Consider the following 142,144-nt stretch of genomic DNA (forward strand, 5'->3'; position numbering starts at 1 on the left):
AACAGGGACAGAGAAATCCCTAATCTCTTTATCTTTTCAGTGCACATGCTTTACATGTCTATGCATAAGAACACGTCAACATATTCGGGTGAAAAAAGTGTTTTCACACTTGATAGTGTGCAAATAGACACAAAATGGATGTTACACATCTATGTTACTGTCGTTTAAATTACAAGTGTACTACACTGAGCAATAACTTTTTATTAATAAACTTTTTTTGAAAACAGGTGCAAGCAGAAGCTGGATTTACTCAATAAAACTCAATTAAACAAAAACAAACTTGACTGGGATGTTAATTTCTTTTCCTTCTGATGTACATATTGGTATTTATGTTATTATATAGCAATAACTGTATAATAACAAGGAGCTATATGTAATGGATACACTCAGAGTACAGATAGTTGAGTGATGTGACTTCACAGGAAGGAAGATGAATAAAATCTACTTTTAAAGTCAATAGCTTCTTGGAACTTCTCTTTTCATAGATAATTATAGTCTCTGTGTAATGGAAGAATGCTATATGACACGGATTACATGATTTCAAATAAATGTTGAATTACCATGTCAGACTCCATTATATATATCCATTACATACAAAAATAATACATTGCGTCAGATGTATCCTGTTAAGGTACTACTGTCACAATAACCCTTCCTGATTTCCTCTATTGTTGCATATTTGTAAAACTGAATGGTTTCAGAGTTTTAAACAAAATATAACATTAGACAAAGGGAACCTGAGTAAACACAAAACACCCATATCAACCATGTGAAAAAGTAATTTATTAAACTTAATAAGTGATTGCACCACGTTTACAGTAGCAGCAATGACTGCAACCAAATGCTTCATATAATTTGATATCAGAATTGTTTTAATTCCGACAAATTGGAAGGCTTATAAAACAGTTAAGCATGAACTGCTCATTTCAGGTCCTGCCACAGAATTTCTATTGGGTTCAAGTCAGGACTTTGACTAGGCCACTCCTAAACTTTAACTTTGTTTCTTCTTCTCATTCAGATGGGGACTTGTTTTTTTTTTTTTTTTTTTTTTTACCATTGTCTTGCTGCATAACCCAATTATGCTTCACAGACAAATGACCATTCTCCTTAAGAATTTCCTGGTACAGAGCAGAATTCAGGGTTCCTTCAATAATGCCAAGTCGTACAGGTCCCAAGGCAGCAAAGCACCTCCACACCATCACATAACAACCACCATGTTTGACTTTTAGTATAATGCCCTCACTTTGAAACGCTTTACGACAAACATAATGGGACTTGTGTCATCCATAAATGTCCATTTTTGACTAATCTGTCCATAGAGCATTATCCCAAAAGGCTTGGGGATCATCCAGGTCCTTTATTTTTTATAAATACAAGCCCTGATGTTTCTCTTAGTTAGCAGAGTTTTCCACCTTGCTACTCACCAACGGATCCCATTTTTTCCCAGTCTTTTCTTATTGCAGAGTCATGAACACTGACCTTAACAGAGCCTAGAGAGGTCTGCAGTTCTTTGGATGTTCTTCTGGGATCATTTGTGACTTCTTGGTTGAGTTGTTGGAGCTGAAGAGAAGAAATCGCATTCACAAAATCAATAAAATAAAGGAAAGAAAAAGGAACCAGGTTGACGGTAATGATTTGTTGAATTGTAAGATTTCCAACACTTCAAGTTCATGAATCACAACTGGTTATAATTTTGTGGCTGTGCCACCTTCAAGTAGCAAAAATGGTTTTGTGGTGCATTCACATCAGCAATATGTAATTCAAATATAAATAAGTGGTGTGCACTTAAAGATGAACTTATTGACACGGAGAAGTGAAATATGAAGGTATTTTTGGGGTGAAATTTTTGTTTATTAAACTGTGCAATTCAAAGGCTATATGGTCAATCATAATAATGAATTGTCTTACAACTTGTAAACAATATTACAGAGGGTGTGATACAACTCAACCACATTTAGCATAGGCCACATGTGTGAGTAATTTCTTCTGATCATTTCCGATATTTATGAAAATCTAACTTTACCTTAAAATGCTATAGCGGTACATGAATGAAATTGCAGACCTACATATAGTTTTGTTAGAGGATTGACAAATGTGGCTTCCTTTAAAATGTTGTCAGTGGCAGACCAGGATGATGTTTAGTGGTGCATCTGTTGCGAAGGTGTGCCAAATAAACTAGGAACTTTGATTTCAAAATAAATAAATAAAGATACAGTGTTATCCAAACATGATCCAAACAATCAACAGTTCAGACCATAACAAATCAGAGCACAGCTTAGGCTGCACCTTGTGGTGTCGCACTATAGCCATGACCGTGGAAACAACACGAGACAATGTCTACAATGTATGGGAGAGACAAACAGATGAACCGGCAGACAATTTCCAGTAAACCCGTTCGTGGTGCGTAAACAGCACCGCCCAATTTCCCCCTACTTGTTTGTTCTAAATGAAGTGCGATCTATCGAGCCGGGCTCGATTGACGCTGTCTGCTGATCTGCTACTGCGGCTGGCTCAGAATAACAAGGCAGTTTGCTAATACCGTCTATTGGTAGGCTACTTTCTCACAGATACCTCGCCGAGTGAGCTCCGAACGCCAGCAAGACAGGCAAGCATACAGTACAGCGCAAGTTCCGCAAGACAGCATGGCTTCAGCAGACTTTTACGAGGTATTGTAAAACCTTGGCAAGTGTTATACTTTTTTTAGACGGTAAATGATGGAATTCTGAAATAAAGGTAGGTCACCGTGTGTAGAACACACAGCAGCATAGGCTCTTTAACACCCCAAAAAAACTATGGAACCTTAAGCAATATGAAGACGACCCTTTTCGGGTTTTCCCCTTTTTCTATCTTCAGATACTTTGAATTCGGCTTATATTAAACAGGCCCAGGCAGAATATGAAGACATACACACACACTCTATCAATCAGTCTTAAAAGTCGTAGTAAAGAGGAAACATGACATATGGATACAACAGAGATACAACATAGAGCATACCAAAGACGAGGTGATTTCAGCGTTGAACAAGCCAGAATATGTTTATGCTTCTTAATTTTTCGTGGTGTTTTTTCCTGCACATTCGATGTATTTGCTTTAATATTATTTGTATGTTTTTATTGCATATGCTTGACGTTGCATGTTTGGAAGACAGTTTCTGATTAAAAGTTGGCTTGTTGATTGGTAGTCATTTCGCCCTGCGCAGTTTCCGTCGTTATGATGCAAGGTTCACTTTAACTGAGTACATGTCCGCGTGCTTTTGAATACTGCTGGTTGGAAGATGCTTTATGACGCACAGTACTTACTTTAATTCTGACCTGTAAGAATGATGTCCTGGTGACAATATGTTCGGCGTTTCTTGTATACTGGGTTGAAACACCCACTGTACTCAGCCAACATAGCTTGGAAATGGGTTAACTTAAAACCCATTTCCAAGATATAGGCTATCACTTACAACTTCACAACCAATTCAAGACACTACTCTGTCAGGCAGCACAAATTAAAATTTTAAATTGTTAATGCCAGGGCATGAAGTGAAACAGTTCCTGTTCCTGACGTGAGGTATCCTGTTTGGTTTGTATGAACGTCTGTGGTCTTTAATTCAAGTTGAGAGGAAAACATAGGCTATTTCATGGTGCACCATCTGGGCAACATGATGGTGTGCCATTGTTGTGAATAGCCTGTATCCTGTTTGGTTTGTATGAACGTCTGTGGTCTTTAATTCAAGTTGAGAGGAAAACATAGGCTATTTCATGGTGCACCATCTGGGCAACATGATGGTGTGCCATTGTTGTGAATATCCTGATTGTTTTACAATATATTGCACTTTTTTTTGTTTTTATTACTGTGTTTATTGTAAGCATTGCATTAACATGGTTTACAATAATTCATAAATGGCACACTAGTCTTCCTCCAACTACCCAATTTTTCTTTACATTATCTAATGTCAGAAATGCAGGTGCCGGATATACAAGAAAATAAAGTTGTCAAATTAAAATGCCATTGCTGTTTTTATGACCAATGTTATTGGCTCTACACCAGAAATCATAATCAAGCCTAGAATTCAAAGCCTTCACTTATGGTGAATCACTGGAACCCACATTAGCCTGGATCCATTAAAGATCAAGTTGTCTTCATAGAGAATGTTATTCAGTCACAAAATAAAGGAAGAGGAGTCCAAGATCGTATTAGAGAGGATTTTTCAGTGAGCACTGCCCAGTCATCTCAAAGTAATTGTGTGATGTTTTCCACTGGCTAACACAATACACTTGGGAGAACCATATTTAAACCCCTCTAAAGTATTAGCATTCCTGAATTCTGATGTAGACCCATGATTCATCAGAACAAGAACAAGGAGTCATCTTTTCTTTTTCAAAAGAAGCAGCATCAAGCACTGTATGGAGTGTTTATGCCACAAAAGCACATGGAACTATTTTCCAGTAGGTTCATAATTTGTGCTACGTAACAATGGGTATTGTGCAGTCAGGACATTGCTTTTACGGAACCAAGGTTTCCCAATCTGTGGAAAGATCCTTTTACTCAAGAATGCTTTGAAGAGTCTGCTAGACTTCTGTTACAGAAATTCAGTACACACCAATTATTGGCAAGCACTTAGCACTTCTTTTCTAGGGAGTGGGGGCGGCAACAGGTGGGTAGTTGCCGAGTTACTGAAGTGTTACTGACTAATGTTTAATTGACAAACGAATGTTTAATTTGCTGACTAATGTTTAATTGACTAGCTATCTGCAAATAATATGTTTTACAACCAGTGTCATTATTTTCAGTGAACTTCATTGATTACAATTTTGGATTTTTGCAGTTAAATTCAATACGTATTCACCAGTCGCTCAGGGGTATTTATGTCCACTGTGAAAATAAACTCGCCAGTTCCCACTTTATGTTCCTAATAACAGAAAACCAATGTGACAAGACAGAAAGAAATAAAATTCACATTGAAATAAAAGAGAAACATGTACATTTAGGAAATAAATACTCACTGATTATTAAACAATTTTGATTATTAAATAGTTTAAAGTAAATACAATAAGACTGCAAAACCCTTAAATTAATCAAATGCAGGGATGAGCATTGCAAAAGTTACAAAAATGAATGGTTTGTTTGGTAAAGCAATGCTGAATGGCTGAACTCCAAATAAATCAATAAGGGCTTAAAATGGGTCAGTAAATATTGGCAGAGTTTTAAATCTGTGAGGTTAGCCCATCATAAAAACCTAAGCAATGTCAGACTATGATGAGCGCATGGGGAAGAATAGTATACTAGTTTCAATGCTGCCATCCCATTTATCCTGCGAAAGCTCTTCACTAAGCTTGGTGTTTTTTCGATTCTTAAGGTCATATGGGAGGTTATTCATGACTTCAAACCTCCAAATGATGTTTAATTTGCATTCAGTTGCGATTACTGAACCAAATCTATTCTGCTTCTTTGAGGAATATATAGGAAGGACATAATGCCTAATTTGTAGGAATAAAATTAAATTATTATTTGGTAGATTGTGTTTTGTGACAATTGGAGAAATATCCAAATTTATTTTAAGAAATAAATCTGTTGCAGCCTTTATTGTGCTAACAGTGAACATTGGGGTGGGGGTACTGTTTTTTATTTATCAGATTAGGTTCATGTCATTTTTAAAATTTAGTTTTATTTCTCATAACAGAAGGCCCCATTTAAAATATATATTGCCAGGAAGCATTTGCCCCCTTCCTGATTTCCTCTATTAATTCATATTTGTTACATTGAATGGTTCATTCTTGAAAACCTATCAATTGAATTAAAGCAGTTCTGCAAAGAAGGATGGGATAAAATTCCTCCCCAGCGATATGAAATACTGATATTACATTATAGAAAGCGTTTGGTTTAAGTTATTGCTGCTCAAGGTGGTGCAACCAGTAAAAGTTTGCGGGAGCAATTACTTCTTCACATGATATTGATACGATGTTGATATCCTTTTCAGGTTTGCCAGAAAAATTGTTTGCTTTGCATCGCAACATTTATAACTTCCTTTGAGAATTAAATGACTTGAATAGCTATTGAGGCAGCTATTGAGGTTAGGAATGTCAGTGATTCTTAGCCGTTGAGATTTTGTTTGTCAAAAACTGGAGTCACAATTAATTTTGCTGACGCTCTCTTTTCTTCAAATCTCTGCGACAGGTGGAGAAAATAGTGGACAGGCGGAAAACCAAAAAGGGGAAGTGGGAGTACCTGATCCGGTGGAAAGGCTACGGACGCAGCGAGGACACCTGGGAGCCCGAGCACCACCTGCTGCACTGCGAGGAGTTCATCGACCGCTTCAACGCCCTGCACCTGCACAGGCACCGGCGCTCCAAGCAGGGCCGGCACGGCTGCCGGGCGGGCCCGCCCCTCTTCGGCCACGCGGGGGACAGCCAGGCGGTGAGGGCCCGCTGGGAGCCGCAGAAGAAGAAACGGGCTAGTGCTAGTGCTAGCGCTAGCGCCGCGGCGTCGCAGAAACAGAGAAAGGCCCCGGTCGCCAAGCAGGCCGCGGCCGCGGACAAGGCGGCCAAGCCCGCGGCGTACGGGGGCACGCGCGGAGACCTGCAGTTCCTGTCCTTCAGGAGGCCGCACAACGGATTACAAAATGGGGTCCTGGATCCTATGCGCTACAGGAATGCCACCAAAGTGCACAAAATCCCCTCCAGTGGAAGAGCAGATGAAATTTTGGGGGACATTGACGTGAGAGAGGCTCCCATCATGAATGAATTAGGTATGGTCTTTGTTTTTTTCTCTCTTTCTCTCATATTACTTTACAGTGCTGTGGAAAAGTATTCGCCACCTTCCTGATTCCCTCTTGTTTTGCTTATTTGTTTCACTGAATGGTTTCAATTCTCTTGACAAAATGTATTATTAGACCAACGGAACCTGAGTAAATCGTAGTGGTAATTTCCCACTCAGCCTTAACATATGAATTTTTCAAAGGCAGAATAACACATTTAAATTGACAAACTGAATGCTTTCTCTTTGTATTTTGATTTATATTTACTGCACATTTTAAAGCAGAAGATGGTAACAATAAACAGTAGTAAAACCAAAGAATTAATATTTCCCACCACTAGAGGGCCATAGTATTTCTTGATCATTGTCTTCAAAATTCATTAAAGCTTCTGTTGCTCTTTAATGTAGAAGGTACAACATGATTACATTAACATTTTGCGCGTACACCACTGCGTGCACAACAACCACAGTAGCAAACCAAGAGAGTGCAGTCTAAAGAAGTCTAAAGTGATTATTGTGCATTGTGTTTTTCGCAAAAAAAATGATCTTTTTAGACATCACTTGCTAATGTTATAAAATGTAATATGCAGAATTGTTTGTTTTAGTCAAAAAAGAATACAGTGCAATTACTCTAAACAGTTACAAAGTGCTTGTTTTAGGACAAAAATACCTACCAAGTACCTGCTAAATGCTTGTGCATATACACACAGCAGTGATGTTAATCCATTGAAACTTTGTGTTCAGCCTGAAAACATATTTTTATATGCATGCTATAGTTGCATTATGTATGTATGCACATACAGTATGTGGCTTCACAGATTAAATGCAGAGTAATAACGTTGAATGGTTAGTTTTAGCCAAATGTAGCTAATAACTATGGCAGTGACACCAAACAACCACAAGATGGCAGTATCACAACACAAATGAAGAACATACTTACACTGGGTCGGTAATAGATCATTCACAGACATACAAGTGATGTAAATTTGTTGTGTCTTTATGTATTCAGCTTGACAATGGGTATTTATATAGTATGATTACAAATGCACATCAAAGACCTAGGCCTATAAGATGTCAGCCTAAGACCTAAAATTGAGTATGTTACTAAGCATGGTCAACGTGTGTACATATACATAAAAATGCAGTTGGTCATGGTCACGGGAGGTGCTGGAGCCTATCCCAGTATGCAATGGGTGAGAGGCAGGAACACACCCTAGACAGTTTGTCAGTCCATCCGTTTGTGGGTTGTTTTCATACTGCACTTTCCGACTTAGAGGGCTGTTTGTGCACATGATATTTCTGCTGCAAAGGGACCAGAATATGAATGTGCCTACTTCCTTCTCATATTATGTTTTAAAACAGGGTCTGCCCTTTCAAATGGTGGACTTAATTTGCCCTCAGTGAAACGGAAACTGGTGGGGGAGAACGGCTACGTATTTGACAAGAGACTGAGGTACAATGTTCGACAGAATGAGAGCAACTGTCGATACCGGGACATTGTGGTGAGGAAAGAAGATGGCTTCACACACATACTGCTGTCCAGCCAAACATCTGCCAACAATGCACTCACCCCAGAGGTAAGGCTGTTTGCTGTAGAGCCATTTCAGTGTCAAGTACAGGTACTGTAGCTCAGACAGGTTTACACAGAACTCTGATTAAAGTGCTGTGTCGGAAATTTAGTTAAAATGAATTTCATTTGTATGAACTGTGACTCTCAAACTATGGAATCGCCAGTTGAGAGCTTTCTCAATGTCTTGAGATTTCAATTTGGTGTGTTGTATCCAATTTTTTAATTTATTTTTTCGTGTGTGTGTGGGGGGTGAGTTATTTTAATTTAATTTATCGATAATGCATCAATAATATTCCTGTAAATGTGCTGGATTTAGCCGGGGAGGCTCATTTTTATCTGTAGATCCTGGGCTGCATGTCTTTTTGGACTTTGATTGCAGAAGATACATTGATTATGTATGTCCAATGATTATGCAATTAATCCACATTAATGTAAGTCACTTTCCTTGCCATCTAATTTAATTCATTCATTGTGGTATCCCAAACTGACGTAGTGAGTTTTGTCACACCCTCATCGCTTGCAGACAGTAACAGCCAGTATGGAAAGGAATGTTATTGAGGCCTGGAAAGTGTACTGTTCCTGTGGGATGAGTTTAAACACCAGGTGGGACAGTGCCTTTCTGGTACTGCTGGTACTAAAAAAAATGGCTGAACTCCATTGTTTTAAAACTCAAATAATATTGGGAAAAAAACTGGAGAACAACTGGAAAATTTTTCTTGCAGTAAAATTGATCATCTTGTGAATTCCTACAAAGTAAGCGTGAAAGCCTGAAATGGTCATTTCACGAAATTCTTACCAAGCCTAAAGTGTCTTACCATTTAAGCCTCCTCACAGTGAGATCTGTGAATCTTGTTTCTGTGGTATAATAAATGAGTCATACCTGAGAGGGGGTTTCTAATTACACATTTGCTGTGCTTGCATGGTGTTACTATGCAAAACAGGGCGAAGTAACTGCAGCACAGATGTAGTTCACATCTGAATTCTCTTTCATGTTTCTTAATGCATCTCAGCACAAAGGAAGACTACATTTTTATTTAGAAAGGCTAAAATTGGAGTGAAATCTCCATAGGCCATGGTCAGATACGTATCAACACTAATGGACACGTGTTCTCTTTTTTAAAATAATCCAGTATTCAATTTTACTGACTGTAACTGGTGGAAATGTTTGCAGTGCACATTGGTAACCCTTATTTGAATTCATTGGCTGTTCATAGATGCAAGGATTTCAGATATTTGAGCAAGGTCTGGTTCTCTGTTCAAAATGCAGAGTAGTAATAAAATGTGTGCCTACACAGCTCAGCTCTGTTTGCCAGGCATGTTACTTTAGAAAGCTTATTGCGCAGACCTTAATCACTGCTCTCAATGCCTGCTGTGGGAAACGCTGAAATTCAGAATTGAAGATTATCAAATAAAATATTAAATCAGAGGTTTCATTAACGGTCAGTGATGTTTGTGTTCTTTAAATCATATCCTGTATGGCAGGTAAATAGCAGAATCTGAAATCAGTCCACGGCATCACATTTCACGTTGACTTTGTTAACTTCCATTAGTTCATTCACAACATAATTAGTGCTGTGCATTTTAAAAAGCATACTGTCAATTTATTCCTCAGTCATAGGAACACACAGGTCACGACAGCCCTCTTATTGTGGCTGTGACTGTGTTACTGTCTGAAAGGCACTTTGCATTCCCAGCCCTTAATTGATATTGATATTATGTACTGTCTTCGTAGGTCATGGATATCATTGATCCTGGTGGCTCTTATGTGAGCACACTGCACGACAGTCACATATCATGGGATGTAGAAGCAGGCCCTCAGTAACCTTACCTTTAAATGATGATTACTTTCAACCTGTTTCCGTTTCCAATTATTATCAATCAAGCAATTAATTAAACGAATAACGATAAAATATAGCTATTTATTTTGTGTGGGATAGTCTTTGTCTTTGAGCAATAAAATTGTGTAGCATTTAAATACAGTGTACATTTCTTGGATTTTGGATCTGCAGAAAATGTTAAACTGAGTTTGTGGTGTCTGATTAAATTAGGTCATAGGAAACAATCAAATTGTAACAGATGACAGTAAGCTTCGGTAGTGCACGTTAGAAACTTAAACTTGAATGCGTATGTGTTATCGTTTTTGTGGAATATAATAAATGGGTGTCTGTCCCGCTGAAAAGGAGTGGGGATTTATGACGGCACTCTGGTTGAGAGACCCCGTTTTTTAGTCCCTCCCCTCCCTTCGTCTCATTGGTCCACAGATAATGAAGGAGGTGTGCCGAGCCTTGGGGAACGCGGCGGTGGACAGCAGCAAGCTGCTCCTCCTCAGCGCGGTGGGCGGGGTCTTCTGCAGTGGGCTGGACCGCACCTACCTCATTGGGCGGCTGTCTAAGGACCGGAGGAAAGAGAGCTGCAGGATCACTGAGACCATACGGTAACGAAGCCCCGCCCTCTCTGCGCGTGTCCGTACTCCGGTTCTCCAGTACAGGCTGCCCTGCTTCAGGGAGCAGTAAAAGCTCATCATGGTGGAAAACCATATCTTTGTTCTTAAGGTGTTTTAGAGACAACAGCCTTTTATAACTGTTGTTTCTGGTAGACTTTTGACTTGGCCCTCAGTTTGCGACAGGAAGAGTTTTATTGAAAACAATATTGCGTTTGTCCAAAAAAATAAAGGAGAATTTTACCTTACCTGTGAAAAAATGCATTTAGGCTCAAGGTTAAACCAGGATGAGAACGCAGGATAGCGTTTTGGTTTGATAGGAGTTTATGCGAACCCAAGAATCCAGGAGAGGTGAGATAAGGGCAATCCTAGGCTCTCTCTGATGTGTGGTAAATACATACACCCCCCCCCCCCCACGCCATTGGCTCTTCTATGAGTGCACCCATTCATAGAGCAAAAAACTTTTGCTTCCTTTGTGATGGAGAATGTGGGCGGACATAATTGCATACCGTCAACCCAGCGAAGGCAATCTTCCACTCTTCTTGATGGAGTCCTTTGTCTTACTTTCAAAGAGAATTAGCAAAAAATGCTTCTTTTCCTATGAATTTTTCAGAATGTTATGCGTACCTTTAATTTGTTTGGACACTGTTTGGTCCCAACATGTCTGCCTGATCAAGACAAACAAAGACAGAAGAGTGTAATCTGTCCTTTGTTCCTTCTCATATCTTATTAAGAGATACTACTTCTCATTAAAATTGCTACTTTTTGGTCTGCTCCTTACAGTCACCTTCTGTGATAGACTGTGTGTGGAAATGTTCTGTTTGTAGTAGACTGTGTGTGGAAATGGGTCTCTCTGTAATAGACTGTGTGGCAATGGTCTCTCTGTAATAGACTGTGTGTGGAAAAGTTCTGTCTGTAGTAGACTGTGTGTGGAAATGTTCTGTCTGTAATAGACTGTGTGTGGAAATGTTCTGTCTGTAGTAGACTGTGTGTGGAACGCCTCTGTCTGTAATAGACTGTGTGTGGAATGGTTCTGTCTGTAGTAGACTGTGTGTGGAACGCCTCTGTCTGTAGTAGAATGTGTGTGTGTGGAACGGTTTTCTCTGTAGACCGTGAGTGGAAATGTTCTGTCTGTAGACTGTGTGTGGAATGGTTCTGTCTGTAGACTGTGTATGGAATGGTTCTGTCTGTAGACTGTGTGTGAAATGGTTCTGTCTGTAGTAGACTGTGTGTGGGCAGCACTTCTTCAGGCAGTGCACAGGCACAGTATGCCGGTCTGTGTCAGGCCACGCAGCAGATTAGCACTGCCGTGGCACGCCTGCCTCCTCAGCCTCTTCCCAAGCTACTGTGTGTAGTTATACAGAGGGAAGAACACAGCAAGCGCTCTTCACCCTAATCAGCCGCTCATTACAATACATTTGCATTTAAAGCCATCTCGCTCGTTATGTGAAGACGGCGGGACTCCAACAAGGGAGTGAGAACGGCGGTGACATTTCCATCCAAAACTAAATTAACTCCTTTCCCTGCTGCTTTTTTTTGTGCCTGTACATATCTATGAAAATTAAGGAATGACAGGTTAAACAGGGGATTATCAGGCTAAGGAGCATTTGCTTTTTGTGTGTGTGTGCGATTGCAGGGACTTTGTGAAAGCGTTCATTCAGTTTAAGAAGCCCATCGTGGTGGCGATCAACGGGCCGGCTCTGGGGCTGGGAGCCTCCATCCTTCCCCTGTGTGACGTGGTGTGGGCCAGCGAGAAAGCCTGGTTCCAGACGCCCTGCGCCACCGTGCGCCTGACGCCCGTCGGGTGCGCCTCCTACACCTTCCCCCAGATACTGGGCGTGGCCCTGGTGAGTGACGGCTTCGTTACAGCGTACGACACGCCACCCAAGGGCCTGGCGCCAGCTCACTTCCTGCTGTCTCGTGTTTCTGCATCACTGAAATAATATGATGTAATGTTCCCACAATTTCATGGGTGGTGCCGTTATCACATTATATTCTGTGGATATTATGTCACATTATCCACAGTGTCGTGAAAAGGTGTTTGCCCCTTTATGATATCAGATGGTTATCGGAAGCATAGAGCTGCAGTTATTGCTGCTAAAGATCAACCATTTAAAAAATGTGTTTTGTGTTTACTCTGTTTCCCTTTGTCTGATATTACGTTTTGTCGAAAGATCTGAAACCATTCTGTGAGACAAACCTGCAAAATAGAGGAAATCAAGAAGGGGGAAAATACTTATTCACGGCACTGTATATGTGATGAAGAAATATTACACTCTGAAGCTACAGTTTGTTTTAATTTGACAGTTCAATGACAGTAATGGTAGTTTTATTTTTGGCATCTTGTGAGTCTAGGTTTTATGAACTACCTTTTGTTATTTTAACCATGTTTTCTCCCTGTGCACTGGCGAAGACTTCATATCAGATTAGATCAGATTAGTGCCAGATTAGTACTCTTTCCATGGTATCCATGCCAGACGGTGTTGTCCATCCACACTCCAGAGGGCTAAAATCAAATGAGGTCAATTTAATCTGTGACATGGATGTAACAGAAATGTAATGAGGGATCTATCACAGTAAATAAAAAAGGAAACAAGGGGTGTCATAATGAGATCAGCCACTCTGCAGCCCATGCAGAGATTTTTTTTATCCACGATTTTTGCTTTTATCCTGATCTGGAATGACCAGTCGTATTTTTTGGTCTTTCCCAATACTTTAATGCCCTTTGTCAGCTGGGGAGAGCATAGACGGCCGTGCACTTTGGCAAACACATTCAGAAAGCTGTTTCTTAATTCTGTTCTGCAGTCCACTGTGGGACTTATGCAGCTGGCACAGGTACACTGCAGATAACTTATAAACAAAAGGAGGCACTGAAGCATAGTGAACCAGAGAATACACTGCAAATGGAAACCATCACTGGATGCTGCTGAGGCCAGTGGTTCACTTGCCTATATGGTTCAGTCACAGTCCATCCACAGTCCTTCCAGATGGGCGGGGCATACCACTGCACTCAGAACAGGTGCTTTACCTGGATGCGCCACCAGGTTGGCCCTTTATGAAGATAGCCGTACTGGCAGATTTGTTCAGAGCCAAGCAGATTTTACAAAAATGAGCAGATCAGGTTAAGATAGTGCCAGTAGGGCCTCTATTGTCATGCTGGTTTGGTCTTGACCTTTTATCGTGCGATGAAATATCACAGTGGTGTTCTTTACCCTTCTTTACCAGAGAAGTGCTTGTTTTCACTGAGAAAAATGCAATGTTTACATCCCAGACAGGGAAGCTGATTATTCAGCACACCTGGTAGACAGAGTCATGAGGCAAACGAACAGCCTTGTGACAGAGCTTAATGGGCTCTGAAGTTGTTAGGATGTTAGTTTGTGCGTGTACTGTAATGGCCTGTGTGTGTGTGTGTGTGTGTGCTGGGGAAGCAGTATTGTGGGTGCTAATGGAATTTTATACTCAGATATTTTTGTATAAAGTTATGATGGCACTTACTTTACAATGCTATCGGTCGTTGAAAGGTACGAGTGTGACACACACTGTCTCCTCCTCACCGTGGCAGGCTAATGAGATGCTGTTCTGTGGGAGGAAGCTCACGGCACAGGAGGCGTGCGGTCGGGGACTAGTGTCCCAGGTCTTCTGGCCGTCCACCTTCAGCCAGGAAGTGATGCTGCGTGTGAAGGAAATGGCCACCTGCAGTGCTGTGGTAGGATCTCCTTACGAAAACATTAGAAGAATTGTGAATTTTTTTTCTCAGTTGGAGTGCATACTATTAGGGCAGTCAGTTATTCTGTGTGAAAAATTGCTAGATCAGTTCTGTCTCAAATCTAATGAAAGTATCTGTATCTTGTTACATAAATAAATAATATAATTTAGGTCTGATCATCATAAGCTTGGGTACAGTAAGTTTCCAAGGTCAAGGACAATGTTTTCAAGGAGTTACATTTTCTGTACAGAATGTGGTGGAAGGGCTTTGGTAAGAAAATACGCCTGACTGCTTTTTTTACCTGACGTAGTCCGTCCTGTCTTTTTCTCCCCTGGGTAGGTTTTGGAGGAGTCGAAGGGCCTGGTGCGGAGCTTCCTGAAGTCGCTGCTGGAGGAGGTGAACGAGAGGGAGTGCCAGATGCTGCGGCAGCTGTGGAGCTCCACCAAAGGCCTGGACTCGCTCTTCAGCTGCCTGCAGGACAAGATACACGAAGGCTGAGTGCCCTTTGCCGGCAGTCACGATGCCCTCTGGGGCGTCGCCGTGGCAAACACTGTTCCGATAGACCTCACTGGATCGTCCCTGTGACAGGCTTGTGCCCCATAGGAAGCAGAGGCGGGCAGTCATGTGACATAAGTGTGCCGTTTCCATGGAACCTGTCCTGAGGGTGCGTCATTTTTCGTCGCCCCCGGTTCCCGTCCTGACGGCTCGCTTGTGAGGACCTCTGATGTTACATTCCACCAGAGTGGAGATTTTATTGTTACACTGTAGCTTTATTTATTCGATGAAAAAGACATCAGGATAATTCATATTCCCAAATGACAAAAAAAATTGTTTACTAAGAGACACATTTATGTTGGTTTGTTGTTTTTTTTGTACTAGATGCTGTGAGGTCCTATATGTTTTGGAAACCAAAGCTTTCCTGGGAAATGTCATAATCTTTTTTATGCTTTTCCCCCTTTTTCTCCCCAATTTGTAATGCCCAAATATGTACATGCTGCGACGCTCATATCGCACCCTCCGTTGTCTGATTGGGAGAGAGTGCATACAATCCGGTGCTCTCCTCCAAAGCGTGTGATGTCAGCTGCTGCTTCTTATCATTGGGTTCATGTAGACATCAGACAGTTGGAGGACGATTCTTTACGTGCAGCTCAACAGCCAAACTCGATTGACCTGCGGGAGTTAGCTGGTGCATGATGACATGCTATCACCCCAGCATTCCCTCCCTGGGCGACGCCAGAGCCAATGGTGCACTGTCCTGTGGCACTGCCAGCCACAGTTGGCACTGGCATGGTCCGGATTCATTAGCCCATCCATGCACTAGAACAGTGCCTTGACAGGATGAGCCACCCAGCAGCTCCCAGTCTTACTCTGATCAAGAAACATTCCTCTGCTATATAAGAAAGGGCAAAATGTTTACTGATGTGTGTTCCAGTCATGTGACAATGAATTAATTTATGAATTATATGTGGTTCATTAAGGACCATATTTTTTTATGAACAAGTACACAGTAGGAGCAGTGTAAAATTAAGGCCATGAGTGAGAAGAAGGTAGGGTAGAATAAAGGTCCCGGCCTGTGATCAAAATCCCACTAGGCTGTACAGGAGCATCATGCTGTTTCTCAGTGTTACAGTTGAATGCACCTTTAATATAAATAAATGGAAAATTACTGCTTAATCTAGTGTGTATTTGAACTGTAAATAACATTGACGGGTATATTTGCCATATTTACCAAGCATAATTACCATGTAATGAGCACTGTTCACTTCCAACTACCTAAAATGGAGATGTTACTGCATCCTAAAAAAGAATATGCGGGTTTTAATGAGGAAAGCGGGACAGAGTGCAGTGATGTTTATTCTTTATATTCTGTGTGTTTAGCAAAGGCTTCTGCAGGATCTCAAGTCCCAGTCTCTCTCTCTCTCTCTCCCTCCCTCTCTTTCTCTCTCTCTCTCTCTCCCTCCCTCTCTTTCTCTCTCTCTCTCTCTCTCTCCCCCCGTCTCTTGCGAGACTGGTTGCACAACATACTGAGGTATTTAAAGAGCCAAACAAGAATGGATATCTAATGACCATTGACATTGAGGGAGTAGTAGAACCTTGCTGCACCTGTCCCATCATCCACTCCACCCCTCTCTCTCTCTCTCTCTCTCTCTCTCTCTCTCTCATGTATGTGTGTACTTTGTTGGAGCAGTCAAAGATTGGGCTGTTTGTAATCTCAGAATGATGATGTGTAAAATGCTTGGCTGGTATAAGAACAAATTCCTGTGTAATTTCTTGTTCATTTTTTTTGCCTTTCTTCATGTTCACTGTTCACATTAAGACCAACACTCCATAGTGTCCCTTCATGGCAGGCTCAGAAGTATGAATTTTTTAGTGGTCTAAGAAGCAACCAGTCAGCTTCAGGGTCAGGGTCACGCCTTTCAAGATGCGAATTACTTGTTTTTCCTTTGAAAGAGTAATTCCCCCCGGAGACTTCTTTGGAAGTATTACATTCCCAAATTGTGCTGCGGGAAAATTGGACCTAATCATGCTGCTACCCTGTGACCCATGATTGAGGAATCCTGGAATAGTTTGATCTGTTGTGGAAATGACGAGGACTCTTGTTGTAAATAGGATTACAGCTGGGCTTGTCCTGAGTTGGAATTACAGATAGATGTTCATTTGAATTAAGTTACCCATATGCTGTGAAAAAGATACACATTTGCAGAAGAAAGGCAATTGAATTTCTCATAAATGGATTTGCTCAGTTTTGTTTTTGTAATGATGAAGCCCTTGATTAAAATGAGTTTGCAAACTACAGCAAATGACTGCTGAAGTGCAGTTTTTTTTTTTGCATAGAAATTAATGAATTATTTTTCACCTTTCCAACTGGCAACTAAGAATCCTGCCTGATGTATTCTATTTGTGTGCAATGTTCACATACAAAACATATTTATTCTATTTATTTATTTGATTTAAACAAACGTGTACAGTAAAACAAAGAAATGCATCTTATTCTGTACAGTGAAGAGAATGAAGCTATCAGAATGTTTTGAAATGCTATTTTCATAAGATACTTTATGTTAGTGTGGATATGTTAATGCTTGTTTTCTTTGAATTCATTTTCCCCCTTTCTGATAGTTAGACTTTGAGGGGCCTTTGCAGAATCTTAATGTGAATTATTTTTTTTAACTTAATAATGTTGATTTGTGAATATATAATTGACTTACTGGCATTCAGTAAGATAAATAATGGAGTCTGCTCCACCTGCATATTGTAGTTCCTGCTGGTCAACTGAAATGTTGTAAATCTTCAGTCATTAAATATTTAGTCTCTGGAAGTAGATCTTCCTCTCTTTATGGTAAATGTAAATATGAACTATATTGAATGGCAAAGATGTGACTTATTGTATGTAATTTGTAATTACATTGCGTAAGTTCAAATAATTATTGTATTATATATTCAGGTTTTTTTTCCAGAATACTCGATTCACTGTAACTTTTGTTAATAGGCTGTTTGTTCTTTTCTATTTGTGAATCAGTGGTGGATATAATGTTGAACTGCATGTAGTGACAGACTCAGAAAGTAAATGTTTATAAATATGGTGATATATATATATATATATATTGTTTTATACAACTTTACTATGTTATAGTTTCGTAACCATATTTTTAAAAATACAGCCTAGACGAAATTGAATGTTATGTAGGCAGTTGTTCCTGTATGCATGCATGCACTTTTTGTTTTAGATAAATGTGCTATCTAAATAAAATATGTTTTCTGGATATTACTTTTGTATTGCTAAAGGAAGTAACATTGGTATTATTGTCCGGTTAATTAACTTTTTTTAAATTAGATTCCAGGCCAATGTTCAACTGTTCTTTGTAGGTAGGGGAGTGCAGTCTATGTTTCATTATGAACATGTGATAATTTAGAGTGTTCGTTATACTGCGAATACTGGAAATGCACTTGCTCTGGAAATGTACTTGAATATCATATTACGTATTTCTGTTTATTTTTCTGAAATTGTATTTGTTTGAATAATTTTACAGTACAATTCTGGCCCATAGCCAAAACACAGGATTAGTTTGAACACAGAATAATGCTTTAATACTGAAGGAATGCTTTCATTTTGAATGGAGAGTATTATATGCAAACATTTCTACATTATTCTGTCGACCATGTGAGAGTAGTTCAGTCCTCATACTTTGGGATTTATTCTTAAATTTCAGCAGTTAATTTCAGCAGCACAACCAACTGCAAAGTAATAGGATTGAATAGACTCTAATATGTCTTACAACTGGTCTCTGTATTTTGCACATTACTGTATATGCTTGTGTCTTCTGAAAAATTAATGAAGAAAGTGCCATCTGTGTATAGTAATTAATTTTAGTTTCATATCTTTTTTGCTGAAATATTCTATGTGGGGGCCAGTGAGCTGTATTTCAAAGAAATAGGCCAGGAAGATTAAGTGTTTTTGCTTGACGGGCTGGCAAAAGGGAAGGTTTTATTTACAATGTTATCATTTCATGCAGCAATTTCATATGCATTTGCAGTCCAGCTATACTTTTAAGTGAAAGAAAGTTGGTTACAACAGACACACTATACTGTTTGCATTCATGTAAGATTGATTATAACTCTTCCCCAATTTGAATACAGTTCTAATGATTTTCAGTTTTTATTTTGCTTTACTGGTATGTTTTTTTTTAATGAATTGAATGTCTACGTTCATGTTCAAACAAAAGAAAAGTGAATTTATGGATTTTCTTTACTTTATAGCCCCCGATATCTTTTAAAGCAGTGCTATGTTCTTCATGTATTAAAGATTAATTTGCCACCAACATCTTTCTCATAAATCATTTCTTCCAGTTTTCCTACTGTTATGATATAACTGAGGATGTCCTGTGGGGATAAACTGAAATTTAAAAAAGCAATGAGAAAAAATATGTGCTGCCCCAATGTAGAGGGCTCATTTTCCTCTTGCAGGACTTGGTTTCTGCTGTGTCCTATTAGGTTAAATTTGCTAATGATGAATAAAATATTCTATGATAAATATTTGAAAAGAAGGTATATATAGATTCAGTAAATGTTGTAATGTTGTAAAGACAGAGGTGCCCTTGATTTCCTGAATTTGTGTATGGTTGTTTGTGTGAATATATGTGTGTGTCTGTGTGTGCTTGCGTGAATGAGTGAAAGCCACATCTCTGTATTTTCCTACCATGAGGAACAGCTCATATTTTTTTAAACAGTATATTTGTTATGAGCAACTTTGTCTAGATGAACATATTTCTGGGTGCCTTAGAAGTTGTGTTTTACATGTATGGGAATAAGATGCAGTATTTATACATTGTAGGCAAGTTGCTTTCAATAAAATAGGTAGTTAAAAGTTCTGTTTTTTTGTGCACTTTATTTTCCTATAGGCCTACATGTGTTCCTGGGCTAACATGAATCCTGTTTGTACATTACTTAGGCTGTGGACATTTGGGGTGGGTTCAGTCATGCTCCATGAGTCGACAGGTTTACTCTACCTCTGTGAGTTTGGAGTCAAACTGTACCTCATCAACTCTAATGCTTTTTAGCTCAATGAGACTTCCTGGTAAAAATGAAGGATAAAAAACATCTGGTTCTGCAGTTTTCTCATTTCATAAAACCACTTTTTTAAAAAAAAAAGGAAAGCAGACTGTCCACCCTCCATGGGTGTTTTCCTCCCTGCTCATCTCCAGTGTGTGAGAGCCTCAGCCTGTGACACTGTGCTCTCCTCCCTGCTCATCTCCAGTGTGTGAGAGCCTCAGCCTGTGACACTGTGCTCTCCTCCCTGCTCATCTCCAGTGTGTGAGAGCCTCAGCCTGTGACACTGTGCTGTCCTCCCTGCTCATTTCTAGCCTCAGCCTGTGACACTGTGCTGTCCTCCCTGCTCATTTCTAGCTCAGCCTGTGACACTGTGCTCTCCTCCCTGCTCATTTCTAGCCTCAGCCTGTGACACTGTGCTCTCCTCCCTGCTCATCTCCAGTGTGTGAGAGCCTCAGCCTGTGACACTGTGCTCTCCTCCCTGCTCATCTCCAGTGTGTGAGAGCCTCAGCCTGCCCTGTGACACTGTGCTCTCCTCCCTGCTCATCTCCAGTGTGTGTGAGAGCCTCAGCCTGTGACACTGTGCTCTCACCCCTGCTCATTTCCAGTGTGTGTGAGAGCCTCAGCCTGTGACACTGTGCTGTCCTCCCTGCTCATTTCTAGCCTCAGCCTGTGACACTGTGCTGTCCTCCCTGCTCATTTCTAGCCTCAGCCTGTGACACTGTGCTGTCCTCCCTGCTCATTTCTAGCCTCAGCCTGTGACACTGTGCTGTCCTCCCTGCTCATTTCTAGCCTCAGCCTGTGACACTGTGCTCTCCTCCCTGCTCACTTCTAGCCTCAGCCTGTGACACTGTGCTCTCCGCCCTGCTCATTTCTAGCCTCAGCCTGTGGCACTGTGCTGTCCTCCCTGCTCATTTCCAGTGTGTGAGAGCCTCAGCCTGTGACACTGTGCTGTCCTCCCTGCTCATTTCCAGTGTGTGAGAGCCTCAGCCTGTGACACTGTGCTGTCCTCCCTGCTCATTTCCAGTGTGTGAGAGCCTCAGCCTGTGACACTGTGCTGTCCTCCCTGCTCATTTCCAGTGTGTGAGAGCCTCAGCCTGTGACACTGTGCTGTCCTCCCTGCTTATCTCCAGTGTGTGAGAGCCTCAGCCTGTGACACTGTGCTGTCCTCCCTGCTCATTTCTAGCCTCAGCCTGCCCTGTGACACTGTGCTCTCCTCCCTGCTCATTTTCAGTCTCAGCCTGTGACACTGTGCTCTCCTCCCTGCTCATTTCTAGCCTCAGCCTGTGACACTGTGCTGTCCTCCCTGCTCATTTCCAGGACACGGGTCCCCGGTGAGTCACGCTGCCGGGAATGTGGGGCGGAGGCGGGCCTCGCAGCGGACAGCCGCTAACAGTGATTCAGCGCCTCATTTCTGGCCCTGACGCTTTGTAAGTAAATAAATAAATAAAGGTCACTCCATACCGCCCCAGGAACCCTAAACGAAGCCTGCAGCCTAAATGAAAATGTTCTTTTCAGTCCATTTTGGAATTGACAATGTACAGAAACTGAAAGCCCTTGCATAATACCTTACATTTTGATTGATGCTGTTAAATAAAGGTGAGATATGTTTGGGAAAAAATGTCCTTGCTTAGATTCACAGAAGGTTTTCATGCTATTTTAATGGTAAGGTTTACTCCGTCATTTATATGTAAATAAATAGGGGGTAAGACATCCCATGTGCATATGCACATTCAGCTACTGAACAACAAAAATGGAAACATCTGCATAGTCACTTAACAAGGTGCCACATAGTCATTTAACAGAGTGTTAAGATGCAACACCTGGGCAGTACAGCCTCTATGTTCCGTGGTAGAGCTGCAGAAAAACAGCCTGCGCCACTCGTCCGAGAGAAAATGCTTGCTCCGTTACTGGAAGCAGGAAGCACTATCTCTGGTGCTGCTTCAGAAATGCATAATTGGGTTCACATCTGGTGACTGAGAAGGCTGTGACATATGGCTAACATAATTGTCCTGCTCCTCGAATCGTTAGGTGGCTACTGGAGCTCTGTAGACAGGGAGATTTCCATCTTGACAGGAGCCCTCTCTGCAGGAAAGAAATGTTAACATGGGATGGAGTTGATCATTCAGTATCATAAAGTAATAATTGCTTTTGATATTGCCGTCTAAGTGTACCCAAACTATGGCAGGAAAATGCAACCCATAAATGTGAACCAACAGAGCACTTCACCTGCTGTGAAAAAACTGCTGTGATTTCATTTTTTTTTTCACAAAAAAAAGTCTTTGAATAAGAGATTTTTGTTCTAAAGTTTTGCAAATATCAAATAGATGATTTTTGTTGTTACACAAAATGAAACTGAAGAGTATTTGAAATGTACTTCCGATGATCTGTCCAGGAAGGCAAGGCATACATCACAGTGTTGTAATACATAAATGACCAATTAAGGGCCTGATATACCAAGACCTTTAGCACATGCAAAACCTTTTAGCATGCACAAAACCAATGGCATGACCAATGATTGGTCATGGTATTTGTTTTGCACTAGTCATTGGTTGTGTTATTAGTTTTGTGTGTGCTGTATGAATAGCTGTAGGTTATATATATATATATATATATATATATATATATATATATATATATATATCAAAACTAATTTGTGCTGTAAATACATCTGGGAAAATAAATCAGAGCTAAACAAAATTTACTTTCAGTTTTACAAGTACCCTCTGGTGGCAAGACGGGATACTACACATTCATGATGCCTATATTTACAATGTAAATGCCACAGCAGGTATCTGCAGCATTGTTTAAACTATGTGACCAGCTCATTCCATTTTTCAGTGTGTAAATGTGGACCCAGGTCTCATGCACTACAGAGATAATGCATTACGTCATTATTTATTCTGGAAGTAAAATGGATGCCTCTAGCTGACCAACAAAACCACTGTATGTACATCAGCAGGGGTTGCAGGGGTTGTATTTAGGTTCAATATTTTCCTATTGTTACTGACTATGTAAGGGATACTAAAATCTGCCCACCACTTTCCATTGTCAGAACTCATGACAATAAATGTGTGTGTATCTTCAATGAGAAAAAAAATAGAAATGCAACTGAAAAGGGCATTGAATGGTGTCACAAGAAGTGAATGGACAATGTGTTTCAGTTTCAGAACTAGTCACATGTATGTGAAATGTTAATAAATATTCAATATTCAGTCAAATCTATTTGCTCTTTATCACCAACTCATCAAGTCAGCCTTCTGAAGTTTTCCACATGAAGCACATTTGCGTAACCATAAGGGGGTGAGAACACATGCTCAAATTTTCTCTGCCAAAGTTATATTTCAGTCCTTAAGTTGGATTGGGTTACATCTTCAAATTAGATTTTTTCAAAACTGAAAAGAATAAAGATCCTACTGATGGATATTGAATTCTGACAATTACATTTAGTCTTGAATCATGGGTTACACGTGGCCATCTCTTTTTGTGAATATAAAGGCAGATTCATGATAGTCTGGAGTTTCGACCCAGTAAGGATTGTAGATTTGAAAAGCTGAAAGGTGATAAAACTTACAATTGTTGATGTAATTTAAGATGAGAATACTACGGAAAATATGTTTCATTAAAATGAAGCCCCCTCATCATAGAACTATACATTTTTTTTCTTTCTTAGTGACAGTGATAAAAAGCACTACACAATAATCCTTGAGAAAAGAAAAAAAAACGCCTCAGAAAAGTGAATCAACTTCAAAAAAATAATTAAAAAAAAAAGTTCGGCACCAAGGAAAAAGGCCAAGGCACCCTGTCTCAATATGGAAAAAAATAAATGAAAAAGCCTTTATTGAATTGAATTGGCTAGAATAGAACAAGGCAAAAAAGGACCAATGTGTATAGACACTAGATCTACATCAAGGCCATGAAAACAATAAGTGGCACACAACACATATACCGTAAGCCACACAGGATATGAACAGGAGCCCATTCTCATTGAAAACAGCGGGCCTTAAGGTTATATCCAGCTGTATACAGGGTAGCGATAGATTAAAGAGACTCCTTCAAAGAGAGACATATAGGATTGTTACGCTCAGTGCCATCCATTTCCCTGGTTTAAATGATGAAATTGATTATTTTCCATTCCTTTGACTTATATGTTTCTGGGGGGTCTCTTTGTGTATCTTTTGTTGCATGTATGTATTTCTGTCATTTTTTTTTGTTTATATCTTGCTTTTAGTGTGTGGGACTGCGAGAGCCTCCTATTCTTGTATATGTTATGGCTTCTCTATGGCTCCCTCTGTTGTATATTGTGTGCATTTACCAAGACACGTGTGGAATGTAATAGGTGTGGTTTATAAATGGCGTGTACCACCTATTGTTTTTATGGCCCTGATGAAGACTTAAGTGTCCGTCTTTTTTTTTTTTGCCTGGTTCTAGCCCATTCAGTAAAGGACTTTTGTCTATTTTTTCACCCATATATATATAAATATATATATCTCAATCAAAACTTTATTTAGGACTCAAGGTCCATATAAAAGACAGGACATTACATACAAAGGCACCATAAAAGCATCATAAAAGATCATAATTCATATATATATATATATATATATATATATATTACATATATATATATATGTGGCTGGATATAACAAGGCCCACAGCTTTCAATAAGAATGGGCTCCTGTACCCATCCCGTGTGGCTTACAGTATGTATGTTGTTTTTATGGCTCTGATGAAGACCTAGTGCCGATACACAGTTGTCCTTCTTTTTGCCTTGTTCTATTCTAGCCAATTTAATAAAGGCTTTTTCTTCTGTTTTTTCACCCGGACACAGAGTGCCTTGACCCTTTTCCTTGGTGGTGCATTTAAAAAAAAAGTTGATTAACTTTTCAGAGGCAGTTTTTTTCTCAAGGATTATTGTTTAGTGTTTGCCTATCTGCCTTACCAATGAACACCTGTCATTCCTAAATCCAAGCAGCACTTATTTTTCCATTGTTGGATTAGAGGTACAAAAGCAGTCATTAGCTACATCTCCACTATCACCTGTCCTATCATTACTATGCTGATGACATTTAACTCTCCCCCTAATACACTGTTCTCAACATGCACCCCAGCTTGCTTACAATCTCCAGCTGGATGACAAACCATCACCCAAAGCTCAACTTGGCTAAAATTGAGATTTTAGGCAAGCCAAGCCAAGCTAAGCCAAGTCCCGCACCCGGCTTGATTTCTCCCTCACCCTGGTTGTCACCCTCGTTATCTACCAGAAATCTTGGAGTGGTACTTGACAACAAACTGTCGCGGTCTGAAAACCTGCGCTGGGTAAGACCATCTGCTGAAGTGATTGTAATGTAAGCTCCAGTCCAATAACAACAACAACAACAACAACAACAATAATAATAATAATAATAATAATAATAATATGATTATTTATTTTTTTGTATTATTATTATTTGATGACAAAATTATTTAATTTCACCTTGTTCCACCATTACAGTACCTTGAAATATGCCATTACTTTGGTAATGGAGGGCAGTACATGGGATGTCATCTACTAAACCAGGGGGGTATTCCACGAAGCTGGCTAACTGAGTAAGCCTGGCTTATGCACTGAGTAAAGCCCGGAACCTCTTCAAATCTGGAACATGGACTAAAGTAAAAAGAGCTGTTCCGGGTTTTACTCAGTGCATAAGCCAGGCTTACTCAGTTAGCCAGCTTCGTGAAATACCCCTCAGGCCGAAAAGGCCAGCAGCAGAAGTAAAGGACTCGATGCAAAATATGTGCACAGCAAAAACAAACAAGCAGGGTTGGCCTATCAAAGTAACGCTTGCTGGTTATACTGGTATCGGTAACCTTTGCTTTAGAAATTCTTTGATTATTTTGCACAACAGAGAAAGGTTTCATATAAAATAAATGGTGTTATGTGCAGTCAGAACAAGGTCCATCTGCCAAAATGACAGAACAACTGTGTGGTTTAATTAGCTTTTAGAGGGTTTGGTAAAATTGAAAATGAAAGAGTTATTATGTGTCAGAGTTGAGGTCAAAATCACAAATGTGACCATGAATTCTGAACACAAAATATTTCTTAAACAACATGCAAGACAAACATTTGTGTAAATAATTAGCATGATGTAGAAACAGTGATCTAAATAATTTCCTGTGGTATCAACTAAATATTGTCTTCCTCTGTGCATTTCGCAATATTTGTGAACATTTTGAATTTGTTTAGAAACTATTTTTGTGTTTAACAAGGTGTTTCCCGAAACAGCGTGATAGGCCTAATTAAAACATACAAGGTGCTGTATCCACCACTATTTCTAACTATTACACCGCCATAAATATCTCATGAGTGTCTTTCAAGGAAAAAATACTGAAATCAAAACACTCATCAGATATATGCACACACTGATGTTACTTTTCTGAGTTAAATATAACGACCCAAACAGACGCCCGGTACTTAAGACCAATGACGCCTATTTATTGCAGGATGATTGTATTAATTCGTGTGAATCTAACAAATAATCATCAGTGTACTGATTCTGGTCAGTTTCAATGGACGGTTCCTTGGAAGTGGGCGGAGTCCTTCATCTAGTTAGTACGCTGCGTATGCTACTTCCACTTCTAGGACCGACTCACCCGGCAACAGAAACATGGCTGCCTCTACTCCAGAAAGTAGAAGAGCACACCCCAAACAAAACAACTGCAATGTATGTATTAATCAGAAAGACAACGAGGAGCTCACTTCACAGTTTCGGGAAATTATAAAGCCCTCAATTTCAGAACTAACCAAAGAAGTGCGGACCAATATCCTCTGCACCGTTGAAGGATGTGGAAAAATTCTCCCCAACACTCCGGCTCTGAACATGCACCTTGTGAAGTCACACAGGGTCAAGGTACCTAAGCAATCAGTACTATTATGTTATATTGTACAAAATACATCAGTTTTACTGTTGGTGTATTGTTGGGCAACTAGTTAGCTCGCTATATTATTGCCTACGTGCCCATTTGTATCACTCCTGTACTGCTGTTGAACAAATGCAAGTCACTAAACTGATTGACGTTTTTCTTGTTAGCTAGCTAGCCTGATTCAGCATGATACTTTGAGCACATCATGTAAATTCGTGAGCTGCATTACACATCGTTCACTATATCATCAGACAGACCTAAAATTTGAATGAAACGGTCACAAATACGGACTAGCCTCCTGTCGATAGCAAAACGATAATTTCGAGTTAGGTCGTTGCTGGCTAGGCAGCTAGCGCGTTAGCTTGCTATCGTATTCCCAGCTGTTGTGGCACGAAAAAAACACGCTACCACACGGTAGCCTGTGTTATATTAAAATTTGCGCTTCTGTAGCTGTCGTATAGTAGCTACAAAGGTAGCGGCTTCAATACTCAGTTCACTCCACCTTGGCATTGCAACTCATGTTAATTTGTAGCTATAATTGGGCACTAATATGTATCACACAATTCTGTTAGAGAAGGACTGTTATGGTTGTAGTCATTCCTAAGTTAATGGTGATTTTAAATATCCGCAATGCGAACTCAGTAGCTTGCTAGATTTGTAGATGCGTAGCAAGCTGGTGTAATACGCCAGTTGTTTTATTACATAATAGTTGTTTTATTACATTCGACTTTTAGTTTGATTGAATGTTTAGTGTTTCTGTACGTCATTATAAACAATGGAGGTATGCCTACATTATCACACATGTTCTTTGGATTCATTCTCACTCGTCATTTCAAATCTTTTAACCGACTTGTGACTTGGTGTACTCTGATGCACATGGATTTATTCAAAATTTGTCGTCGAGTTCTTTCCTGAAGTGGCCGGTTATACAGGCCGATTTAGCCAACTATTGCCTAACAGTCGTAGAGGAAGTTGGTTATATAATGGAGCTTTATTAAGTTAGTTTTAAACTAAACGGTGTATACAAGTTTAGGAAATCTTTCCCTTTACTAAATGGTTTGTTCTTGTTGCAATATTATGCTCTCGCCTTTGCCTTTTCACTGTGGGAGGACTTTTGTACTGTAGTGTTAATTTTCCCTTGAATGCAGTCAGTCCATTGCTGAAATTGTATCCTTTGGTCGCTGTAGCCTATAGAATATAATATAAAAAGCGAATGTCATTGCTGACAAGCGCCAGGCTAGCTCACGTATTGAATTGTTCCATTTGAAAAAATACTTGATGGAAGGTATGAAATGTCCAAGAAAAAATGTACAGAAAGGCTGTAAATGAAGGCTAAGATTCTCATGCCTAAATTGTAAATGTAGCATCCTGGATGGTAATGCTGTACAGCTCAGCACAATGAAGCACAGGTTTGTCCTTCCCCACAGTGCTAATGCATTATTAATTGACACAGAATGGGATATGATTTCAGCTTTTCATGGTGCACATCCCCTGTGTCTTGCAGCTGTGTGGCTGCTGCTCTGCGGTTTTTCAGCGTTGCACACTTCCCCAGCCTGAATGCTCACAGATCTCCTCCTTTTGGCTTTTATCAGTTGAGTGTTCAGCTGGCCAAGCAAAGCCTCTGGGTTGGCAAGCACAGATGCCACTTTTCCACATTTTTCAGAATTGGGTATTGGTGTCCCAGAGACTTGTATCATGAATGGTGTCTGATTCCTTTGTAACCTGGTCTGCTGCTGGCTTGATGGGTTCCTGAATCAACCATTTTTTTGTTCATTGCAATTCATTCCCATAAATGAAGTCAAGAATGTTTTGGGTTTTAAAAAAAGGTGGTATGTAAAAAAAATAATTAAAAAAACGGACATTGTGATTTTCTTTTTGCCCATTTGTTGCAAATCAATGTTCTGTTTCTTTTCCACAGCCTTCAGTTTGCTCTTTATTTACATTTAGATTTGGGAATTCATAATGTAATAAATATTTGCCTTATGAATGAATGAATCATCGCAGTTATATAGCACTTTTCAGAACGTTCAAAATGCTTTACAGTGATGAGTGGGTACTGACCTCACCCACTACCAATGTGTACTTATGTGTTTCTACCTGTGCTTGTGTCCCATCAACAGACCATACCATTGTGCCTTCACACCCCTGTCCACTAATCCATCATAAGTGCTTAAAAATTTATGTCAAAACTGGTGCATCTCACTATTCGTTCGCCAACTCCCATGATAAATATGCTATGCCGTTTTGAGTGTCTGCTGCACTTTAAAGGTTCTGTTGACAGAGGGAACAGCTCAGATGTTGTTTTCAGTACTACCAGGAATGATGCATTCAAAATAGCATGCACGTTTCTCTCTTGAGCCAATTACATTATTACACCACTTTCAGTGTGATGACTACCTCTACTTGCAACCATAGCAACTTTGTCTCCTTTGTCTTCACAGTTCTTTCTGAATTGAATAGGCAGCTAAGCAACAGAGATTAGTGGCTCTCTGAACATAAACATATCTGCCCTACTGTCATTTAGAGGTTCATTTTCCCTGTCTGTTGCTAAATTATTGTTGATTGTCATTGTTGCCCTTATTAGTGATATGAATAAGAAGGGGTGTCAGGGTAGGCGCTAAGGGGGCGTTGGCATGTGAAATGTCAGGTGGAATCACAGCCATTTTTCGTCATGACTGCATGTTGGTTTCTGTGTGTAGTGAAGTTAAAACTACACTGTTTCAAGCAGTACATTTTTGTGGGAGTATTTGAAGAGTAAGATGAATTGCGAGATAGCTGATAAGCACTTGGGATATTCCGGGACATTTAAAAGTAATGGAAGATATTGATATTATGTTGTCCTCATTTTAAATAAATATGCAAATATGAGAGTTGATTAATATTGTGTGTAAATCAGTGGTTCCATTTAACTATCACACACATTTTCTGTTCCTCTGTGTAAAATTTTTACGTGAATGTGCCTCACACTTTGCTTTTGTGTTTCTGGTCGTTTTAGGATGGTATTGTCAACCCCACCATCAGGAAAGATATGAAAGGGTTACCCAAACTTTACTGTTGTCCGATAGATGGCTGTCCAAGAGGACCAAACAGACCATTCTCCCAGTTTTCCCTGGTTAAACAGGTATTGCTGCATCTTGTGATCCACTGTAAAAAAAAAAAAAAAAAAAAACCTATCCTGGCAGCTGCAAAAGCTCGTTTTATTGTGATGTGAGAACTATTATTGTGTTTGCTTTTTATTCCAAAAAATAAAGTAAAAAAGTAGAATCAGAATCGCCTTTTCTCTGATCAGTAAGGTTGGTACAACACCCAGGCGTATTTTAAGTGCTGCTTTGGATGTTCTTCATTATTATATCCAAGGGTTGTGCAGTCAGTTCTGTTTATTTAACAGCATTGTTTGACAGCCTTGCGTTGTTTTGGAATTCTCTGCGTTCTTCCTCTCTCAAAAGCACTTTATGAAGATGCACGCCGAGAAGAAACACAAGTGTGACAAGTGCAACAACTGCTACAGCATAGAGTGGGACCTGAGGAGGCACGCCGAGGATTGTGGGAAGACCTACTGCTGCACGTGCGGCTGCCCATACGCCAGCAGGGCGGCGCTGCTCTCCCACATCTACAGGACAGGCCACGAGCTTCCCACAGAGCACAGGTACTGTTTTCTCAGTGGCGCAAGTATCCGATCCTGATTCCCAGTGCTGTGGATAGTGAGGACATGTCTTCGCTGTGCACACTTTTCAGGTTCCTGCCTAGTTCTCCATTGCCTCCATTATCAAATGACGATGTTCTTTCTTTTTTTTTTTCCCTCTTTCGCTGTGTTACAGATATCCCCCTGGCAAAAAACGGAAGATGGAGGGATTGCTAAGCAGCGCAACAAAGCTCAGGCCGAATGGACAGATTTTTCAGGTTGTGAAGAAGGAAAAGGAGATCTCTAAAGTGTGCATTTCAACCGATGAAGCCAGTCACCCCGATTCTGGGTGCCAGAACCACAGTCCCACTAAAAACCCACAGAAGCCTCTCCTTCCGAAGCCAAAGGTTGCCTTGGTGAATGTTCCTGTGATGCAGTTTGCACACTTGCCCGTTCTACTCTCCTCGACAGAAAATAGTGCGCTGAGGTCCGTCGTGCTAGCTGTGGCCAATCAGTGCTCTCTTATGAGCACCGTTCAGTTCTTGCCCCAGTCAGTGGGAACTGTAATGCCAGTGTTGGACACAAAGACTTTGAGCTTTCAAGACCCCATGTCCAGGATGGGCCCAAATCCCATCAGTACTGAAGTGCAAGTGAATTTGGACAAATATGCCTCTGCTCATACAGAGACCAATGATGCGGGACTCAGGAGCAAGAGCACGTCCACCAACATTCAGACTGACATATCTTACCTCACAAAGGGATCCACGCAAGCCTCGTGCAGTGTGGGTGAAACTGCAGTTTCGTCTTGCTCCCAAACGGACATCAGTGTTAGCGCACAGGTGCTTCTGCCTGTCAGCGTAGAAACTCAGACTTTTCCGACACAGTCCAAAATAACGTCCTCCATCGGTGCACAGACAGACACTTTCGGCCAGATGTACATCCTCTCCGACAATGTCACTAAGGAGACACAGACTGGTGCTAGTCTGTGTATTGCTGAAGACAGAAGACAGATGGACCAGGCTATAATGTGCTCGGACCTTTTCGACAACGATGCCTTCGGTGTTTCAACGCAAGCAGGCTTGAAGGAGAGATCTTTTCAGACAGACACTGTTGCAGTACCTCTGGCTGGCAGTGGCTCCAGTCTCTATGATAAGGCTTCAGGGGCGATTTGCTTTGGTGCCCAGACTGAAATGCTCCAGCAGAACACTATGGCGGACAACCAGACACAGACCATGATGCTGTTCAGTGATTTAGAGAACATCTTATCTGATGGCATGGCTGGTAACACTATCGACAGCCAGGGTTCACTGTCAGATACCACTTCCAGTTGTGATGCTGGCCTCTCGGCCGACCAAGAACAAAACACTGGGATTGACTTTGATTTTGAGGAGTTCTTAAAGGCCGTGCACATCCAGACACAAACGGAAGAAAGCGAGCTCTGCACTGGCACTCCTTTGGAGTCGCTGGACATCCAGACTCAGACTGATTTCCTGTTGTTTGACAACCCAGCGCACAATGACGGCAACACGAGGACTCATTCTAGCGATCTTGGACTGGAGATGTTTGACACCCAGACCCAAACCGATCTCAATTTCTTCCTGGACACAAGCAGTCACATGTCCCTCGGAAGCTTCCTCAAACAGTCTAGCTTCTCCATAAGCACAGAATCTTCAGACACCGAGACGCAGACCGATGTTCTCCCCACGCTTCAGTCGAATGCTCAGGACGGCCATATCAAGCTTAGCAGCACAGAGACGCAAACAGTAACCAGCTCTTTTGACAGTTTGGGAAACCTGTTCCTGACCAGTAACCAGACCCAAACGGTAATGGATGACTTTCTCATGGCTGACCTTGCCTGGAACACCATGGAGTCCCATTTCAGCTCGGTGGAAACTCAGACATGTGAGGAGCTCTTTTCTCTCTTTCAACACTCTGAGAAACCCAACAGCTGAACAACCCCTGGTGGGCGTTCTGTGGCTGTGATTCACTGACAAGATGGGCTTCTGGAGTCCAGTGACGGCCACTGGTGGCAGCTGGTGTTTGAGTAACGCATTTCACAAGGCTTCCATTTGCAAAATGCACTACGGCAAAAAAGATTTTAAAATGTAATGTGTCATTATCATTATATAGGTCATTCCAGTGTTGGGCTGTCAAGGATTGCATTTTAAGGTGTGTTTTTTTTCATGATAAGACTAGATCCACAACATATTGGCAAAGATTCATATTTTCTCCTGTTTACATACATACATACGTTTGTATAACACAGATTATAGTTATCTGTGCTAAAGAAAAGTACTGTGCAGAATTATTTAAAATGGCTGCTGCACTCTTGTCACTGTGAGTACGTAGTGATTATTTATGCCTATTGGAGAGTTTCTGAACACACTTTGACTTGCTAGCTATTGTTTATAGTCTCTCATCAGCTTTCGTACTGCATGTTGCAGGTTTTTTCCAAGTGATTGACGATCGTAAATCACTTAATTGTCAGCATACCTTCCGTTTTTTTGAGAGGCATGTTCCAAAGATTGTGTTTCCTTTTCAGTAGCTTCTTGCATGATGTCTGGGATATTGTGAACTGATGTGCTGTCATTTGCATTCGGTAACGAGGGGAATGCATCGTATGTAAAACACCAATCACAATATTTACCTCCACCACCAGTAGGTGGAGCAGGGGCTGCGTGATGGTCACCTCTGTGTGTGCGCCAGTCTGTGAATCGGATTACACTAGAAACAGTGACAGATCTGTTTAGAAGAACATGGTAAATTATTGCTTTGTTTGGACAATGATGTGATTATGTTTCAGAGCTGGTAAGACCACAGTGTTGGGTTGTACCTCCTAAATGGCACAGGGTTATTACTGCATCAGGGAAGACGTACAAAAGAGGCTCCCGACACACATTGATGTAAAACAAATTTTTAAAAGTATCAGTTAAATGTAGACAGATTTTCAGTAAAAATTCTGCTTTTCAAGAAATATTGTTTGAACGTTTTCATTCGGAAGAGGGAAACCCCTCCAATTTGTAAAATTTTTTTGTGTGGCTTGGGACTACAGTATATATCTGCAGAGCCCTTTGAACTCAAATTTCAAATGTTAGCAGTGTTTTTTTTTGAAGAGTGTTGTTTAACTGGGTGATGAAATTAATGAAACATGATATGTAAGACTCGAACGTAAGCGTAACTAAATTCAGTGAGCTACACAAAGTTATGGACAGTGTGCCACATTCAGTTTACCTTTGTGTTGCACTGTTTTAAACTTTATGGACTTCCTCATGTTGATTGTTTTGTAGGTGCCTTATTGGAAGTGTTAAGTTTATTTTTATATATATTTTTTTGTTAGAATTTGAAAAAAAAAAAAAATCCACTGCTGCTTTTCTAGGAGGGTATCCAGAATGTTATATTGTTTGTACATACAAACAGATCTGGTTTCACAGACCCAGATTAAGTCTAAATCCTGGACTAAAAAGTACTTCACCAAAAACCTTTTTTTTTGGTCCAGTTGTAGGCTGCATCTGGTTCTATGAAACTGCTACTAAGGGTTCAAAGTGGCAGATTGACTTTCAGAATATTTGTTGTTGCAAGATATAATATATAGAAATGTTCTAATGTATGCTTGAATACCATTATATATATGAGTACATTCTCAATTCCAAAAATGCAATGCAGGAATGTGATGTTATTGCATCATTCATTGCATTATGGTCTGTATGACTGATCATGCTACGGATTGTGTGCGAGTGAACTTTACTTAACCACCAAAAGAAATCTACACGATTGTTTTATTGTTTGCACAATAGTAGTGGGATATCTGTTACTGCTGCATTCACCAGTGAATGTCTTGTTCTCAATATGCTACATCAGTTTAATTTATTTCAATTTTGGTTCTTGTATTAACTGTAAAGCTAGAAAAATGTCTTATTGAAAAATGTATGTAAACTTGAACATGAAAACATTATAAGCAGATGCTTTTGTAAATCTAGCGTTTTCCCTTGTTGTGCATGCAGTCTGTGCCAAGAAAATCTTTCGTTGGCTTTAAGTTTTAAGCCTCAGCCTAAGTTGTCTGACTGTTTAGTTTAGTATGCGATCGCCATTATAAACCTTGTTGTACATTCAGTTGTCAAAGCTATGCAGTAGAAGCTCTTAATAAATGCACTTCAAAGGAGAATGGTTGTCTTTCTTCCACTGTATTGTCACCTTCAACAGGTAATTTTGTATTTGGTATGTTGTGATTTACTGTTGTCAGTTTAAATGTCATGAATATACTAAGAACAACTACATGACAAAAAAGGTTTTAAAATAATTATAGTTTTCATATTTTCTGCCAAGATATACTTTTTTTTTTCTTTTTTTGGCAGTTATACTTCATTAAATGATGAATAAGAATAATATTCTGAGTAATCAAACAAAGTAAAATTTATATTGAATGGGAAGGGAATATGATAACAGTAAATAGTGGTTATACGGAGATTTTTATTTAGGGTATTTTCAATTAATTTTCACAATATGAAAAAACACATTCACAGTAGGCAGCTGAGATTTCTTTAAAGCCAGTACATCTCATAACACTCATATGTAATGACATTAAACTCCTTTTCTGACAACAATATTTTCTCAGCTTTTATTTAATACGATACCCAAATACTGAACCGTTTATTTGGATTTCTTGATGCTGTTTCATAATTTTTCTGTATCACATTGCAAGGAAGGCCCTACACATTTTCAATCCTACACAGTAGGGGAAAATCAGTATGAATGTAACCCATCATAAATGTAACTCGGCCAATAACTTGGGCTCCTGTAGCAGCAGTGTTTGTTTCACGAGTATACACATGCAATTCGGTCCTCTACCGAGTGCCAACAACAGAGAAATTTAACAACCTTCATTGTTTATTTCTAAAAAGCTCTTCTTGAGCAAGTTGAGTAAACATCTTCTATATTTATTTTGGCCTATATCGACTCTTCGCCCCACAAGCTTAAAAGGCACTGGCCTGAGCCTTCGTCCCCCATTTAACTTCTTTTCACATTTAACGTTTCCAGCGGAAAGTGGTTGTGGACATAATTAATAATCCAAGTTAAACTACGCGGTCGTTCCCTGCACTTGGTACTGTACTTCCCTCTATGGTTTTCAACACACTTGTTCCTGGTTATGGTTATATACTTTGTTGTACGTCGCTCTGGATAAGAGCGTCTGGCAAATGCCTGTAATGTAATGTAATATGTTACAAGTCATTCAAATGCAAAGACGTATGAGATCATTGTGCTCTGAATGATATGCAAATCACAATGCCCAGAAAATGGTGCATTTAGATGAGTCGCACTGGCAGATTTCAGATTTATTCCCACATATGAATGTGGCCCAAAAAAGGATCTGAAAATATCCGATTCCATGTACTTTTTTTTTTCCTGTTCACACGTTCATAATACTTATCCGTTCTGAGCCACACGCAAGGGAAAAAAATTGGAATTGGGTCACTTCTGCCAGGCGGTGGAAACGTAGCCTAAATACTGCTGAAAACTATTTGTACGTTGGATGTGTCATCGCTCACAGACATTTAAATACTACAGTAATTAACCACAGCAGAGCAAAGTTAGCCCTCCGCAGCGCATTCATTGTATTACAGCATCATATTGGGGATTTGATTCCAACCTTTCAGTGTAGTTATGTAAAGTATTTCCAAGCAAATCCACAGGAGACTTTGGACAGGCAGAAGGAATCGCATCACCTGCCGAACATTCACAGTAGACGATGAGAAGACGCTGGCAATGGAACTCTCGTCCCTAACAGTGCAGGGAGCTGGGAATCGGTTTCAGTTATGCTCCTGGCCTTGAGCGCAATGTACAGTCTGTGGCCGTGAGTGTTCCTAACGCTCACCCTACTGAGGTCCTCGTATTTGATGTTTCTCACCAAACGGTATCCTGTCCGTGGAAACAAGTCCCCAACGATGTTCAACGGCGGATCCCGTTTCTTTGCGTTCTGGATGCCGAGGGCAAACCGCAAGTGTTTCCTGGGTTGTGGTGACCAGCGCAAGCCTGACAACCCCTGATGCTCTGAGGGAAAAGTTCCACAGCGGGCCTCGGGAACGTCGGAGGCCATGCCGGCTTGTATGAATTCACAGATCTTCTCCACACCCGCCCTCTCCCCCGTTCCAAGCGTGCCATGCAATCCCGGTCCATCTGAAATACCGTGTGCTGCGCTTTTATTTTCGGTACCTTCAGTTCCCCTCAGAGCGGGACTCTGCTGGTCACTGGCCCCCTGGGCTTTCACAGGGGGCAAGACATTGAAGCTGTTCATAATCGCTGAAACATTTCTGTCCTTCTCGGGCATTTTCGCACACTGACTGTCCAAGTGGTGTGTGTTCGCTGACTCGGGGAATGTTTCCACAAGTGTGAGCCGACTGGCTTCTAGAAATGCTTCATCGCCGCACAAAGCTTGCTTCATCGTTTCTTTACAGGTGTGATGCTCTGTGACTGAAGGAGACACGTTTGAAGGGTGCTTCGCGAGGCTCTTCAGACACACAAGAGGGCATTTGCTTCCTTCGCAATGATGGTGCTGGTCTGAGCTGCCATTTCCTTCAGAATCGAACAGTGAATGAGTAGAATGTTCGGATTCAGCATGCCTCAGGTGCTTCACATCTATGCAAAGCAGACAGTGGTAATCGCCGTCAGCAGCTTTGCTCTTCCTGCTTTTCTTCTGAATTTGAAATAAGCAAGCAAGAGGGGGTGACCTACCCCAGCCCTGGATCTGCCAACGCAATGGACATTAAATATGTGATATAATAGCATTACACAACACGAAAATCAGTAAAGTACACACAAGACCTGACATTAAAAAGGGAATTTCTTGTTTCATATATTACCTACATGCTTTTCCCCCCACAATGTACTTAATAGCCTTCTTTCTTTACGTTTTTTTTGTAAAACCGTTGGTTCCTCGCTCAAATAGAAATATGACAGCTGTCATACGCAGTGACATAAATTACAGTATGAAGGTTTTAGAAATAGCCTACTTATATTATGCACGTAGTATCGAGCAGCGGTAGTAATCTTCGATGTCGATGTGTTTATCTTCATGGGTGGATTATTGCAACATTTATAATTAAAATCTTGAGATACTGAACAACCTTTTGTAAACTTGCAAAGGAATGTAGGGAGTGAAAACATTACTTACTGCTTCTTCCCAGCCCGACTCAATGCTCAATTCGTATGCATCCTCGTCTTTTGCAAAACTGTCTTCGCTGATATTTAGAAGAGCATCGGCATGTCTTCTGTCTGGGGTTTGGCAGGCGTTCCATTCTGTGTCCTGCACTTTCCCGCGGATCTCTTCATCTACAAGCAAAGAGCTTTCCTGGAGCATGTCCATTAGTTTGCAGTTTCTAAAAAGACGCCTTTCACTGCGGAACAAACGGAAAACAACAAATTAAGCATCTTGGCAAGTTCCATTTGTTTTAAAAATGCTGGTATACTCAACCAACATTTAGATTAAGTAAAATGCATTGTGGACATAGTCTTCCCTTTTTGACACTGTTAGCAATGCACGATACACTTTATTAATTAACAGTAGCCTATAGATAAATAGCAACTCTAAAATCGAAGGAAGAAAACACATACCACATGCGTTAAACAAAATTACCACCGGCAGACTACACGCTCTCAGAAGAGAATTAGCTCCGAATCTTGTTACTCTAAATGGGTAACTGCATGGTGGAGAGAAATATTTAACGATGTCATAAACCCAGCTAGTGCGCTCGTAAAAAACAAATCCAAACAACGAAGAAGACCTGCTATCTAAAATAGGCATGTACACTGTTTGTGGAGTAGAATTACGTTGCCCTGGCAACCCTACTACAGAAGTCCGGGGGAGACTAGGCGGACTTCTCTGATACCAACACGTGACTTCCAAAGAACAAAGGCGTACGTGACGTCATACACGAACAATCATATTGTAGATCAAAAGCCGCTAGAGGCCAGTTAAGTAGCCAACGCTCTATTTAAATCTATGCATGACCCAATGGGTATTTCTTTATGGTTCAAATTTTCATGAGGTAATTTTATACTCTCCATAAATGCTTTCGTAAAACAACAGAATGGAAAACTGTGGAACTACAATTACTGTATGAGGCATAATAAAGTCTTTTAATCTATTTTTCCCTCAGGGAATTCTTTGGCTTTTTCCTTGACGCAGCACTTTAAATGTTTACCACATTTTAGAGGTGTTTAGACCAGAGAGGGACCGAATGTACTCTAAATGCTAAGAGTTGAATTAACAATGGACGTTTTACTGTCTATAGTAATTCATACTTTTGAACAGTATGGCAGGTTTTGTTAAGTTAATTGAAGAACATTACCACATGCCTTTGTTGTCTGTTTTAGGGGAACTAGGGGGCTATGAATGAGTGAGTGCAGTAAGGGCTGTGGGATAATTGCACTGATCCCACGGTTCCTCTTGTGGTACTGCCATCTCTGCTGGCAAAGCACCACACCAAGTACATATGCTGGCTATGCCTAGAAGCATAAAAACACAACTGCAACTGCAATAAAGACTGGAGGAAGTAAGGGTCTTATTTCTTGTACTGTGCACAGTAAAGTGATCTGAGATTTCTTCATCCCAAATCTGTAAACAGAAAAAAATCAGAGGTGGTGTCTGTTTTCACTACCACAATGGGTATTTCATTTCAGTGAATACAATATGTTTCCACAGTCACAAGACAAAATGTGTAATATTGGGCCACCTGTAAATTTAAACACAACATAGATTTTGACCAAAAATACTCGGAATAAATTTTAATGGTCAGCCTAATCTGAATTGCTTAGTTTGAATCTGTCGAAAAATTATGAAATACAAAACAAACACTGTTTTGAAATAAAATGGGTTTTCGGTGATAGAATGGTTTTACCTTTTGCAACACATGCTCTCTGGAGTGAAATAGATACTGATACTTACAATACACAAACAAGTCAGACATCACATGATAAGGCTGCTTCATTTGCTTTGTCCAAGTTACAAATTTTGTTTGATTCCATTTTGGAGGGCAGAGTTTTTTGTGTATGTACATTTGTATATGTTTTGTTATGTCTGCGTCACGTCTATGTCACTTGAATATCGTCACTGATAGACCACGTTAGATGTGTAGCATAAAAATCAGGGCACTGTTGTTCATTTTGCTCTAACCAATCTAGAAATGTAGTACCTATCCAAAACACAAAGAGCAGGGCTAAATATGTCGTTTTCGAAAGCTTAAAATTGGAATGCCTTGAAAGTGGTATCAGTTACCCTCTCCATCCCCTGTGATGCGTCAGCCGCGCGGGTTGAGATTGGTTCAGATATCCGCAGTGTCACACACACATACACACGTGCTCAGCCTACAGCACGCATTAAAACCAGACAGCTGACGGCATCTTTTCATCCAACTCCTCGGAAGACATTTAGGCTTGTGTTGCAGATTTGCACGTTCTATGGCAAACGAAGCGGTACATTCTGTTGTTGTCATGCTGCCCCCCAAAACCTGCATCCCGAAGAATTACAGCTGCATGGCTGGTTTGTTTGGGAGCTTGGCGGCAGCAAACCAGTGGAAAGAAGACGGAGAGGAAGAAGGGGATGGTCTTTGTGATTCAAGCCTCGAAAATCATGTCGTGGAAGAAAGACCAAGAGGCAGGGAGTGCTTTTTGAAACCTCCGCAAAGTCCGACATTGCGAAGGCGATGTAAATCACTGCCGACCCCGGTAGAAAGAGCAAAGCTTGAAATAGCACGGAGCCGAAGCCCATCCTCTCACAAAAAGGTCAGATTCGCCGATTCTTTGGGGCTGGAGCTTACTTCAGTGAAGCACTTTTGCGACGCCGACATGCCGGAGGTACCGCAACCTGTAGTAGAAAAATTTAGGAGAGGAAGCACTAACCATTTCAGTAACTTCGACAAGTTCCCCAGAATTCCTACACAGTCTATTTTCATGGAAGCCCAGTTCATTAATCCTGGCCAGTTACCAGAATTCTTGGAAAAAGTGCTCGAAGTAAAGGTGTTGTTGGAATCTGTCGAAACCAGTGAAATTTGCCTGTCAGGCATTGTTCGTGTGGTAAATCTGGCATTTGAAAAGAACGTCTTTTTGAGGTACACCCTCAATAACTGGATAACGTTTTTAGACGTTCTTGCTGCATACGTTCCGCACTCCACTGATGGGATAACTGACAAATTCAGCTTTAAGATAATCACTCCTACATTTTTGGAAAGTGAAGATACATTGCAGTTTGCAATCAAGTACTGCGTCGGTCAGGATGAGTTCTGGGATAATAACAATGGAAATAATTACAAAGTGCGACGACACCGGTTTAAAATCTCTCCACCCCGGGAATGGGAAAATGGCTGGATTCACTTCATTTAATGTATTCTTTGTTTTGGCATTCACAAGAATACGCGCGTATTTGAGCGGGTTAAACTGTGATTTTGAGCGATTGCCTTTGGGATTCCCTTGTTGGGATACATATTTTGATTTTTTTTTTGTTATTGACGTTCCTTTAAACGTATTTGGATGACAAGTCCCCTTAGGCGGAGAGCGCATAATGGGTAATGTTGTGGTGGAACACGGCGAGCATTTAGTTGAAATTTTAATAGTAATTTTGTATTATTACTACATCAGAATTCTCATAGGCCTGTCTTAAATCGACAGGATCGGGTTCTTATGTAATACCCCAATACATGCTGCTCTATAGACGTCAGCAGATCAATTGAGCCTCCTGTAATAACACGACGAATAATATATCGGTTATATTTATTTGCAATGGTTTCACATCATTTGCATAAAAAAAATATTTTCATCTTCTCCAACGCTTTAAATAGCTTTAGGCTTCTAAACTGACCATAAAATGTCACGTTTCAGGAAAACGTGCCACGTGCCTCCAGTAATGGATATGACGACATATGGAGCATGCGTGTGTTTGTTTTTTTGTTTTTTTAATGTAGCCAGATAATTTGAGCATTGGACCGTTCATATGGTGTAATCCTTTAATTCACCTGACACTAAATTCTATCACATAATGATCACTGTTTTGTAGAGTTAGTCAGGGAAACCTTTTGTGAAAATGCCATGAAAATGGCTCACTCAGATAAGCAGGAAAGAACAACATGTACTATTAATTTTTACTGTAGGACATACATTTAAAAATGTTATGTTCTCGTGAACATAATTAAGTATGGTGTTTAAATAGTATATTTTCTATTTGTGTTCATTTCTCATGTTTGTTTTTATTATGTGTTAATTATACTTAGTAGTTTGGATATGCCTTACCTTTATAGTATAAAACCAAGACCATATCTGTGGATGCATGTCATGTAGTTTGGAGGTAACAAATACAGTACTACTGTATGCGCCTCAAATCTAGAACAGTTACGTAGGCTCCATTAATATTATAATGGCTGCAAACTCATTGGGCTACAAAGTCTGCCTACCTCTTTCAAACAATATATTTCCTGGAAGAAATACCAAAACATTTTCATGAAATGTCTTTACTGTAATGGGTAAGGATGTTAAGGTGAAGAATGTAAGTGATCTGAGGGAGGTTATGGCTTCCATTCTCTTTCTTTAAAAAAAAGTCTAAGAAGATTCAAAAATGGAATTGGACTGCTGGATAATACGTGTATACTTATTTTTGGCAACTGTAGCCATGCTGTTTCCAGTATTTAAAGTCGATGAAGTATGCCACTTTTCAAAAAAAAAAAAAAAAAAAAGTTTCAGTTTTAACTGAATGCTGTCTTTATTTTCCTAACCATCATTTGTCACCATGTGTAAATAATTAGCAGCTGATTTGTGCAATAATTGGTTTTTTTTGGTGAGGAATACAAGAAATATGTAGGTGAGTTTTTTTTAAAAAAAAATTTTAAATTTGGCTTCTGCTTAAAGGAAAGTGCTTTCTTTGTGTGTATTAGCCATCCATAAGGATGGAGATGGCAAGGAATTTACGTTACGGTTAATATAACAGTATTGTCTCATGCTGCTGTGTGTTGGCTGTCACAGACTCTTTTTCTGGTCATGCATAGCCTGGGCCCAGCCCAATTTTCCTTATAAGGACAAGGAGTGAATGTGACCTTGGTAGAACAGAGCTTAATGGGAGTGTTTCGTGCCAAAACCTCAGGACTGTGACCCCCTTCAGGCTCCGAGCTGAGGGCTCCTTACAGAACTGTGTGCTTTTCTATATTGTGTTTTCGTCTCGTAAGGCACATTTTAAAGCATTTACAGCATTGCTAGGGTGATGTTGGTTGTTAATTTTTTCTTCCTGGTTTTAAAATCTGTGACGGTCTTCTTTCAACAAAAACAGTTAGACGCTGTAAATGAAGAAGTTGTTTTTAGGAATTGTCCCTCGACTCTGTCTTGCCGATTCGTTGTACTACTGCTGCTTGCACATGTGCTTAGAAGTGTTATGGTGAAGTCTTCTTGAGTTTGAAATATTTATACACAAGGTGTTATTGTGGTATAAATGACTGTGAAGTTAATCATTGAGTCATCATACTGGGAAATTGTTTTGTATAGACAATGGGTGGTAGCTAAAATAATATTAAATTTGAGGAGGATGTAAGTAAATTTTTTTTGCCATAGAAGGCAGGCCTTCTGGTTGCTTTTTCCTTACAAACCTAGTGGGACATTGCTGGGATCTTGATGTCATCCAGAAGTGCAAATCAAGTGTAGCAGATATATAAATTTCAAATTGACAAGGTAAAATGTGCAATGATACAATTGTCTTTAAAGCAAAGCTGATGGCTGCACTTTATTGAACTAACTCTTTTTCCATTTGGCCAACTGATTCCATTATTTTTTAATTGTGTAAATAAAAATTGTATTTGAATTTACTGTTATGCCTGAAAGAGCCTTTTCGGTGGGATTTGGTGGGCGAGATTTATGAAAGTGTGGGCGTAAAACTGATAAATTTTAGCGTGAACCTGGTTTTATGCTTTTGCATGATATTGCACATTTGTGAAAAAAATACTGAAGTGCAATATGTAATGATGTTGCAGCGAAATGATTTCAGCATCAAAAATGAAACTTCCATGGTGCATCAGTGGGTCTCCTACGTACCTGATTGATTCACTATTCAACTGCCAGTCAATCTATTGTCTCACAAATTTTAACATCAGAACTCAGCCTTTTTCTGGGTTATAGCTTGAAACCTTTATCGTCAATGCTCAAAATGATTTATGTTAGATGACTAGGAAATCTGTTTGTCTCTAATCTTTTATACTGAAACACAAGGCTACATGCAATAGGCAGTTATGTGTAGTGGGTAGGCCTGCCTCCGCTCACCAGCTTTTGGTTTTGTGTCTGGATATTCTCTTTGTATGTGGCCCCACATCCTTCGGTTTGGAGGTGATCGATCTGGAAATGACGGTGCTATGTTTTGAGGTTTTTTTTGTTGAGTTGTGGGCATGGGGGACCGCAGGTACCTCCTAGATGACCTGTGCGAGTCTCTGAACTGGCTTTTAGGGTAACGGGTAAGGAAGGTTCGTGGCTTTTGAAAATGAAATGGCACCTTGACTTCTGAAAAGAGAAGGTATCGATTGTTTACCGAGCCGAGTATATTGGCTTTTGATTGCATGTTTTGTGTGGACTGAATTTAGCTGTGGCAATAGGCACCGTTCTGAAAGGCTAGGGATGTACTGTGAGGGAGGCTGAAGAATGGCATTCATAACCAACCACTTTTCTGAGACTACTAATTAAAATCTTTCATGTTTATGTTTCCTAATGCTAATGGTGCGGTCCTGTGTATCGGATACGTTTCACATTTTCAGGAGTGAACGTGTATCTTATTAGGCCTATATTTGGTAGCAAAAGGTTGTAGATATTTTTTTTTTTTGTAATCTATGCAAACCTTTTCTCAGAGTTAATGTCTTTTGTCTTTCTTTTTTTGATGTTTCATGGCTGAATGCTAAACACTGTATTTGTGCTGTTGGCATGTATAGTTAAAACATGTATGTTATTTTTATGGTGACTTTAGCTTACATTTTGTTAATACAACTGCATTAAAGACCTTTGTGATGGAAATCCAAAGTTGCATGTGTATTATTTATAGTCGTGATTTTGTGTGTTGGACTGTTATTACCTTCATAGATGATTCATGAATGTAATGGAGGATCACTGCAGGCATCACTTACATTGCTCACCAGGAATATAAAATTTCCTTTATGCCCTGTGACTTGCAATAATCATCATCTCTTTTTTTTTCAAATTACTGTTGTTCTATTGGGTCTTTCATGAACCAATCAGTTCTAAGGTGTGTCTTTACTTGAATTGACTGGTTCTGTCACTGCCATGCCTGGAGAGACTGAATAATGTCCTTTGATGAAAGAGATCAGTACTTAAATTTTTCTTCTTACCCTTATTGTACAAAAGGGTTGAATAACAATGTAGATAATCTGCTATGGCAGTGGGGCGTAGAATCACAGTTTAATGGTGTGGAAAATCTGTTATGAAACCATAGTCTTCGTTCATTGTTGTTTAAAAAAAGTTTTTTAGTTTTTTTTTCTTATGTGGGAATGCATTTTGGATGCATTCCCATGATTGATGTTTTTTTCTTCTTCTGCATAAACATGAGTAGAACAAAATTGGCCCACTCACCTCACCCACCACCAATGTGTAGCACCCACCTGGGTGATGCACGGCAGCCAATTTGCGCCAGAACGCTCACCACACATTAGCGAAGGTGGAGAGGGAGAGAACATTTATCTAGCCAATTAAGTCTGGGGATGATTTTTTTTTTTAGTGGCAAGTTTGCGAGAACCAGATCTGGGATTTGGCCAGGACATGGAAATTTGCTTTTAGATTAGGTCATTATGGTAGCTAATGGCAGACCTGGACATCTGGGGAATGTCTGGTTACTGCAAACAGTGCCACAGTCATAAATGACCGCTTGCACCAAAGTCACAAAATGCCATTTATATTTTACGGGATTCAGAAGGGATTCAAAAGCAGGTGAGAAAGGGATATATATCTCTGAAGAGAAATGTTCGGAATGGTTTCTTCCACAATGTGCTGGGCAGCACTGGTAAACTGCTATTGACGGGAGAGCACCGTTTGCCTGAGGAAATGGCTGTTTGTTTTAAAGCCCGTTCATTTTGTATCTGATTGCAGAATTCCCATCTCTATTTCTTTTCATGCCCTCTAATGCCAGGGGAGGTCAGGAGCCAACAACCATGCCAATTTCTGTCACTGCTGTGAGATGAATATAAACTGTTATTATATTTATTTATTTTAAAAAGGCGTATTTTAGAATGGATGGAATGTCCATCTTACAGACCTCAGATGTGCTCTGCATAGAATGGATGGACTCCATTGGCTTTTTGCTTTTGAAAATACAGTGTAGTGTGTAGACACATTCATTCTGATCTGTTAATTAGAGAGTATTTGTGCAGAAATTTTGAATCAAGGCCATGTATAGAAATTAAATTCTGATAAATACAGTTAACTCCGTTATGGTAGGTTTATATGTCAAGTGCCAGTAAGGAATAATGATTGTTTCAAGTACACGGAGCTCTGTTTTCAACCAAATTCATAAAATGAATACCAACAGCACATAATTAACAGAAAAAAGTTACTGCAAAAATCCTACTTTTGTTGCGACAGGAAGACCTGTCTCTCCCTACCTCTCCTACAGGGCTCTCCTGACCCCTTTTAGCTATCCTCCTTCCCACTGGGGGTAATATTTTATAGGTATGTCCGTGTGAAGATACCGTAGGTTGCCTATATTGTGCCTATCATTTGTGTTAACAGTTATAATTGTTGGTTAGTTCCATTACCCCTGCACTTAAAATACGGTTTCTCTGCCTCCTTGGTGACGTTGCACTTCTGTGTTGCTGAGACTGAACAGTTTTTGCAATGTAATGTGTAATAGGTTACACAAATTTGAAAACTACCAATTTTCTTAAAAAAGGTATTTGGAGATGAGCTTTTACATTTCCTTGATTTCAGATAAGGAACGTATATTTTATGTAATTCCTGTCATAAACAGGCAATGAGGCAGTGCATGGAATATGCCAACAATTCACACCAAAATAAAAACCACAACTCACATGACATTGCACAATAATACTAAAATTATTTTCTTGAATTTTGTATGTGGTTTTTCAGTTGAAATGGACACTGAGAAATAAACAGACCAGGAAGTGATGTTTGCCGTGCCCTTAGAGTTGTTTAAACAGGTGATGCTTGCTCAGAAACCATGGACACTGTTTGGTGCACAGCCCTTGGGGACTTTGACCACTGACACACATAAAGCACGGTTGGGTAGAGTCACACTGATAGTGCTCAGCCATGACACCAGCAAGTCTGCGGTCCTGGGCTCTGTTTTGGGCATTCTGTTCCACGTTCTCTCACAGCTCCCTGGCTCAAAATGGAGGAGCCTCTTTTCCTTTTGTGCTGCCCAGTCAGTGCGGCCCAAACCGGTTCTACAACACTGCATCTCTGCAGTGCAGCACATGCGGGTCCAATCAAAGCAGAAGCCTCAGTGGTAAGTCAGTTATCCAAAAGGAAGTTATTTTCATGGTGTTTTCCGTTATGGATGAAGTTGCTAATGTGGGTTAATAATTTAATTTTTACATTCTTGTTTCAGCAACTAATAAATTGAGAATATATCTATGCATTGACTTATTGATTTTACAAAACATTTGACCTCAGAAATATGTGGCTTTTAGGCACTTTGATGGAGTGACAGTCTGTCTGTGACATTGTCTCAGCATTGTGGTGTGTGTGTGTGTGTGTGTGTGTGTGTGGGTCTGTTTGACTGTGTGTGTGTGTGTGTGTGTGTGTGTGTGTTCCCATCAGGCCTACAGTGTGTGTGTCACAGTGGTTTCACTGTCATAGACCTGGGCTCTCCTCGAGTGCAGTGCTCTGTCTGTGTAAGTACCTGAAATGTGATAGAAAAATCCATTCAGTTTCATTCCATGAAATTCAGTCTTTGCTCCAAGCATGCCTATATATAGCATAATACATTTCACATTTGAGCTGTTTAGTGGAGATGAAAAAAGCATAAACAGAGTATGAAAAGAAAAATCAGAAAAATTTCTGAAATCATAAAATGTCATAACACCAAATAATATGGGCTGCAATCAAGATTGATAGGGACTTGGACTGAAGCTAAAATAAGTTGTTTAATTATGGTAGGAATCTATCAATCAAACTAATGGCTGTGAGATTTTGGATTGCACATGGCACATAGCAGAGCAGCATAAGATGTTAGGTTAACTCTGATGATACAGTAAGTTAAAATTAGTGTGTTCTCCTGGGATGGATATACAGATATAGCTATACCCTGATTTATGCCCATATATAGTTTTGAATTAATTGTCTGTTTCAGTAAGGAAACACCATAGAAATATCAAATTATATACCACTGGATACCTTATGTGTTGTCTGTATGCCCAAATAACAGTAATAACCTTCTTTGACATTGTATTGTGATGACATATCTGCAGTGTTACAGCAATGTTTACTGAAATACAGCTGAAATATACTGAAATATTGTGGTAGCTCGGTATCCATGGGAATGGCTTGTCACTTGTCACAGAATGGAACAACCTCACTGGACCAGAGAAGATGCCTTCAATGCCTGCATGGCAGAGGGAACTGTGTGTGTGGACCTGATCAGACTCTGGGTGAGAATGCTTGCAGTAGCCTGCCGTTACTTGTATTGCATCGTGTTTAGACCAGGCCTAACCAATATGTGTTCCCTTGGGGTGCAGTTCTTTCGAATGTACAAATGTAAAAGGACCTTTGAAAGACTGCACTCATTGTAAATGACTGTGGAGGTGTGTGTAGCAGTTATGGCTGGTCTAGGTCCGACTGTAAGAGTTAAAAGGAAAAGGGAGTGGAGTGGGGAATGGATAATGGGAATATGCAGCCTGAAGAGCAACTCTGGTCCCTTTCTGCCCAACCCATGCTAACTAACCTGGTTAGTCTTTGAAAGCTTGTCGAGTATGAGGTGGCTTTGAATGCTGAACTTTGGGACACTTAATCTGTCCAAGAGTCCAAAGAGCATATCCGCAATGGAGAATTAAAATTCCACCTAGAGTCACCTTCAGAAATGAAAATGGGAAGTAACAAAGCAAAATAACAAAATAGTGTCCTGATGGAAGAATTTGTAATTCAACTGGGAACATTAACTAATTAGAGTCACTACAGTGAGCAGAGAGCCGAGTTTGAATAGAATGAGTCAGTGGTCAAGCATGAAATCCAATCAGCAAACAAACCAGAAGGGCTAGACAAGAATCGAAAGCTGAAGAAAATACGGTCAACCATGCAAAGTCAATGAAGTAATCACTGTCCACAAGTACAGAGCTTGAATTCGAAGAGCTAGTCTCCCTGATAAATGTGAAACAGTGACTTTTACAAACCGAGTAACGAAATCGAGTCAAAAATGATCAGTTTGATTACAAACCTGAAGAACGCAAGGCACACATGCAGCAGAGACAAATCGACAAATGCAAACACAAAACGTCCGTCTGAGGTCTTAACAGAAGCACACTGTATTCTCTGATTGAATCATTTTGACTTTAACTTGCCCATCCCTCTGCAGCTGAGAATCTGAACGACCTGACTGCGTCATGTGTGACCTGTCCCTCAACTTTAGTGGGAAAGCCTGGCACAGCTTCGTAAGTCAAGTGTTTGCTTGTTCGGCTTTGAAAAATCTACTGAATTTTGCTCTTCTGCATTTATCAGATAAAACCTATTATCTTCTCAGGAAATGGTATTGTGTAGGTCTGCCTGAATTATAGATAAACTACAGTTCAACGTCTACATCAAAAGTCTGATTGTTTTCCTCCAGATGTGTCCTTTGCCAGGAGACATTTTATGCTGTATCAGGTACATGCACCTGTCCGGATGAGCTCCTGGTAAGCATCCTTTACGACTGACTATTTATCGATGAGCCGCTGTTTTTTCTAGGACGTATGCCTACCTTGATGCTGTATAAAACCATGTCAGGTGGAGCCAGTGTCCAGGCCAACCAAACTAATACCAGCTAACCACTAGTTTTAAGAAAACCAAATCAGAGGAACTAAAGCACTGTAACAGCTGGTCATGCCAGAGGCATTTTCCAGCCGGTGCAGTGCATGCCTAAAGGTGAGGCTGCTCTCCATGGTCCTGAAAGTCTCCCAGGATTTCTGAGGCACCGGGTGGAGCAACACTGCTTCCCCACTCTTCCCAGCACAACGTGGGTTAATTATTGCCAAAAATTAATGTTAGGCGCAAAATATAAAAAAGCATAACATTTGAAGTGTTCTGACCATCACTCCATGAAAACAGTGACAAAAATATCCTGGTAACGGAGCAGAAACTGTGTTTTTGAGACGCCTGGGGAATACCACAGATGTTTACCCTGAATCGTTGGATCATGCTAATTGGATTCTGTTTACTGTGACGCAATGAAAGCTGGCCCAATACGATGTCCTTTTTAATGTGTCTGCTGTTACAGCTGGGTGGGCTGTGCTTCAATGACACGCGCACCGCAGCTGTGCAGGTAAAGGCATTTCTGATCGGTGGGTTTTGGATAAAGATAAGGACTGTATCTATACTGCATTATTTTACATAACTTATTCACTTATTCTAGTCAGATTATGTTATGCTGTAACCTCAAAATAAAACTAATACCATACTTTCCTTTAATCGGTTTAGTTGGATAACTATTTTGTTGAAGAATTTAATATGACTGATTTAGAATTGATAGCATACTTCATACGTGCTCTCTGGATCACATGCACGCTGCATGTTTTTTATGCAGGGTAGTGTACCCCCAGCCTCCATTTGGTTCAGATTATACTTGGATTCCAGCTTCCTGGCCTGCTCAGTAAGTGGTCCACATGCCGAGTGTAAATCCTCCAATCATACGATTGAATCAGCACAGGAGGTGGCAACGCTAACATCTATAAATAGTTTGTTCGCTTGTTGAATTTGTGTTCATCCTGGTGAACATGTTAAAACTGGCTGATTCTTTCTTGATTCTTTTTTTTTCAGATTTACAACAATGCAACTGCTTGCCAGCTTCTCACTAATATGGTCCTGCTGGACCCAGCAGGAGAGAACTCTAAAGCCTTCAATCTTTACAACAGAGCATCTTCACAATCCCCGCCTCTGTGAGTTTGTCTGTGCGCCACCTTAAGAGATGCTTTGCTTGAGAGCAGGGCAGCCATATTTGTTTCTCATTATGTCTGTTTCAGCACGTTTCTCACTGAGTAAACAGGATTGTCACATCACATTAAATCAACACTCTGGCAGGGGTAACATGCACTCTCAATAATTCCAAAAAGGTGCCTCTTCCAAAGCTGGAAAGACGCCCAGGTCCTTTGCTGTGGCTGGCTGAAAATAAGAATGGAGTGTATATATACTTCAGGCCCTGTAATATCTTCCCCCTCTGTGCATGTAGGTGAGGTGTGATAAAGCACCCATGGTGATGAAGGGCTATGTGCTCTCTCTCTATCTCTCCCTTTCTACCTCTCTCCCTCTCTCCCCCTCTCTCTCCCTCCCCCCCCTCTTTCTCTCTCCCTTTCCTTCTCCCTCTCTACCTCGCTCCCCCTCCTGCTCCCCCCTCTCTCCCTCCCCCCCCCCCCTCTTTCTCTCTCCCTCTCCCTCTCCCTCTCAGGCAGTTCCTGCCGCAGCTGTTTTATAGTGAGTCTCTGTCCCTGGAACAGACGGCCCCCACCGGACTGACTTTCCTCTCCAACTCCCAGGTCTGTGTCATCTGGCTGTCTCCCTGCCTGCCTGCCTGCCTGGCAAGCTTGCACAGATGGAGATGAGGAGAGACAGCAGTCCTGATAAATCACTGTCTCCAAGGCCTTCTGCCCCAATAAGCCAATTCACCATCGACACCCACCACAGCATGATGGACTCACAGCATATCTGTTGTTGTGTTTTTTTTTGTTGAAATGCAGATTAACCTGAAGGTTGTGAAATTTGATGCCAGAGGCAGCTTTCTTGGATGGGAGGATGTACTGGGTGGAACCCTGCAGGTATATCCTCCCAGTTTACCAACTGCTTTTTTACTATGTTGCCATGAAACTGTTACTGTGTAAGTCAATTTGAGGCTGATTCTTCTTTTTTTAAAAATTGGAATATAGAATTAGAAAACACTATTTATGTTGGCTTTAAATATCTTATACATGAAAGTTTTTTTCATATTCATTATATCTTGATATATATTCATCTTGATATCCTGCTCTAAAAAAGAATAAAAATCATTTCCAAGCTGTATCATTACAGTTGATTTTGATCAGATCATGGTAGATACATTTTTCTGGAGCTCTGTTGCTCCAGAAAAATGCAGATTTGATTTGTAGTTTGTGCTTCTAGCTTTGTCCAGACACCCAGCAAAGACTGGATGCATCATATCTCTTTGGGACAACTTATCTGCAATCTGTGAGTATTGGAATCTACTTAATACTTACAGTCCAAATAAATTCTGATGTCTAGATTGCAATCGGATTGGCAAACTCATTCATTCATTCAGACCATGTGATTGGCCTTCTAGTGTTCCATTGCAGTTATGGAGCTGCTCTCCAGATATCCTGAACCAGTGTTCTATCAGCTCTTCCTGAAATACCGGGACAGACAGGGAGTGGACATGGTGTGGCCTATCCCTGTCCAGCATCTCAATCAGGTGTCCAGCCCAGGTCAGGATGTTCCAGATCATTTAATGTTTCATGTGTCTTGTGATGCGAGTGGTCATCTATAAATGGGTTGAAATTCAGCTTAAAATGGCATCCATGTTGTTATCCTGGAAGAGACCACAGTCACATGCATACTCGTATGACAGGGGCAGCAGTGTAGTATAATGGGTAAGGAGCTGGTCTTGCACTGTAAAGGTCGTAGGCTTGAGTCCCAGGTTGTGCACTGTCGTTGTACCCTTGAGGAAAGTACTTAACCCGCATTGCTTCAGTATATATTCAGCTGTTGTCTGCCGTGTAAATGCTATGTAAAAAGTCGAGCAAGTCGCTCTGGATTAGCGCATCTGCTAAATGCCTGTAACGTAATGTAACCTGTAATGTCATATACGTGCATCCTCCGGTGGGTTCTCATTGCCAAACTCATTGCTTACTCTTACCTAGTCCAGCATATCTTAAAAGCAGCACATGTTGATTATCACTAACTATCCTTTATTTTTAGGATTTTAACATTTTGAGATCATGGTATCCCTGCCGTTTTGATCACTTTTCTGTATCTTCAAAAAGCATTAGTTTTGCTGTCTATGAGTCTGACTGGGGATTCAGTCTAAATTTGTCCTTAACTTTGATTCAACTGACTATGAAATGAAAGGGTGATTGCTTGTTAAATCTTAGTTGACTATTATTTTATTTATGGAAAGGAACAAGGCATAAGATTTTTTTAATTCACTAAGACAATTTAGCAAGTTAAATTTAGTCCTCCCCAAACTCAACTGTGTTGGTGAAGATAAATACTACGACTTTATTAATTCATTCATTCATTCATTCGTATTGTAAGTCAAATTTGACAAATTTAGACAAATATTGGCTGAACCCAAGCCTGTGTATTGACCCTGCTTTTCAGGTTCAGGTCTCAGTGACCACACCTGTGTTTACAGACGGATCCATGGCTGTGCGGCGGTTCTTCCTGGTGGACGGACTGACAGGAAGAGACCGCAGCGTGACTCAGCAGCCTCTGTCCGTCCGCTATCTCAGCCGCCTGTTGCTGCGGTAACATCGATTTTGAGAGTCTGCTTTCCTCATGAGAGCTGGTTTCATAACATCCAGAGACCTTGTAAACTACTGTATAATGTGCAGACATCTCTGCGGTCTGTCATTATGAAAGGATTTTACACAATCATAGTTTTCAAAGTAACGTCTGCTTCAGGTCAAAATCAGTGTAGCTGAACAATAATTTTCCAGCAGTCTACCTCCACTGTATTTAGAAATGTGGCGAGACAGGATGAGCTTTGGGACACGGCTCTCTTGTGTTCTTGAAACAGTGTGAACGTTCCAACCAGCAGCCCAGCAGCCACACCACCCTTCCAGCTACTGGTTGAGTACAACACAGTCAATGACCCAGCCAACGCAGTGGCCCAGGTAGTTAAGCTTTTCCATGGTTGCTTCTCTTACCGCCGCTTTGTATAATGAAATATACACCCGCTGTGGGTATAATCACCAGACCAAAGGCTTTTTCTAGTTTCATATATATTTATCATTTTAGAAAGATTTTTAAATTCTCTCCAATGTGCCTCTGATGTCATCAGCGTGTCCCATCCAACCAATAGAAGCACTGCAGCTGAAGCATTGTCTCTCCTGATGGTCTTGGTATTTATGCTACATTTTCGAGTTCAAATTTTACAAGGGAACTTTACAAGAGATCTGAACAAATTCAGTAAAGGTTATGCCAATTTATGTCAATGGCTGGCACAAAGTCCAGTATGTCTGTTCGAATGAGGTTGGAATGAGATTATTTGAAGATTTGTATGGGCTAAAAACAAGGTAATATTTCAGAAATTCCAGCGAGCCTGTGTATTGTAGTTAGAACGGACATGATATACTTCCTGTTCCAGTAAAGGTTCTGGAAGCGGCCTTCTTTGGCAACCCAGCAGAAAGTGCATTACAGTAATCAATCTGACCAAAAACAAAAGCGTTAATGCGGTGTTAAGAAGGGCCTTGCCTGTGCAATATTCCTGAGGTGAAAGGGGGGCACTTCTGGACACGTTGCCGATGCGAAATTTAAAGATACGGTCAGGGATTAAAGCTAATCCCTGATTTCCTTACTTTGTGTTTATCCTGTTGGGCTAGTTTACAGGCAGATATGAATCTAATCGTTTCTCTGTGTTTTTGAGCCTATCAAGAGAATCTCTGTCTTCTCTTCATCTAATTTTAGGGAGCTGTTGCTCATCCACCGTATGACGCTAGGCAAATGACTAACCCGATGATCTGGAGCATTGGCATCATCTGATGCTGTTGAAACTGTATGTCATCTGCATAACTGTGAAAGATGACACTATGTTCACAGATAATATTGCGGAAGTGGGAGGATATATAAAGTTTATCCTTGTGGAATTACACAGATAATATACATTTTTTCTGATGTACTATTCTCCATCATTTTTGTGTGATACTGTTCATGTATCTTACATTTTACATGAAACGCAGCCAAATTTTCTATATTTATACCGGTTCTTGCGAGTTTATGTCCCAAAGCTGCAATCCTAATGAATTAGTTAATTGTTTTACTGATCTCTGTTTGTCTATTCCAGTACTGTTGCCTTGTTTAAAACCCCATTATGGTGAGCAAGATGCACTCTGTGTGTAAACGACAGCATTTAGAGCCTCAAAAGGGAATGCAGAAGAGCAGACTGAAAAAGGCGGTCCTCTAATCTACGTCTAATCTAAGTACATTACTCAGACACGAGAAGTCTTTTGTCTTTATTCAACCAAATGTGTCAAAGAAACTAGAGCTGCATATTTCTCAGAGCTTATTTCTGTCCACTGGCATAATCTTTGGTTTTTTCAGTTTTTCACAGACAGGTGCTTCTGCGTCATCATCTGAGGGCTGTGAGAAATTCTTGGCCTTTTTCTGTGAATACGTTTTATATCATTAGATCATCAATTTCTCCCCCTAGTTTAATTGCAAATCTTCATCATACTGAATTAATTAACAAGCTCAAGCCTATTTCTCTACAAGATCTCATGAACACATCTAGCCCTGTGGATATTTCACCAATGAGATTTGTCAAAGAGGTTATGAGAGGCTATTGGCCCTGTGTTGCTCTCTATAATTAATACTGTAGCCCACTTTTCACTGGTTTCACTTTAAGCATGGATGCATTCAGCCCCTTCTTAAAAAGTCTAGCCTTGATCCCTCTGTCTTCAGTAATTATAGACCTATTTCCAAACTACTTTTCATTTCCAAAATTCTGTGCAATGTCTCTTTGCAACTGCTTGTGGTGGCTGTGTATAACAATCTCTCCTGGAATTTTCAGTCAGGTTTTCATCAGCACCATTGCACAGAAACCGCGCTGCCTCTCGTCTCCAGTGATGTCCCGTGAAGTGCCGACGTGGGCTAGTGTTCGGTGCTGGTGTTGCTTGACCTCTGTGCTGCTGTCGAAGCCATTGATCGTCCCACAGTAATACATAGGCGGTGTACAGGTGTCCCAGGAATTGCTCTTGCGTGGCTCACATCCCACCTTTCCGATTGAAAACTAATGGTGTCTATTGGAGATTTTTCTTCAAAAGCTGTTAAAATTGACTTGTGGACTGCCTCAAGGGTCTATTCTGGGCCCAATTTTGTTCTCTATTTATATGTAACCTTTGGGGCACATCATTCATCGATGTGACTTTTTTTTCATTGCTATGCTGACGATACACAGTTGTATCTGTCCATAAATCCCATTGATTTTGGTTGGTTGATTTTATTTGACTGTTTGACTGATATCAAGAACTGAATTGCTCAAAACGTCCTTCAACTCAATAAAACCAAGGTGCTTTTTTATTGGCCCTAAGCAACCTTCGGTGAGATTTTCTACAGTCCATGGGGTTTTGGATCCTGTATGGTTCTATTGACGTGGGGATGAGCACCTTAGTTACTTGGCCACTGCGATTAAACCATCTGCCAGAAACCTAGGCGTTGTTTTTTACTAGACTTTTACTTTTGAGGAACAAGTGCAAGCAGTTGTTATATCTTGTTTCAATCAGCTCTGAGTCATTTCTAAGATTTGACCTTTTCTCAGAATCCCAAACTTAGAAAAGGTGATTCCTTGTTTTATCACCTCTAGATTGGACTATCACTGCATTTCACACAAAGTCAGAAGGTGGATGCACACCTCCAGTCAGTCCAAAATGCAGCAGCAAGGCTTATAACTAGAACCGAAATTCATGAGCACTTTACCTCACCTCTATTTTTAGCAGAGTTCTACTTGCTCCTCATAAACTTTTGCATTGATTTTGAAAGTTTTATTGATAACGTATAAAGCCCTTCATGGTCTGGCCCCTTTTTTTATATCTCTGCGCTTTTAATACCCTGCCATCAATCACACAGCTCTAGGTCCGAGGGCAGAACCCTGCTGACTGGTCCAAAGTCTAGGTTTAAATCCAAAGGTGATGTCAGTTTTACTGTCAGGGCCCTTAAACTCTGAAACAGTCTTACGGACTCTGTCCAAATGGCAAAGTCCATCTCATCTCTTAAGTCCCACTTGAAAACAAATTTTGTTTATATTTTGGGTGTTTCTAATGACATTTTATTATATTGTTTCTTGTTTCTCTCTGTATTTAGCTCTTCTATTTTGTAAAGCACTTTGTGACCTAGTGTTTTGAAAAGTATAATGAAAGTATATGAATTATTATTATTATTATTATTATTATTATTACTATTATTATTACTATTATTATTATTATTATTATAATAAAGTGCCAGCAATGTTCTGACTTGGATCTATCAGATATGCCTGCGTTAATGACTTAATTATGGAAATCAAGGAGTAATGCAGTGGTAGAATTCTTTTTTTTCTGACTGTCCTTCATTCTCCTGCATACTGTAGGTGTCATTCGCTGTGACCTACAGCATGAGCGAAGAGGACACGCGGAGGGGCACTGCAGTAAGTGCCTTTTGTGCCGGAGCTGCATCCTGCGCAGCATCCAGCTTCAAATGCCTGAATCTGGGGTGACTGTTCCCCGGGCCGTGGCTGATCTTCATTCAGGCCTGAGAATGGGCTGTTGCCCGGGAGATCTGATTGAAAGCGCGGGGAGACGACGGTATTTTACAGTGAGCGCTGCTTGATATTCCGCCCGCTGGTCAGACCAAAAGAGTTTAAGAGAGCACTGAAGGGTGACGGACTGCCATTGACTTCTTTAATGAGCTCATTTCATTTAGTCCCCCGGTTCTACTCCTCAAAATGCAGCCCCATGTCCCAGGTTTGAAAGGGGCGCCTGAGGTAAATGCTGAAAGAAATGGTGCATTTTGCGCTTCCTTAGGGGGGGTGTAATAAACTTCTCTATATCAGTTTTTGCTGCCATGGTGGGGAACAGATGTCACCCAGACAATTTTTTATCATTGGGCTGCGCATGATGCAGGAACACTCACATAAATCATGAATGACGCTGAGTCAGAGCCATTTTCAACCCGCCTCTAAATCACCTTTGAATGGGGACTTGGGCTGAAAATGACTTTGTGGCACGATCAATTATGCAGCGCTGCAAAAATAGCCTCCATGTCCAATAAAGGCAAGCTTGTTTATGGCATGTTAATCTGTTTAGTTATTTTCCTAACTGTACAAAACAGCCTTGTTTACTTACAAATGACGGTGTATATGGATATGAAAGTGGAAGTAGCATAAACAATCACACAGATGCTGGTGTGAGTAAACCACATGTTATAATTTTAAAATGAAGTTGGCATTTAAAAATGAATTAAGGCAACCATACCGCAAGTGCACAATTCCAACCATTAATGCATTGAAACTATTTAAATTGGTGTGTAGAATCTAGTGCGAGATGGATGTGTGTGCAGACTGTGCTGTGATTTGGCTGTGTGTGCAGACTGTTGATGTGATAGGAATGTGTGTGTGTGGACTTTAATGTGGGATGAATGTGTGTGCAGACTGTGGTGTGAGATGAATGTGTGCGTCGACTAGTGTGAGATAGATGTGGTTGTAGATTGTGGTGTGATATGAATGTGTGTGTAGACTGTGGTGTGAGACGAAAGTGTGTGTCGACTAGTGTGAGATAGATGTGGATGTAAATTGTGGTGTGATATGAATGTGTGTGCACCGACTGGATGTGATATGAATGTATTTGTAGACTCTAGTGTGGGATGGATGTGTGTGAAAACTAATGGGAGCTGGATGTGTGTGCAGTGTGAGATGGATGTGTGTATAGACTAATGTGAGATGGACGTGTCTGCAGACTGTGATGTGAGCTGTTCTGGGATGTGCCTGGGCATGTGGGATCACTGGGTTTGTGTTTCTCAGATATCTCTCGGGGTGCTGGGGGTCCTGTCCCTCCTCCTCGCCATGCTGGAGACGAGCAGCTGGAGTCAGAGAGCGGGACAGCAGTACATCAGTCTGACCGTGAGCCCTGTCCGTCTGTGTCTGACTGTCTGTCTATCTGTCGGCCTGCCTGCCTGCCTGTCTGTCTGTCTGTCAGTCATAACTCCACATGCCTTGTCTGTGCCATCTATCTGGCCATATATTAATGTGCCCTGTGTGTCTGTCTGTCTGCTATGCTATCACAAACATCCTGGCTGTCTGTCTTTATGTCTGTCTGTCCTACCTTGCCAATGTGTCTGCCTGAGCGATATCCATTCCCAGATAGTCAGTTTGCCTTGCCCGTTCATAAACTGCATGTAACTGGCCAAGCATGTGACACTGTGGCAGCTTTCACAGACAATGTGCATTGCCTTGAAGTCCTTTCTAAAATGCCTTTCCAGATAATATGTGGAAGAGCAGCACTTTAAACGTCTGGATTTTTTAATATTAGGGGCCGCGATCACAGGTCTTATGTCAACAGACCCGAATGCTAACAATAATGACCGTTGTCTGGGCATTGGGCACAAACCCTATCGCATAAGCAGCAGTTGTGCAAATGGCATCTTTTTGTTTTTTAATCACACAATCACTACAAAAGGCTAATTGTACCTTTCATGATAATAAAGGGCTTCGTGATAGGGGGTTGAGAGGTCGCTGTGGTAATTACGAGAGTGTGGTAATTAAGCCACTCTCGCTCACTTTGGGTTTGGGTCCTCTTAACCCGCACCGCGCCTCGGTGCCAGCTGTACACTGAAGCGCTTGCTACCCGAGGCGCTTCAGAAAACGGTTACTGTCAGCGGTTTTACAAGTTTGAAGATTCACCCTGTTGTTTCTGGGTGCTGTTGTAAAAACAATGTCCTAATGAGTTCATCACTCTGGTTGTTCATCCCGTTTTCCCCTCAGGTCATTGTGAAGTTCCTTGCCTTTCTCATTGGCAATCTCGCCAACGCGTTCTTCCTTGTGTCCTTTGGGACAAGCGTATACTGGCTGATCGCATTTAAGGTTGGTACTCTCTCACCATTGATGCAGCTATTTTTTAAAAAAGGCTGTTGCACCACAAAGGATGTCTTTGTCTGTCTGAACCATATAAAGCCTATTTCTGAACCATATAAAGCCTATTTTTGAACCATATAAAGCCTATTTTTTTCCTGCCTGATTATGGTTTCAGTTAAAAGGTGTCATTCGACAGCTGCAATTAAGTTATAATTTGCGGTGGCAGCTTTAATTGTCTGAAATAGGCTAAAACGCAGCAGAAGGCTCCAAACACGACCCCACATTTTAAACTGTGAATGGCTATCAGCAGTTATTATAAAAACTGACATCAATGTTGGTGAAAAAAAAAAAGGGTCCCATCTGTTGTGTTGGTTGAATGGTCTAATAAAAAGGTGCCAGCAACTGCATTGCACTGTGCCTCTTGTCGCGTACGTTTTCTGCAGGGCCAGAGATCGACAGTTAACATGGTGCTGCCCTCTTCTGGTGGAACTGTGGAAACAGATTTGATCATCTTTCTGTCCTTGGCATTTGTCTTCAAAGTGAGTTTATTATTTTGCATTGTATATTCTATACATGTTGCTTATTTTATCTGCCTGCCAAGCAGATGTTCTGATTTTACAGGTTTTTTAATATCCTTAATTATTTCCATCATCTGTTGTTAAATCCATAATATTTATATTGTTTTGCTTTGTTCTTTTTTTTTCCTAAAGGGAAAATTATAATGTGTTAGCCTTTTCTGAATGATTTTTCGGTCATGCATAAAAAATGGACTGGAGAGTGCTGGTGTTTCTGTTAATATGCATTAACGATGATCATTAAATGGGTCACCAATAAATTCAACGGTTCATACGAATTTCATTGGCTTGTCCCTTCCTCTCGTAGGCCTTGCAGGTGATACACATGCTCATCGTCCAGGTGTCCATCTCCATTTTCCTCATCGACTGGGAGAAGCCCAGAAATGCAGCTAATGCCTCAGGTCTGGGCTACATTTGCAGCGGCAGTAAAATCCACACTGTCCCTCGAGAGACCCATTTTGGACCAGCCTATCTTTCTAGTGTATGGGCTATAGTTTGGCGTTGGTGAATATAGGCTGACTGGGCACTTTTTATATTTTATACAAAGGGTATAGTTTCATAGCACTATATATAGCACAGAACTATAGTCTGGGTAGGGTGGGGTGGAGCCAGTGGGCATGGTTGTGAGTGTGGGGGTCGTAGCCAGTGGGCATGATTGTGGGGGGCAAAGCCAGTGGCCATGGTTGTTTGGGGTGGAGCCAGTGGGCATGGTTGTTGGAGTGAGGGGCGGAGCCTGTGGGTATGGTTGTGAGTGTGAGGGGTGGGGCCTGAAAGCTCTGTGCTCTGTCCTCTAGCAGGCCTTGGTGTCAGTGCCTGGAGGATTTTCTTCGTGGCCAATGAGTGGAATGAGATCCAGACCGCAAGAAAACTGAATCCACTGCTGCAGCTACTCACTGTTCTCTTAATACTACAGGTGAGATGGACCCTAATGTGTGCCAGTTTATAGTGTAATTTGATCGAAGTCATAAGGAAAATATTTACATTTATAAATATTTATATATCAGCTACTGCCACTTTCACTGAGATGACTTAACGTATGCATGTATTATAGAAAGTGCAGATGACTTTAGCTCTAACAAGGACCAGTATCCAAAGACTATTCAAGGAATAGCCTTTTTTGTTTGAATAAGTCCTGCTCTGTCACAGGCCAGTATCTATGCTAAAACCAGCATTCCGTTTGAAAGCTTCTTAAACTTACACCCACTGGTTTCTGCATAACTCTTTCCAGTAGCGCTTTGAGATGAAGAGTCCCTCTTTCCTTCAGAATAACCGCACTCACCTCAAGCTCTTCTGTGAATTATAGATTAGTACATGGCCTTGAACTGAGTGTAGTGTCGGTCCATGCCGGTGTATGACGTGACAGAAATGGCCCATGGCTGTCCTGTATCCCCTGCAGGTGATTGGGGTGGAGAACATCGCATCCAGGGACCTTAACCTAGTGTTACAGCCAGAGGACGCACGGTACTCTGCCCCCACCAGCCCCATCCTCAGATTCGGCCTCAGCGCCTCCGTCTGGCTGGCTGTGGGCCTAGCGCAGGTAATCGGCCCGTCTCTGCTCCTCCCTACTCCTCTCCGATGACCCACGCGGGGGGAGAAGCCATTTCGCAGAGAAACGTTAGCGGTTGCGCTGTCTCTCATTAGCACGTTAGCACTGAGCTGTATCTCTGTCTGTGTTCATTGCCCTCAGGTCCTCTTTTACCTGGTTATCTACGAGCGCTTTGTGGAGGACAAATTCCGTCAGTTTGTGGACCTCTGCTCCCTGAGTAATGTGAGCTGTTTAGAGATTCCTTATGGGAGCTTATTTGTCCGTTTAGTGTCCTGTAAGATTAATTCAGACTTTCATACTCGTCATCTCAAGGGATACCACATAGGAATATTGTTGAACTTTCTTCGAAGTGTTTTGTTTTTACTTTAAATCAGAAAAGATTGCTGCTATCGATAACTTGCTTTCAGTTTGATAACTGTCTTGGGATGTGTGAATTATGTGTTGTGTCCATCGTACTGTTTGTGTCCACAAAGGGCCAAGCAAATTTCCTCATGAAGGATATTGCGGTTGGATTATATTGCCGTCCCTTTCACCGCTGGGTGAGTCTGGTGCCATCTCTCTCCGTACCCGCAGGTGTCTGTGTTTATTCTCGCGCACCGTTGCTATGGTTACTACATCCACGGCCGCTCGGTGCACGGACACGCCGACGTCAGCATCGAGGCGGTGAGAGCCAACCTGAGGAGGGAGGAGGTGAGCCGAGGGCGATGACCCCCCCCCCCCCCCCCACATTCATCATTCACAATTTACAGGCCCTAAGCGCTGAGCATTAACGTGTCTGCACTCTTTTCCTGAAGAACGGTGGAAATGCGGAACACGTCTTCTCTTAACACCGCCATTTGTCTGAGTCCTTGACATCGCGGAATAGATTGCTCTCTGGGCCATTTCAGCTGCGTTCACTGAATCAGATCAGTAAAATGATAGCAGTGAATACACTCCCCGGTGCTCAATTGCAGTGGCGTAGCATATGAAGACTCTTAATAAAAACTGTACTGTGCGCTCCTGTGTGTGTTATCCGCTACTGAGCTACAGCTGAGGATGAGTGTCTCTGATTTTCTGCCTTGGGACAGGCCAACCTCTGTGCCTTGAGGGGCCTGGAGCCGAACTCTGACATCCAGACTTTTGAGATCGCCCTGACGGACCGAGTGAGGCAGCAGCTGGACAGAATCATGCTGTCGCTCACAGAGGTGATGCAGTGTGCCATATCCCATCATCTTATTTAACTGACCACCCCAATTACTGTGCATATCATTTCTCTAATAAATAGAAATGTATTTATATATGTACTGTATCTGCTCATATGAACATGTTCATGTTCAGTTTGAGTGCCGTACCCCTGCTGGTCTTTCAAATGTGTGCAGTCAGCTGACTCACCAGAGCCACACCCCCTCTCTGCAGGCTTCAGGGGCCCAGGGCCAGAGCACTGGGGCTGAGGGGCCACAGGAGCCGCAGGAGCAGACCACTAAGGCCTATCACGCCATGAAATACTTCCTCTCCTCTTTCTTAGAGCATGTAAGTGCATTGCTGACCTGCACATGCTTTACAAACTCTGCTTCCTGGACATGAATATATCAGATCAAGAAACTCACTTCCTCTTTCGTGCTGCCTTTACTCAGGCCCACAAAGACATGGATTACATCGTGAAGGACAAGTTGCTCTTGGAGAGGATAATGAAGTATGAATTCCAGCGACCAGTAGAGAGGACCATCTTCTACAGAGGTAGTTTTAGTATTTAGGCCTGACCTCAGTGACCTTCCCAGATTCTCTGAACTTGAGGAGGAAGCACTGTTTCACTTTTGCAGAGCCCCAACTCCCAGTGCAGTGTTACCTATAAGACCCGCCATGTTCTTTGTCTCGCAGATCCGGACGGTGTTTCCTTCACGAACGTCCTGTACTTTAGTAATGAGCTGACCCTTCTGCTCTTTGACACCCTGCTCTTCTGCATCATTGATCTGGGCTCCCAGAACCTAGTGCTGGCTACTGTCCTCACCTATGCAGTTCAGCAGGTGAGATGGGCGCTCCCCTTCCCCGCCTCGAAAGAAGTCACCTCCTGGCTAAATGTACATGTGACTTTGGCTCTGTGAGCCAGATCACATTCCTCAGAACGTGCTGGAATCTCTCTCTCTCTCGCTCTCTCTCTCTCTCTCTCTCACTCTCTCTCCCTCTCTCACTCTCCCCCCTTTCTCTCTTACTCTCTCTCCCTCTTTCCCTCTTGCCCCCTCTCTCTCCCCACCCCCCCAGGTTTTGGACTGCTTGCGGTATTACATCTCCAGGCGCAACGTGTCAGAGAAGACCCTGGTGGACCAGCGTTTTCTAATCTAGAGGTGACTCACTGCATCGCAGTGCGCTGGTGACTTTGTGCCTGGGAACTTCGCACTGAGGCGCTGAGGCGTACACACAGCGCCCCTCCTCAGCCATGGAGCTAATGGAGGAGTCATGTCTCCTAGATCCGCTCAAGGGGCTTCCCAGCGCGACAGTGCCTGAATGCCTTTATATCTTTTATGTCTACTTTTATATCTGAGATACTCCAAAACTTGTCATCAACTCTGCGATTTTAGGAATTTTCTGCCATGGATGCCATGGATTTATTGTGTCAAACGTTGGGAGATCTTTTATTCTTGTAGCTCTCCTTTCACTCCTGGTTTCAAAAGCACTTGTTTCAGTGTGCTTAATTTTGTATTGATGAATATTCCTGAGAGCTTGACTATTTTTTTACTGCGTCACTGTTTCTCATGCGTATTAGCACTGATGGCTGAACAAATTTTTTGTGTCGCATAAACAAATCATATTTTAGGGAGAATGTCTGTGGGTATTTCTTGAAAATGAGGATTGAAACTGCATAGCCGTATACGGACTCTTCTCCAGATCCCTGGACATTTGTAACTGTACAAACTGTTTACTGCGTGCTGTCATAATTAATTTATTCAGGTGAATTGTGTCTGTTCTCTAATCTAATCTCTATCATGATATCATGCTATTGGAACATAATTACCAGATCATTTAATGCCATTTGTGCACCTGTTAAGCAACATATATTTACACAGGGGATATTTTAATTATGCTTTTAAATAATCTCCTTCAAACAATGTTTTTCATATTCTTTTGTGCCTATTAATATTCAAGTGGCAGAAACAACAATAATAAAATAAAATACAAGATTACAAAAACCCTTTTATTTCACAATATTATCATTTATACTTAGAGCTTACATTCTTTTTCTGTTTTCGATCAAAACTGAGAACTAAGGCTTGTGTTTTCTGTGATCCTGTCTATTGGCTAGCCTGTTTGTTTACAGTTTAGAACAAGTATCAATTAAGCACTGGGAAATAAGCTCATTCCACATCTTGCTGACTCTGATGGACTGACATTGCACCAAGACGCTTGACACTGCTCAATGTTTATACATTTAGAATTGCTTTTAGATCTACTTTGAGGCAGCATGATGAAAGGCACAAAGCTTCAAACTGCTTTCCTGTCCTGATATCTTCCCTCATTCCCTCCTGTCTGTGCTGACTGCAGAGGGCATGTGAGGTGTGCGTCTGTCACCCACAGAGACTGCCGGTCACTTCTGCGGCCTCCGGGCTCTGACGTACTCTGAAGCGTAGGACTCCCTCGTGCTCCTCAGTTCACGCTCTTCCTCGTCTTCCTCCGATTCATACTCTTCTTCATCCTCCTCCTCCTCCTCCTCATCCACTTCCTGCTGCCTGCGTAAGGTGCTGCTGCGAGCCTACAGAGAGGAACACAAGGTTCTGCATTAACTGCAGAGCAAGCTTAGGATAATTCTGTCCTTTCTAGCCAAAGTTCCAACATACAGTAGCTTAGCCAGTAGCATCTCTGTTTTACATCAACAGACAGAATATAGCCACATAAGCTGCACGTTGGATAGCTGCATTGTACATTATGTATGTATACAGGGCACTGGGCATTTCTGTTGTCTAGAGATCATTGGTGTATCAAATGAACATTTAGGAAGGAGAGGATGCACTGCCAGCATTTTCTCAAAAGAGCATTATCTGTCAAGGGCTCATTGCCGCAGTCAGTACATGTGGCGTGTGTTATTGTGTTTTTTTGTTTTGTTTTTTTAATTCCCAAACGTAATCTTTTAAAACATTTTTTAAATTTGCTTCCCCACAATTAATCAAATACGTCTACTGATTAGGCCATGTAATGCATAAAATACATGGCACGTACATGAATACATCTGACATATCGCATCATTGCGTATTGCATCATTGGCAAAGCGATGCTTTGCGAACCCACCTTCCTGGGGTAATCTGCTGTCTGTCTCAGAGAGGAGGGGGTAGGGCTGGGGTAACGGGGCATTGAGGATGTGAAACGCACACTCTGGAGCGTTTGATTGTCCACGGAGTTGTCATACATCTGGAATCGTTTTGAGAACATCTGCAAAGACGAGGGATAAAGTACAGCCTGTTACCGTCTGCTGTTGAACCAAAGCCGAGCAGCATTTATATACGTTAATCACTGATCTCTGCATTTATACGGCAACCACTTCTTGTTTTTCCTGTTCACCTCCAAGTCTTTTTCTATGTCCAGGCTCTGCAGGTTTTGGAAAGTACTTGAGTAAACCTCCAGGGCCTTCGCATGGAAAAGCATCTCAACAGTTAAGAAGTCTGAAAAGATTCCCTGAAACGAGAGACAGGTTACTTAAAACACACCGTTTTTGTTCTACATGCTTGTCTGTGTTTGATGTACATGCGATTCAATTCAATTCAATTGAAAGAGCCTCATTGGTGTGGAAGTAATGAAACGATACCGCCAATGCCATAGTATTGATATATACGTGAATAAATACTTTTATATATACATATACAGTAGCCCGCACTGTGAGCATTATCCGTCACACCTGATCAGCTCAGGGGGGAATCTGTTGTAGTTATGCCGCACGCTACAGACCTTGACATCCTCTAATTTCTGCCTCTGGAATTCGATCATTGTCTCCTCGAGTTGTCGAGTGCTCCGGCTCATGTTAGTGGAAGCTTTCAGGGCGTTAGATTCGGCCTATGAGGAGAGGATGAATCTCAGAAGAAAGCAGGGCACAATGTGCTTTCTGTTACGAGCGGCAGCGTGGCATGATGGGTAAGGACACTGTCCTTGTACCTTTGAGCAAGGTACTTAACCTCCATTGCTTCAGTATATATCCAATTGTATAAATTGATGCAAGGTAAATGTGTAAAAAAAAAAAAAAGTTATGTAAATTGCTCTGGATAAGAGTGTCTGCTAAATGTCTGTAATGTAAGGAAATGTTATCAGCTGAGGATGAACATAGGATGAGGAAGACAACCAGTTACAAACTGAAGGTAACAACTGATTGACTATGTGAATATATAATAGTCAGAATACATCAGTGGGTTTAAAAGGCTTGTTTGCCTAAAGATAGTCATTCATGCTTAATAGGTAATTGCCATCTGTGAGTAAACTTCTACTTGCTATTGCTTCATTACAATCGAAGATAAATATTTGGTAGCTAGCTGCCATGTGGTAATTAAACATTTATTTGCTAATGCACTTCAGAATTTTGTAGATAAAACAGATGTTGCTTACTGTTTGGAGTACTGGTTATGAAAGCAAACGCTACATCACAAAAAGGGGAAAGGGATTTAACATCTCAGCAGTATTATTCATCAGAACATAATAGTGCTGCCTGAATGTCTGTTTGTTAATGTGACTTTTATGATGTGTTCATATTTCCATTATTAGGGCAGTGTAATGAGACGCGTTACCTGAGACTGAGAATGTAGAATTAAGGGAAATATTTATGAAAGTTCACAATTATGCCATTTATAATTGGTTTCACAGGAATCATAGAACCATATGATGTATTAAAACAATAAAAAGTGTTACAGTACAGTGTCTACCATGATCCCAGCTGGCAAAAATGAAAAACAGTTGCCAGATTGGAACACAATTTACACAATCTTACGCATGAGATAATCAATCACAGAAGTTCTTACTGTTACCAACATTAGAAAGCTAATACCTACATTTAACAAAAAAAGTTAAAAAATTTGAATCACATCACAGTATTGCTGTAGCTTGCTAGCCAGTTAGACTAAGGGTTTTTAAACATTTTCATTGGTTTATTTGGTGCAGTACATTCGACAAAATTTGCAATAAGTGGCAATAAAAGGGCACTGTGTTAGTCAATCACAGTTGGCTGATCAGTTCAAGACTGAACCTGTCTAGGCTACAGTACTTGGCAGAACCACCAAGTCGGCCAATTAGCTGAATGGCTGAGATCTAGTACAGGAAGGATACAATGCCCTGCCTATCCGATGGGTTCTTCAGCCGAATCCTGTCCAATTTTTGCACCTCCTTCAGCTCGCGGTTGCGTTCAGAATTGAATTTCTTTATATCTGCCTAATATTCAAATACACAATTAATATGATAAATGGCATACCACAGCAGAGGATGATTTAGAAGAATGTATAGTTTACAGTATAAGGACTAAAATATGCACGTGTCTAGTTAGAGTGACCTGAATTGATGTGTTCTAACATGAATAACATCACAATGCATTGAACTCACGCGCTTGTTTTTGATGATGTCCCCATAGGCTTTGAGAGGAGTGACAACTCTCATTTCTAACCTCTCCACCTGTCAAAAACGGTGAACAGAGCGTTTGATTCATGCAAGTGGGCTCCATCGCGGAGTGCTAGCTAGCATCGATAACGCCCCTTAGCGCGGTCTGACCTCGGCTTGCCGGTAGTCCTGCACCATGGCCAGGTCCTCGGCCAGGTTCTTCAGACAGGCCCGCAGCTCCTGCTCCTCCGTGTTGGCGAAGTCGCTGAGCTGCTGGACCAGCAGGTCAGCCTTGTCCCTCAGCCTGGCCGTCTTCCTGGTGTAGGCGGCCAGTATGGCGCAGAACTGGCCCATGTACTTCTCCGTGTTGGTCACGGAGGACTCCATCATCTTTATCTGTGAGTCCCTGAAAGCATCGCCGGTCACCGCTGCGTACAGTTACCTGCTGCTGGTCCTGTTCTTAGAGTTAGGCTTAGAGTTCAGAGTGAAATCTGTGCACGGTGTATCATTCTGGTTTTAACCTCAGATAACCTGAGCCCTGCCATTCCCCTCCCTGCTTTGATACGATCTTTTCGTGGTATTGCTAGTTTAGTTGACTGAAAACTTTACTGCCTTTATGGATTTTACATTTCAATTGTACAATACATTAATGTAATATACAATACAAACTTTACATTTTATAAACAAAATAAAGATATAAGGGTAGAAGATGTCCAAATTCACTCCTTGTAGTGAGAGAGCATAATTAGCTATATAGTAGAAGTCCTATAATCCTTTGAATATTTCTAACATTTGCTAGGCATATAATTACGTCAATTAAACAAAGATCAAACTATTTTCCCTGCTGTCTTACTCTGGGTTGTATATCTATACCATTATTGTAATGTTTCATTTGTGCCATCCAGCCCTGTTCAGACAATAAATAAGTATTTAAGTATCAGACAATAAATATCAGACAGTAGATAAGTATACCCTACCTGGAAATCATAGAATTCATGTTTATTCCACTGGTGGACAAAACAACAGATCCTTTGAAATAGCTTGTTTGCAACTGCCTGCTATCCGACCACCACCTGCAACAGGTATCAGGAAATCTGTCACTATGGAAACCACAACAGACAATGATCACGTTTTCTTGCAGGTTTATGTCTTTACCACAAGAGGGCAGAGCAGGCTTACATCTGTATTTTCACATTTGAAAAGCAATAAAATTGTGTTTTCAGTTGACTTTACAGCAAAATGAATTGTGCTGGCATCACCACAATTTATGTGGTGTTTATAACTTTGTAAATAAGCACACAAACATTTGTAGTACATTTGTGATGAGGGAGGGGGATGCAATGCCTTGTCAGCCTCTGCTAATGAAATGTACATTTCCATTTAGCTGAAGCCAAACCAGAATTTTTGTTAAGGAATGTGGATTGTTGGAACGATGTGTGCAGTGCATTGCCCATTTAAGTGAATTCATTGTATGTAATTCAAGTGCATTCACCAAAACATAAATAAATCCTAAACAGGCTCCCTGTTCTCCTGGTAGCAATTTTCTTGCCCAGATTCAGTTAAAGCCATAAATTATAAACGTAATTGGAGAATGTAGACAACAGACAACAATTGCTATCATAGATTCGGAAATAAGCAAAACATTGTCTTTATCTCAATCACCCTTTTGGACCACATTTCCTGGCAAAACAAATTTTAACTGACTAGTGCTTCCAATAAAAAAAAATGTTGATTTAATTTAATCATCCTGGCTAACAACCGTGTGTAGAAACAGGAGTGGAAATCCTTAGTAACACTGATAAATTTCCGCTCTTTGTGACATGAAAACCCGTAAGTCAGTGTGGCACATTCAAGTCTGATCATCCTGACCTTTTCGCCTACCATGATTACAGCTGGATGTTTGTGATGCCACACGGATATCAGCTACTTATGGTAGAGGAAGTTGGTGTTAATGTGAGAGACCTCTTGTGAGGGCATGTGTTTCTCATTTTTATTTTCTTTTTTTTTTTGTTTAAGAGTGGAAGATGAAACTGTGTGTATGTGTGTGTGTGTGTGTGTGTGCCTGTGTGTGCATATGAGTGTGTGTCTATGTCTGTGTGCCTGTGTGTGCATGTGAGTGTGTGTGTGTGTGTCTATGTCTGTGTGTGCCTGTGTGTACATGTGAGTGTGTGTGTGTCTGCGTGTCGATATCTGTGTGTGCCTGTTTGTGCATGTGTGTGTGTGCGTGTTTTATGTCTGCGTGTGCCTGTGTGTGCATGTGAGGTGTGTGTCTGTGTCTGTGTCTGTGTGTGTCTGCGTGTGCATGTGAGTGTGTGTGTGTGTGTGTGTGTGTGCCTGTGAGTCTGTCTGTGTCTGTGTGAGTCTGCCTGTGCATGTGTGTGTTGGACAGAGGAAGAGGTGGGCTGTGAATTAGGCTTTGATGCGTCTGCCAAGTTTCCCCTATGGACAGCAGCTGTTATCTACCGTGATAAACACTCTTGTCTCGTTGCCGCTGAACGCTCCCTAAGATCGCGGTCCCCCCCTATCCCCGCCCCACCCTCCTTTCCTTATTTAGATTAAGGGAAATTGAAACAATGTTTTGTGCCAGCCCGCCCCCTTCCAGGACAATGAGGCCCTTAATATTCCAATATTCCGCCAAGTTTACATGAGTCACCCGAAGCTGAGCGAAGGAAATGAGCGGATGCCTCCACAATCAAGAAACAATTGCCAGTAGAGACGCTCCTAATTACAGAAAAGCCGGGTATAAATCTGCACCTCGGGCTGTTGGAAGGAGGGGGGCTCGATGGGGGGTGGGGGTGGGGGTGGAGGTGGGGGGGGGCCCACATGTCTTGCATTGAGAGAATCAAAGCTTAGAACAGGCTGACTTCCCTCTCCCTGCAACAGCACACTCTGTGAATGACAGCTTAGCAGAGGGAGAGAGACGAAGGGAGGGGGGGACAGGGAGAGGAGGGATAAAGGGGTGAGAGGGAATAATAAAACTGCCCAGGGCCACTGAGGGGAGGGGTGGGGGTGGGGGGTGGGTTGGGGGGGGGGGGGGGCAGAGGAGCCGTGTGAAAAAGGGCCAGAACACTAATCTCCCCCCTGTGGCTCGAGGAAGCACAGTGCGGTGTGTTATACACTGCTTCCCATTATCTGTTCTCATTGGAGTTTTTCCCCCTCTAACCACGAGCACGTGGATATCATGGGTTACTATTTGTGAATTAATCTGGCTCTCATATTAATGGCATTAATGGACGCGTGTGATATGCATGGATTGTGCGTTCATGTGCGGAACAGGAGCTAGCGTAGCTGGGACCGTGGTCTGCTGATACATTTCTCTCGCTCCCTCAGACTCCGATCCTGCTGAGTGATGGGGTGCCAGCTGACTTCCTGGAGCAGACAGCCCAGCTCCCCGGCTGTGAGCAGAGATTGAAGAGGTGTGTCATCGCTAATGAAGAGAAACTCAGAGTCACATCGAATCTTCTTCTTCTCCTAGGGTAACAGTGAGAGTGATCTAATCTAATCCCTCTCTGTGAGTTTCGCCCTGGCATACCAAGTCACACTGAGCCCAAATGAAATGTTTACCAATGGGCACCATTTAAATGAACAACATGGTAAAGGCCTTTGCTAAAAAATAGTTTGAGTTGAGATTATTTTCATCCTAAGCACTTAGGTACAGAAAATTGAATAGATCGTACTGGGCTAACCTTGAAATGGTAACATGTCCTTGGTTCCTGGTAGTATCTTAGCAGAAATTTGTAGTACAGTAGAACCTCCAATGATCTGTCAACTGCACCAAAGTATATGATATGGTTAGTGAATTCCAAAAGAAGAGAAATTTGATTATATTTGAATATTTATTGCAAATGTACAAAATTGCCATTAAATGTGTAGAATGCTTTGTGTTATCCCTATTATGTCCACAAGAGAGCGCAAGAAGGTCAGAAAGGCAAAGTAAGGCTAATTTTGCACTTAAATATTTTACATAAATGGTTGGTGGATAGCTGCGACAAAACACAAGACACTCCGCATGGTTAGAGGCAAGTGCCACGTGTGTGTTTTGTTTTTTTTGTTTTGTTTTTTTACTTAATTTTATTATTGTTATTACTTTTTTTTACGATGTTCCCTGCTGAGGAAAAAACACGGTTTGCTTGAACTAAATTGCCTGGAATGCTCAGGTATTTCTGCGCTATGCAGACAAGACTCTGGTGAACTTGCTTTCCATTCATCATCATCTGTATCTGTTGAACATTAATCAGCTCTGGTAATTTTGTAACAATTCAAAACCTGGCTCGCTATGCGCCAATGAAAAAAAAACGTAATTCTGAAACAAAAGATAACATTTTTAAAACAGCATGTTCGAGTTTCCGCGTGCTCTTAGCCATAGAATACATTATAAATAGAAGTCGTTCAGAGATCTGGGATGTTTGCATCTTTGAAAGCCACTTGAAAACAAACCCATTTCAAGAATTTTATCCGCTATTGGCAATAGTGCTAAGATATGTCCGTTAGCATATTTGTTATATTGTATTCAAGCTTTTTTAAAAAAAAATTTTCAGCTTTGACTCATTATTGCTTGTATTTGCTTGCGTTTCTCCATTAGCGATAAATAATAATGAACTTCCTGAGCAGCAGCGGTGTGTGCGGCTTCTGGTTGGATGCCCGTTCTGACGGGTGACGTCACATAGCTTTGGGGCTCCACTGTAATTGTAAAAGTCCCGGAGTCTGTCTCCCCGCTCGCGGTGGCCCTCTCCTGGGAGCTGACGGGGGCCTCGTTCACCCCCGTGTGAGACTGCAGATTTGAGGAATTATGGTTCATCAAGCCGCTCAGAGGTGATCTCTCTGCAGCCTGACCTTTCTGTGCGTCAGGGCTGCTGCCGGCGTCTGACTGCTGTAAGGCCCATTTGGTCCCTCGCCTCTCTGCCCTTTCCCTAATGCTCCAGGCCTCTCTTTACTCAAGCTTTCTATTCAACTCTGTCCAGCTTCTCGCTCTCTCTCACTCCCGCTCTCTTTTGGTCTCTCTCTCTTTCTCCCCCCTCTCTCTCTCCCCTCCTTCTCTCTCTGTCTCTCCCCCCTCTTTCTCTCTCTTTCTCCCCCCTCCCTCTAACTGTCTCTCTCTCACCCTCTCTCTCTCTTTCTCCCCCCTCTCTCTCCCTCTCTATTTCTCCCCCCTCTCTCCCCTCTCTCTCTCTTTCTCCCCCTCTCTCTCTCCCTCTCACTCTCTCCCTCTCCCCTCTCTCTCTCTCTTCTCCACCCTCTCTCTCTTCTCTCTTTCACTCTCTCTCTCTTTCTCCCCCTCACCCTCTCTCTCTCCCTCTCTCTTCTCCCCCTCTCTCTCTCTCTCTCCCCCTCTCTCTCTCCCTCTCACCCTCTCTCTCTCTCTCTCTCTTCTGCTCTCTCTTTTTCTCCCCCCTCTCTCTCTGTCTCCTGCTGTCCGCCTTTCTCGCCATCCCCTCTGCTTGGCTCTCTGCACAGAGAAGGTTAACAGCTGTACCACATACCAGCAGCATCTGTTTTCCCCATTTACTGCCCCCCCCCCCCCCCCACACAAACCCCCTCACTCCCACCTCCCACCTAACCTCCCCCCACCCCCTAACCCCCACCCCCCATGAGGATGTGACCTCCGACTGTGGGCTTGTCGCTGGCTTTGGCCAGCCCCGCTGGGTGGGAGTACCCCCCCCCCCATACCCCCCGACACCAGCTCACTCATTGTGCGCCCCTCGACTGAGCCCCCCGAGCTGTCAGCGCCCCCGAACCCGCTCCCTACCTGACCGGGCCCAGCTTTGGGAAGACACACAAAGATCCCTTTCAATTGTCAGCCTCGGTGGAAAACGCGCCGGCCTCAGGCTGAGGAGACTCACATACGCGGCGGCCTGGAGAAACTTAATTTAAACGTCACAAACGTAGCACGGCGCCGAGTCTAACGTTTTATCAAGAGCGGAGGTTTATAATCCCCGCGTGGGGCATGATCTTCATTTATGAATGATTAATGCCCTCTCGCATATTTTTAGCTGCAGTCAAAACAGGCTTTTTTTTTGTGAAAGGAGGGGGAAACAGAAATCTTTGGCGCGGTTCATTCAAAAGTAGGATCCCTTGAATTATCCCCCTGGGGTGTTAATGTGAAGTTTTATGATGGATATTTAGGGTCTGGGTTCTTCTGCAGTAGTGGGAATTTATGTTGTTGTGGGAGCCTTAAGCTTTTCCTCCAATGTGAATACATCACGCTGACTTTTGTTGAACAGTTAAGTAATTTGTGATTAATAGGGGAGAGGACATTTCACGACAGTTATTTTCTTTCGCCTCGGGGAACTCCCCTGGGTGACCTAGTGAAAACATGAGGGAGCCGTGGGGTGATCCGTGCTGTTGACACTGAAATCAACAAGGGTAGGGGTGTTCAGGAAGGGGCACGGGAGCCTATAAAAAAAACAAAATAAAGCACGTAAGAAACAACAGCATTCAGGAGTGTATATTCACTGTGTAAGGAAGAATACATTTATTCTAAAGGCTTTTGATCATTGGCTGGCACCACGTAGCTTTCATGTGTGAAACGGTAGGCATGGCCATGAATCACGTGGCGATTGTTGCGTAATAAATTTACGGGCAAGATTTATGCAGGGTCGTCGATCACCACATATGCTCTAGTGTGAGGGCGAGATTAGTACCACAAATTATTGTTTAACAGAACTAGGGTGCAATGCTGCAGCTGCTGGTTTGGTCACACACTGGGGTCCAATTCATTTCTGACAGTTTTGGGCCCTGACATAACTGCCCTATTGTTATTAAGGGTACGGTGGGGGGCGAGGGGGGGCAGTTTGAGGGAGTCTCCCAGTCCCAGTATGTCATTAGGACGAGTGCAGGCAGCGGGGCTGGGAGGGAGGGAGGGAGGGAGGGAGGGAGGGAGAGTCGAGCGATCACAATCCTCGCCTTCTGCTCGACCCGGGACCCAGGCAGCCGCCCGACTCTGTGGTCGCCCCGACTCTGCCAACGGTAACAACTGCAAAGGGTTTGTGAAAGAGGGCTTTTCACAGGTTAAGAGAAAGAGGCAGCTTTATTTATTTCTGTGTACAAAGGCCCCGGGAGGCTTGGCGGGAGGGGCGGGGTCCGGAGCGCCTGCGTAGAGACGCCCGCCCCCCCCCCTCCTCGTCCCCCCGCCGCCCAGCCAGGCCGACTGCGGCCGCTGCCAGGCGGCTCCCCGCAATGACACGTCTGACAAGCTATAAATCAAACGGAGCAATTAGAGCTGGTGCCAGCCTCTCCCAGCCTGCCACAGAGCCTGGACTCACGGGCCCGCCTGCCTGCTCTTCTCTGCTCTGCTCTGCTCTGCTCTGCATGGGCCTCTCAAACTGCCCCCTGTCCTGCTCCGCTCTGTAAGGGCCTCTTAAACTGCCCCCTGTCCTGCTCCGCTCTGTAAGGGCCTCTTAAACTGCCCCCTGTCCTGCTCCGCTCTGTAAGGGCCTCTTAAACTGCCCCCTGTCCTGCTCCGCTCTGTAAGGGCCACTTAAACTGCCCCCTGTCCTGCTCCGCTCTGTAAGGGCCTCTTAAACTGCCCCCTGTCCTGCTCCGCTCTGTAAGGGCCACTTAAACTGCCCCCTGTTCTGCTCCGCTCTGTAAGGGCCTCTCAAACTGCCCCCAGTTCTGCTCCGCTCTGTAAGGGCCTCTCAAACTGCCCCCTGTCCTGCTCCGCTCTGTAAGGGCCTCTTAAACTGCCCCCTGTTCTGCTCCGCTCTGTAAGGGCCTCTTAAACTGCCCCCTGTCCTGCTCCGCTCTGTAAGGGCCTCTTAAACTGCCCCCTGTTCTGCTCCGCTCTGTAAGGGCCTCTTAAACTGCCCCCTGTTCTGCTCCGCTCAGTAAGGGCCTCTCAAACTGCCCCCAGTTCTGCTCCGCTCTGTAAGGGCCTCTCAAACTGCCCCCTGTTCTGCTCCGCTCTGTAAGGGCCTCTCAAACTGCCCCCTGTCCTGCTCCGCTCTGTAAGGGCCTCTCAAACTGCCCCTGTCCTGCTCCGCTCTGTAAGGGCCTCTTAAACTGCCCCTGTTCTGCTCCGCTCTGTAAGGGCCTCTCAAACTGCCCCTGTCCTGCTCCGCTCTGTAAGGGCCTCTCAAACTGCCCCTGTTCTGCTCCGCTCTGTAAGGGCCTCTTAAACTGCCCCTGTCCTGCTCCGCTCAGTAAGGGCCTCTCAAACTGCCCCCTGTTCTGCTCCGCTCTGTAAGGGCCTCTTAAACTGCCCCCTGTTCTGCTCCACTCTGTAAGGGCCTCTCAAACTGCCCCCTGTCCTGCTCCACTCTGTAAGGGCCTCTCAAACTGCCCCCTGTTCTGCTCCGCTCTGTAAGGGCCTCTCAAACTGCCCCCTGTTCTGCTCCGCTCTGTAAGGGCCTCTCAAACTGCCCCCTGTTCTGCTCCGCTCTGTAAGGGCCACTTAAACTGCCCCCTGCTCTGCTCCGCTCTGTAAGGGCCTCTTAAACTGCCCCCTGCTCTGCTCCGCTCTGTAAGGGCCTCTTAAACTGCCCCCTGCTCTGCTCCGCTCTGTAAGGGCCTCTCAAACTGCCCCCTGTTCTGCTCCGCTCTGTAAGGGCCTCTTAAACTGCCCCCTGTTCTGCTCCGCTCTGTAAGGGCCTCTTAAACTGCCCCCTGTCCTGCTCCGCTCTGTAAGGGCCTCTTAAACTGCCCCCTGTCCTGCTCCGCTCTGTAAGGGCCTCTCAAACCGCCCCCTGTCCTGCTCCGCTCTGTAAGGGCCACTTAAACTGCCCCCTGTCCTGCTCCGCTCTGTAAGGGCCACTCAAACTGCCCCCTGTCCTGCTCCTCTCTGTAAGGGCCACTTAAACTGCCCCCTGTTCTGCTCCGCTCTGTACGGGCCTCTTAAACTGCCCCCTGTCCTGCTCCTCTCTGTAAGGGCCACTTAAACTGCCCCCTGTCCTGCTCTGCTCTGTAAGGGCCTCTTAAACTGCCCCCTGTCCTGCTCCTCTCTGTAAGGGCCACTTAAACTGCCCCCTGTTCTGCTCTGTTCCGCTCTGCTCTGCACAGGCCTCATAAATGGCCCCTTGTTCTGTTCTGCTTTGCTCCGCTCCACTCCACTCTGCTTTGCGCTGTTCCGCTCTGTTCTGTCTGCTCTGCTCTGTTCCGCCCTATTCCACTCCACTCTGCTCTATTCCACTCTGCTCTGCTCTATTCCACTCTGCTCTGTTCCATTTTGTGTTCCACTTCACCCTGCTCTGTTGTGCTCTATTCTGCTCTGCTCTGTTCTGCTCCACTGTTCTCTGTACTGGCCTCGTAAACAGCTCCCTGATTTACTTTTGCACAATGCAGCTCCCTCCGCTTGGTCGTTGGGGACACAGACAAATGCACCCCTTTTCCACCTCTCTCCCAAAATGGATGATTCTGCTGCAGACTTTTCTAAAGTGGTTGTTTTTCAGTGATTCCCATTATTAACATTCTCCTGTTAGTAGTGCTCTTTTGCTTTGGTCAGGTTGAAGCCAGAGTCTCCATTCAACAGTAGATTCCAAAATTCTTGTTATTTTTTGACATCAGGCATTTTTGTGGGAGTGTTAGGTCACTCAACACACGGCCGCTTCTGAATGTTCAAGTAACCGTAGAAGTGTTTGATTGCTGCTGCGTTCTAATGCGTTTGAAGCTGCATTTAGTTTTCTCGCCTGATGGCAGCTAATAATGTTATCCCAGTGCCAGACTGGCTGGGGCAGCCAATTCTAGGGGAGCTATGTCATTCTGCCCTGTCGAGCCGTGGGTATTTTCGGAGAACTAATTTGGGTGGCACCAACATGCCATATGTAGTGCAATTTGAGCAGTAAATATTGTGAAAATGAAACCGGGCCAGTCAATGGAGCAGGGATGTGGTTTTTTCGATTCGGGAGATGGAGTCTTCGGTCTCGTCCCGATGGCATCGAGAGTACGTTCCCCCAAAAGAGAGGGGGGAGAGAGAGACATCATTTTCTCAGTGTGCGTTGAGCTTCCCAGAACATGGGGTCAGAGCACACAGCCCCGTCGATTATGCTGCACACTGGATGCAATGTGTTAGTCCAGAAACCTTCAATTTCCTCTTGTTTGTTTGTGTGTTTGCCTTTTGGATCTTCGCCCGGTGCATGTTGCCAAAAACGAAGGTTTTTTTTTTTGTTTTTTTTTTCAGGGAGTTGGGCCTGACTGATGCAGTGTTGTCGAAGGCTGTGGGAGAAGCTAGCTGTTTGTTTTTCAGGAGCGCCTCTCTGAGGGTGTCCTCTCAGCTAAGGCTGTCCACAGGCTGGCAAAGCACAACAACAGCAGCAAAAATGGACTCGCCCCCTTTATAAACATTTCATTGAGCGGTTCCGTGAAGAAAGATCTTATAAATGAGCTTCTCCGGCTGCCTGAAGGAAAGTTTCCTCCAGCCCGGGGCTGCTGCCACTGCCGCGCTGAAAAATAAACACTCCTAATTGGCCTTGGAGCCCCATAATTCAGAGATTTCATTGACTTTCATCCCTGAGAAGTGGCGGGGGAACTGGGGCGGAGTGTGTTTCCATTCATAAATCCAGGCTGACCTTTCGGCCTCCTTCGCCCCCCCAGCCCCCCCAGCCCCCCCAGCCCCCAGGCCTGCTCTGAACAGCCCACTGCGTGAGCTTCAGAGGAAAGGCACTCGGTGGGCTTTGGTGTGCAGCCGCAGCGGTCAGAGTGAAAACCTCCGCATGTGAGCGAGTGAGTGAGTGAGTGAGTGAGAGTGAGAGTGAGAGTGAGAGTGAGAGTGAGAGTGAGAGTGAGAGTGAGAGTGTGAGTGAGAGAGTGAGCGAGTGAGTAAACAAGTGAGAGTGTGAGAGTGAGTGAGTGAATGAGTGAACAAGTGAGCGAGTGAGAGTATGAGAGAGTGAGAGAATAAGGGAGAGAGGGAGAGTGTGAGTGAGTGAGTGAGTGAGTCAGTGACTGAGAGTGTGAGATAGTGTGGGAGTGTGTGGGTGAGTGAGCTTTTGTCAGGGAGAACCTGGATGGCTGTTCTTAAAGTTCACTGAATACTGTGTGGAATGACTGTGAGCTGAACACCTGCTGAGAGCAGCTGGAAATGAGGAAGAGGAGGACTGTGACTCAGCAGGGAAGCAGTGTGGATTTTGTCATATCAAGGGCTCTGCAACAACCTGGGAGCCAAGAAAATCTGAAAATCAGTTCTGCTATCACATCACGCGCTCGTACAGGATTAAAGATGCGCTAAGTTACTGACAATAAAAATAGCAAAACAAGGTTCTAATCACCCACTGGAGAGCAGCAGTCATAGTTTTCGTTGCAGACTGAATGAGCCAGGGTTCCCCTGTCAATCTGGATGAGTGGGGTTTTGGAACTTACAAGCTGGCTCATCATACTGATGATCTGCATGTCTGCTGTCCACATGAATTCCACCTCAAACCTAGTTTGCGCTCAAAAGAAAGCTTTACTGATCCACCACTGTAACGATACATCTCCCTTCTGCATTGTACACACAAACTGTTACTCTCCTGAGTCCAACATTTCTGGGAAACAGAAATTGAGGTTTTCAACATGTATGACGCAGGCCCCAAAGATGGGAAACTGCAATAAACTGTCTAATTGCTTTTAGGTCACAGTCCCTCCTACATATTTTGTGAAATAATGTTCAGGTTACGAAACAGCCATAACTGAGACGCACGGTTACTGCTCTCAGTTATATATCCTGTAACAGGATATAATGAAGCGGAAATCAGCGAATGTTCGGCTTGCAGCGTTGTCATAAATGGTCACTGCCTTTGGCTCAAAGTGACGCACAAAGAATGCAGAAGTCCCGTGGAGGAGATTTGGGAAGGTGAGAAGCATCAAAAGTCCCCCTTGGCACCGGCCCACGGGACCGATAGAATATGCGCGCCCCGACGGGCACCTTTTGAAACCGCTCCCATGGCAACGGAGCGGGAGGGGGTCAGTGGGGCCCGCTCCTTTTGTGGCGAGAGGCGCTGGTGCCGCTCCCGCGGGGTCGGGGGAGAGGAGTCGAGCGGCGGCGGGCGGCGTCTGGTGACGGGGCGGGCGGGGGGGCGGGGCTCGGCACGGCGTGGCGTGGCTTCAATGCCATCAGCCTTTTATCGGCGAGGCATCTGCTGGAGGCCTGCCAAGAGCCCGCCGCCATTCCCTCAGCACTCAGACAGTGGGAATGCCCCCCCCTCCATTCCCCCTGCCACCACCCCCCCATTCCCCCTGCAAACCGCCCCCCTCCGCACCACAGAAGCTGCCTTCAAAGGCTGCCACAGATGAAGACGGTTTTGTGAGGGCCTTTCAGGCTGGCCTGTTTGGCCCCAGACCCCTACAATGCTCCCTGGGGAAGATGTTAAGAGTGGAACATGGACTGGGGCAGCTTTTAAGGCTTATTTTGCTAAAATGACAGCTGTATTTCCAGGCTGATACCTCAGCTACCAAAATACCTACAGGTTTAAGGGAAGACATGGTAATTTCTTATTTTTCATATTATAACTTTTTTTAGGCTGTCATTCTAGATAAAATATTGCAGGACATAAAACCCAGGGCATAGCTGTTTTAAAGCACATCTGTGCAATTTATTTCATTAGAAATGTCTAATAATATCTCCCTCATTCACCCCAATTAGGCACTTCCTGGTTCAGGGACTCATCGTCTGAATTGACCCATTTCCACACCCCTTCCCAGTTCAAAGAGTCCTAGCTCTTCAAAGAGAACTGGAGCAGGACCGTGGACCCCCCAGGACAGGGGGTTGAGCAGCCCTGCCCCAGCGCATCGGAGTGCAGTCCGCAGTTTGGTGGGGTAAGTGAGGACTGCGTGCGTACAGGCATAAGGATGTACTGGAGTAGAGAGCCTGTATTTGTTCAGTGCCGAGCTTAGCGCTCCATACCAGGTCTGTCAGGCACCGCGCGGAACACTTCAGCTGAACTGCTGCGGCGGGTTGGCTGCCAGGTACTCCGCACCTGTTAGGCTGCTGTACGCTTGCCATGCTTACAGTGGTTCCCGGCCAATCAGCGACACTCAGCTGCTTCCTCAGTGCCTGTTCCAGGGGCTGGAGTGCTGAACGTTAAGTCGTCAGTCAAGAGGAAGGCTCATCAAAAAGCTTTTCATCGGGCGTGCGACGCGACGGAGAGCGGCGAGGAGCGTCCTTTGTGGTTTTATTGTGATGATGTCACCTCCATCTGTGGTTTTCGTGCATGAGCAGACAAGGGCTGCTCATTGTTTTCACTGAGCCTCGAGCGCCGCTCCTTCCGTAATTGGAAATGCGCAACTTTGGAGACTGTGAGCAAAGTGATGAACAAAGGGAAAAGAAATCCAGATCCCCTGGACGCCTTCCTGCAATTCATTTATTTTTCAATATCCCCCAGTTTAGCAGTTAGCTTAGCCAATTTCACAGAGAGAGAGAGAGAGAGAGAGAGAGAGTTTGTGTGTGTGTGTGTGTGAGAGAGAGAGAGAGTGTGTGTGTGTGTGTGTGTGTGTGAGAGAGAGAGAGTTTGTGTGTGTGTGTGAGAGAGAGAGAGAGAGAGAGTGTGTGTGTGTGTGTGAGAGAGAGAGAGAGAGAGAGAGAGAGAGTGTGTGTGTGTGTGTGTGAGAGGAGAGAGAGAGTGTGTGTGTGTGTGTGTGTGTGTGTGTGTGTGAGAGAGAGAGAGAGAGTGTGTGTGTGTGTGTGTGTGTGTGTGTGTGAGAGGAGAGAGAGAGAGAGAGAGATTATTTTGGGTAGGGGGGGCATTTGTGGGGAGGGTTACACTGGCATACGTAAGCAACAGGACAGGACCCTTAGCGGCAGTTATCGCTTACACTGTGGGCCTTTTTCACAGACACACTTTAAAATCACATCAATCTGCAGCTGGAAACTCATGAAGTTAAATCACTCTGCTCTGTAAAACGCATTAGGGCCCTTCTTATTCAATATCCGCCAGTTTATAAAAAGCTAAAAATACGACTGTGTGTGAAATGCATGAGTCTCAGGGCCGGCTTTGTTCAAACAGCAGGGGCATTTTGAAATAGCGCTCTTTGAGGGATCATCAGAACGACTAGCCATGGGCATTCTCTGCATGCAGCCTTCACAGCCATTGCTGAAAAACGCCTTGACCACTGTCTGACTTCCAGGGGTGACTGTGGAGTCAGGAATAACAGTTTAACTCACCCTGGCAAGGCCTGATTTCTTAGCACGTTGCACCTGAAACAGTGTTAGCCTCAGCCTGCGCACATAGCCAGCTCTGCCTAATTGTATTGTGCTTTAAATAGACTTTGGCTGATTTTGATAGCACATCTTTTCTGCAGCAGGCTCCTGTAATTAAATTTGAAGTTGGGTCTGTAACCCGGGATGACGGCCTGGCTCTCTCTCCACGCTGTAGAGCTGGACCGAGGCTGGATGCGTGGGTGTTGAAAGGCTGGGAATATAATAAATTTTGTAATAGGAAAGGGCTGAGAGACCGTGCCTTCAAATTTTCTCAAGGGAAGCCTGATCTCTCTTTTGTTTTGTGTGTATGTGTGTGTGTGTGTGTGCGCGTGCAAGCATGTGTACATGCACGTGAATATATCAATGCTGGTGTCACCTTCGGTATGTGTGTTTTTTTTTGTTTTTTTTCAATTCACCGGTCAAAGATGGCTTTTGATGTCCTTTGGACACTAACTGCCATGTACTAAGGGAGACACATGGTTCTGGGAAGCTTGCCACTTAGGCCGACGAAGTTTAAGTTTCCTGGAATACATAATCCCTCCCCCCCCCCCCTTTTTTTTTCTAACGCTAACATTTGGAACAATCACGAGTATTATTCACTCTTTTCCCAGCTATACATTTATCTGTGAACCAGTGATTTCTTTCCTCACTAAGAGCCAAACAGTTTGCTGCTGCAGGGTTAGCACAGATCAGAGGGAAGGCACTTTTCTCACTGGTAGTCAGCTGGCCACCAATATAACACACTGCAAAAGACGTCTGTCTAAATGATCTGGCTGGCAATTTTTGGCTTATTTAGCAAAATAATAATTTAAATATGAATTTAAGTCTAAATGTAAGACTAAAATACTTGTGAAATGTGACTTTGTTTGTGGTTTTTCTTGTGCATTAACCCAGGTTGGCCTATTCTAGATGTGATGAAGTTATGTGACTTATTTCCAGCTGGGGTCTATCATGATCACCACCCACGGTTATAAGCTGCTTTGTTGTTACGCAGGTGTCATCGCTGTTAGTGGTAACTCATCGTCAGTTTCCCATTTCTGTAAGACAAGTTGGCCAAACCTGTCCGCGCTCTCCCAAATCCGCAACAGAGGTGGTGGCAATGAGTGCTGATAAAGGAGAGAAGGGGGTAGGGTTAAAAAAGTATACATTCTTTGTCTCATTCATCTATTCTGCCTTTGGCTCAAACCTGAGTCCATGGTATGTCCAATACAATATTCAGCAGAGAAAGAAATGTATACTTTTTTTTACTGGACTCTTCCTCTTTCCTGTAGTAAATTGTTATAGGCAAAGAAGTTTTGTTCTTGCAACCAGGCAGTTAAATGTTTCAAGGAACTCGTATATATCCTTGTGGTTACCTAAAACTCGGTTTTATTCTGCAAGAGGAAAAAAAAGAAAAAGTCCTCCACATCCCCAGTCAGTGTGTGTGCATCATGGGTAATTGTGTTTTCGTGAGTGAAACATTTCCTCTGCACCGCGCCAGAGGGGATAAATATTGTGCCCTGGCTTTGAGTCAGTGACTGTGGCATTACGCACACACTGATAGCAGTGCCCCTGAGGGCTCAGTTACTGTCAGATCCAGCAAATGATTTGCCAAATGTGTAGAAGCCCCCACCACCAACACACACACATGCATACGCACACAGACACACACACACACACTGCCACACACACACACACACACACACAGATGCACACACAATACACATGCACACACACGCACACACGCACATACACACACACGCACATGCACACACACAAACACACGCACACACACACGCACACACACACACACCACACCCACGCCACACACAACGCACTACACCAGCACACGCAAGACACACTAGACACGCACACAAAACCTACACGCATGCACACACACACACACGCAACACAACCTACACACACAACAAACAACTAAATTAGGAAAGCGGGTTGGGGGGGTGTAGTGAGGAATGAGTCAGGTTTGGAGAAGGGGGTATGTGTGTGTGTGTGTGTGTGTGTGTGAATATTTTGCTCACAGGGGGACAAGAAGAAAAAAACTGGGGGGGCAGGGGGTGGTGGTTGAGTTTGGGGTAGAGGGCAGGTCTGGATCATCTTTTCCAGGGACCTCTCAGAAGGTGTCATGCCATCAGTATTTCCCCAGCCGCTGGGAGGGAGGGAAATTTCCTCCGAAGGGCGGGCTGCCAACAATAACAGCCGACTCCAGTAGGTCGGCACAGGAAGAGAGGGGCTGGAAACTGATTTGTAAGTCTCCCGCTCCTGAGCCAGAATGCCTTTATTTGAGCAAGCCTCCCGAGGCCCATAAAGCTTCAAAAAGCCACATTCCATGCACGTTATTTCTTAAGTCCTTTTATGAGGAGCTTGATTTGGGGATTTTTTTTTCTGTTAGTGTACCACAGCGGTCTGTGTGTGTGTGTGTGTGTGAGAGAGAATGCACAGAGCGATCCCCGGTGTTATGAGCGGTTGCTTGTCTCTAATCCCCGCTCGAGGTCAAAGACCGGGGTCCCCTGGAGCACAGACCCTGAGTGTACCCCAACACTAGCTGCATGCCCCCCTCCCCCCCCTCACCTTGCTGTTTCAGTCAGGGAAAATTAGAAGCCATTTTTATTCGCGCAGCTCTCCCTAATTCCTCCCGCATAACATTTCATTGCATTCGGTCCAGGAGATTTAGATCTTTTAAAGCCAGGATTCCCTCGGCTTGGCGCACGTTATGAGGAGCTCTGTCTCAGCTACTCTCTCACTGCAGGAGCAGAGTTCAGCTTGAAAACTTTATCTCAGCTAACTCGCTTTAACGGATTCAAGATTCAGTCGGGCGGTAATCTTATTATTATCGTTTCATCGGGGACTGACAGCTTGCTGCAGCCCATCCTCTCAGCGTTTTTGTATGCTGGTGAGCTGACCGTCAAAGAGGGCTGAACTCTGAATGTGCGAATAGCACGGGCGTGCGCGTGACAACACCTACGTGTCACAGCAAAGCCATTAGCCGCACGCTTCGGCCATTATCCCCATTATCTTCCCATCCTGTCGCCGTAATTCATTGTTTGGTCCACTTAGAGACTCTCTCCGGCCCACTCTTGCCACTGACCTTTTGTGTTTGAGGGGTGACTGTACCGTGTGACTGTGGTCATGGGCTGCTGCGGGATCATGACCCATAAAAAACAGCAATATGAAAACTCAAAATGGAGTTCACTGAATGTGAACAAGAATGGTAGCGTACCCTCTTTGTAGACGAGCCAGCTGGCAGTATAATACAGGAACTGCACATTTTTTAACAAATGTAGGGTCGTTGCATTGATCCTGACCCGTCATCTCTTCTTAAATGGGTATACCATTTGTAAGAAAAGAAGTCCATTAGCAGAAATATAAACGCATGCTGAATTACAGGAAGGCAACATGAGGCTTGTCAGCACTATGCAAGAGGACCGGTTGCTTGTATTTCATTTTAGTTCTGAGTGACATTTCTAATTCACTGTAAAATGTTCAGGGATCCTTGTGCTTTTAGAAAGCGATATGATGTTTTCAGTTTTGGGCCTTCTTTCAGAGAGTGAGGTTCCCTCTCTCTCCGGGCGCTGTCTTCAGGACGGGCCTCAGTCACGGTCCCCCCCCCCCCCCCCCCCCCATTCCCCCAAACGCTGCATCTGCTCCAGCCAGCAGGTGTTCCAGGCAGTCACTGACGGCCTTTGATGGGCTGACAGACGAACACCTTGGGGGATTCCACTGGGCTCCTTCTCCCCTGACAGCCACGGTGACCTGTGAGCAGGGGAATGTTGCGCACGGCTATCCCAGGGACGTTCACGGCCTGTGTTTGAGTGACAAGCGCAGGTGACACAGGCGGGGAGTCGCCACCCCTGCGACTCTCACAGGCACCGAGGGGCCTGTGTCTTCACAGCCATTCAGAGAACTGGGCAACCACCGTGATGGAGACTGCTAAGCTGAGGGGAAGCCTGATGTTTGCATTTTCGCTCATAAGCACACACATACAGTACACACGTGTGCACAGTCACACAGACTGGAGCATCCTACATTATACATAAATGATGTGATTTCAGTCACAGGCCATGAGTCGACACAGGTGGCAAAAACAAATCACTGTTGAATTTATTTTTTGTACACGGAAAGTCGGTTAGCGTAACCGAGATTTTCATTTAGTGTATTTTGTAAATGTATGCATAAATAAGTAAATGTAGCCATTCAGCAGATATGCTTGTCCAGACAAGCTAACACAGGTTGCATTCTTTGTACACACAATTCATTTATACAGCTGGGTATTTACTGAGGATCTTTCAAGTAAATATCTTGCTCAAGGGTACAGCAGCAGTGCCCCACCTAAGAATAAAAAAATAATTAAGAAATCAACCTTGGAGCTACAGGCCCAGTTCCCTAACCATGATGCTTCACTTCCACTTTCAGCGTGTGTACTGATCATAAAACTGCAGGATGATGTGATGAAAGGGTGGTGTATGTCTGTATTAGTGAGGCGCTTGGTTCTTCATTTGAGGATTATTTATTTTATCAATAATCATGAGGAGGAGACCAGTCAGAATATGGAGAGCTTTCTGTGACTTTTTTTTGCTGACACGTAACCTCCTGAAATTCTGTGGTCTTATTCGTCTAACAACAGTTGGTTACTCTGAAGAAGACAAAGCTGGCTTATGGAATTTCATATCATCTGTGTTACCACTACAGTGTGCATGACAATAGTAAACTTAAAGCAAACATTTGTGTGCATGTGCTTGTGCGTGTGTGTGTGTGTGAGTGTGAGTGTGCGTGTGCGTGTGTGTGTGTGTCATGTCTGTCTAAAAAATACCATAATATGCCTTTCAGTGTATTACCATGGTTCTGTGGTTTAACCAATATACAATTCTAAAATACAATAATGTTTTTTGTTCTCTCAGAAGAACAGAAAGTTTTCTCCTTTCATTCTACAAGAGAAAAACATTCTTTGCCAAACTTCAAGATGTTGTCATTTCCCTTCATAGTCATAGTTGAAGATCAGCTAAGCGTCATCTTGTGAATATTGATATGATATATTTGTAAATATATCTGTGGTATTTCAGCAAGTATAATTGTCATTGTTTTACTAGTTTTATTTTTGGGTAATGTAAAAAAGCATTCATGATTACACTGACCGACATTTTGTGGGAGTGAAATATCAAAAACATTACTGGGTTTTTTTCTTTTTCTTTCTCGTTTTACTGAATCGAACAAATATGAATGCATAAATAAAAAGTGACTTTACATTTTTCCCTTTGACAACCTTTTTTCGTCAACAGCCCATACAATCATATAAACATACAGGCTTTTATTTCAGCACTGTTCATTAGTAAAGGTTTTAATAGCATGCCCAAGGCCTCAGGTATTGGGCTTATAGGAAACAATACGCTGGAGAAGAACAAAAAAAATACTGAATGCGTGATAAAAAAAATAATGTCAAAAATAAATTCATCATTATCTGCCCTGTGGAGGAGCAGTCGTTTAGTCAGATCTGCTTGAAGGATTTGAGTGTTATTAATCAAAACAGCTAAATCGGCTGGACGCTGTTTGTTTTGTCAGAGTGGATGCATTCCTCGAAACAACCCCTAACCCCGTAACTGAAACAACCCCTAAGAAAAGCATTCCTGGACAAACCTAAGATGGATGTCGTTCATTGCCAGGGGTTTATTTTGTTCTCTTCTGGTGACCCGTGGCAAATATTTACATTTTTCCCCTTTGACAAAGTTCCAAAACCGGAAAGAATCGCTTTTTTTTATTTTTTTTTAAAGTGACACGCAGAAAGTGTTACGCTCACTGCGCTGTTGAAAGAAACGGGGCCTGATGCTTTGTTTTCAAACAGCTGCGACGCCGAGGTTTGGTGGGCATTTGGTGCGCAGGCCGGTGACACCTTTGACGGACGCTTTAATCATTTCAAAATAAACGCGTTCGAACACTTGGGAAAGAATGTAAACAAGGCCCTGGTGGCGCGCACTTTTTTTATTTTTATTGCCTCATTGTTTCATTTGATCACTTCCTCTTATCCCAGAACAGACAATGGAATGTTTTAAATTAAACATTTGTGCTCGAGTTGACGTGCTGATCTCCCAAAAAAAAAAAAAAACGTCTTCGTCTCCATGCAGCAGCTGGAAGGAATAAGTAGTCACCAGATCTTAGCAAAGTCTAGTGCACCCCCCCATCCTCCCCCCACCCCCCCCCCCACCCCCCTCTTCTGCCACAAGTTTCTCATTGACAGCCTTTCTGAAAATCAGAACTTCTTTTCTAGGATTTCACCATATGTAGTAACGGCGTGACCCAAGAACATCATTTGGTAGGCCGAATGTCTGAACCAGCGTGGAAATCCTAGAGCTCTTGGGTCTGAGGTGGAAGAAAAATGTCAACTGAACATCAAAGCAGGTTTGGCAGCCTACAATGCATGTGCGTTTTGAAGTTAGTCAGTATATAGTCAGTTACAGTATTTTTTTTTTTTAATTCTTTTGAGATATTTTTAATTTCTCCGCATGCTTTCTGGGCAGTGTGTGATATTTCGGGTGCTAGATACTGTAGGCATCTAGCTGGAACTGTTAACCGCTGTGTTTGGCCCATCGCCATAACAACCAGAGGGAAGAACAGTGATATCTCTTGGAAGGTCTGGGTTGCAGTTACTCTGGAGATGTGAGGGGGAATCCTACCTGTGCAGATCTCGACAGGAATTATGACTCCTGTAAGAGGATCCAGACAAGCTTGCACAAATGCCTATGGATGAGACCCCTGTCTGCCAAGTGGTTTACAAGTGTCATCAGTTTTTAGAGACTACTGGAGGAACTTGGTCCTGAAATTTCATATGCCTGTGACCTTAATATGGAGCAAAAGCAGAAATGATTTTCCATGAATGGCCTCTATAATACACAAGTGCTTGTACATTGACTGCCACAAAGCTCTCTCAGTTGTGTACATAGATAGGAGTTGTGTACATTCTTCCTTATACATTCCCATGATTCTCCCTGTGTATTTTTGCGATCGATTTAAACTGATGCATTCTTGAGAAGCTTGAAAATATTCTAATGTACACACTTGTGAATTTGTGTTTGAATGTGTTTGTTTACAAGTTGTATACAGTATGCATACATGTACATGCATGTGTGTATGCACATGCTTCAGAGAGAGGCAGAGAGAGAGAGAGAGTGTGTGTGTGTGTGTGTTTGTGTGTGCATGTGTAATTATGTGTGTCAGAACCTACTCATGTCTTCTGAGACTCCAATGAGCAGTGGTTTTATGAAACAGTAATTTAGGTGGTTAGTGGGCTACATTATTCCAGTATATTAGCAAAAGGTACGCATAATATGATGACTTGATTGCCATTCAGAAGAAGAAAAAGAGCCAATACCAATACTTCAGTCATCTTTTTTATACTGTAGTGCCCATGTTTTACATTGTGTATCTTTGTCAGTTCCGACTAACGTTTATGTTGAGGGATTTCAAATTACAAGGGTTTAAAAATGTATTCTCCTGACAAAAAAAAAAAAAAAAGAAATTGTAAAGAAAACTAATGTTCTCCACCAGGTTCATATTTCCTGCTCTCGTTTTTGTTCGTTCACTGAAAGACATCCGCCTTCTGTTGTTTCGCAGCAGACGCTCAAGTGCGGAGACCCATCAACCAATCGGAGCAGAATGCTGCGGTGGTTCGCCGTCCTGATGGCAACAAAAAAAAAAATATCCTGGATCCTGCGATGAAACGGGAGTGGAGTTTAATACCTCCCAGATGGGTGTAATCTCTGCACAGATACGCAGGCTGTCCAGCAGATTGGGGGGGAAGGCGAGGAGGTGGGGAGGCGGACGGGGGTCTCGTTACATCCTGGGCCTTGGTTTGGGGCTCCAGCAGCCTGACCCCGCACGGTGACCCTGAGGGCTCTCTCTCTCTCTCTTCTCCTCGTGGACTCCGTGGGGCTGATACGTCAAGGTCAGCCTGCCAGAAAGAGCTCCCCAGCATTTCCCTTTCAAGATGAAAACAAGCCCCGCTGCATGTTCCTGCTGCATGCTTCAGTTGCTTTATTTCCACTGGCTTTTGAGACTACTCTGGAAATCAATAGTTATTGCAAAGGGGAGGAGAAAAAGCCCTTATTGAAGCTAAATTTGAGACAGGATTCTTCAATTTAGCCAACCTCTGTGTGGACACTTTTTAATAGATATTATTGATCTGTTAAAAATAGAAAATATTCTCTTTTTTATGGTTTGCAGGCAGTCATGTTCTGCTAAATGGCTCATTAATAGTCGTAAAGTCAAAACTTTATTATAGGATAATGCAGCTAATAAAATGTTATGATCAGTGCAGTGCACTCATGCAAATATTATAAACCCTTATCAAAGATGCTTCGTGTGTTCTATAAGTATTACATTTAAGGAAAAACTGTTATTTTGTCTTATGGAAACTTAATTTAGGGACCCTTCTGTTCTTCAGAAAGCATTCTCAAAAATTGATGAAATGTTTGGCTCTAGCCAGTAAAAACGCATTTCAGTGTTTTGCTCTCAAAAAAAAAAAAGAAAAAAAGAGGAAAGCCATCACTGAACAAGGTATCTTTTTAATGCCTTCCAGCTGTTGTAACAAGCGGCGCATTGTGCTGGCCACAGCACTGTGAGCCCTGCTCCAGCCATGGCAGGTAACAGGGATGGAGCCGCAGACAGCCCTGAAGGTTAACAAGGCGTCCTGAGATCCAGCCGTGAGATCCTGAGGCCTCGGCTGGCACGGGCGCCCTTACGCTCCTCCTGTCATCAATGCCAGCGTTCACAGCACTGTACGGCACAGCACAGCACAGCACTCACAACACAGCCCAGCACAACTACAGCACTCACTGCACAGCACTTACAGCACAGCCCAGCACAGCACTCAAAATACAGCACAGCACAACTACAGCACTCACTGCACAGCACTTACAGCACAGAAGAGCAGAGCACAGCACTCACCACACAACACGGTATTCACAGCACATCACAGCTACAGCTCACTGCACAGCACAGCACTCAAAACACAGCACGGCTTGCACCGTACAGCACAACACTCAGCACAGCATAGCACAGCACGTACAGCACAGCACTCGTAGGACAGCTTGCACAGCACGGCACAGCAGTCAGCACAGCACAGTCTAGCACAGCACAGCACCCACAGGACAATCCAGCCTAGTACAGCACAGCACAGCATTCACAACACAGCACAACAAAATAGTCACAGAAGGTTTGCTCAACACAGGATTTCCACTTCTCTGACCTTCCCCACAGCTTCGACTGAATTAACACTCAGATAGCACGGGCTTACACAGAAAGAGTTTCCTTCAAGTGTAAAAAAAACATAGGCAGCAAAACACATGGCGCTTCACTCAGTTGGACAACAGCAAACCCCCCATTCCCCCCACCCCCGTTTTTTTTGACACGGATCATTTTCGATCGCTCACGTGCATGCACACACGCACAAGGAAAAGAAAATACCACAAGCCCCTTTCAGAATCGCAAACTGAGGTTTGGCATGGTATGCGGAGAGCTATGGGTCAGGGGTTTAGATCAGGTGTTTCTTTAGAGAAAATAAAACTGTCTGCATGTGCCATGTACACTTCGTAAATGTCAGTGCAAAGGTCAGGAGCACTATTTGATTTCCTCTGCCTGTCTGAATCGCTGCCTTGTCCAGCAGGGTGCTTTGATGGGGTTCTGACACTAGGAGGCGCTGTTGTAGATCTGTCAGGATATGGGACCCTGAGTGCAAAAAGCGGCTGGCCTTTTTTAGTGTTCTTTATTTCAGTGTATTTATTTATTTATTGTATGTTTTGACTGGTTTCGTGATTAATAGAATCTGGTGTTGTCTTGCAAATAGCAATCGTGGGTTCATGCACAAAATGGTTCTCAGCCCCAAAATGAAATAACCTGCTGGAATACTCCTAATGTTCCTCGGAAGAAGGATTATTAATGAGTCATTTTAAGATTGAGACGGAACACTATCACAAATTTAGCATCCGGCCTTTTCCCCTGGCTGGCAAAAATGCAGGCTAAATATGACTCTCAGGCTGCGTCTGCTCCCACACAATATTCCATAGCCCACTTTGGAGAGGAAGAAGTGAATGCCGCTAATGAACTCAGGACAGGGTTCTGTGGTGAGTCGCTTTGGTGTCATCAAGATTTATGGAGAGAAGGAGATAAAAATGAGTCGTCAGCGGCAAATCTCGAGGAAAGCTATTCATTACACGCAGCGCCTTAGCCTTATGATCGTAACTGTTTATGTGTGTCATCGTTCTACGGCTGCAGCATATGGTTTCGGTAGAGCAGTTAAGCATCTTATTTCCGGGAGGTCCTGAGAGGCCGGACCTTTTTTTCTCGTGTCATTTTCTCACATCAATCCACTCCCGGCCACATCGCAACCACTCCAGCCGCTCGTTATCAGGATGTGATTCATACGCAGCCGCGCGGATCGTGGACGTTCTGATGATGTCATCCTCCCTTACTCCCTGATGGCCTTGTGCCCTTGTGGTTGGTGGCTTACGTTGCTTCCAACAACAGGAAGCATGTCTCACTTTAAGCTTTTCGCCGGCCCTTCTGCATCATGCAATTCTCTACCTCGGCAATTAGCATTTGCAGGCAATGTACTTCAGGTCAGTATTAAAATGGTGCTGAGCCAGACATGCGATTGAAGATTCATTCAACGCGTGTGCGTTGTTATGGGAACTCCATTAAAATAGTGAGGTTTTGAGGAAACGTTGCAGTCAGGTTGTGCCGGCTTGTTTCTTTCTGTTGCTGTGAGAGGCACCAGCCAGGCTGCTTGACATAACCTATCAATGAATGAATGAATTCATTCATTCATTCATTCATTTAGTATTGGCTTCTTCAGTGAGCTTGTGTCTCTTTGAAACTAACAGTGTACAAGTCAGTTATCTTCACTGTTCAGAGCTGATGGGCTACATAATTCTGGTTTGCACACTTTTTGTGTTACAGCATGATGTGCAAGTGAGAACTGGATCACCACATAATAAATTACTGTGAGCTTGCGAATTTAAATCAATGTGCAGTCTGCTGTAATACAAACTATTTTCTGTTTCTTCATCAAGCTGTGATTCACATCAACATGCCAACATACAGCTGTATGATATAAAACGAACATACATGTTTCTCCATAAATGTCACTGATATAAGATGGTTTCATTTATTGCAAGTAAAAAATAGCTAAACACTTTCATTAAATGTAACAAGATTTAACACTCACGTGTATGAAGCATTACATACTGCCAAAGTTCATATTTGAAATAGTTCAATTTGAACTATAGCAGGATTCTATAGGCCTAATAATGATTACAGAATTTCAGTTTTGAGAAGTAGGTCATGCATTAAATTCCTAGGTGGAGTCCAGTACCAATGTAATAGTAATGTAGCCTACAAGTCACTGGTGGCCATGAAATTGAGCTTTTCAGCAGAGGGCTGTAAGTTTGATTTTGCAGTTTGACGCAATACTGAAATACAAAACTGAATTTTCTGTTATCCATCTGTATATATGGATAAAATGAAACTGACGTTTTTTTTCAAGGTGCCCAATGCACAATTGTATACCAAGTTATTATTATTATTATTATTATTATTATTATTGATTTACTCATGTTTATGCCACGTTACATATGCAGGCCCAATTGCCTTACTGGTCGTTCGTAAGGTGCGCTTGTCAACGCGCTGTGTGGTCTTCTCGCGCACTTGCCGTAAGACTTGTTAAGGTCATAGGCGGCTCAAGATGATCGCAGAAGCAGGTGGTAAATAGATTGCCGTGAAATTTATCTCAGGGATCTCAAAATTAGTTCACTCCTCATGTAAGCAGCCTAGTGTACAACTCTATGTATGTGAAATGTCCATGTACTAAATATCAAGGACTACTGCAATCTAATATTTAAAGACCACTTAACATTTGCCTTTTTAGGTGCGTAATTTTATAATGCCACCAATTTCTGATCCACCAGTTTTTTCTTTCTGTCTAATTTCCCTGGTTGCTTTGACCTCACATGGAGGGATGTGAAGTGTTAGCTTCCATTTTCATTTTCATTTTTCACCTTTGACTTGATTCTCACTAGTGTCACTAAATAGTCTAAAACTGGGCGAATTTTAACCTACGCGTGTATGTAGGATTCCATGTCTTGGAGAGAAGTTCACAACGTTTGGCTTAATGCAGACGTAGACCAAATGCTATTTATTATTTTCAGTATTGTTTATTTAGCTTTATAAATGCCTAAATCACAAATAATTTTAAGTTTAATAGCCTCTTAAATGTATCGTGTCATCTGCACTATATATTAAAGTACAGAAACTGGATTTTTATTTCTGTCAAAGTAAATCGGAAATAAGTTACATCTGGTTTAATTAAAAATGTTATAAAAATAAAGAAGATCACGGCACGCATGCACTGTTATTTTGAATCAGCAACAACGTCGGTCTATATTAATAAATATAATTATTTCTAATATGAAAAGTACATGATGACAGTGCATTGGCCGTGAGTTCAATTAAATCCAGTTGCACAGTGCAGCACTGAACAGCTGGTGGTGGTTCTGTAGTGTCAGAAAGGACTGTGATACTAGAGAAACTCCCAACTTTATGATCAGCCTAGTTTCTGGCTCAAGGCTGATGCATTGTGGGTCTCTGAAATTGATCCAGTGAATTGGAGATGGCGCTGTCTACAGCGTGAGCAGAGTTAGCAGCCAAAGTTTGGAGAACACAGGAAAGTTCGCTGGAGTAGAGGCGTCTAGCGATTCAACCAAGAGTTTTTCTTCACATCAATGCCAGCCGGACAGCGCCGAGCAGGCTGTGGGAGACGCTATGTAACGCAACATTTGTTGTCATGAATTAATAGTGTTTCAGGATTAACTGCGTTTTTTGGGGTACTTTGACTGCAAGGATTCATTACCGACGCTTGTGCTGTAGCGCTTTCAGCAGGGTACGTGGGATTCAGCCGTATTTATCACTGTAAGTAAATGCGATGCACAACTCAGTGGGTCCGTGTTACACAATTAGATGATCAAGGCGTGTTTGTTTTCGTGAGAATGAACTACCGAAGGGGACATCACACAGGATATTTATAAAACAATGAACGACCCCCGCGACAAGGACTTGACACCGATTTCTAGGAAGCACCGACTCATGGCTGCAGTTCTACCGGGGGAAGAGAGTGCATTGCCCGGGAACGGCTCAAGACTTGACAGAAACGGGATAGGACTGATCTACTGTTTTATTTGCGGAGGTAGTGTTACGACCGGGAAAGAACTGAAATTGCAAGTGAAGTACCAAAGAGAAAGCGGTCCGTTTTTCCCGTTTCTGCAACACCAGGAGCCAGCCCCTGGGGCTGACGGAGTTTCCCTAGATGGATGTGTGCTGGCGTGCGCTGTGTGCCACTGTTTTCTCGGTGAGCAGTGGAACTCATTCGAGAGATCCAGGACACCGATAGAAAAACGCATGTACTGGTTGAAAAGGCCGTATCAGTGTGACTCTCGGCGAATACCCCAAGAATGGAACATTTCCTATGATCTGGAGCGGAGGATAAGTGTCAGCAGTCAGAATTTTGACGCACCTGAATCCGATTTTTCGTCCTTTTCCGAAAATGACATGTCGGACCAAGAGATAGATTCAACTGAAAGACCCGGGACGACCAAGGAAAAGTGTTTTAAAATATCCGCAAATAGCAAAACTTCCAAAGAAGGTACCAGAAAAAGCAACGATGTGAGTATAAAAAGCAGTCCCGATTCTCAGCGGGGAATCCGGTACACTGTCGGTGGCTATGTTGCACAAGACGCACAGAAATCGGAAAGTACTTTGCCGCTTAGGCGTTCTGCTCAAATTATGAATCATGTGTCTCAATCCTCGGTGTCTCTGGCTCAGTTCCAGGAGTTCCTGCCACAGCGCTGTTATGACACTCCTTCTGTCGCGACACCTGTGCAAGACAACGGAATCATTATACGCAACAAGCAGTGGCTACCGGAGGAGAATGTCAAACATCCAGACCCGCGCCAGCATACTGCCGACAGCAGCTGTAACTCCAGGCATCCTCTGGTTCTGTTACGCAAACGTCATAAAGCAGCAGATGTTGCTGGTGCTGCCGCTGCGCTGTCACCGACTGGCGCCCAGGGCGCTTCCGACGCGCGCGTCCCAAAGGAAAGTGACCCCTGCAAGTCAAGTGACGGCGCTAACCACGCCCGCGATTCGGACTCCGACGACAATGAAATAAATATAACAAGTGACGACGACAGAGACCCGCCTGAGCTTGGCGGCGGGAGAGAGCGAGCAGTGGCGCTGATCAGGCAGCAAAGGGAGTCGGGAAGTGTAATCGCGAAGCCCCAGAGCCGCAGTGCCGTGGAGGAGCGCGTGTGCTACATCTGTGGGAGCGCGCTGTCCCAGACAAACCAGTTCAGAGTGTATGTGCAGAAACAAGAGAGGACCGTTAATGAGCCTTTTTTCCCCTTCCTGTGGCTGCACAGCCCTCCTCCTGGGGCCCTGCCCTTGAGCCCCGGAGGGTGCACCCTGGTCTGTGCCTGCTGCCACTCCTCCCTCATGCAGCAGTGGCAGGGCTTCGAGCTGGCCAGCGTGCCCGTGCTCCAGCGCCTCTACGTCGTCCCCCTCAACACAGGAGCCGGGGTCCAGCAGTCCCATCCTCGGGAGAGCCGCAAGCCCGAACCGGAGCCGGAGCCTGAGCCCGCCAGGGAGGCCTGCTTCCTCTGCGGGCAGGACTGCGGCAAGGACGTCAAAGTGGCCTATGCCAAGGCGGGGCCGGGCAAGGCCCGCGGCGCCATGCACTTCCCCTTCATCAACCTCCTCCCCTGCCCGCCCAACGCCAGGGGCGTGAGGAACGGGAAGGTGCACTGCTGCCGGACGTGCCACGGCGTCCTGGACGACATCTGGGCGGCCTACAGGCTGTGCATGAGCGAGGAGCTCATCACCTCCGTCAACACCTTCCTGGCCCGGTACCACCAGGCCGTGGGCGGCGGGGGGTCGGCCTATCAGAGCGGCTGCCTGAGCCTGCCCTCCGCCCACTCGGGCCACACCTCCGTGTGCTACCTGTGCGGGGCCGAGCTGGGCGCCGGCGTGGAGTTCCAGCTGAACGTCAACCCCCCCGGCCGCTGCGGCGAGGGGGAGCCCTTCTTCCCCTTCCTGACCGTGCACCCGCCGGCCCCGCGGGCCAAGCCGGCCGACTCCACGGGCCTGGTGTCCACCTGCGTGCTGTGCTACCACGACCTGCTGGGCCAGTGGGCCCAGCACGAGAGCCGGGGCGGCCAGCCGGCCAGCAGCCCCTGGGCCCGGCAGTACAGCTGCGACACCTTCGTCTGCTTCTTCTGCCGCCAGGAGAAGCGGCGCTGCCTGGGCCTGAAGATGGTGCACGTGGCCCGGCTGCCCGTCTTCCTCTACGCGCCCAGGGTCAGCCACACTCTGGTGGTGGATGACGGGAAGAAGCTGACCATCGCGTCCTGTGTGGAATGTAAAGCCATGGTCCTGGCCGGGCAGAACATGAAGCAGAACCACCTGAAGGACGGCAACCCCTCCCCCAGCAAACACAGGGTAAGCGACACGCGGGAAGCTTAGTGTTTCAGTGACATCTAGCACATGACTTTTAATGTGTCTCATGGTGTTTTGTATTGCATTTGGGCCTGAAAGAGAACCAGCCCTTTCAGCTTCAGGATTGCAGTGTTTCTGAGCTTCAGGATTGCAGTGTTTCTGAGCTTCAGGATTGCAGTGTTTCTGAGCTTCAGGATTGCAGGGTTTCTGAGCTTCAGGATTGCATCTGTGGCTCTGTTTATTGCTCTGACACCGCTGTGCTGAGTTGCCCTGCTGAGTGAGAAAGTTAATCTAATGGAGGCCCGTTCGTTATTGTAACGTACTCCACCAAGTAAATGAGAAGTGGTGGCAGGGGATGCTGTGGAAGAAGCAGCTGAGACTATTGTGCGTGCGTGTGTGAGTGCGTGTGTGAGTGTGTGAGCGCGTGAGTGAGTGAGTGAGAGAAATTGTAAGGTTGTGAGGGTTTCTCTATGTTGTTCTTAACTGTTCCCTGTCAGCCAAACTTTCCTCACTTTGGCTATAATTTTTTTTTTCTCGAGCCCTCAGCAAAGCTCTGGAGAGTGTTTTATTAAGACTTGCACTGTGGCTGTGTATGGTTGAAAATCTCTCTCTTTCTTTGAGGGAGGGAGAGAGAGGAGCAGGAGAGAAGTGGGGCGGGGGGGGGCGTGTCTCAGTAGTATTTTGTTGGTGCAGGGTGATGCAAAGGTGAGTGATGAATCCTAAAGTGTAGTAGAAGTGTGGGCTGAACATTTGAAGCGGGCCAGCAAAGGTCAGTGGCGCTGGCCTTATTCATGCATTTTAAAACTGCACTCCTGTGCCCTGATAGACCGTCTGGCGGTAGAAAGTTATCATGTTATCTCAGTGAGCTTGATTTCCAGCCCTGGTGTCTGCTGGGAACTGAGGCTTCAGATTCTGAAGCGGATGACAGAAGGGGATGGAACTGTGTCTAAGGGCAGGTTTTTTGATTTGAGCTGAACAACAGTGTTCTGTTTATATTTGGCTCTAAGATGCCACGTGCTTTCTGCATTGAAAGTCTGGTTACTATAAAGTGCAGTTCTTCTGATAGCAATCACATGTGAGATGCTATGTATGGTGGGAAAAAAAACAAAAAACTTTAATCCAGTAAACTGACTGGATATACAGTGAAACTGGTTCAGATGCAAGGAGTGTGTGTGTGTGTCCCTTTAAAAAAAAGGCCTCTGTAGCTAATATTGGAAACAGCTGAAGTCTTAAATACAGTTTATTAAATGCGATCATTTCTCCTAATCCGGACGGCTTAATGGTCATGCGGCAGAAAAGTGAACGGGACGCCGGACTCAACTCCCGTGCGCCGTCGTTCACGCTGCGACACGGCGGTTTTTCGGGACTCACGGCAGCTGCCGTTTGTTCCCTGGGCTGAACTAAAACCATTAGACCAAACGCAGGCAGGGCAGGGCAGGCAGGGCAGGGCAAGCTTTGCTTTGAGGTGAGCTTTCCGTGGGATTGTGACCCAGATTGCAGGAGGATGATTTGGGGAGAGGAGCAGCCAACCGATAGCCTCGGGGCTGCAGGCACATGGGAGATGAAGCCATTTTGGCCCCAGCGAGTGGATGACTTCATGGCTTTGGAGGGGGGCGGGTGGGAGGTGGAGGAGGGAGGAGGAGGGGGGGGGCAGGGGGATGGGGGGGTAGCGGGGAAACAGGTGCTCTGTCCTCCGCTGACATGTGAGCCGCTCCAGTGCTGGCCTGTCATCGCTCCCATGTCACAGAACGCACACATCTGCTTCCTGTGTTTCCTGGAGCCTTCCTTATCACTGCTGGGGGGGGGGGGGGGGGACACAGTGGGGAGACGGCGGGCGTGTCTTTCGGGTGCTTGACTTTGGAAGAAGTGCTTGCCTCTTTCACTGACGGCGCAGTAATTTCACTTTTAAACCCTTCGCTGCGCGTGGAGGGACGTGACGTTTGCCTAAAATTATACACAGCTGCTTGCAGGCCTATGTTACGTCCTCGTAGGACATCAAACAAATACGAATCTCTTTCAACTCTTTAAGTGCAATAGTTAAAAAAAAAAAAAAAATTTTAATCCAATGTTGATGTTGGGCTGGCTAGTGTGATAAAACCTAGCAATTTTAGTCTGTATATTCCTGCTGGATTTCTTGAAGATCTATTGAGTTTGAAGCACCCAATAGAAATCAGATCTGACACACGAGTCGTGTTCAGAAGCCAGGCGCTTTATATATAGTCTTGTGGTATGTCTCAAGCATATTTGTAATTACATGGTCATGGAGTGTAGCCAAATTTCAGGCTTGCTCCCTCCTTTGATTGTGATTGACCTTTTTTTTTCACAGTGTCCAGGGCAGTTGCTTATTTGAGTGCACCACCCAGCTGGGGCTGGGAAACCCATCAGATTCATAAATTCATCTTCAGCCGGCTTTGCGCTCTCCCAAGTTCATCTGGCCTCTGCTGTCCTTTGTTTGAACCTAAATTCAGGAAGACCTCAGATATTGAACTGTTGTCTGACATCACTGGCAGGATTGTCTTTTTTTTAGCATGCAAGTTGGTTTAAACATCTCCAAACAAACCACCCACATTGGTAACGTGCTATGGGCTTCGACTGGACATGTTGATGATTGATGATTACATCGGCATGAAGTCATTCATGAGACATTTCCCTGACAGTGGAGGGAATATTCAGCGGCCTAATTATGACTTGATGAAAGTGGCAGTTAACAAAAAATCATTAGACAATTGTTTCTCTGTGTTTCATTACAGAAAGTTTGATAAATTTGAATGCGATGATGGAAGAGTCTTTCAGGATGACCCTCATTGCTCACTGTAGTATATACATAGAACTGGAAATGAAGAATTGCACGAGAGAGGGAGAGACAAGAGGGGTGGTGTAAACTGCAACTATGTGTGTGTGTGTGTGTGTGGGGTTGGGAGACCCTTGCTTAATCCTCAGTAGCATCCAAAAGAGGTATTTGCCGTCTCAAGAAAAATACACTGGTGTGCTGACAGTGTCTGAAGATTAATAACGGTATGAGGGGACTCCATCGGCAGTGTTGGAAACCAGTGGTGCAGAGAAAGAGAGAAGGAAAGGGGGAGACAGATAGAGGGGATAAACATGGCTGAAGAAAAGAAGTGGTGATTCTCTCTGTTAAAGAGATGTTTGTTTTGCTGTGGAATGATGTGTGCTTTGTATACTTTCATTAAGTCCTGAAAGCCCCATGTCACGCCCTAGTGCCCAGTCAAGTCTGAATCAATCCGCCATGGTTCGACAGTCAAGCTCAAGAAGAGAAAGAAAAGAGTAGATCATCTTGTTTCGTTAATGCATCGGGAATGCCTGTTCTGCTACATTTCCCATGTGGGCTGCCAAGGGAATAGCTTATTGCATCCTGTTAATTGTGAAGATGTTTGTTCGGAGAACACTTTGCTTGTGCTAATACAATTAGGATGAACAGTTGGTTTAGTTCCGAAAGCTGTCAGATTATGGGATCTGATTACTTTTTTTTTTTTGCAGGTCCCCTCTCAGGAAACTTCACACATTTTCACTTTGATGCCGTTTGAGTATTTTGGCCCAGTTTAAGCCACTGTGAAATTCAACCCGCGTGTTAATGAAGTTATTTAATGTATGTGGTGTGTAGCCAGTATGGCTCAAAGACCCTCTGGTCCATTGCTGCGTGTGAAATTATTTTACTTTTCAAGCCAGGAGATTAAGACCAATTCTGATTCCGATGGAATATGGTTTTATCTTCTGGGTCAACACAATACAGTAGGATTTTCACTAGCGCACCGCTGTGGAGAAATTCCGGCAGACTGGATTGTATTCCGAGTCCAGAAAACTTCAGAGGTATTTGAGAAAGAAAACAAACCGTTTCGAGGCTCCTGGAGCCCTTAATTTCTGACACTGAGAGGGTGATGTCATCTGGAAAAGCCGTTCGAAAAAACTATTCTCGCGGAGGCATTTCTTTTTTAAACGGTGGAAAGAGACCAGAAAAAGCAGGGTGGGCTGTTTGTGTAGCCATGGAGGCGCGGCCCGGAGAAGGAGCCGGGGATCCCGCGGAACCCGGCGACGAGGCGTCTTTGGGGGGGGGGGGGCGAGCGGGAAGGAGCGCGGCGAGGTCGCGGTGACCCGGGGTTAGCCTAGCGCCGCGTCCTCTGAGGGGAGAGTGAGAGCGGCACTGAAGCGGGCCTGAACCGCGAGGGCCGGGCTTAGAGGCTCATTTATGAAAGGGCCCAGTGGAGGGTGGTGGGGGGTTGGGAGGGTTTTTGGAGGTTTGGGGGTGGGGGGGGGGGGGGTGGGGGGGAGAGAGAGAGGGGCGGGGAATGCCGGGAGAGGAATCGCTTGTCGTCTGTGCGGAGTTACACCAGGGCCCCACCGGGGACCTCCCAGCATCCCCTGCCAGGAGCCGCCCCGCCTCCCTTCTGTGGAGAAGCACTTCCTCTTCTGATGGGGCTTGGCAGCGCTCCAAAGCGCCGGGGCCATTCATCTGCATTCCTTCTCTCCGCCCTGTGACAGACCCAGTGTTGCAGTTACCCAGCGTGCAGTGCGCCAAGTCTGATTCGGATTTCAGTGGGCTTTAAAAAAAAAAAAAAAAAGAACAAGAAAAGAAAAAAAAAAAAACCAGCAGAGAGTCTCCTGTCCAGCCTTCTGCATGAGCCAGGCCCAAGAAGAAGATTCCGGTACCAACCTCACCACGACCTTCTGTGTCAGAAGGGGAGTTATAACCGGCAGAGGCCTCCGACGCTAGCCGGCGCGGCTGCGTGTGACGGCGGGGTGCGACCCCGGCGCGTGACCCCGGTAACGGGGTCTCCGGGTGACTGCTCTGCGGGTGTCTGCCGCGGGTCATCTGAGCCGGGGGCGCTGGCGAACCTGCGCCCCTGTGGGTGGGCCGGGCCCCGTCTGTCTCCTCCTTACGGAGCGCGGCTCCTGCAGGCTGCGTTTCAAATTCGGCACGCAGGTTCGAGGTTCGAATGTCTGCTGGAAGCGTGCGGCTTTGCGGCTTTGCTCAAAACGCCGGCGTCTGAGATTTCCAGCCCCGCCATCGCTTTCTTTCGCTCGAGGGGAAGCGATTTATTTAAGCGGCGGGACTCGTTGTTGGCAGTCCACCCGCCATTGTTCAGAAACCAGCTTTGAGAAACATTCTGCGTCCGCTTTATTCTTGACTGTGTGAGACAACGAGGAGGAAACGGTTCACGCTTGAGTTGCGAACTCAAAGAAATCAGCGATTGGTTGTAGATGTAATGCTAGGCTATTTTCAGGACTTAGTGGCCTATATATAGATAAAAGCCATGTCAATTTATATATAGATGAGAGAGAGAGAGAGTTTTTCCTGCAGTTTATTTGTTCTGCATGCTTTTATTTTTTGTCAAACAAACCTTTTTAGTTGGCGTGTGATAGCGTAGGTCGTAGGGTGTATGATATTTCCAGCAGCTGCTGTATATTGATGGAATGTTGGAAACTGCTTAATGCCACCGCTGCATAAATCTTCGGCGCTGGAACATCCTGAACAAATGCATGTCAGAATTTATGGAGAGCACGTCTGTCCAAACACACCCGGCTGCAGCTTTTGGGGTAGGTGGATTTGAACTGACAAAAGCTAAAGCTTACCGTTTGAGGGAGTGATCTTTCTCATCTGCGCTGATATGTGGACTTAGCTGAGCTGAAATATTGCGGCAGGAGGGTATGGTAGGGTACTTGTTCACAAGGCAAAATAAGGCCCACATTTCAGAGATCTCCTCATCATGTTCCCTGTTGACAGTGAAAGAAGCTGATTGAAGGAGATTATCCATGATGTACTGTAATTTTGCGGTGCTCTCTGGTCTGAGTGTAGGAGCCTGCATTGCTTTTTGGCCCTTGCCCACTGAATGGCTGGGAAGCTCCCTTGACAGTAACTATGTTCTACCAACAGAGGGCAAAATGTCACAGGTCACCGCCATCTGACAGTGAGTCTTTGCTTAGTGCTTGCACCGTCACCTTTTTTTAATATCTAGATCTGAAGGAGCAGGATGTTGCTGTGCATTCTGGGCCGCCTTCTGTCGCTCGCCGCCGCGCGGCTCAGCCTGGCGTCTCGGTGAGCGATGCTGGACTGGCACGCCAGCGTAAACCTTACACCTCCGCCGACTGCCCCAGCAGCGCAAAAAAAACAACGTCAGGGTTCGGAAAGAAAAACACGGCTCAAGCAGGAATGACCTCCGTGTGGAACGTTTGTTATCTCTCCGGCGGTGTTTTTCTGAAGGGGTGGGGCGGGTTAACGCAGGATCAAACCGGCAGATAGTCCCAAACGATGCTGAACATTTCGTTGGCAGCCGCGGTCGCAGGCACGAAAGGAATCGGGGGTGGAGGGGGGCGGGTGGGGGGGGACCAAGCGTAATGTAAATAAAAAAGTTTAAATCTGGAAAACGCTAGCGCGCCGCGCTCCTGGAATGCCATTGAGAGGAAAGTGTGAATGCGTCCGGCGCGCGGTGCCGTTCTCTCTGAGCCCCCCGCGCCGACGTCGCCCGTTTCCACCGCAGCGCTTGGAAGCCCGCGGTAAACGCACGGCTGGTGGCCGCCGAATCGGGCCAGGGTAGCCCGCGCGTGGAAAAAACCGACGCGGCGTGCGGACAGACGGCGGTGACGCAGACGGGAGCGGCGGGTATTAAAAGGGCGCGGGAGGCTGGGAGAGGTCCTCAATTCACGAGCGGTTAGCGCCTAGCCGCAGGGAGCCCTCGCGGGTCACGGGCTTTGTGCTGAGACGGAGGGAAGCGCGGGTCAGCTGGCGGGGTCGTCGGCAGGCGCGGGTCAGACAGGTGGAGCTGGACGAGGGGGCTGCCCCCTCGTTCCTCCCGCTGACGGCGGTTGCATCCAGGTCACTGGACGACAGGATATTTATGAGGCCGGAGCCTCGTGGGTCGCGATCATTGCCGATTTGCACGTACGGGGTCAAGCCTCCGGGAGTCGCGCCGGCGGCCATTTTGTTTCTTTTCCTGGGCTCGTCTTGGCGGCCTCGCGGAAGGAGAAGGCTCGCCGCCTGCGGAATTATTTGTGCAGCAGTAATTGTAACTGAAGTGTGAGAACAGCCATGACGCTAGGAAAAGAAAAGCACATTAACGGTGCACCAGTGGGAAGATAAAGTTTGATGCGCTTTTTTTTCTTTTTAAGCTGTAGTCCTGTCAGAAGGCCCTCGCGGCGGGTCTGTTCCTTTCCTCTCTTCGCCGCGCGGGGAATCTGCCGGGCGTCTGGCCGCGGGGCCCCGTGGACTCGCTGAGTGGAACTCCGGGGAGCTGCCGCACGGGTGTCTGAGGTGGCGCTGCGTTCCCTCGGCGACGGGCCGCGCGATATTTCGGGACCCGGGGCGGAAACGGCCTGCTCTCCTTCCTCCCGTTCGAGCGCTGGTTTCACGGCTCGTGATTCCGTGCGAACCGCTGTGTGTGAACGCGGCAATTATCTACTGACCTGAGAGGTTGACTGACGGGGTGGGGGGGTACGAAGGGGGGGCAGGCAGGGGGATGTGGAGCCTGGCTCTCATCGTCAAACACATGGGCCTGGGGGAGCAGGTCTGCGGGCTAGTGAACCCGAAGCAGGAGGCTCTCCTGCAGAGCTGGAGACTTGGCAATCTCCTCCATCTCAGTTCCCAGGTCTCAAAACACAGTGCTGCTCTCCTAATTTGGGAAGAGTCCAAGACCCCCCCACCCCCCCCCCCCCCCCCACCCCCTTTCCCCCCTCCCCACCCACAGCTTTTATTACAGGCCGTCCGTTAATTCAGAGCAAGGCTTGAATGAATGGACTCTGTGCAAATGGAACACATATTGTTTACAGACGGCCAGCGCGTCAGAGATGCAGGGCCGGAGAGTGGGATCCCAGCGTGAGGTGTTTATTCCTGTTGGGCCTGCTGAGAGCTCTGGCACCGCAGACTAAAAGCTTTTTAATGACTGGACAGGGTGGCGGCTACAATCATTGTTTATTTTTCCTCTCTCGCATTTTTTTGTGGAGAGAGAAAAAAAAAATGAAGAGGGCTTTTTTTTTTTTCCCCCCCTGCCCCCTGCCCCCCCCCCCCGCCCCATCATGCCTCTCTGGCAGGAGCTGTGTGATAACAGGATTGCTGTTGTGTTCCTGTGGGTTAGGCCCGAGCACTCGTTACCGGGCTGAATAGAGAGAGAGAGCGAGAGAGAGAGAGAGAGAGAGAGAGAGAGAGAGAGAGACAGAGAGAGAGAGAGAGAGGCGGCCCATTTCCCTGACCCTCGCTCGCCACCCCTCCCCTCTCCTCCGCTCCTTGGGCTGCTCTGCCAAGATCGCTGGGTCCCACGGGGATCTGAGGGAGGAGAATGGACGTGAGGATCTGGGGTCTCTGCTCGTACCAGTTGTTTTCACAGAGTGTGACCGAACACTGTGTAGCTTTCTGTTCGGGGTCTAGCACAATGACCCAAGGGGGGGGGAGGCACACCTCACCGGGGCTGGAATTCATTCAAAGGTTCGAGCCCCCCCTCCTAATCGGCGACCACATTTCAATACAGATAATGCTTTGCTAACTGTCTTTGGCTCCTGAAGTATTAAACCCATTTGGAGGTGAACTGGTTTTTGGAGAGTGGAATTTTATTTAAACAGAATTTTTTTTGAATAAAGATTTTCTTATGAACAGGCTGACTTAAGAGTAGCATTTCAAATGTTAGCCTACTATTTATTTAAATTGAAAATTGTAGATTTTTTATAGAAACTTTTTTTCCCCCCATTTTTTTCCTCCTACCACTTGCATTGGTTTCAGGTTAAGCACAGTAGCTTTAACCCTTGGTACTCCGTTGCACGGTGTTAATGTCCAGTGCTGGGGGTGGTCTTGTGAAAATATTGGCTGCCCCTGGTTCCCCCCCGCCCCCCCCCCACTGATGGTAAAGGATGGAAATGAACCGGAGGTCTGTCAAAGCAACGTGAAATTCGGGAGACCGCGAAGAATAACTCTGTGTGTTTTTGTGGGAGGATATCATAACAGAGTCGGTTTCTGCTCTGGCCAGAGGGGTCTGTTTAACTTCCTGCTAGGAGCCGCGGGGAAAGCAAACGGTGACGCAAAGTCGGGCGCTGCGATAGGCCGCGGCGGCAGTCGTGGGCGTCGGCGCTCCACGCGTTCCTTCTTGTCCTGTCTGCCAATCAGGGCCTATGTGCCTGTGTCCCAACAGATGGCAATTGTGGCGGCAGTAGCGCAGTATATTGGAGGGAGTACATGATTGACAGTGGTGCGACCAAAGCTAACCATTAGCACCAGTAAATTCCGTTGTGATTCTTCCGTTGTTCCTCTGCTCCGCACATCCCTCTGTCAGATTACACTGAGTTTACTGCAGCACTTTGCCCCTCTTTTGTGTGCCAGCTGGGCTCATTTGTAAATTTGCAGGAGAGGTTTATTTGAATTGTCCACTGGCCAATGGGAATGCTGCATGCTTTCAAATGCAGGAGATGTAGGTCTGTGAGAGAAATGCATTGTTTGTTGCTGTGCTGTGGCTGAGGATGTCCTCTAGGCGTGTTGAAGCATTAGCAGGCATGTGGTGTACAATAGGTGGTCACACCTGGTCCATGGCATGGCAGTGCATGTGGTAGCATTAGCAGGCATGTTGCTTTTCCCTTCTGCAACGTACACAGCTTGCTTATTGGTTCAGATGTGTCACATGACACGTCTAAGGCCACTTGGAGCATTGTGGGCAATGTTGCCATGGAAAACAAGCGCAACATTCCTGTGGCCAGGATGCATTATGTGTCCTGGGTTAAATTCAACTGTCTAGAGCATTTTATCAAGATTATGAAAAAAAATCAATTTGATGATGATTCCATTTAGCTTCTGCCTGTGTTAGATGGGTAGAATCAGATGTGGTGGCGGTAGCGTAGTATAATGGGTAAAGAGCTGGTCTTGTGATCGAAAGGTTGCTGCCGTTGTACCCTTATGCATGGTACTTAACAATATAAATGCTGTGTAAAAGTTGTGTAAGTCTCTCTGGATAAGAGCATCTGCTAAATGCCTGTAATGTAATGTGATGGTGGGTTGTAGTCCCGGGGGAGCAGGCTCTGTGGCTTGTCAGAGAAGGCTGTGTGTGTGCTGGCGGTGATGGGGTTGGGGGGTCATAATGGTAGCTTCTGCGCTATCGTCCTGCGTCTGATCTGATGATGATGCCTGCGGCTAATTGGGTGCAGAGAGCACTGCTGGGACAACTGGCCATTCCAAAATGGAGGGGGAAAGTTGAACTAAAACAACCTGGGGTGGGCTAAATATACACCCCCCCCGCGGTTAAAAAAAGCCGTGTTATGCCGCGTGTTGCCAGGGAAGCTGGGAGTGATGAAGTGCACGTGATGAAACCTCCTTCATCCAGGTCCGAGCGGATTGTAGTGGCTCGATTTAAACGATGAGCTCATCAGAATCAGAGGGGGTGGGCTGCGCGTGCGTCCTGGAGAGAAACGACGTTTGGAGGGTCGTGGGTTTGCTGTCAGAGATCTGGGTGTTTGGGCTCCCGCGATTGCGTTGCGCGGTCGCGTCCCGTGCACGCCGAACCCGCACACCTCGCACGGAGAGCGAGTGGGAGCCTGAGTGCAGGCCACATCCTGTCTCCGCTTACCGCACGATGCAGTATGATTCATCCTCCAGGTGGATCAGAGAATGGAAGTCAGCGGCGTATCTGTTGGTTACTCACCAGACTCATGCCGTTGCTAATCAGTGTGAATGTCGGGTCACACGTTCATACCGGGTCTTTCTTTCGCATGATTGGCATGTGGGCCCAGTTCTGCAAAATCGTGAACTGCTGCTGGAAGTCATACCCAGTGGCTCAGAGTCAACTGCTGAAGTCCCCCCGTCTGGAGTGAGGAAGAATTTTAGCATGAGTGCGATGCGTCTCTGAGCAACACTAGCGGGGCAGAAGGTGGCGTTTCGTGTACGACAGGTGACAATAAGGGTAATGGCTGCCTGTCATCAAGGCTGCGTTTGTGCGAGCTGTTGATTTTTAAGCTGGGAGGTTGATTTGTTTTGAGATCACACGGGGAAACCTTGTATGCCCATTGAGAGAGAGCGTTGCACTCTGGGAAAAGAGTTACTGGAATGCCTGTGAGTCCTAAAAGCCTGACCATCTAGCCTTAGTCTGAATGCCGTGGATATTGCGGTATATTTCTCATTCTGTATGTGCCAAAGGAAGGGTTTGAAATGTTTTTCGATTTCAAGTTAATCACATTGTTTACTCCAGCCTACATGCTGCCATTCAAGTTAAGCCCTTGACGTACAGCACAGTAGATTACAGCAGCATTGAGGCCTCTGCACAGAGAGCTTTACAATGCGGTCACAGTGCTGGATTTCATTTTACGATTGCCATATGTCACCATTTTTTTGTTCATCTTTGAACTCGGAACATCCTTTTGACGGGGAGTTAATGTGCGAGCTGAAGCGAGAGAAAGAGAAAAACACTGGCTGGCTCTGAAGACTAGGCTACCGCTGTGTAGCCTGTAGATAACAACAGACAACAAAACACAGAAAGCAGAAAGCCGCAGCAGAGGGATTTTCCCCCTGTTCCTCTGCGGCAGCGTCCTCTCTGGTTGACATCAGCCTGTTGCAATGCGCTCGGGTCCAGTGGCAATGCTGGGACCTCCAGAATAGTCTGCGGGAGAACGAGCGCTCCGCGCTGACATCATTACTCCTCCAGAGACACACAAATACCTGTGAAGCCTGCTAGAGCCGTCCAGTGAAAAGCACCGCACAGGCGCGCACACACACGCACGCACACAGACACACACACAGACACAGACACAAATGCACCACACGCACACACATACCACATACACACACACGCACACACACGCACACACCACACACACATACGCGTACACACACGCACACACACATACAGACACACACACGCACCATGCGCACACACATACCACACACACACACACACACACCACACACACACACACATACATGTACATACACACACCACACACACACACATGCACTCTCTCACATGCACACACACACACACACAACACCCACAGCACACACACACACACACACGCGCACATACACACACACACTTGCTCGCACACACACACACAGACACACACACAAGTGCACACACACATAAACGCACACAGAGGAAGACCCCTCTGCGGCCATACACTCAAGCTAATATTGATACTCTTATCAGCTCTGATATACGCCTGCAGTTTGCTTTCAGCACCGTGGAAGTTGAACATGTGGTGCATGTTTCTGAAGTGTTTGCTTGCTAATCGTCGGTTGTTGTGTGCCAACGGTTTGAGTCAGACCAGAGACGAACACGACTCACTCGAACTCCGCGGTCGTTTGTTTTAAGACGTCGGGCTTTACGCGCATACGTGACGGTCTGCGCTGACGTGCGTTCGCGGAGAGGCCTGAGAGGTCTCTGTGAGATGGTGACGGCGGGGGCAGTGTAACGTACACGGCGTGCGTTTAATGCAGTGGGAGCTGAAAGGAAAATAAACGAGGAACGCTGCCAGCGCTGAGGCTCCCCGGGGAGAGCCTGAGAGGCACCTTTCTGGCTCCGAGCTGCATCCTGGCTGCCGTGGCAACAGACAGAATTACGGCGGGCTGAAATATTGTTTTCTGATCTCTCGGCTGGAGAGAAGCAGAGAGAGGCGTATAAATGGACAAAGCCAGCTTCAGTAACTGGTATGCCTTACTCACCGTGGCCAGACGTGTATGCGTAGAGACCTGCGTGCCGCCAGGCTCTGGACAACTGTAGTCACAGGAGAGTTAAATTATGGAAATGGTACCGGGAAAGGATTAACAGCAACACACACACGCATATATGCTCACACACACACTCACACACACACACACACACACACACACACACACACACACACACACACTCACATACACACACACACACACACACACGTACATATGCTCACACACACTCACACTCACACACACACTCGCACGCACGCTGGGGGCCACACTTCGGGATAAGTAGTGGGTACGGTTTAGTGACGTGACACCTGGGAGCAGTACTGGGCAGAAGCCAGTTTGAAGGCAACTTGGGTTCCCTGTCTCAGTGGTGTGCAGACCCAACCTCTTTAGGTGCTGAAAGTCACTGGGAAGCAAGCAGCTGATACCCTTCTCCACGGTCACGGTGGGGCCAGGTGCACCGGGTCAGGTGTACCTGCTTCTGTACTGTGTTTTCTGAGTCATGCAACAAAAAAAAAAAACAGCTGTGAGACTGACAGGTGCCAGCCTAACTGCTAGCAGGGGCTGGGTTTGTGAATGTGCAGTGACGCCAAAGTCATCGGAAGGAAGGAGATGTTAATGGAAGCCTTGCCTGGTGTTCAGCAAGGTGTAGCTGTTTAGTTATTAAAAGATTTCTCACTCAACTTGCCGTGTAACATTTTGTTCTTGTAAAACATTTATTCTTTCCCTTCAGGAAAGCTGTAGCTCACAACAACAGCGTTTATATTTAATTCAGGAAGTGCAGGTAAGTGTATACAATGCTAATACTTTACAACACTTGTTCCCTTGTTAGCTAGCAGTATTCATGCTTTATGTCCTGAGCCTGTAGCCAGACAGCTAATATACAGCTTGGGGTATGAAAAGCCTGAAAACTTTTAAGCAAAATTAACTGACAAATTTTCCCACCTGCCTTGAGGAGTACAATGGGGTGCAAGTACGACCCCCCTCCCATTTGATGTGCTATGACTGTGTCCTGCAGTCTGTCAACAGTGCTGTTGTACAGGGTGTAATGGTGGAGACCCTAGTGGGCCTTGTTGACCATGCTTGGTTGGGTTCTGGCAGGGCGTGGCTCTGCATGGCTGTAAAAAAAAAAGAAAAAAAAAGAGGATGCTGCACTGGGGATTGTTCAGCATGGCTGCCTAATCAGGACATCTTTATTTTTAAATCTTGGAAGCTTTTGTGCAGACTACAATGTACTTTCTGAAATTCTGTTTTTAGCAGTGATTAAGCACTGGACCCATATAGCTGAAAGATCTGGGGGAAACAGCTCAAACTCTTCCCTCTGCTGTGTTTGTGTGTTTATGAACCAAATACATAAGCAGTACGCCTCCAGATAAAGTGACAACAGTGAAATGTGTTAGTCTGTTTCAAATACATAATCTTCCTTGTGTGAACCTACCCCCCCTACCCCCCCCCCCCTCAAAAAATATAATTGTGCAGCTATATAGACCACTAAGAATAAAGCTTTTACATTTTTTTTCTTTCTTTCTTTCTTTCTTTTTTTTGCCGTGCGCTGTAAAAATAGCACTTGGTTTGAGTTAGGAGCCAGGGTCCTGTTTCTTTCCTTTAGGAATTAGCGAGGCCACATGTTGCCAGGCCCCTTTTGGTTGGCGGGAGCCAGCAGCGGCTCCAGGCAGGCGAGAGACCGGCCGCGCACATGGAAACTTGATCACCCACGGCTCAACAGATTGTTTGATTTATTTTAAAGCCGAGCAGATGGCTGCAACAGGAGTTTGTTTAAGTTCGGTTCAGAGCCGGGCTAGCGGCCAGGATCTGTGAGCGAGGCTGCCAAAAAAATGTTCAGTGACTCCGGACGCCCAACCCCCCCTCCCCCTCCCCCCCCCGCCAAACACCCCCCCGCCCTCCCTCCCTCCCTCCCTCCCTACCTCATTCTCTACCTCCCCCATCTACCCCCCGTTTACTTTTTTTTTTTTTTTTTTCCAAGTTGCTGTTTTTTTTTTCTCCCTTCTGCTGAAAGCACACACACACTGAGACTCTCACACACACACACACACACACACACACACACACACACACACTCAGACTCACAGATGTACAGTCATTGTTCGTTTCTTTGGCCGAGGGCGCGCCATCTCCGTGCCAGAGAGACATTCTTGCATCAGTTTGCAAACAACGCCGTCATTTCTTAAAAAATACATTTTGATAATAGTGAAGGTATCTGCCCGAGATGGTAGTTATTGAACTACGCCATACTGTTGGTCCCTTTTGCTGTCATCTTTGTTAAATCTGAAACAAATTCAGCTGTCTGGACAGGGGGAAAAAATCCATATGCTTATTTCCATTGTCTGTTTGCGTTTGGTTTTAGAAGATGTGATTTGATAAGACGGTAGAGGGAAAGTTATAGGCTGCGCCGATTTGTTGCTGTTAAAGCAGTTGCTGATGGAACCGTGTGTGAACGCTGCTCGATGGGCGGAAGGAGGATTTAAGGGGCTCTAAAACCCCACGGACAGGCGAATAAACCACAGCCTCGTGAAGGATGTCCCGCTTCCTTTCATGCGTGTCCAGGCTGTCCAATGGCGAGAGGCGCTCACTTCGCCGTCGAGCTCGCAACAGGGACTCGATCAGGTCACCCGGGGCTGTGTGAAATCTCCGTTTTCACTCCCGCGCTTGTTTATCGACCCCTCAGTCAATGCGTTACGGAGCGCCGTTCGACCCTCTCTCTCGATCGCTTTACCAAAGAGGAGGAGCGAAATCCAGGGGGTCGTGTACAGTGCGGTCCGTAAGTGTTTGGACATTGACGCACAATTTTTTTTTTGTTGGTTTGGTCTCCGCACTCTAGCACGCTGGATTTGAAAGGAAATTAAATGCAGTTATCGTGCAACCAAATACTAAAAATGATGACTTTATTTAAGGTTGTTTGTCCAGTTAGCTTTGGCCCGGTTAAAAAAATGGGGGCCTATGTATAAGAAGGCCTGTATTTCCCCTGATATGGATGTAACCTCACTCAAATTAAAGCTGACGGTCCGCACTTTAACCTCGTATTCGTTGTTGTATTTCACATCCAGTGCGATGGGAGTACAGGGTCAAAACTACAAGACGAGTTGTGTCACTGTCCAAATACTTACGGACTGTACTGCAGCTGCAGCCAGATGCCCTCCAGTGAACCTCGTAGAGGGACGGGAGTCATGCAGCAGGGCAAGCAGAGTGCAGCTGCTTTAAGAGCTGGAGATTAAAACGTAAGAAAGGGAGAGCAGGAAGAACCCGAGCGCTCGCTGTAAGTGGCAAATGGAGCTTTTTCGGGGTGTTCTGACACATCAGCGAGACGGCGACTAATGGGGCCCAAGCATTTCACTGAGTGAACCAGCACACAGGCATCAGGCACGGCGCAGTTCACTTTGGTTTATGACCTCAGTGACCCTGATATTGTGAAAGCTCTCTGCTGGGAAGTCAAGCTTGAGTTGATTTGGCCGGTATACTGGTTGCAGTGCACCTTGGGTTCCATTAGAGATGAATAACAAACTCCCCTTTCTTGCTCATATGTCCTGGTCTATGGACTCTTGCACTCAAATCTCAATTTGCCAGATCTATTGTGCATTCAACACAGTTTCCCCCCCCCCTCACCACCAACCACCCCCCCCCCCCCCCCCCGACCCTCACCCCCAGTGCTGCACACCACTCGACCACTCACTCCCCTCTCTGTGGACCTCTGTGTTAGTTTCTGAGGAAAGCCCAGTTATGTTGTGATGAATCATGGTCTTAATCAATCATTTACATGCCAGGAAATAGTTTATTAAAAGAACACATCTTTGATATATTGGGGGGGGGGGGGGAGAGAGAGTGAGGGAAGAATGTATGAGCAATCAGCGATGTTGTCAGTGGTAACCGCGATCACAGATGCCTGTGTTTCCACAGCGTAACTGGAGACCGCTGCTTTCGGGCCTGCAATGGAATGGTTTCAGGTCTTTGAAGCTGTGTGGGGAGATGTTCTCTTCCCTTCTGATTGCACGTCTTCCCAGAACATGGCCTGGTCATTTGTCATCAGTAGAAATGATGGCTGCTCGACCGGTGGGGAGGGGGATGAGGGGGGTGTCTGACTAAAGGCTGATGCTTGGAACGGTGAATTGCCACACAAGGCAGATAGTTGCCAGTTTGTCAAGATTAATACGTGATTGGTTATGCCATTGATTATTTACAAAGTGTTAATTGGGGTGATCCGTCATTTCTCATTTGAACTTGCCCAGATGAGGAGTTGAGGGACTCGAGAAATAATTAAAATTAAAAATTTGTATGTGATGGCAGTGACGCAGAGCAGAATTGAAAGAGTTTGGAGTGTACTCAAAATGTTCAAGATTAAATTGCAGTTGTTGTCAAACTCAATAAATGGCTAATTTCTTGTACCAAGTTAAATAGAGGCTGAAGCAGTCATTTTGCTTTCACAGTCGTTTTATAGAGAAACTAAGTCTTGGTAACTTACTGAGGAAAGTTTGGGCTTTGCCATTTCTACATCAACAGAGAAGGACAAAACCACTTTTCATGAGCTGAAAAAATGTTAATGTCACCAATGTATTTTTGGTTTTCAAGAACAGAGGTTTTCTTTTCTTGCTTTTTAGTGATTACGACTGGAAAATGAGAAAATTAGCACCACGTTAATTTGAATAATGACTTCATATCCATATTTCTAGCTCAAAGTCAGTATTACATGCTAGTAACTTGACAGAAATTGTTTCCATTTGTGTGCGGGGGGGGGGGCAAAAAAAAATTTTTTCCTGGGTGGTGCTATTGTGAAAAGATCGGATTATGATTCAGGCTGTTGTCATTCACCGTTTTGCTGTGGGAAAAGTTCATGTCCGGAGGGATTTCTTCAGAAATGAGTAAGCATGCACTTGATTATGGAGGAGGAGGATGACTTGTCTGCATTCTTTGGCCGAAAGCTGTTGGTAGTAAGGGTTCATGGTCTTTAGAATCCTTGCTTGCTGTCCTTTTGGGCTGCAGAGGAGTCGGCCTATAGTGTTGTGTCGTTCCCGAACGCCCCCCCCGTTCGCCCCACCCGGGGCGACCGACCGACAGCAAGCATAGTGACGCTACTGATTCGGTGAACAAATCTTTTGAACGAATCTTTTTAGTGAACTGATTCTACTGATTCAGTACACTAAAAAGAACTGTTTTGCCCATCACTATCGGCCTACATGAACAGCTTGTTCTGCTGCCTGAATGAGCTCAGCTGCCCAATTCCCTGAAATGTCCAGCTCCTGTTGACACCAACAGGGAGAATGATGGAGGACTTGGTGACACTGAGGCAGACCTGTAATCACTCTGAGCCTTGTGGCAAGGCTGGACAAATCCCTCCGACCCTGTGCATTAATAATAGCAGTTTGTCTTGTGACAACTTCCAGTGGAGGGTCACTGAATGAGGAGCACTGCTGCATGGTCATCCCTTAGTTTGTCCTCACTATTGTCGAGGCTTGTGTAAGAGTCTGTATTTGTCTATTTTAAATCATTGGTGATAGTGTTTTCGGGTTGACCCTGAGGACTAGGGTTATATGGAGGTGCCTTATTCTTGGTTGTTGTTTGCTTTTTTCCATAAATTGTCTCTTGGAGGGATGTGAGAATGTGCTTCGTTGGTCTCTTTGCCATCCCATAATTGGCCTATTTTCAGAATCGCTAAACCACACCACAATCTGGCAGTAAACCTAGATACTCTGTGTACTTCAGAGGCTAGTTACTGCAATACAAAGGAGAAGAGGAAGAGAGAGGTATGTCCCATTAGGCATGGTTTCTTTAGATGATGTAAGAAGACATCTGCTCAATCTGCTCTCGCGCAGATCTCACACGCATGCGCGCGCACACACACACGCACACAGGCACACACACACACACACACAGGCACACACGCACACACACACACGGACATAGGCGTATAAATTTATGGGCTGTGTCTGCAGAGCATAGGAGGTTTAATAGACTGTGGGTAAGCTCACAACTATGACAAGGCAATGTCTGGTGGATCTGACCTAATCTTTATGCTTGATGTTTAACTGGGCACTGTGTGTTTTATAACTGGCTGCTGGTAACTGATAGTCATACTACAACTGTGGGAACAAGCAGCCTTCTTTTTTTGGCGTGCTGTGAGGTTGCTTGCCCACGCGTGTCTTAATCACGTGGTGGATGTCGGCCCCGTCTAACATTACCCTCACACCCACCCCCTGGCCGATTCTGCAATACCCTGGCTGCCCTTTCCCAGTTAACCTTGCTTGTGAGGTGTAGAGATCATCTCTAAATTTGTGTCTGCAACTGTTTACATTCATTTTTTTATTTTTTTATTTTAAATTAAACTTACGGAAGTGTAAGTTTACAGTGCAAATACTTTAATTTATACTGCTCTGTATTTACCGAGGCAAGGATGAGCGCATTACAAAGACAGTGGTATTGGATCAGGAATTTAGCCCTGTATTCACCCTTTCATGAGTTTTACTACTTTGGGGTGTTGGCCTGTTACCTTCAGCCAGAAAAAACAGTTTTTTTTGTGTGAATCTCTACTTCTCATCCACCATCTCCCGCTTTTTCAGGATGTGCAAAGGTTTGGACAAGTGGACTTATGTCTCACGTGCACAATTCTTTTTCTTGTCTGGATGAAATGGTTTTCTCCTGTCTGCCCAGTCTGCTTAAGAGTTCTTGCCCTTAATTAGCCGTTAGCCTGCGTGAGCCAATCTAAGCTTAATTTTTTAAAGAGGTGCACAGTGATGTCTGCCATACGCTGTAATCGGAGTAGGGGTTAATACATAAATAGAATAAATGTTCGGTTGGGCTCAAAATGGTGGACTTTGCCTGGCCTCTGTGGCAGGGTTACGAGCGAGGTGAGATGATGTCAGCTTTGTCTCCTCCTCTTGACGGGAACCGCGAAAGGAAACGACGTTGGCCGTCGATCGACAAATCGCACAGCCGTCTGAACGCTTTGCGCCTCTGTTCTGCCCCGTGTTTTGGATGGAGCTGGGTTGTCGTGGCGACCGTATTTTGAGATGAGGCGCGGGCCGCAGGAGGGATTGCCTGTAACGCAGCAGGTCGCTGCAGTCGAGCTGTCTACGGCTCTCTGTGCCGCTTCCGGTCGCTGCTCTGTTGGCCAGGCACTCGATCTTTCTCAGGGATGTCTGGCATGTGCGGACTCACTCTTTAATCAGGATGTTGTTTCTGGCAGTATTTTATTTAAAGCTTAGATAATGTTTTTTTTTTTTTAAATGCCGGAGTAAAGAGTCTGTTTAGGTTCGCAGATATTTACATATACACGGCACTGTTGCATGACAGAAACGGTAGAAAGTTGCATTTCTATTGTATTTCTTTAAAAATGCTCTTCCCCCATGAACAATTGGTTGGATAAAAAAGTAAACAAGCTTTTTCAGGAGTGTGCCAAAACTCCAACCGTCTCTGTTTGGACACATCGAATTGTTTTGGAGTCCAGTTGGCCTCGCTTCCAATCTGTCTGGAGTTTCTTATCAGAAATCAATTATTTAATGCAGACAATATTTATTTGAATCTATCTGGATTTATTTATTTAATTTGAAATTTGAAACTAGTTTTTTTTTTTCTATATTCAGGACAGACTGTCTGGAAGAACTGTGGATTTATATGTGTGAGTGCAGTTCTCATCATAATGTTATGACATGCATTGCACATTGTACACATCATCAAACCTGTTTGTGCAGAAGAAGAGCAAAAAAAAATATGTTCAAGGTTCATTTTTTTTTTTTTTTCAAGCTTCGGCTTTTTTTTCCCAAAGAAAAAGGGAAATGTCTAATAAATGTCTTATGTAGGGAATGATTGGAGCTCCCTGTGCCTGGCTGTTTTAAAAGCTGGAAGGTTTCAGGAAGCTGGGAAGTAGCGGGTGCCAAGTCAGACCTGAATTCCTGCCAAGAGTCTACTTGTTTGCTCGTCTTGCTGGAGCCAGAGCCTGACCTTATTAGCTTGGAGGGCAGCCGTCTTATTAAAACACATCTGGCGGTGGGGGAGCCCAAATAGTCCTTATATTGTCTTCCTGCTTGCTTCTGACCTTGCGTTACCTTGCAGGAATGCTGACGAGCGTTTCACGCATCTGTTGAGAGTTTCTGTGGCTTTTTTCTCGCTGTCTTTTTCACTGGCGCCTGCACGGTAGCTCAGTGGGACCTTGATGCCGAACTGTTTTTCTTCCTCCTCTTTTTTTTTCTCAACCTGAACCCCCCCCCCTTCCCTCCCTCTCTCCACCGCCGCCCCCCCCCCCACCCCCCGCCTTCCCCTTCCACCTCTGTCTTTTTTATGTGCTGTGCTGTGTTGATACAATTAAACATACATGTATCTTTTTTATTGGCGACCGTAACTTTGTTCTTTGTAAATGTCATTCTTGGTCGGTTGTTTTACAGCTACCTGGACGTTTTGGCTTGACTTCATTGTATGTTTGAATTTTTATATTTACCTTTTAATAAAAACGCTGTGGAGATGGTTTACAGAGCTCTCTACTGTACGGGAAATTTACCAGAGAATTAATAGGTGGTTGGTTAATTTATGTGGATTTTTTTCTCTTGTTCTGGTAATCGCAATAAGTTGTCATTTTTTAAGGTTTGTTTTTCTCTCAAATGATAATGTCATATTGTCTTTCATATTGGCTTACCTCATTGTTTTATATATTTGTGTACAATATGGCAGTTTAATAAGAGCAACACAACAACAAGCTGTCAAATGCAAGATGAGTTATCATATTCAATTCATCATAAAATGGAAAGTAACACAGGCCTGAATGAATTGTTTTGTGATCACTGGTTCCTTTTCGCATTTGAGCAATTAAATAATATCTTACTTGATATGGGGAGAATTTCAGCCTCTGTGACTGGCAATATCACCTTTTTTGGTCTTGCTTTCTTGTGATGTCACAAGGGACTCCCCTTGCAGTTTAGCACATTGCAGTTTAGCACTTCAAGATCAAAAACTTGTGACCTTGAAAAAATGCATGATCTCATTTGGCTTTCCCGAGCTAAATAGAGAAGAAAAACAAGGTTCTCACTGGAATTTCGGTGGAATAGAGTGGATTATTTAGATGAGTATTAGTTTAAATCAGTTCTGCGTGTGCCGTGCTGTGCCCGATGGCGTGGGTGCATGGTGAGGGCAGTGCCCGGGAGAGGTTGGCAGCGGGAGAAGGAGGAGGGCTTGGCATCGACGCTCCCGCACGATGGCGTCCCAGAGGAGCGGGCATTGTGTTGGTGAGGCCCGTCCACCCCCCCAGCTCGCTGCTTTGACGTGGGTGGCGTGATAATCGCTGAGGCGGAAACCCGCCCCCCAACTAACCCCCAACCCCCCCAGCCCGTACCCCACCCCCCCCCGCCCCCATCCCACCCCCTCGGCCCGGCGGAACAAAAATAACACCGCGACTGAGAGTGGACTCTCTCGCTGCGGCCCAGCTGCGGGGTGTCAGCTCGTGGAGTCGTCCCGTCTAGATGGGGAGGGGGGCTGGGGGTGTGGGGGTGTGGGGGTGTGGGGGGCGGGGGGAGGCGGGGGGGGGGGGGTACCGAGGAGTTTACTTTGGAGCGGCCTCGTCAGCTCGCTCCAGGGCTCGCACGTTATTTGGTTTCAGTCCACGGAGATGGAGATTTCCTGGCGTGCGAAAATGAGCTGTTTCGACGTTGCCCCGAGGCCTGTTCTTATCTCCCTGAGATGGGGCTTTATTCAGAGGGCTGGCAGAGAGAGAGAGAGGAGAAAAGACGAGCGTCTCAGTGTGTCAGTGGCCAGGCCACCCCGGAGTGCTGGGTAGGGTGGTGCGGTCTGGTGCCCTTTACAGTGACTCTTAATGACCAAGGGCCTCTCTGCATTGGCTTGCGTTGCAGGCAGACCACCTCGTATGTGTTGGGGGGGGGGGGGGGGGGTGTGAGGTTGATGTTTGCTGCTGTTTATTCGGAGGTATCGCGCCCCAGTAGCGGCCGCTAATCCGCGCCGCGCTCCGGCGCTTTCGGCGCTTCCCAATTTCTCCTAACGACTCTGTCATCAGCCGTAATCGTCGGGAGAAGCACTTCTGCGGCCTGAAAATAAACACCGGCTCTGTTCACTCGGTCGCTCGCCGGCTGAACATGGGCTTCGTGGGAAATTAAAGCTGGATTTGTCAAGACGGGAAAATTAATGAGAAAGCGAATGGATAATCTGTGAAAACAATGGCTGACCTTTTAGTGTCCTCCTTTTTATAGAATCGTTAAAAAAATTTACCGCAACCACTTATGGAAAACTTTTATTTTTTTTGTTGTAAAACACAGTTGGTGTATTCTGAGTATGGAGAGAAGGGGGATACAGTTACTCCCCATTGGAGAAAGTGTTACAAATCTTGAGTGCGTACCCTCACAGATCTAAATCCTGTTTTTATGTGCGTTCAATCTCGTTTTTGTTTCATTTGCGACGCATGCTTTACATGTTACTGTGCACTGTATGGATATATTGGTAATGGGCTCAAATTGCCAGCTATGTTAATTGTCTCAGAATGCATGGTGGGATCACACGGGCATCTTTAGGAAGAGCCCAGAAGGACGAGGCAGGGTACAGACGTCTTTCTGTCCGTGCCTCGCTGCGAATGAATGCCGTTAGTGATCCGGCGAGATCTCGTGCTTTCAAGTGCGGCTTCTGCGGGTCCAGTGCAATCCTAGACATTTTCTCCAAGCATTTGGATGAACCCGATCCTCTGTGCCAAGTTCACCATCAAAAGCTTGTGCTCGTGTTCTGAGATTGTTCTTTGTTTCAGTTTTCCCAGGAATTATCCTGTGAAAGTGGGAGTTATTTTCTGGGGGGGCGGGGGGGCGGGGTACAAGAGTGCTTTTGCTTACACCCCCCAGGGACGCTGTCATCGTCATAATAATGTGTAAAATAATAGTCACCCAATCATATTGTGTCACTTATCGTTTGCCCTAGTGTTAAATTTGGCGCTTCAACTGCATTAATTCTCCCATTTCTTTCGTTCATTTTCTTTCAAACAAATGTTTAAAAAACCTCTGATGTAAGATGATGGACTGGATGCTCTGCGCAACCACATCTCCAAATAAATCAAGTTAATTCCGTAGCCGAAATGCTTCAAGAATTAGACACATTGCTGGGCAAACGTACAGTACAACTATAATACAACCCAGGGAACCTATCTCAGAGATTAGAATGAGTTGTTGATGTGGTTTTTTTTTTTGTCACAGAGATGTCCAATTAGCAAAGCCGTTGTGGTTCCTCTGGCCCCCAGGTCACCTCATCTGGATTTGTTTCCTCGCCTGCCCGTCCCCGTGTCTAAGCTTACCGACACAGAACAGTGTGTGCGGGTCCTAGCAGACCCCTGCTCATCACTGCTGGCGACGTGCCCTCCTCGCTGACCTTCGGTCCTTTGGCCTGTTTTGAAATGTCTCGTTTAACCCCCCCCCCCCCCCACCCCCCCATCCTAAGGCTTTGGTGAAAAGTCTTTCGGCGCCCACTCTTTCGCGGATGCCAAATAAACCGCCACCGCTAGCAGCAAAAATAGAGACATTTTTCCAGGCGTCTGGAAAGTGCTTTTTTCCCCTTTTCCTTTGTTCTTTACCTCTGATCTTTCAACACCAGCTGTCTCTTTCTTTCTTTATTTCTTTCTTTCTCTCTCTCTCTCTCTCCCTCTCTCTCTCTCTATATATATATATATATATATGTGTATATGTAACTTTGTATTATCCAACTGTACTTATTTTAATTGGAACTATGCATCACTTTTCATCTTTTAGATGCTCAATCACTACTCATTAACAGACTGGTGTTCAACTTTGGCTATATACGTACGTACAGGGCAATGGATAAACTCAGATAATAGCATCAGGGGCTCTGTGCATGTACACTATATGCCCTGCCTCGCTAATACTCTTCTGGCTGAATGGAAGTGAATCCCTGCAGCAATGGTCCAACATCGACTAGAAGTCCTTCCTAGAAGCATGGAGGTTCTTAATAGCAGCAAAGGGTGGACCAACTCCATATTAACGCCCATAATTTTGGACATGTTGGATGTCAGATGTCCACATACTTCTGGCCATATAATGTATATATTGCCAAAGCTAATAGCCTATATGTATATGTGTGTGTGTGTGTGTGTGTGTGTGTGTGTATATGTGTGTGTGTGTAATGTTCTACAGAATGGGTTTGAATAGATGTTTTGAGCTGAACTGAACTGGCGTTTTTGTTCAGTTTAAACCTCAGTTCGAACCCCTTCCAGTCACAGGCTTTCCCGGGGTCTTATTTTCTCCCGTAATAATCCTGGGCGCCTCTTCGGCTTCTCCTCGTCCCCCTTGCCCCCGCAGCACCGGGGGAGACCCGCAATTTCACAGTTTATATCGATTACCAACACGCAAGCAAATATGAAACAGACCCCCGCGCTTAGCTTCGGCCGCTGGGCTTCGTTACGTTACCTGCTCTGTCTCCTATTATGGGCCTGCGTTGCTAGGCTGTGTGGGGAACAGCAGACTCCCCCTGAGTATTGTTGCTGTTTTAAACCAGGCTCCTTGACCAAAAGACCGTAAACATTTTGGGGTTCAGCGTACAGGCCCCTGTTTAGTGTGGTTGTTTGTTTTAAAGTGTAACTTTAGCATAAAACTGAGAGATGCCAACAGGGGTGAATTGGGAGCTGAGATGAGGAGGGAGAGTGTTTTTGAGGGGTCAGATGAGCCAAGGGGCCTGCCCAGGAAGTCCCAGTCTCCAGGTGTTGGTTGACCCCCCCCCCCCCTTTTCTCGTCCCCTCCGTTGGCTGGGCCGGTGGTGACTGCAGGACTGGAAAAAGGGAGGAGGGGGAAGGGGAGGGGGGGGGGAAACATACAGCAATGGGCTCTTGACCTGACCCCTGTGACCCCGCCTGATCCTGACAGATTTTTTCAGGATTAAGTCCTGAGTGAAAACGACAAGACCAAAGAGATGGATGGTGTTTTGCTAATCACAGGGCTCTTTCCTTTGTCTGCGTGTGGGTCAGGAGAGATAAAAGGTGAAGACCGCTCGCATTCTTGGTCAGCGTCCCAGATCTTTTTCTCAGACATTAGACTTGGATGATGCACAGCACCAGTGGCCTCTGGAACTGTGTGATTCAGCAGTTTTTCAAGTGTGCTTTGATACTGTAGTGTGGTCAAAAGTAGCTACAGCTCAGTAGATGGCAGCTTTTATGTCATGGCATACTGTATTTCAGATTGTTCAACAATCGGCTGAGAAGCTGGGAAATTTGCTTGTCTCAGAATGAGAAATAATGCATGCTGGCTGTGTATGAAGCGTGCCTATGTGCTGCTTCCCACCAGCTGTTTTTCCCGCCTCACAGGTGTTAAAAAAAGAATTTGTGCATCAGTGCCTCCTGTGTGCCTCAGGACATGGCTGACGTGTCTGCTGAGATGGGCTGCTGTCGGTGTTTTTAATGCCCTGATATGTCTACAAAGTTCCTAATGTAGAGACTCTAGAGCATAAATTAACAAAGAAGTTCTGATAATTGTGACGTTTTTGTAAACGTCTTCATGTTCCCGACTGAACAGTGCAACATGCTCGGTTACACTTGCAGGTGCTTTGCACCCCTAGCCCCTCCAACCCCCACACTCATGCACACAGATGCACGCTCACTCACACACACCCACACACCCTCACAGCCTCACACACACCCTCACACGTGCACGCACACACACACAGACACAGGCACATACACACACACCTACACACCCTATATGCACACACACACACACACACACAGCACACACACAGTGCGACACACACGCACACACAGTGCTACACGCATGCACACACACACCCATCGCACACACACACACACACACACACAACACACAACACACACCCAACCACACACACACACCACACACACACACCCACACACACACACACATCACCACACCGTGCTACATAACACACACACACACACCCAGCACACTCACACACACACACACACACACACACACACACACAATGTGTGTGAGCAGCAGCTCCTGATATGCCCACGGGCAGGGCTGCGGTATCCAGCGCTGCTGCGTGTTGTGGCTGGGCGCTGTGTTCTTCCTTGGCAGGGGGCTGAGGGTGGGTGGGAGGGGAAGGAATTCCAGAAATCCTGAGGGAGGAGGTTTTGGTCTCTTCTGTCGCCGTCTGTCCCCCCCCCCCACCCCCTCACCCCCTCTCCCTCTCGCTCCCTCTCTCCCTCCTCATGCACACAACGCCCTTCCCCTTTGATTGTTTAAAGTTAGTGAGACAATTTTTGGGGAAACAATGGCACGTGTGTGGGGAATGTTAGAGGTCAGACAATCTGTGTCTCTGCTGATCTGTGTTTTACCTGCTCTGTGCTACTCCAGCACTCACGTGTGTGTGTGTGTGTGTGTGTGTGTGTGTGCCTGGGTGTGTGTGTTTTGTGTCTGTATTTATGCGTGTGCATGTCTGCCGGTCTGTATTTCTGTCTGTCCGTTTTGACTCTGTGAGTACCTGTGTGCGAGCGTGTGCCCGTGCCCGTGCCCGTGCCCGTGCCCGCGTCTGAGGGTGGCAGCCTTCCTGCGTGCGTGTGCCTTCCTCCTTTTGTCATACGCGTTGTGCCTTCCTGCCACACACTGGCCCCGCTCCCTCAGAGCCACAGAGCTGACACTCAGACCGCACCCCCCCCCACAGAGAAAGCCCTCTGTTCAGCCTCACCTCCTCTCATTCAGCCCCCCCCGCCCCCTCCCCGTTTACATTACGGAGAGGGAAGGCCGTGCAAATCGGTGACACGTCGGGGCCCGGCTCGTGTTCCTTTCGGATACCGCGGCGCTGTTGTGTTGTGACACATGAGCGCTGAACAATGAGAGGGGACGGAGACGGGCGAGGGGGGGGGGGCGGGCGAGGGGGGGGCGGTGCAGTGGGAACGCGGCCCACGCTGTCTGCTGGAATAACACCTAGGCAGCAGAGAGGGGCCCTCGCTCTCTGTACACGTCAGCAGAATAAACAGCTCAGCTTCCTGCTTCCACACAGTCTTCCTGTTGTTCCTTGGAGCGTGAAAACGACCCTGCCCCCCAACTTCACTCACGTGCACACGCGCACACACACACACACACACACACACTCTCAGTCGCACACACTCCAGTCCACAGACATTCATATTCATGCATGTCTGTGCACACACACACATGAACACGCACGTCCGCACACACACATGAACACGCACGTCCGCACACACACACACATACACACACACACACACACACTCTCAATCACACACTCCAATCCACAGACATTCATATTCATGCATGTCTGTGCACATGCACACACACACACACACACACCACACCACTTCACTGCACACACATCTCCAACATGCAGACGTAAATGTATGCATGTGTGCACCCACACACACACACACTCTCACACGCACACACACGCACATGCACACACACTCTCACACGCACACACACGCACACGCACACGCACTCTCACACGCGCATACACGCACACACACGCACACACACACACTCACACGCACTCTCACACGCGCATGCACGCACACACACACACGCATATACACGCACACACACGCACACACGCACACGCACACACACACACACGCACACACACGCACACACACACACACACACACACTCAGCCCCCCCACGGAGGCCCTGCCCCTGAGGGCAGCTGTTCATCCTCAGTGTAAATTTCCTGGCCTCCCCAGCGGCAGTGATGTGGGCTGCAGATAAGGTGGGGGGGGGAGCGTGCGGGCCTGGGCCTGGGAACAGCTGCTGGGAGAGCGCGGCCCCCACACATGGGTCTGATTAGCGCTGCCGTGACACCCTGACGGGGACCGGGGCCGCGGTGGCGACGCCGTCGCTTTTAATGCCTCGTCAAGCGTCTGCGAGGAACTGTGGCTTTCTGTGCTCTCCCTTGATCATTACCCCCCCCCCTCCCTCCTACCCACCCCCCCTCCCCACCCCTCCTCCTCCCTGTGTGCGCTTTTAAACCCTGCTTTTCAGCTCTGGGAAGACAAGGGCATGTGTCATTATCTTAACAAGCTGGGAGATGGAAGCGAGTTCCTTTCTTCCCCCCCAGATCTGAAATGCATGTTCGGTGTTGGAAGACCCTGATAATACAACCTCTCTTTATTTTAATAGCCTTGTTTTTTTTTTATTCCAGTTCATTCTCCGGTTGCTGTCATTTGTAGCACAATGGACCTCTTTTCCTTTTCTTCACTGTCCAGGTAGTCTGGCGACATTGTGGTTATAATGAATGCCATTCAAGTGCAAATTTAAATGATTTGATCGGAATCTCTAATCAGTCCAGTGAATTTCTGTTTGGATTTGAAGTGTGACTCAGTGGGTATTCTGACAGATGACAGGACCAGTGCGTTCACAGCAGACTCACAGGCTGAAATGCTTTTCTCTCCAGCCTGTTTGGCACCGTATCTAATGATATTTCTGTTTGCGCTTTTTAATTCCCTGTGTCATGGAACTGGGTCAGCCCGTGTGGTCAGCGTTTGTGAAATGTGACACATGCGGTCTACTGTTGATTTGAGGGTTCGTTCTTTGAAGTGTCTGACTGAAGAGGCGCAGGGGCAGGAGGACGGACGGGAGGGGGGGGGGGTGAGGAGGAGTAGGAGGAGGCGGAGGAGTAGCGAGGTCAGGATTTGAGTCAGCGGCCACAGCTCTCTTGCTGTGACTCATCTGGCCCCAGCGCCCTTCCTGCGGGGCCGCGGGGGGGGGGGGGACATGTAAAATATTTGACTGGCGGGTAATTCACAGAGGGAATCTAAGTGAATGTTGTGTAAGGGTGTTGATAGAAATTGGCAAGCACACCTCAGCCCTGGCTCACAGCAGAAATGACTGATCACAGAACCCAGGTTAGAAACGTTACCGAGGCAAAGCATCCAGGCTTTACTTACGTCACTGGTGTATGACTTTTTGAGTTAACCTTCTGTAATTACATTAATCATAATGTCCTGGGGCCCTGCGATAGATTGGCGGCCTGTCCAGGGTGTATTCCTGCCTCTCGCCCCAATGCACGCTGGGATAGGCTCCAGCACCCCCCCCCCGCGACCCTGCTCAGGATAAGCGGGTACAGATAATGGATGGATGGATGGATAATGTCCTGGGGCTTTTTTTTACCCTTGGAGATGAAGTGTGGAAATACTGAACTACACAGTGGTTGTGGCCACAAGATGGCGCTTTGAATGATCGATGGCAATTTCTCTGGAAAAATATGATTATAGCTCTTGATTGAAAAAACATTAAATTTAATTGATTTTGTTGGCCAGTTTATTTTTGATTGTTTTTATTTTCAAGGGGAAAGGATGGGCTATGAATATAAACATTACCCTGTAAAATAAAGCTTGACACTGAAAATATGACTTGACGCAGTACAAGCACTTAATTATTATTTGATAGTGTTCATTGACATCGTTTATTGGAGACTGTGAATTTAAAAGAGGGACACTAATAAAACGCTGATATGCGATAGTCACTCAGGAAGGCTGATTCACTCTTCTCTTACCCACCTTTCCTCACTTCAGCACAATGCTTCTTTAAAAAAAACATTTTCTTCTGTTATTTGCCAGGTCTTAAGGCATATGCCTTGACAGTGGTGCTAACTGATTGTAGCCTTGTCTACTAGGGGTGTGTGCTTACCATGTTCAACACTCTTTTGTAAGTCACTTTGGCTTAGAGCATCTGCTAAATGATGTGTAAATATTGCATTTTCAGTAATTTGATTAATAAACATAGCTTTGTGGATGCCCTTACCAAGGGTATAACTCTCTATGTACAGCTATGTGCTGAAGAAACTTGATAATGGTCTCTTTGGTTTGAAACCCAGTTATTTAACCACAGCATCTCAGTTTCACGAACAATTCTGCTGTGGCAGATTCTCCATTTTGAAAAGCTCTCATCTGTCCTTTCCAGAATTGTTCTGTACCTGACCATACTCTAACACACCAGGTTTTGTCTGTCATACATTTTTCCTTATTGGATGTACTTTTTAGCACCTACTTCCAATAAATCTGATAGTAGTAGTAGAAGCAAGTAGAGTTAAACTGTGTCCTCTATGTTTATAGGTAATTTTTTCTAGAAAAAAACATAAAGGCTATGTTAAATTGAGCGGTGACTTAGATATAGATGCTGAATGTTCAGTTACTGAAGTGCTTTATGGCTGTGTTTACCATCACAGGTGATGCTAATGGGTGGTGTAGTTCAGGAGTAATGTGAGAGTGTAGCAATTGACTTTTTTTTTTTTTTTTACATCAGATGCCTTGCGTTGAACTATATTTGAATGGTCTATATTACACATGCTGGCGTCTCTATAAAAACAAATTGCGTATGTCCAGTAAATCACTATGTCAGCATTTCCACCAGAGAGGTTGTCTAGTGCCTAGCTATTAGCTATTATGTGGACATAAGCGCTGTGTGTTATTGGAAAAGTTGAGGTTATATTTAAAAATCTAAAATCTTTCCTTTTCATTTTGTAAATGGAAAACATCAATTTTTTTAATCCACTAGGTGGCAGTGGCACTCCACTGAGTTTGGTTGATTTGCTATGGATTTGTGTTGCGGGCTGTCTGTCAAGTTGCTGATTGGCCAGGGATCTTGGAATTAATCAAATTATCATCACCTCTTTGACCCTTAACTTAATTTCTTTAACTTAATTTTACAGCAGTTGTCAGTAAACGGCAAGATGCCCGTTTACCAGAGGATTTGATGAAAAGGCAACTGTTGCAATCATTCACTTAATTTGTTATGCAATTATTCACTTTCACCGGTATGTTTAGTGTCTTTTTCTTAAAGGAAGTGAAAAATATCGGCACTGGTAAGCATCAATTCTCCTGTGACACTGAACACAAGCACTAAAAACGTGATGCAGTTATGTTGCACCATTGTGCTGATCTTTAGCTGTGTGTCCATTTTAATGCCTTTGAAGCAGTTAAGTATATGATAAGTAGTGACTGCAGTAATGGACACTCATGGTTGTAAATAGAGTGAATCTCATAAGTTGTCATCCTCATTTTAAAAGAGGAAACAATACTTTGTTTGTTTCCTTAAATTATCCTTATATAACAGACTCCTGTGGTGCATTCTTACATCACTGCCGCAATTCTATTCCTCTTCTTGAAAAATTCAGAGTTACTCTTTGAAATTAACCCTGTACAGCATACGTCCTTTCAACTGACCATGTAAGCATTCCTTAAACTAATTTTTTATTTTAATTTTAATTTGTGATGCAGTGTCATTCCTTGCTTGATAAGAAAAGGATCAGGATATTCTTCATTGCTGATTCAACTTCCCATGCGTAATTGCCAGAATTGATGTTTTTGTAGTGGAGATGAACCGAACGAACATTTGGGTGTTTTGTGGGCCAGGCCAATCAGATCATCCGATCTTTAATGTGTTATGGCCATGTGTCTCCCAGTAATTGTGGGTATCTGTTTTTCTTCATCCGTTTGCCTGTGTAAAATGGCCTCTCATTGCAAAGTCCTCAGTATAATCTTAACCGTGTATGGCATGCTAATCTTCTTATGGTCGAGGTGCGGTCACTGATGTCAGTCTCACATGCGGTCTGCGCCTCAGCCTCTGGTCGCTGTTGGCTCGATGGTCCGCCGCTGTCCCCACTGCGCTCACAGGGCAGAGCCGAGAGGCCCGTGCTCTGTGTTGGGGGGTCATTTTCACACGGTCTTTGTGTGGAACCACAGTCGCCGGAACATCTGAGCTCGGGATGTTTGGATTTTCCCCGGCGTCTCTGGAGCCAAAACCGCTGTCTGCTGTGGGGCGCGGTGGGGTGCGATGCGGCGAGGCGGGCGCTGCCCAAACGCCCATCTGGCGACCCGGCCGCGGCGCTGCCGCATGTGTGGCACGGCGCTGGGGCCCTGGGCTCTGAGCGCAGCTCACAGTTACCTCACATTTACAACTGCCCCACGCTGCTCACAGTTACCACACGTTTACAACTGCTCCACACTGCTCACAGTTACCACACATTTACAACTGCCCCACGCTGCTTATAGTTACCTCACATTTACAACTGCTCCACACTGCTCACAGTTACCTCACATTTACAACTGCCCCACGCTGCTTATAGTCACCTCACATTTACAACTGCCCCGAGCAGCTCACAGTTACCACACATTTACAAGTGCTCCGGGACCGTTGGAATGAAGGGACCAGGGGTTTACTGTGCATTTACTCCCTCTTCCCTCATTCTCCCTCCTGCTTTCTCTTTCTCTCTCTCTCTTTCTCTTTTGGTCTCTCTCTCTCTCTTTCTCTTTCTCTTTTGGTCTCTCTCTCTCTCTTTCCCTCCTTCCTGTTTTACCTTTCTCCATAAAGTCTGGAATGCTAGGTCATGTAGACAGTGCACAGTACAAGCAGTGCAGTGGTGGCTTGTGGGTAGTTGTCGCTTTCAGGGAGTCGTTGCCCTCGCTCAAAGATCTTTCCAAAAGAGGAGCAGACGTCACAGGGCCAGCGAGAGACCTTGTCGTCGCCTGTGTTCCAGTCACGCTCCCCCCCTCCCCCCCCGGCCCCGCCCCCTGGGAGGGATGGTGTCTCTGTAGGATGCTAACGTCACACGAAAAGCGGGGGGGGGGGGGGGGCTGCTGCAACTTTGTGAAAAATGGAAGGTGGAAACCGCTGATCTGAAAGGAATGTGACGACAGATTCTGGAGGATGCAGGGGAGGGGCTTCTCTCTCCCTCCCCCTCTCTCCTTCTCCCTCTCCCTTTCTCTGTTTTGTAATTGGTCTCGATGGAAATGAAGTGCCGGAGACGCACTCCGAACGCCCCCCCCCCCGCCCCCAAGAGAGCCCCCCAGCAGCGCATTCACAACACAAATAAATAAATAAATAGCATGGCGGCACTGCCTTCCTCTTCTAAACGCACTTTCAACACTTTAATTGATGCATGGGAGGAAATATCTTTGTTCTATATTTAAAGTGCTTGTGTTGTTCTTTCTTTTAAAGGTAATCTGTTACCTTCCAGGGGTTATTTCTTAAATGTGATGGCAGTGCATTTTCATACCGACACGCCGCTATTTATCTCTTCACTGCAGATTTCTGTACGGAGTGTATCCTACCTGAGGCTATGCAGCCGGGCCTCCAGAGAAAGCTGAATTTTATATGAAGGTATCAGTCTCTCTAAAGATCCGTCGCTGAATATTTATCCCTTTTTTCCTTTTTAAATTATTAAGTGGCACACCTAATCTGCCAAAAAAAAACCTTGTGTTTTATCAGAAGGGCTAGTGGATGTCATGTAGGAATTCAGATTTAAAAAATAAAATGTCAGTGTTTGCATAACTTGACACCCGAACAAGTTCTGGATACCACTGCGATAGAGGCGGATTTCTTTTTTTACTGCGTGTGTTGAAGCAGTGTAGCTGGCAGAAGCTTAGACCCAGGCCTGAAGCTGTGGACAGGGTTATTGGCCTTTCCCTCTGAATTTTCTATTCTTGGCATGGTGTCAGGCTCTGAAATGCGGGGAGCCGGCTCGACCAGTCTTGGGCCGTGTAGCGTGGAAAACCCTCCATGTCTAGCCATGTGATGACCCTTCGCACTGGTGTTTGTGCACTTCCAGATTTGGACTTTAATGCTTTGTGAAACTGGAGGGTCGTGTTGCGGGTGCAGCTGCACCAATTTTGACATGGAGGGTGCAGAAGGCGGCAGCACGTGTATGTGTGTGTGTGTGTGTGTGCATGTGTATGTGTGTGCGCGCATGTGTGTGTGTGTGTACTTGTGTGTGTGTGTACATGTGCATGTGGGTGTTTCTGCGTGTGTGTGTGTATATGTATGTTCATGTGTGTGCGAGTGTGTGTCTATGTGTAGTGTGTGTGTGTGTGTGTGTGTGTGTGTGTGTATGTATGTTCATGTGTGTGTGTGTGTGTGTGTATGTATGTTCATGTGCGTGTGTGCGTGTGTGTATGTGCGTGTGTGTGTGTGTGTGCGTGTGTGTATGTGCGTGTTTGTGTGCGTGTGTGTGGGTGTGTGTGTGTGTGTGTGTGGTGTTGCGTGTGCGTGTGTGGTGTGGTGTGCGTGTGGTGGTGTGTGTGTGTGTGGTGTGTGTGCGGTGGTGTGTGTGTGGTGTGTGCGTGGCGTGTGGTGCGGGTGGGTGGTGGTTGCGGTGTGTGTGTGTGTGTGTAAGGTCCCTCTCTGCCTCCTTGCTCTGAATGGGGAGGCTGAAGGCAGCGCTCCACAGAGTGCTCCGCTGCCTTTGAGTCCAGCTGTGGGAGAAACCAGCTGATAAAGGCGGCCCATTTACCTGCGCCGGGCCCCGGCCCTCTCCACCGCTCATTTGCATTGATTGCGACGCAAGGAGGAGAAAAGAGCCCACCCTGGTCCTTCCTCCTCCTCCACCCTTTGTCCTTCCTCCTCCTCTTTGTCTGTTTATCTAAAGAGCCAAGATGGAGGCAGAGAAAGGTAAGGTCCCAGACGGGGGGGGGGGGGGGACCTTTAATTAACTTGAGCCGGAAGAAAAGCGGGGTCCCTCTCTTCCCTCGCGCGCCGGTTCGGGAGCAGGACCCCCTCAGATCCTCGCGGTAATCAGCCTCCACATTGTTACCTTCTCTCTGTTATTTTTTCCCGCCTACCCCCCGAGCCCCTGCTTGAGAGCGCGAAAATGAGCGGGAGAAAAACACACGGAGGCAGAATGGGTCTGATTGCTGCCGCTCGCTGTTTGGGAAAAGTGCGTTGAACGTCCTGACATCGCGATATTCGTGTGACTGAGTGTTGGAACCCTCTTAACTGAACGATGCTCGGAAATACGGCTGGCTTTTCGGGGGGCTAAGACCTGCCTTTTTGCCCAGTTTTCTGTAAAGCGTGTTTCTGACAGGTCTCTGTAAAAAAACGCTATACAAATAAAATACAATTGATTTGATTTGATACGTACTTTCAGTTATTCCGTTTTTTTTTCTAGTAACTTTGTGTGCATTATACTGTAACTTCAGAACAGACCTCTGCCTTTATCTGACATTATTCTGTTCTGAAGATACGTTCTGAAGTCATACTGAGCATTTTCTCCCTGAGTAGGGACTTATTCCTTAATTAAAAGACTTCTCATTAAAATGTCTTCCCAGGAAAATGTGTGAAAGTAGAACGAGTGAAATTTTATTTTTGAAAATCCACCTTCTCTCAAGGACAATGCTGTTGCTTTGTGGTTTGTTTGCACCCCCCCAACACACACACACACACTCACAACACATAGACACAGACATAGACACCTCACCCACACACTCACAGACACACAGACACACACGCACACCATTTCCCATTCTCAGTGTGAATCCATTCCCTCCCAGTGGGTCTCCACACCAGCCCAGGCCTGGTTGGAGTGGCTTCAGTGGCCTGGAATGGCTCAGCTCACCCAGCCCAAAGCCACATAATGCCTTTGGCCTCACGCCAGTGGAATATCTTTTGCATTTAGGTTTTTTTTTTAAATGAGTTTTTGGTTCACCACATCTCGTCCACGGTGCTCAGTGTGCATTCACTGGGCAACCTGCCATCTCGGGGGCCAGGAAGAAGTTTTCCATGGGTGGGAGTTTGCTCTGATCCCTCATGTCTGTGTGGGAATAGAGACGCTGTCCTGGAACGTATCTCCTGACCTGTGTTTAATGGGATTGAGCGGGGTTTTATGGGAATACCTTGATAATGGTCAGGCCTGTAAAGCGTTCTGTAACAGGCAGCTGAGCAGCGTGCTCACTTGGGTTTGCCTAGTTTTTACTAAAGAAGCCTCAAACGACTTCATGCATTCGTTATTCCCCCCTACATAATGCATACTACCCTCCGGTTTCCTTAGCGATCTCAGCAGATCTCAGCAGACCTGAGCCAGTGGGCCCTCTGCTTTTGTCAGAGCGGAATTCAGTGAGATGGAAGCTGGGTAATTTCCCACCACTGCTTTCCCTGCCTCTCCCTGATAGGGTGGCCTGCTTCCCTGCCTCTCCCTGATAGGGTGGCCTCTGCTTTCCCTGCCTCTCCCTGATAGGGTGGCCTGCTTCCCTGCCTCTCCCTGATAGGGTGGCCTCTGCTTTCCCTGCCTCTCCCTCATAGGGTGGCCTCTGCTTTCCCTGCCTCTCCCTCATAGGGTGGCCTCTGCTTTCCCTGCCTCTCCCTGATAGGGTGGCCCTGCAGGGCCCCTTTGTGGACCTTATAGACTCCAAAGGCAACTTGATGGAGGGAATGCCACGGGACGTTTACGGTTAGCCACTCCAAGCATTAAGAAACCTGCCACAGAGTGGTCGTGGTCTTAGTGCACAGTTTGTCCATCCTGTGACACTTGTTTTCCTGCTGGTTGTTTTGAAATATATGATGACTCTTTTGTATAAAGCGTTTTCAAATTGGTGTTAAATGTTAGATGTTTAATGACAATTATGTAATGTAAACAGCTGAAAACGGGCTAAAAATCTGACTCCGTGGATTTAGTTAAGAAAGCCGTGTTCTCTGAGAGAATTAGAGAACGCAGAGATTTATCCACAGACTCCATCTTGCCACCAGCAGCCGCGGTTCCTTTCATTGGGCTGATGTAGCAGCAGCCCGCCGCGGCTGAGCTCTGATGTCAGCAGGGCGTGTGACTCTCCCGGTGACAGGGACGTGTTGCCGTGGCGCGGCGTCTGCAGGTGTGAGTCAAGCTGGGTGCTGATTAATGCGATTGCGGCGCGGGTTCGGAGAGGGGGGAAAAGCGCCGCTGCTTCTCAGAGCCGCACCTCGCCTGAACTTATTATCGCACCACCAGCTGTTGCCAAGCTACCTGTCCTCTGGGTAAGGAGTGCAGTGCACCCTCCACCCCCCCACCCCCCAGGTCCAAGCCAGCCCTCGGCTGCCCCTCCCCTGCTTTCCTGCCACGGTGTCGCAGAGAGGGAGGGCTGCCCTTTTGCTTATCTCCGTCTGTTTTATAGATAACGCATGCGGTCATATCTCTGAAAGCCGTATCTGTCGTGGGGGGGGGGAGAGTACAGCTGAAGCCTCCCAGTCACTCTGTGTGCCAGGCTGCGGCTTTCATCATCCTGTGCTGGAAGTGTCTGTTTGGTGCTATTGCTGCACAGGTAGCTATGCGGTTACTAGGCTTCACCAGGGGGCTGGAGCTGGCTGGCTGGCTGGCTGGCTGGCCTCTCTCTGGAAACCTGGGAAGTACTTTTGCTTGTCCGAGTGCAAATTCACTTCATGCGCAAACAAGACATTGGCTGAGTGGGTCTTACTAGATGGTGGCGGATTGTCCTGTAATTAAACACTCTCTGTTAGCCTGTCTCCTGCCCTCCTGCTCTCCAGCTCTGTGCTCCGGTGGGTCTTTTCTCAGAGACGGAGAGCCACTGGGCCCTCAGTCACACGGGATCCTCCTGGATCGCCATGGAGACGGAGGAGTGCAGAGGAGTGGGCCCAGTGCTGCTGGGATAGCTCTTCATCTGGCCTCCCTGCTTCTGGAGGCCACGACCACCCCAGCTCTCAGGTCCCCAGGGACACCGCTGGGGTCTGTGTCACAATGAGAGCATTTGCTGTTTGAGAGGAGGAGGGGGGGGGATAAAGATCTTTGCCTTGTTTGTAGAGGGAGGAGGAGGAGAGGAGGGGAGAGGAAGGGAGGGGAGGGGAGGGGAGAGGAGAAGAGAGGAGGGGAGGGGTGGAGACTCACTCTTCCTGACACTCTCCCTCCTGCTGCTCATCAAGCCTGTGCCTGTCTCCATGGAAACAGCTTGCCCATGCTAGCAGCTTCCTTCGGTGACTGACCCCCCTAACCCCCCCCCCCCCCCTCAGGCATACATACACTCATCACAAGCTCACGCTAAGTGGAAATTAACCTGACCTCAGGACACAGTGTGCTAGCCCTGCTCTCACCACTCTCTCTCTCTCTCTCTCTCTCTCTCTCTCTCTCTCTCTATAGTCCTCATCTTGGAAATATAAACAACGTGTGAAATTGTGACATTGCAGTCACCTGTTTATCTTGTGACAGACAGTTTATCGCGAGTCAGGGAGCTCGTTGCGATGCGTTACGGCAGCTAATTAATCACGTTACGCTCGGTAAAGAGAAGGCAGTCAATAACAGCGGCTGCGCGGTTGCAGATGTTACTCAGTGTTTGGGGGCCGGCCCGCCTTTGTGCATTTCGTTGCATCAAATTGAGTAAACAAGGTGCGGGTGACATCGTCCTCTTGAATGATTAATGGCCTCGCGACTATCCGGTGTCACCGCGGGCTTGTGTGTGCCCGCGGCGGCGCCGAGCACGCCTCCCGCCTGTTCTCTCCCTCTCCGCGACTCTGCCGTCGTGCTCCGGGGCTCGAGAGAGCGAGAGAGAGAGAGAGAGAGAGAGAGAGAGAGAGAGAGAGGGAGAGAGAGAGGGGGAGGGGGGGGCACTTTGCAGACGCTCCCTAGCAGCGCCTGCCACGGCCACCTGCGCCGTGCTGTGAACAGCTGCTCAAACACCCTCCCCCTCGGTAAACAGAGCCCTGACTCAGACCCAAACACGGCGCTCTGACACGAGCGCCCGCGACCCCGCCGCGCCTCCCTGCCAGCCCGAGGAGAAGTGGAAATGAGGGATGGAGGCGCCTTTTTAAAAAAGACGAGGCGTGCTTTGCAGTCGCAGGGTTTTTAAAAAAATATAATAAATAAAAAAACGGTCGACCGGGGAGCAGGATGCTGCGTCGTTCCCTCCTGTTCAGATCTCTTGAATAGTCCTGTGAAATTCGGTGGACCTCTCGAAGGCCATTTTGGAGACTTGGCACTGCGTTATGCAATCAGCATAGAGCTGCGTCTCTCACGGGTGTTGTTGACAGAACAAATGAAATTATACTTTTAGCGTTTTTGCCGAGAACAAGGACAGCGGGTGCCTGCTAATGTTTTTCAAATGTCAATGAATTGAGTGTATTTTAGATAGGGTGTTTATATAGACCTGCGGGCTTTCCAATGGGGATTTATTTGGGGGTTTGTGGTCCAAAGCAAGAAAATACACTCCGCACTTCACATCCACTTAAGCTCCCTTTGTTTGAATTTTGTGATGATGTTCCCCAGAATAATGTTTGGTTAGCTGTGGTGCCGGATCAAATCTGTGGAATCACAACTAGCTGCGCTTGTGTCTATAAAGTTGTAATGAGACCGTGAGCGTTCATGAGACCCATGATGTGCTATAATCTCTCATCAGTGGCTCACAAATTTGATTAGCATTTTGCTCTGCAGAGTAAAGCCTTTTGAGTTTTTAAAATAATCAGCGATGGACATAATGTGGTGTCTGCACCTGCTGTTGGGTTTGCAAAACCTGTGTCCCGTCACTAATGCTCAATAAGACAAATGAAGCACACCATTGGATGCGGCAAGCTCCTGTGTGGTCGCTGCTTCCTGATTGGCTGTGAGCCGCCTGGTTGACAGCGCCATGGTGACCATGTGTTCATGTGGGTGACGCTCTGAAAATCACTGTGTGCTGAGCCTAGAGGCCTAGGATGTGGATCTGTTGTTTTTCTTTCTTGTGTCCTGTGTCAGTACAGACATTTTATTTTTGTGTCAAAACTGATTTTGTGGATTTTTTTGCTCTGAGAGTACTTTCCGCAGTGTAAGGCCGGTGCTTGAGTAACCTTAAAGGCTCCGTTTCCCCCTGTTAATGGGATTGTCCATTGAGCGGGGCTCAGAGGGCCTGAGCTGAGAGAGGTGGGGAGCCATGCTGCGGCTCGTCCTGTGTTGTGGTGCCAGCGTTCGGGCACTGAGAGGAACGCGATAGCGGCGCGGCGCGGAACGCTCTGGGACCCCGGTGGGATCAGCCCAGCCCCCCCCCCCCCGCACCTCAGAAGCACGGTCGCGGACGCAACAGTGTGCCCAAATCGCATTGCCGGGGTGCGCTCTCCCCCCTCCGCGCCGCGAAAGCAGATTAGCCGGTATAAAACCAGATAATCCCCCTCGTCACAATTGCATTCGGCGGGGCGAGAAGAGCGCTGCAATATCCCTTAAATCAGGTTTCCCGCGCCTGATGTGTGGGCACTGGCTGAGACTAAGTGTATCGCTATGACACGGGGGGGGCGGGGGCCTCCGGTGCTTTGGGGTCCCTGAGGCTGTACCCAGGCCTGTCCTGGTACCCCCCCCACACCCCCCCCCCCTTCCCAGCAGCTCTCATTGGCTGTACAGGCGCACCAGCACCCCCCACGCTGGAGTGTCACTTTACCTGCAGGCTCAATAATGGAGCGTCCTCTATGCACAGCATGGAGGGAAGGGGGTTCCCATACTGATAATGCACATAAAAATGTATGAAGGAAATGGCTGCATATAATGGTGGTATATGGGCGGCAGTGTAGTATAATGGGTACGGGACTGTTCTTGTAACCTAAAAGTCACCGGTTCGATTCCCGGGTGGGACATTGCCGTTGTACCCTTGAGCAAGGCACTTAACCTGAATTGCTTCAGTATATATCCAGCTGTATAAATGGATGCAATGTGTAAGTCGTTCTGGATAAGAGCGTCTGCTAAATGCTTGTAATGTAATGTAATGTGATGGTACCAGATGGACTCTGTGGCACGCATGAGTGTGAATACAGTTATTTCATGTCCATGTTTTGTCCTTGACACTGCCCACCTGACTGTCCCAATTCACTGACTGGGTCAGGTGTGGCAGCTGGAGGGGCATGGCTGGACTTTACCCATCCTGCAAATGCGGAATGCTTGGGCAAGATTGCATTTCCTTACAGCCAACTTTGCTTGTTGCCTACCGCACGCTTTCTGAATTAAATTAAAGCAAGTATACTTAAGTATACTTTAGCGTTAGTCTTATTTAACGAAATTAAAATAATGAAAGCCTCAACACTAATGAGAACAGCCACTGAAGTAACGAAAGCAGTCAAAATGGCTTCAATATTTGTTGTAATTAGGAGGATAATGACTGTAATAAATCCCATATGGGAATCGAATAATTGTTCTGCATTTATGCACGACCCGTGGATATTATTAGCTAATATGACCACAGACCTCAGGGTTACAGCGAGAGCTAATTTTCTTTTCACGTTCGATAATGAAGCCATGCAACTGTCTGAAGATTGAAAGGGGAATATAGTAATCCCCATCGACTGCGCGCTGCGGCGTGAGTCACTGGAGACTTCGGCAGCTAAGCACGCTGCCACTCGGCAGATTTGAGCGCGATAGGGAATAAAGAACGTGTGCGAGGAGCTCCTGATTGCTGCTTGATTGAAGGAAGCTTTGGCAGCGCGCTGCGGCCATCATCATCATCATCATCATTACACCATCGCCGGTGCCTGTTTGGCAGTGTGTGGGGTCTTTGTGGGCATGGCGCATCGTACCGGAGGATTCTGGGAATTGGAACACTGGGTGATTCTGTGGCTTTTCCTGCCTCTGGGAGTTTGCGTCTCTCTGGGTAGAGCAGTGCGTCCCCATTGGTGCGTGTAATTTATTCTGCCTTTGATGTGCACTGCCTGTGGAACCTCTCGATTTGAGGCTCCCTTAGCCTGTGATGGGCAGTAGCCTTTGAGAGGTGGTGGTGCGTTCTCATTGTTATACATTGGCTGGCGGACGGCTCCTTTTTCCGGAACTTTTGGTCGGCGGCGACGAGACCGCCAAGATTCCGAAGCCGCGTCTCCTGCCCGCGGCGGTAATTGAATCTCGACCGCCGTGCCCACTGTGCCCGCCGTCAGACCTGTCCGAGGTCTCCTACCCCGTTTTTGGGAGAGAAAATAGCCCGTGGTTCCTGCAGTTCTGAGCTCCCTGCTCTGCACTGGCGCTAATTAGATTAGGCGGAGTCGTGTCGCGCGGCCCCAGACCAGGAAGAGTCGCCGGCCCCAGACCAGGCAGTGCGGTGCGGTGCGGTGCGGTGCGGTGCGGTGTGTGGTGTGGTGTGGTGCGGTGCGGTGCGGTGCGGTGCGGTAGGTTGTTGTTGCTTGATGTGCGTGCGGTGGAACTCTCGTTGTGAGGCGTCTTGGCTGTGATGCTGCAGTAGCCTTTGGAGGTGGTGGTGGGTGGTGCGTTCTCTTGTGTATAATTGGCGTGTGCGCGGTTTTTCGGGCGTTTGGTGCGGGCGGACGGATCGGCGCGGTCTGCTGCGGGGTATGTGAATCTCGACGCGTGCCTGTGGCGCGTCAGCCTGTCGAGGTCTCGTTTTGGGGAGAATGCCGTGGTTCCCTGCAGGTCTGGCTCCTGCTCTGCGCTGGGCGCTAATGTGGATTGGTGGGTGCGTCGGCGGGGGGTGCGGCGTAGGATTGACGGTGTGCTGTGGTGCGGTGCGGTGCGGTGCGGTGTGCGGTGCGGTGTGGTGCGGTGCGGTGCGAGCGAGGCCGGTAATTTAACCTGCTGTGTTGTGACCCTGCCGCTGCGGCTTGTTACCCTCACGGTCACCCCCCGGTCAAGGGCCTGTGCTCCCTGCTCCCGAACCTCCACGTTCCCCCCGGCGAAGCTGATGTGCAGACCTGCACGATAACTGCCACTCCTGGGGTAAATCCCCCAGGATTAAGATAGCCAAGCTTTAGCACAAAAACCGTGATCAGATAAAGGAGCCCCAATTAGACTGTCGCCTAATTATGATTTTTCTTCAGATAGCAGACTGCCTGGATTTTGTTGAACATGATCTGGAATAAAAGGTGCAGCAGGATATTGCAGCAGTGGATTATGAAGCTTTAGGTATCATGTAAACCTCTTTGTTGTGCTGAGTCCAGATCAATAGCTTTGCCCTGAAGTGACTGTGCATTCAGGTGGACCCTGAGAGCCTTGTATGGAGATATATTTTGAGGAGCCACGCCCACACACTCTGACCTTTCTCTCTGTGTCACGCGCACACACACGTACATGCATACGCACACAGTATTGCGGTTTACACCTCTCTCTCTCTCCCTCTCCCTTTCTCCCTCCCTCCCTCTCTCTGTCTCTTTCTCTCTTTGACACACACACACACAAGCATACACACACACAAATTCTTTTCATCTCCCACATATACACAAACAGTATACAATTTGCTGTGTACACCTGTCCCACAAAGAGCTGTCCAGCCCCTGATCCCAAAGCTCTCCTGCCCCTTTTGAAGTCATATTTACACCATCCTGCCCAGTAATGAGACAGTGACAGATTACTGCAGCGTTAATGAGGGAAGCTTATTTTACTCACACCTGCCAGCAGAGCACAGCAGGTGCGAAGGGATGGGGAATACGATCCTGCAGTGTGTGTGTGTGTGTGCATGTACGTGTGTGTGTGTGTGTGTGTGTGCGTGTGTGCGTATGTCTGAGTGTGTGTGTGTGTGTGTGTGTGGTATGTGTGTGTGCGTATGTCTGAGAGTGTGTGTGTATGTATGAGTTTTGCGTGTGTGTGTGTGTGGTATGTGTGTGTGTGCTGCAGCAGGGTGGGTAGGAGTACTGTGCGGGCAGTGCTGGGTTTGTAGGCTTCATGCTGAAGTGCTCTGGTTCAGCCTGGTCTCTGCCACTGCTCATTTTACAAGCCTGAGGCGGCTGCTGGCCTGCTCACCCCCTCCTGTGAGTTTATTCTCCGTGCTCCCCTAATGGAAACCTCATCATTCTGTCTTTGGCAGCCTTGTAGTCTCTTAAAAACACATTTGGTGGCACTTTCTGTGCTATAAATATATCACTCAGCAGTTTGGTAAATGCCTTCACTAATTCAGAGGATTACTGCCTATGAAATGTTAAGACCAATCACTTTCCTCGAGGAAGCGTCTTTCTTATTTGACAGAAAGCCTTGCTTTCGCTTTAAGTGTCATTACGGATCATCTGGCAAGAAGCTCCATGTTTCAAAACACATCTGTCGAGCCCCACTTTGCAGAGATACTAGGCCTACTTATTATTTCTCTCATCATTGGAA

The 142,144-nt window shown here is 45.2% G+C and overlaps 7 protein-coding genes and 1 long non-coding RNA gene across 12 annotated transcripts in view; 6 read left to right on the forward strand and 2 right to left on the reverse strand.

Moving 5' to 3' along the window:
* Window positions 1–2,482: 2,482 nt before the first annotated feature.
* Window positions 2,483–19,274, forward strand: LOC135242000 (chromodomain Y-like protein 2). 2 transcript variants are annotated; one of them, XM_064312854.1, is made up of 7 exons: window positions 2,483–2,666; window positions 6,163–6,733; window positions 8,143–8,318; window positions 10,573–10,745; window positions 12,388–12,598; window positions 14,314–14,457; window positions 14,797–19,274. In XM_064312854.1, the coding sequence occupies exons 1-7, from the start codon at window positions 2,643–2,645 to the stop codon at window positions 14,953–14,955; spliced, it is 1,458 nt and encodes a 485-aa protein (XP_064168924.1). In that variant the 5' UTR covers window positions 2,483–2,642; the 3' UTR covers window positions 14,956–19,274. The 2 variants fall into 2 exon arrangements, with proteins under 2 accessions (XP_064168924.1, XP_064168923.1); XM_064312853.1 differs by having other exon boundaries at window positions 2,485–2,666; window positions 8,104–8,318.
* Window positions 19,275–26,583: 7,309 nt separating this feature from the next.
* On the forward strand, window positions 26,584–32,776 carry atmin (ATM interactor). Of its 2 annotated transcripts, XM_064312567.1 has the most exons (5): window positions 26,588–26,705; window positions 26,779–26,891; window positions 29,900–30,025; window positions 30,351–30,550; window positions 30,723–32,776. In XM_064312567.1, exons 2-5 carry the CDS (start codon window positions 26,862–26,864, stop codon window positions 32,476–32,478), a joined length of 2,112 nt encoding a protein of 703 aa, XP_064168637.1. In that variant the 5' UTR covers window positions 26,588–26,705; window positions 26,779–26,861; the 3' UTR covers window positions 32,479–32,776. The 2 variants fall into 2 exon arrangements, with proteins under 2 accessions (XP_064168636.1, XP_064168637.1); XM_064312566.1 differs by having other exon boundaries at window positions 26,584–26,891.
* A 2,197-nt stretch (window positions 32,777–34,973) lies between these two features.
* On the reverse strand, window positions 34,974–38,411 carry si:ch73-103b9.2 (uncharacterized protein LOC100150067 homolog). Of its 2 annotated transcripts, none has more exons than XM_064312569.1 (3): window positions 38,154–38,411; window positions 37,692–37,914; window positions 34,974–37,265 (listed from the first exon to the last, which is right to left on the reverse strand). In XM_064312569.1, the coding sequence occupies exons 2-3, from the start codon at window positions 37,881–37,883 to the stop codon at window positions 36,258–36,260; spliced, it is 1,200 nt and encodes a 399-aa protein (XP_064168639.1). In that variant the 5' UTR covers window positions 37,884–37,914; window positions 38,154–38,411; the 3' UTR covers window positions 34,974–36,257. The 2 variants fall into 2 exon arrangements, with proteins under 2 accessions (XP_064168639.1, XP_064168638.1); XM_064312568.1 differs by having other exon boundaries at window positions 38,132–38,411.
* A 1,358-nt stretch (window positions 38,412–39,769) lies between these two features.
* Window positions 39,770–44,549, forward strand: LOC135242154 (protein phosphatase 1 regulatory subunit 3E). The gene has a single exon (XM_064313097.1). It carries the CDS (start codon window positions 39,977–39,979, stop codon window positions 40,895–40,897), a length of 921 nt encoding a protein of 306 aa, XP_064169167.1. The 5' UTR covers window positions 39,770–39,976; the 3' UTR covers window positions 40,898–44,549.
* A 2,662-nt stretch (window positions 44,550–47,211) lies between these two features.
* On the forward strand, window positions 47,212–49,153 carry LOC135242137 (uncharacterized). The gene is made up of 3 exons (XR_010326239.1): window positions 47,212–47,394; window positions 48,063–48,150; window positions 49,071–49,153. It is a non-coding gene; the product is annotated as an uncharacterized LOC135242137 (long non-coding RNA).
* A 193-nt stretch (window positions 49,154–49,346) lies between these two features.
* On the forward strand, window positions 49,347–64,624 carry LOC135242134 (meckelin-like). The gene is made up of 23 exons (XM_064313063.1): window positions 49,347–50,012; window positions 50,274–50,339; window positions 50,507–50,625; window positions 51,132–51,219; window positions 51,421–51,498; window positions 51,839–51,904; window positions 52,017–52,158; window positions 53,088–53,199; window positions 53,472–53,568; window positions 57,018–57,074; window positions 58,446–58,544; window positions 59,406–59,504; window positions 59,939–60,034; window positions 60,378–60,471; window positions 60,865–60,983; window positions 61,467–61,607; window positions 61,758–61,838; window positions 62,190–62,306; window positions 62,684–62,800; window positions 63,012–63,125; window positions 63,230–63,332; window positions 63,474–63,619; window positions 63,855–64,624. The coding sequence occupies exons 1-23, from the start codon at window positions 49,938–49,940 to the stop codon at window positions 63,933–63,935; spliced, it is 2,307 nt and encodes a 768-aa protein (XP_064169133.1). The 5' UTR covers window positions 49,347–49,937; the 3' UTR covers window positions 63,936–64,624.
* A 142-nt stretch (window positions 64,625–64,766) lies between these two features.
* LOC135242136 (CBY1-interacting BAR domain-containing protein 2-like) lies at window positions 64,767–69,246 on the reverse strand. Its single transcript, XM_064313064.1, has 9 exons — window positions 69,131–69,246; window positions 68,325–68,559; window positions 68,160–68,228; window positions 67,890–67,991; window positions 67,355–67,360; window positions 66,528–66,632; window positions 66,144–66,257; window positions 65,874–66,014; window positions 64,767–65,340 (listed from the first exon to the last, which is right to left on the reverse strand). The coding sequence occupies exons 1-9, from the start codon at window positions 69,148–69,150 to the stop codon at window positions 65,176–65,178; spliced, it is 957 nt and encodes a 318-aa protein (XP_064169134.1). The 5' UTR covers window positions 69,151–69,246; the 3' UTR covers window positions 64,767–65,175.
* Window positions 69,247–94,859: 25,613 nt separating this feature from the next.
* Window positions 94,860–142,144, forward strand: part of gse1b (Gse1 coiled-coil protein b) — a 285,689-nt gene continuing 238,404 nt past the window's right edge. For both annotated transcript variants that reach the window (XM_064313833.1, XM_064313834.1), the window contains exon 1: window positions 94,860–97,788. In XM_064313833.1, coding sequence (XP_064169903.1) covers window positions 95,329–97,788 — 2,460 coding nt within the window. In that variant the 5' untranslated portion in view covers window positions 94,860–95,328. The remainder of the gene's footprint in view (window positions 97,789–142,144) is intronic.

This window comes from Anguilla rostrata, chromosome 16 (genome assembly GCF_018555375.3).
Source record: "Anguilla rostrata isolate EN2019 chromosome 16, ASM1855537v3, whole genome shotgun sequence".
NCBI lineage: Eukaryota > Metazoa > Chordata > Actinopteri > Anguilliformes > Anguillidae > Anguilla > Anguilla rostrata.

Excerpts from the sequence above, each read along its gene's own strand:
- atmin (XM_064312566.1), top strand. The coding sequence starts at position 26,649 with ATGGCTGCCTCTACTCCAGAAAGTAGAAGAGCACACCCCAAACAAAAC. Across the intron at positions 30,026-30,350 it reads AGTTTTCCCTGGTTAAACAG|CACTTTATGAAGATGCACGC; the intron begins GTATTGCTGCAT and ends CTCTCTCAAAAG. Across the intron at positions 30,551-30,722 it reads GAGCTTCCCACAGAGCACAG|ATATCCCCCTGGCAAAAAAC; the intron begins GTACTGTTTTCT and ends GCTGTGTTACAG.
- LOC135242154 (XM_064313097.1), top strand. The coding sequence starts at position 39,977 with ATGGCAAACGAAGCGGTACATTCTGTTGTTGTCATGCTGCCCCCCAAA.
- LOC135242136 (XM_064313064.1), bottom strand. The coding sequence starts at position 69,150 with ATGAATTCTATGATTTCCAG. Across the intron at positions 68,229-68,324 it reads AGGACTACCGGCAAGCCGAG|GTGGAGAGGTTAGAAATGAG; the intron begins GTCAGACCGCGC and ends CGTTTTTGACAG. Across the intron at positions 67,992-68,159 it reads ACATCATCAAAAACAAGCGC|GCAGATATAAAGAAATTCAA; the intron begins GTGAGTTCAATG and ends TTTGAATATTAG.
- si:ch73-103b9.2 (XM_064312568.1), bottom strand. Across the intron at positions 37,266-37,691 it reads AGTCGGGCTGGGAAGAAGCA|ATCCAGGGCTGGGGTAGGTC; the intron begins GTAAGTAATGTT and ends TTGCGTTGGCAG.
- LOC135242000 (XM_064312853.1), top strand. The coding sequence starts at position 2,643 with ATGGCTTCAGCAGACTTTTACGAG. Across the intron at positions 2,667-6,162 it reads CTTCAGCAGACTTTTACGAG|GTGGAGAAAATAGTGGACAG; the intron begins GTATTGTAAAAC and ends TCTCTGCGACAG. Across the intron at positions 14,458-14,796 it reads TGGCCACCTGCAGTGCTGTG|GTTTTGGAGGAGTCGAAGGG; the intron begins GTAGGATCTCCT and ends TCCCCTGGGTAG.
- LOC135242134 (XM_064313063.1), top strand. The coding sequence starts at position 49,938 with ATGTCCTTTTTAATGTGTCTGCTGTTACAGCTGGGTGGGCTGTGCTTC. Across the intron at positions 51,905-52,016 it reads GGACAACTTATCTGCAATCT|TGTTCCATTGCAGTTATGGA; the intron begins GTGAGTATTGGA and ends TTGGCCTTCTAG. Across the intron at positions 60,035-60,377 it reads CCTTGGCATTTGTCTTCAAA|GCCTTGCAGGTGATACACAT; the intron begins GTGAGTTTATTA and ends TTCCTCTCGTAG.